Below are 112,699 nucleotides of genomic sequence, written 5' to 3' on the forward strand. Positions count from 1 at the left end.
CCACCCCCAGCCCCTGACACCTGGGTGCGTTATGGCCATTGACCATTCTCAGCAGGTTAGCCTTTCATTCCCTGAACTTGGGAACTGGGTGCCAGGTGGGTGCCAACGGTGATCACGCTGGAAGCCACCCAGGGGCCCCTGAAGAAAGGCCTGGCGGCCCACTTCCCCTAAACCAGCCATGGGACAACCCTATGGAGCCCAGTTCCACTGTGACCCTCCTGGGGTCCCCCAGAGTCAGAGTTGAAAGGCAGACCACTGGTCTTGATTTCACAGTGGCCTATGCCAAGGGCCCAGGAACGCACCTCGGTGATCAGATGGCTGGAAGTTGGCCAGGGATTCGAGCCCCTGAGGGGCAAGGGGTCCTTCGGCCTGTCAGTGTCTATGCATGAAGGGCAGCTCTCCGTGACATCGAGCTCACGGAGTTTCCTTCGGGGGCCCTTTCCTTTCCACCCTGTATACTGACGTCATTTGCTCTCAGTATTTATTACCTTCATGCCAAGAAACAATAGCAGCCACTTCCCAGAGACGTTGAATTTCCATACGTTCTTGTTTTCATCATTGCCCTTGGATGAGTTTACATCTCTCTGCTCATTCATCCTTTAAGACAGAAGAAAGGAGACCCTGAGATTTCACAGCGGGATTTCACGTTCCCACATTCGATCCTGTAATTTCACCCGGCGCCATTGTCTTTGCACAAAGGAAATGCAGACGAGTAGACATCTCCCTCTGGAAGGAGCCCAAGCAGGGGTGTCCATGTCCCTGCCGGGTGCAGTGTGGAAACGATGAGAGAAGGGTGGCTTCGCTCCTCCCAGCTCACTGTGTGTTCCCACACCTCACGTTAATCAGAAGAGGGAGACCAGGAGTCCGCCCATCGCTGCAAATAGTTTGGTTTCTGCAGTCCCAGTTTTCTTGTGTCCACAAGAGACGGTGTTTACGTCAAGGTGCATGCAAATAAAAACGTTTCTAAGTCAAGGGAAAATGTGTAAGTGTTATTAGGGAATCTGCAGAAACACTGGCATAATTAGATATTTTTTCCAGGAGGAAAATCTTTATATAGTTTGTCTTTTTCTAACCGTGAACACGGCCTTGTGAGGGGCTGTTATTGGATCCTCGGGCCACCCATGGGAGAATTCATTTCCACACAAACCCCAGGCTGATTGCCATAGGGCACAAGGCAGACATGCCTCCACCCTTCATCATGACATCAACTGCTCCTGCCACAGTACTCCCCTTTTCTGCTGAGTTTGAACCTCCCTTGTGAGGGCCCCCAAGAATCCCCAGACAACACTCAGTTATGGGGGTTAATTAGGGAAGGGAAGGGAAGATATTACTACTAGCCAGTCACTGGTCCCCAGCAATAGTGGTCTACAGTAGTGCCTTTCACCTGCCAGCAGCCGAGTCTCCTTCTGGTCCTCAGCCTCTCAAGTCAAGCGGTCTCCTGGCCATGGCTTCTGTGGTCCAGGAAGCCATTGGCTGCTTTGTCTCGCCCTTAATGGCTCAGCGCTGCTTCATCTCATGGTCTCCTTGTCTCAGCCTGGCTCCTTTGCTGTTTCATGGTCTCTGAGTCACAGCCTCTGCTGCCTCTGGTCTTGGCCTATCTCGAACAAGCTCCACTAAATGGTTCTTCTTTGATGGTCCCGAGAATCCCCTCTGCTTCTGAGATCCACATCTGTATACCAGCTAATCCTTAGCATTTCACACATTCTAGTTGCATGGTCTCATCCGATCATTTGGTGGGAGTTAGAGACATAAGAAATTTCACTTCACTACACATCATACTACACTACACTATAGGAGTGCTAGTGGCAGAGTGGGCTATTTTGGGCTGCTAACCCCAAGATCAGCAGTTCAAAACCACCAGCAGCCACTGAGCAGGAGCAAGATGAGGCTGCGTGTCCCCATAAGTAGTTTCAGAAACCCACATGGGCAGTCCTACTCTGTCCTAGAGGGTTGTTATGAGTCAGAAATGACTCAGTGGCTGCGAGTTTGGTTTTTGGAGAGATTTATAGTCTTGGAAACCCAGAGAGGCAGTTCTGTCCTGTCGTGTTAGGTCAGGCTGACCAGAGAAGCAAACACAGCGACCCGCATAGCTGTGTGTGAGAGAGCGAGCTTTATATCAAGTAATTGTACATCAGGGAAACATCCCAGCCCAGTCCACCTCAAGTCTGTAAGTCTGACACTAGCGCACAACTCCCTCATAGGACCCATGAAGCCACATGCAATGATGCAGAAGGCAGGAACATCACTGGCTGGTGGATGCAGTCTTGTGGATCCAATGGCAGTGGATGCATTCTCCAGGGTTAGAGCAGGTCTCAGCATGACTGGTTGACAGGAAGGTGTAGACAGAGAGAGAGAGGTTCTCAGGATCCTCTTTATGAGAGGAGGTCACAACCATAAGGAAGCACCATCAGGCTGTGACCTGATTGACAAGCTAGCCTCCTCCCCTACACTTTTCCATCTTTAAGTTGACATGAAATGATGTAACTATCACACCTGCAGAGTTGCTATGAATCTGAGTTAACTCCATAGCACTGAGTGACAGTCACACAGCTGGTTGCCTGTTTGGGGTCTATGCTGCGGTTTCTTAGAATAATTTAATTCATAGTGACCCTATAGGACAGAGTAGAACTGCCTCATAGAGTTTTCCAAGGGTGTAATTCTTGACGGAAACACACCTTTCTCAGAGCAGATGGCTCTGAACTGCTGACCCGCAGCTGAGCACCTAACCACCGTGCCATGAGGGCACCTTAGAAAAGCCTAAGTGTATATGTGTATACACACATTTTACTTTTTATTGTGAATTTGGTGAAAGTTTACAATCAGTCTTACATTTGGCAGTGCATACGCATCTTGCTGCATCTCACTGCTGTCATTCCTCCTCCGTAAACCTTCTGAACTTGGGTTAATGCTGTCCTTTTGATCTCAAATGGCTGCTTATTCTAAGGGGTGCATACCTTACTAGCGTTATGGTGACCTATTACTTGCTTGAAAATTGAGCCATGACAGTGAGTTCATTTCCAGACCTAAGGGCAAATGAGAGCTATGGTGTTGGGGGTCCCACCAGTCTATCTGACCAGTGAGATAGCCTCTGGTCTCGGTTGAGTTTTGTTCCACATTTCCCACCACTCTACCCAAGGCCTTCCAAGGTGATCCTTTTCAGAGGAGTAGGCAGTGGTAGCCGGGCACCATCTAGTTCTTCTGGTTTCAGGGCTGTGAAGAGTGACATCTGTATTGCCCATTGGGCTATTATTTCCATAGATCTTTGATTTTCGTGAATCTTTTTCCTTTAGATGGAGAAGCCAATGGTTGAACCTCAGAGAGGTGCTCATGAGCTCTTAGGATCCTAGTTGAACTCACCGTAGTAGGAGGTACAACATGTGGCTGATGATGAAGCTAATCGATCTTGGTGCCCCTCAAGAGTATGCCCTGGAGCCTCACCCGGTGACTCCTTCCTTCAAGGTGTTCAGTTATGTCCGAGAGGCTTTCGCAACGTTGTCTCCTGCATTCTCCACCTTGTTCATAGAATTGTCGAAGGTAAACACCCTTACACAAATGTCCTCTGGCAAATCTGTGTGTGTGGGTGGGTAGACCCCACTCTCCACCCCACAACTGGGCGGAGGGTCTTCTCGATATTAATATTTACACAAGATGACCAGGCCCTCTTTCTGCTGGGGGTTCTAATAGCCAGTGTTTAGGTTAGTAGTCGAGTCAAACTGCTTTGACTTCTTCCAGACACCTACCCCGAAGCCTCGGGAGCCTTGGGTTGAGACAGACGCTTAGGAGAATAGCCTTTTGTAGGCAAGGGCCTCAAGCCATCCATAGAAGTGTATCTCATGCCTGATTTAGGCATCTGTGTGGCCCTGTGGGAGCAGAACTTCCGAACAAGAATTGGCTCTTCCAAGACCTCCCACCTCACCACACAGGGCTCAGGTGCTGGGAACATAAAAGGAAAATTACCCATAGATTGTAAGCCTGTAAAGGACATACAAGTCACAACCCAGGTGCAACAGACACCCCCTAAGGTATATAGAAAAACACCCAACCACATCAGCCAACCCAGGCACAAGTGTTAGAAGGGACACACTGAAACAAACAGATTTACAAGCAGCAGGACAAGAGAACAGGACACCGTGCTTCCCGCTGGCGGCAATGAATGTTCGCTACTCCCTGCACTTGGTGGCTATTGAGTTTCCAGGCCAAGAGTCACACAGGCAGGTTCCCTCCCTGACCTCACCCCCCCAGAACCAAGACCTTCCTTGCAAGACACGGACACAGCATCTACCTTAGACTGCAACATTGATGCTTTGGCTTAGCATTTGCTTTATTGCTCACGAGATTAGAAGGTGTGACTCTCTCCTTTGGGAGGTTAGTGGAGGCCCTCCAGTCTGAGATATCACCACTCAGGCCCATGCCAAGAGCTTAAAGCATCAGGGCAGACCAGAGGGGACAGGTGGGAAAGCCTCCAATGAACCCCACACCCTCCCCGTTGTTAAAATCCTGACCTTTCTGCTTCCTGGAAGCAAGCACACAGCTCTCACCCTCGCCCCCATGCTTCTCACTCATGGACAGAACCAAAGCAGAGTTTTAGATGCATAACACGAAACGGTACTCTACTACTGCATATTTTTAAAACAGGAAGTGCTCTTATCTGACCAAAGAAAATGTCTCTCCAGGAAAACAAACAAAGGGGCACAAAAAACCCTCACACTTAGAACACTTAAATCATTATTTTCTTTCTTTTTTATTATTTTATTTCAATCACATAAATATTCCCATGCCCATAAATATATACATTTATGGTACTAAAAGCTTTTTCATAAGACAAAACACTACATTGTAGAGACAATGTAATGACACGAGGTGTCCCTGGACAGGTGGAAGAATGGGGAGGAGATAATTGGCCCAGTGCAGGGGGAAGGAGGTGGGAGGGAGAGAAAGCTTGAAAACGACAAAAAGCAAAATCGAACCACGCTGGCACTTGACTTTTAGAGGACGAAGCTCAGCAGACATCAACTGATGGCAAAAGGAAACCACACAGCCAGGTACGCGAGACCTCACTAGCGGGCAACACAGACAAAGCCCCGCAGCTGCGGTCTTCCCGGGCCAAGAACTGATTGCTTGAGTCGTCCTTCTTATCCAGCATGCGGAGCTTCGAGGATCTGCAGAGTTGAAGACTTCCGAGCCAACAGACGTGGCAACACATACTGGCGGAGGGAATCTGTTCCCTCACCTGAAAGGGGGGCCACTGAGATCTACCTTGCTAGTTTGCTTTGAGGAGCAGAGGTAACATATCAAAAGTGGTGACATTCACCTGGGATATAACTGACACTCGGTCACAGTCTCGTTATCTTTTGTGGGTGACCACAGGCCTCTGAAGCATGTAATGTCAGATTCCACCCGTCCACTCCCGTGTGGCTCTGGCCAATCACCAGCCGACTTCAGGGTCGAAGCATGGTCCACTCTCCCAACTCGGATGGCGGGTCACCACCACCAGGAAGTCGCCAAGAGCGAGAAAGCCTGAAGAGGCTCTGAACAGGTTCTCTCGGGCGCCATGCTGGTCAACAAAGCTCCCTACAAGCTCACATTTTTGGAATATGGGTGTACTGGAATGATACCCCAAAAGGGAAAATTACAGGCGGCATACTCCTAGGACCTTAGCCTCCCTCTTAGAAAACAAGGGCAGCCCTGACAGAGGTGAAACCAATGGTGGCCAGCTTCCAGATGGCGGCCTACAGCATTAGCGACAAGCCAGTCTCCAGCCTCAGGCTCTGGAAAGGGCTCTCTGGGGCTCTTCTGAGTTTCTCATTCCAGGGCTCATCATCTTCCCCTCTCGGGACACCCACGTTTTACAAATTCAGGTCAGTTTCCATTTTGCTGCCTTGGCCATGGTGGGACCAGTTTGGAGCCCTGGGAAGAAAGAGAGGCTCTCTTTTGGGGACACCGCTGTCCTAAGGCACACGTGGAGAAGGCTAATAGTGGAGCAGGATGACTCACTCACTGGGATGTCCCTGCTGACTCCAGGGCACCCCTCCCAAGCATTATCTAGTAGCTTCTGAGAAGGGACATCTTCATAGAATACAAGGTAGGCCCTGCTCCCTGGGGGCCTGGCCAGCCACCCCGCATGCACCCCTAAAGGGCATTCACGTCGAGCACCACCAAGGCCTCCCACAGGGACTCAGCCCACCCGCAGGAAGTCTGGACTGTCCAGAGCCCGGGTTGGGAAGCCCAGACTCCTTGAGACGAGTCTTAACTTGAGGAAGTGCGGCCTCTCCTCAGTGAACCGGGCAGGCGTGTGTGGGAGAGGACAGCCTTGGGCAGGAAGTGCACAGACAGAGCGTGTTTGGGGGACGGCAGCAGGGACCTCCAGGACGGCTGGATACCGAGCACAGAGGGAGGAGGAGGAGGAGGTGGCGCTAACAGACAACAACAGGTGCAGCTGAGGTATAAACTGTGGTCTCACACGCGTGGGGACATCACCAGAAGAGCCCAACCTGATGCTTTTGAGTCCTGAGGAAAGGCCTGGATCAGTTTTTGGTTCTGATGAGGGTCCCCCGTCTTTTGCAAGTAGTTGTCCAGAGTGGAAGACATGAGGCCCAGGAGGAGGCCGACCTTGCTCTCCTCTTGTCCAAGCCAAAGTTACTGAGGAGGAGGAGGAGGAAGGGGAGGAGGAGACCAGGTCGGTATGCCCTGGGGCCAGCAGGGCCCAGGGAGGTCAGTCCTGTTCAGACGGATGCTGCTCGCAGGGCCAATGGGCTATGGCTACAGGGATGGCCGGGATGGCCTGATGCCTACACCACCCTGGCCCTGGCTGTTGTGCCACACGGTGCCCTCGGGCCGCCAACAGCGTGTTCGGGGCACAGCTGCTCCCTGGAGACAAGCCTGCTGGATCGGCACCTGCCTGGAGCCTTCAGATGTACTCCTCCTCGTCCCTGTCCGTTAGAAGCAGGGACCACTTGTCCCCGCTGTCGTCGGCTGTGGCACTGTGTCGGGACAGCCTGTCTGAGGTATGAGACACCTGGCTGACGTAGCTGACCTGGTCCCACAGCGAGGGCCGGGGGGCGTCCCGCAGGCGGTCGTCCAAACCGATGTGCACGCTGACCTGGGATGGGGTCAGGGGCTTCAGGCGGCCATGGGCCTGCACCTCGTACCACTCCAAGTCTGGCTTCCTGTAGCTGCAGGTGAGACATGCAACAGCGCCTGAGGCATTTGGGGCACGGGCCTCTGCTGAAAAGGCTGACACAGGCCTCTCCCCTCACAGTTCATTCACACGCAGTCCATCTCGAAAGCTCTCGGGTTTAGAGAGAAGGGCTACGAAACACTTACGATTCAAATCCCGTTCACCTGATAGAGACGAGTGCTACCTAAACACCTTACACACGGCAGCTGCTGCTACGCATGCTCATACATGAAGGAAGGAATGGCTTTCCTGAGGGACGCCCCCCACCACGTCCACAGGGCCACCAGGGCGGCCCGGCTGTTGGAGGGGCTTTGCGTGGATGCTCCATAAGGAAGCCCACGCTCGGCTCAGCAGGAGGCTGTCGCCCTGCTCTTTGCCTCAGGCAACTGGGATGTTCTCCTAGCCATCAGCTCTCCCAAACCCTGCAAAGACCGCACCGCACCCCCACGCGCCTCCGGCCCACTGGGAACTCACCACTTGAGCTCCAGGGATGACAGCACCACGGAGACCGAGGAGGCGGCCATGGCCGCTGACCCCATCCAGGGCTGCAGCACGATGCCGATGGGCATGAAGACACCTGGCCGACGGGGGGTGGGGAAGGACACACTTCTGCACTGCAGCCCAGGGACCTGCCCTGACCTTCTGGAAGCCCTCTGTGGGGGTGCTCGGTCGTTTCAGGAGGTCGCAGGGAGGTCGGGGCAGGGGCCCTGGCGGCACAGTGGTTCCGCACGGGGCAGCTAACTGCACGGTGGGCAGTGTGAAACCACCAGCCGCTCCGTGGGAGAAAGACGGGCTTTCTACTCTGTGAAGAGTTCCCATCTTAGAAACTCAAGGGGGCGGCTTTGCCCTGTCCTGCTGGGTCGCTATGAGTCAGCACCGGCCAGATGGCAGCAGGCTCGGTTTGGGGTTTCTCGGCAGGGAGGGGTGCAGATCAGAGCAGGGGTGAGGTGGAGCGGCAGTAGAACAGTGCAAGTGCAGGCACGCTCTGACAGATCATCTTACCTCGAGAGCCTTACGGGACCTTGTTTAAAGAGAGATGAGAATCTAGACACTGTCCAACATCTGGGGCAGGGGGTTAGCTCCTGTTGGGCTCTGGGCAGGAAGTAAATCTGCCTGACTCAGGGACCAAGGGGACGGACGAATCCCTGTGACCGAGTCACCGCCAACCCTCAGGCTCTGTCAGGGTGTAAGCACCTCAGGGGTCCTCACTCCACACAGGAGCTTACTTCACAGAAGTACTGGGCCTTTGTCCCCTAGCTCCACAAGGTTACAGGGGTGGCGGTGGTGGTGGTGTGTGTGTGTGTGACTTGTGTGTGTTTTTGTCCCCTAGCTCCACAAGGTTTCAGTGTGTGTGTGTGTGTGTGTGTGTGTGAAGGTATAAAGCACAGAGATCCATCTCTTTCCAGGATTCCCTTTTAAGATAAGGCTTATCAGGTCAGGGGGCAGTGTAGCAACGATGAAACATACAACTTTCCGCTAGTTCTTAAATGCTTCCCCCTCCCAACTATCATGATCCCACTTCTACCTTACAAATCCAGCTGGACCGGAGGATGTACACTGGTACAGATGGGAACTGGAAACACAGGGAATATAGGACAGATCAACCCCTCAGGACCAGTGGTGAGAGTGGTGATACTGGGAGGGTGGAAGGAAGGTCAGATAGAAAGGGGGAACCGATGACAAGGATCTACATATAACCTCCTCCCTGGGGGATGGACAACAGAAAAGTGGGTGAAGGGAGACGTCATACAGTGTAAGACATGACATAATAATAATTTATAAATTATCAAGGGTTTATGAGAGAGGGGTAATGGGGAGGGCAGGGGAAATGAGGAGCTGATGCCAGGGGCTCGAGTGGAAAGCAGATGTTTTGAAAATGATGATGGCAACAAATGTGCAAATGTGCTTGACACAGTGTATGTATGTATGGATTGTGGTAAACGTTGTACGAGCCCCCAAAATGATTTTTAAAAGAGATAGGGCTTCTGAAATGCCAGTCACAGTGCCCAGCAACCCTCCCCCATGATTAATTTTCAGACTCCAGGTCTTAATGAATGAGTGTTGCAGAAAATATGCCCACAAGCAAGTGACTGAGAGGACCAGAGGGGGCAACGGTGAGCAGGGCCGGGGAGCAAGAGCAGCCCGTGGAGGCTTTTCACAGCTCACTGCAGGGCAACAAGGCTGGCAGGAACGGGAGGAAGGCCACTGTGAGAAACACAGCTGAAGTGGATCTACTCTCAGACTTTCCTGCTCTGGGAAAGTCTACTTAGAGGGCTGGGTCCTCCTGGTGTTGTCTCCTTTGTCTTCACGACATACCGAAAACAAAACCCAAACAAACTCATGGTCTTTGAGTGGATTCTGACTCATCGCGACCCTAGAGGACAAGGCAGAACTGCCCCAGCGGGTTCCTCAGATGGTAACGCTTTATGGGAGTGGAAGGCCTCATCTTCCTCTTGTGGAGCAGCTGGTGGTTTTGAACTGCTGACCTTGTGGTTAGCAACCCAACGCAGAACCACTTTGCCACCAGGGTTCATAGACAACAACAGAACCCCAGTTCTTTCTAAGGTGTTTGTGCAGCCAGCAAGGTGGGCTATATAACACGCCCCGTAGGGACTTGGCAGAGAGAGGAGGGACCGGGGGGGGAGGGGGGAGTAGGAGGCCACACAAGGTGACAAGCCAGGCAGCGAGAGCCACCCCTACCTGCCGCAATGGGTATCCCAATCAGGTTGTAGATCAACGCCAGGACCAGGTTGATCCGTATTCTCCACACGGTCCTCTTGGAAAGGTGGATGCTGGCCACCACGTCGAGGAGGTCATTCTGCGTGAGAGGGAGGGCCGGGGTGAGGAGCCTGTCCACGCCCCGCAGGGGGAGAGGACAGCCACACTCACCCTGATGAGGACCACATCGGCCGCCTCGATGGCCACGTCGGTGCCCGTTCCAATAGCAATGCCCACGTCGGCCCGGGCCAAGGCTGGGGAGTCGTTGACCCCGTCTCCGACCATGGCGACCTTCTTCCCTTGGAGTTGCAGCTCCTGGACCTTGGCCACCTTGTGGGAGGGCAGCACCTCGGCAAAGACCTTGTGGATGCCGACCTAAGAGGGCAGGAGACGGCTGTCAGATGAGACACACAGCCACACTCGACTCGGGGGCCCAAGCCATGAGCCCTCCCGCTCAAATCTCCCCTCCTCCAAAACCAGGCCATACGTCTCGGGGATTGGCTTTCCTGCTCAACGCCCCCACGTCATCTAGCCTCCCCGCCTTTTCACGCAGCCTCCTCGCTGGCCCCTAACCCGGTTCTGGCCCAGCAGGCTTCCCAAAACGAGCCACTGCTGCCTACTCCTCTGCTTGACAGCTTTGTGTGGGGCTTTGGGGACAGGCAGTCGTGGCGGTTGTACAACATGGTAAGGACTGGCACTTGGTAATGAATGACCCACATAAAGATGGGCTACCATACCAGATGGCACGCTCGATCGATTGCATACAACAAAATTCTCCTGCGACAGGGGCCAACCTACTTAGAGACTCCCCCCACCCTCAGTGGGCAGGACTGGGTTCTTCCCCACCTGGCCTCTGCCCATCCCTGACCCCCAGCCTTGTGGTCCACGGGCCCCGCACTTTATTCTGTATCCACCTCGCTACCCGCAGCTCCTCAGTTCATCCTATGATTCTCTCTCTACCGCACTGCTCAGCCTGCCCGCTGCAAGCTGACCTGTTCCCTCTGCCCCCCAGCTCCTGACAGGCACCTGGGCCCCCATCACTGGCCCTGCCAGCTGCTCCTTGAAGTGTCCAGCCAGGACACGGAGTCAAATACTTCCCACTGGGCTACCTCTCCACTGACCATGAGCCTCCCGAGGGCAGGCCCACGCCTCACTGCCTGGGGGCCGGTATGTGGATCAAAGTCCTAACCAGGGATGGGAAGGGCTCCAGGGGCCACAGCAGGAAGACAGGCCAGTCCTGTGGGTTTTTCTTAGGAAGCCGTGGTATTGCACAAGCACTCAGCTTTGCACACAGGGTTTGTGTAAGCAGGCACAACTTCCAGACCTCACACTGGAGCCATGTTCCACAGGGGTCAGGAAGCCACGGGGCAGGCTATCCCCACGGCACCCGGGGGGTGGGATGAGTGGGCAACACACCCTCTGACCATAAAGAGGGGGAAGCCTTTTATTTTAGCCCCCCCAAGTCTTGACTGCCTGACCCCGGGGCCCAGCTCAAAAGCAGGGCAACAGCGAGCTGGAACTGCTTTCCCGGGGTCATGGGCAGGCCCGTGTTCATCATGGCACCCAGGCCCGAGATGCCGTCTTCATGTGTGGAGCCTGGGGGTGTCTCTGAGCAGAATAGGGCACACGGTGGGGATCGCTGCCTTCCCCAGAGAGAGCTGTCAGCCTGACATGCTCCTGGTGGCTTGAGGAATTCGCCCCCTTACAGAGGGACGCCGCCCAGCTGCCGGCTCGTACCTGAGTGGCGATGGCCCGGGCGGTCTTGCGGTTGTCCCCGGTGATCAGAACCACGTCCACCCCCATGCTCTTCAGCGTGTGCACAGCCAGCACCGCCTCCTGCTTGACAGAGTCCGCGATGGCGATCATTCCGCAGAGGACACCTGGGGGAGGACCAGCGACGGACGCAAATGATGCCGGCAATGTCCCCACCCCTGACCGCTTTCCTTGGCATTAAACGCAAAAACCCACGCATCAAATTGTGCAGCTGATTGTGGGTTGCTTTTTAAAAAAAGATAGATGGGACCAAAAGCCTGATATTAGTCACAGGATTGTGTGTGTGTGTGTGGGGGGGCTCATCTTGTTATTTCTAACTCTGCACACAATTCTTCTGCAGGGAGTACACATTCCTGTACAGACTGCCTGGCTCTTAGTAAGACCCCAGTGAGCACTTGCTGTGGAGACATGAGAACTGACAACACGGCACTTAGAACGTGAGGTGCAGCCAAGCCACCCCAAAACCCATCCTTCCTCTTTTGTACCTTCCACCAAAACACGTCGGTGGAGCGTTTTTGGGAGTGAAGCTCGGATACGGAGACAGCAAGGCTCTAAGGGTCTGACATGGGCACAAGAACAGGGGGAAGGGATGTGACGTACAGAAGGGGGCCAGTCCTGTAATTGGACAGGTGCTGTGGACCAGCTCAGAAGGCAGGGGGGTTCACAGGGATTTTGGAGCAGGAATGGCAGCAAGACTGGGAAAAGAAGGCTTATTTGGCTGGAACGTCAAAAAATATAGCACTACAAATGCCTACTTCCGACATGCACATGGTTTACGTCTATTAAGGGGGCCTGTAGGCACAGTGGGCTACATGCTGGGGTACTAATGGCAAGGTCAGCAGTTTGAAACCAGCAGCTGCTCCAAGGGAGAAAGAGGAGGCTCTCTGCTCCCCCAAAGAGTTGCAGTGTTGGAAATCCCCAGGGGCAGTTCTACTCTGTCCTATAAGGTCGCTATGATTTGGAAACGACTCGATGGCAGAGAATTTGGCTTTTTAAAAAATTTACTTCTACTAACAGAAAACATCAAGAAAGGGCCAAATGTCTGAGAAAGGAAGCCTGAGGCACAGACAGCCCGTGTGCTGAGAAGCACGGAGCAGGATTTGTGAAAGCAGAGATTACCAATGCTTACTAGAGGCATCCTCTGTAGAGCCTGGGGAGGCAAGGTCCCGGGTTGCCTGTGGGTTTGAGGGCGCAGTACCCTCTCAAAGCAGTGATACTCGAGAAGTCAGCTGACTTTGTATGGCCACCTGGGCAGCGGCCAAGGGTGACAGAGAGGACAATGACAATTCCAAGGGCAAGGAGACCACTGCCAGACAACACTGCTCTGGGGGTGAAGGCTGATTGCAAGGGCTTTGGGCTGCGAGCGGGGGTGAGGGTGGGGCGATCCCAGGGAGGGGGACTCAAGGGGGAAGGTACCATCGATGGCCACCAGGACCGCTGTCTGCCCTTTTATTTCGTGGTCTGTCATCGCGTCACTGACGTCACTGGAGATGGTTAAGCCATTGCGCCTCATCCACTCGCGGTTCCCAATCAGCACGGAGAAGGTCTCAGGGGCCGCGTCTGCTCAGAAGGGATTGTGGGGGTTTCCAACTAGGCCAGCACCATAGGCACGGGCAGTTCTGAAGAACCTTAACCCAACCAGTGACCCAATAACACCACCCCTCAAGGCCCAGGGAGAAGCGCACTCCGTGCTTAAGACACGTGGGTGGGTGTTCATGGGGCGCTAAGAGGCACGTGTTGTCAATGTGCCCAACCCAGATGCGATCTCTACTTCCCTTCAGAAGCATCAGCCAAATCTTTTCCTACAGAGAACAGACCACGCCAGACGTGCCGTCCTCGAGACAATTCTGACACACAGGGACCCTCTTCAGGGCTTCTGAGGCTGTAACTCTTTAATGTACAGACAGCCTCATCTTTCTCCCTCAGAGCCGCGGGTGGATTTGAACCACTGACCTTACAGGTAGCACGCCAACCCTCCCCTGACAGTGCAACAGGGATGAGAAGCAGTTCGTCATTTGCCTGGCACTAGAAGCAAGTGTTAGTTAGCTTAATGGTTGTTCACTCAAGGTCCACCAGCAAGTGGCTAGGCGGTCTATGTAGGTGAGGCTTCTGGGTGGGGGCAAAGGTGCCCAGGAGGTGCAGCTGGTCAAGTGCTGTTGGTGCAAACCCACCGGCTGTTCTGAGGGAGCCCGAGGAGGCTGCCTGCTCCTGTAGGGAGTCTCAGCCTTGGAAGCCCGAGGGTAATCACTGTGAGTTAGAATACACTCCGTGGCCCGGTTTTGGGTGAGGCACATGTTTTGCACTTAGCTGCTGACCTCAAGGTCGGTGGTGTGAGTCTACCCAGGGGGATCCCAGAAGAGAGGCCTGGAGCCTGCTGCTGGTGAAAGCCCTGTGCCCTGTGCCGTTCCACTGAGCACAGTTCATCCCACTGAGCACAGTTCTAGGGGACACAGGAGAGCGCCATGAGTCGGGGGCATCGGACGACTCCTGCACGGGGTGGCTCCTGATCCCTCTGCCTGCTGCAGTCCTGGGAGCTCCGGAGAAAGGCCATCCTGGAGTTGGGCGGGGCTCCCAGGGACCGGGCGTGGGTGGTGTTAGCATCCCCAACCCAAATCCAGACTCACGACTCAGAGCAAACGCTGGAGCTGGGCTGGGGGTCAGGGACTCGTCCACTCTTACATGGGGAATGGAACAAGGCAGGCTGCCTTTCCAAGCTACCCCTCTGAGCAGTGTCGCTGCTCCCCCTGGCCTCCTGCCCATGACACGCCAGAAGCCCCCCTTGAGAGAGGGAGACAGAGAACAAGCGTGGTACCCCACCCCAGCTGCTGTGCACTGTCTGAGGGAGAAGATGAGTTTGGACCAGGAAAGAGGAGACTCAAGCTCACGGACCAGACGGGCACTGCTCCAGCCAAGTGCCAAAGCACCAATGCACCGAACCACGGGGGGTATCCTGGGGGATGGGAAGGCAGCTGAGTGGCCCAGAGCACACCTCCAACTGTACCCCACCAGGCCCTACAGGTCCCCTGCAGCCGAACCATGGCTGGTGTTACCTTTCTCGGCAAGCCCGTTGCCCACTCCGTTCAGGTGCTCCTTCGGGGCCAGGGTGCCATCCACGCTGCTGACCTTACAGCCGATGCCACAGCCCGGGACTGTCTGGAAGTCTGTGCAGTAGCCCAGGGCTTCTGTTCCAAGTTCCTGTGGGAAGAGCAGGGAAGAAGCGGAGAATGGATCGGGAAGGCAGAGGAGACGGTGAGCTCGGCAGTGATTTCTCTCTCATCTGGTAAGAGATGATTCTGTGACTACATCGACGTGAGATTGCACATCGTAGACCTTCTCTCTTGGTGGCCGGTTTGTGGTACCTGGACAGGTTACACACCCAAAGGAGAAAGGAGTTCCCGGCAAAGAACTCAGCTAAAGGGGCGTACACGCAGGGTTGACAGAGAGGAGCGGTCACAGGATCTCCAAAACTCACTGCCGTCTGAGTGCTCTGACTTACAGCCACGCAGGAGGACAGCAAAGAACTGCCCCTCTGGGTTCCCAAGGCTTTCATCCTTATGGGAGTAGATAGCCTCCTCTCCCTCGGAGCAGCTGGTGGGTTCGAACCACTGACCTTGTGGTTAGTAGCTCAATGTGTAGCCCACCAGAGCAGTGGGCCCCCAGAATTTCATAAAAACAATGGAGAAGCGGGGGCACAGCTATTTTGGGGCTATCTGACCCCTAGCAGAGACAACTGCCCGTCTGTTGGGCAGGGCAGGGTAATAGCGAGGGGGGCTGGTACTTAGCCAGGATAGCAAAGGGAGCAAATGCAAGGGTGGCTGGGGAGGAGCTCGGTTCTTCCGGAATCACTGGGAGGGTGAACGTGGAGACAGAACGCTCTGAGGTTTCGGTGAGTGGTCCTGTCCAGGAGGGGAGCTAGCCCCTGGCAACTTCTGCCCAGGGCATTGAGGTCACCTTCCTGCCTGGACGATGGCTGCCCTTGACCAGCAACATCGCTCCTGAAGGGAATGGTCTGACAGCCCCTGCCCCCTCTACAAGATCAGCTCCCGGGCTGAGGGCACTCCGGGCCCTTCTCCTGGAGGGATGGACAGACTGTGGGGCTTTTCGCCTTTGGCACCGGGCTCACTCCTGCCACGCCAGCTGCATGGATGCCTCCCTCCCTCACCTGAAGCTCCCACCCTGGTTTCTGGGCCCCTCTGATGTGACTGGGGGGGGTTACGTGCTGTGTGCTCCCTAAGAGCAGAGTCTGACCCGCCCTTGTCTTTGTGACCCATTGCCCTGCACAGCCCTGGGTACAGATGTACACCCACACCCGTTAAATGCATGCCGCATCAATGGCTATGCCAACGTTAGATGTCACAAGCGCCCTATGGTGGGCAAGCACACCTGTGCCCGCTCATAGGCACCTTCTAGGGGTTCACAAACTCCAGGTGCCACACTCAGACACTGTTGGCACCAGGGGGTGAGGTGGGAGGTGGGGAAGGGCAGGTGCTCGCAGGCTCCCATTCCTCTGTGAGGTGCAGGGACAGGGCAGTGCCGTACCTCTTTACAGTACTTGGTGACCGCCACGCCCAAGGGGTGCTCGCTGCTGGCCTCGGCGGTCCCCACCACAGCAAGGACCTTTCTGAGAGGGAGCGTGGCCACATCCACCAGCAGGAGGAAGCGCGTGACTTTGGGGACCCCATGGGTGATGGTGCCTGTCTTGTCAAACATCACGGTCTTTATCTGCGAGAAAACCACCACACAGCCCCGTGAGCAGCCATGGTGGGGACGTTCGGGTCCTGGCCTTTCTCAGGCAGAGCCTCGGGGAGCATGAGGGAGACCAGGCCCAGGTCTCATCACCGGACGGTGAGTGGCTATGGTCGCCGGCTGGTTGTGGCTTCCTACTGCTCCCCAGGGGACACGCTACCCTCAGGGTGGCTGGTGCTGCTTTCTTTTTATCCTGTTTTTACTTCATTATTCATTGGGATTTAATACATTGATCATGGATCATTCCAAATTTCAATCCCGTTGAGCAGAATTGTACAATTGCTCCCACCATCAGTTTCCAAGCATTCCTTTTTCTACATGGACCCCCCCAACGACGTCTCCCTTTTACTGCACCCCACCCCACCCCTTACTGTCTCCTTCCTCCCCCAGCCCCACCTGTTCTACTAGCTTAAGGTGCAACAGTCAGCGGTTCGCTCGAGTCAGCCACGGCAGCCAGACCCCCAGCATTCCCGGCCAGACCCACCTTGTGCGCCAGCTCCAGGGGCTTGCCCCCCTTGATGAGGATGCCATTCTGCGCGGCCACCCCGGTGCCCACCATGACGGCCGTGGGCGTGGCCAGGCCCAGCGAGCAGGGGCAGGCGATGCACAGCACGGTGATGGACGTCTGGAAGGCAAACCGGAGGATCACCTCCGTCTGCGAGATGTGCGTGCTGTGGCCCTGGCAGGGGGTATAGACCGGGAGCCAGGTGAGCGGGCAGACCAACACACACACACACACACACACACGCGCGCGCGCGCACACACACACACACACACGGCATCGCAGCAGGGCCAGAGGGGCCCCCAGGGAGCCGTCAGAGCCATCTCGAACTGGCACATGATCCGGACCGCACCCTTGTTCTCCAGCGGGACCCTGTGCACTCCCCTCACAGAGAGGCACCCTCCCAGCAGGAGGTGGCACAGGCCTGGGAGCCCTTGTCCTGCCTCAGCTCCCTTCTCGGTGGCATGGAGGGGAGAGCACTTGTTTGCAGGCTGCTGCCGGAGTACAGTAAGGAGGAGGGAAGAGCAGGCGAGGCTGTCTGCCCCCGTCACGAGCTCTCGCCTGCCCTCCGGGGTCGCTGTGAGTCGGCATCGACTCGCCGGCAGTGGGTTTGAGAGTTTTCAGATAGATCGAGTCGGGAGAGCGAGGAGGCTGGGTGCTCCCATAGGATTTACAGCCTTGCAGACGCTAAAGGGGTGGCTCTGCTGCGTCCAACAGGGCGGCGAGGAGTCAGGATCGACTCCGTGGCAGTGAGCTGTTGGGGTCTAAAGTGTCCAGTCTGACCCGTGGGCACAGGAGAAGCACCGAGATACTCAGCACAACACCATCCTTAGGACTCTCGTCGTCGTTAGGAAAGCTTTCAGAATGACCGTGTCCCAGGAATTTATCCTGAGGGAACAGTCACACAAGTGGGAAAACACTCAAGGTCATCAACACAGTGCTGGTTTTCCTTTTTTCGTTGTTTTTGGTGGTGGAAGAGGAAGGTGGGCGAGGATGGCACAAAACGGAAAACCACCAGCCGGGGGCTTGCTGGTTGACCTGGGGGTAGGGTGTCCGTACTGGCGCAGGATACACTGAGGAAATGATGTGGCCACGGGCACCCTGCAGAGTGAACAAAGCAAGCCCCCATCGTCTCCCGGCTGAGCTGACGCAAGTTCACTCTCCGCCCAGCTCTGGAGAGGGACTGGCCAGCGTCTTTACTTCTCGTCTCTCTCCTTCCAGGCCACCATTTTTCTGGGTACCAGAGGTTAGGGTCAGGATTTGCATTCTGACAGTTTGCCTTATTGTTGACTTATTTTTCAAACGGGTGTGCCTCGGTGATGGAGGATCCAGAGAGGCCGTGTTCGCTTAATCACAACAGAAGGCGGTCCTCCTAGATCATAGAAATGGGCCCCAACCTTCCAGCGGTCTCCCTTTCCCTCTTTTATTTCGAAGGTGCTAAAGGAAGGTCCAGAAGGGTCACTAACAACCACCCTCCTTAGAGAGAGGAACAGATGTCGTTTCCGATAGAACGTGACTTTAAGATGAAAAGAAAAAACAATATCTAACAGCACCCCAGCGTCAGGGGTGGGCCTGCTAGAAGGAGCGGGAGCCCTGTCCCCACAGATGGTGCGACAAGAGTGTCTTAAAGGAACATGCAGTACCTGGGTGGCAGCATCCGCTCTGAGGGTGCAGATAAAGACAGAAGGAGCCAGTCAGTCGGAAAGGCAGGCAACAGCAGAAAGCCACACACTCCAACCTGCGTAGGAGGGGTTCCCCCCAGCCTGGTGCTCTCCCTCAAAAAGCAGAAAGCTCTGGCAGTTGGCTGCCAGCCAGAGCCAAGGGCAGATACTCGTACGTCGCAGGGTGCTCTCCACTGCGGTCTCCCGAGATGCCAGCGAGTGCGGCACTTCTCCCTTTAGGACGGTACAGCCCGCTTCTTAAACGACATCTTGGTAACCAAGAGTTCTGGTATACTGCTAGCGACAGGCAGGCATTTAAACTAAAGAAGGGGGGGGGGGAAATAATTCCTAGTTCGTGGTTTCTTATATTGTGGCTCAAAGGTAAGATAAACACTAGTCTGGCTGTGTGATTTTAAAATCGTTTTTAAAAATTCAGGGAGGCTGTTGTGCCACTGAGGGGAGCTGTCTTCAAACACCACTTTTCCAGAACCTTCTGAGGGACGGTAGGGCTACCCAAGCTCAGCTTCATTCACAGATGGGCCCGGGGGCTCTGAGGGGTCTGTCTTGCAAGTTGTCTGCCTCCCTGGCCTCTCATCACTGGTGCTAAGAGTCACCCCCAACCGGGACCATCACAAATGTCACCCGGCCCTGGCAAGATGGCTGTGAGCCTTTCACACATGTCTAGCTCTCGTTTCTGTCCCAAGTTTCTTGGGGGGTGGGGTGTCCTCCTCCACCTTTCCCTTGCATGTCAAAGTATATACGTAGCTATCCCATTATTTCCCATACATTAGCAAACACATATTTAGTGATTTGGAAACCGTTAGCATTGCTTAAGAAAGGAGGGAGGCTGCAGACAGCTAGCTGCTCGCTAGAGCTGCGGGGTGAGCTATCTTCTGGGATGCAGGATTTATGGCCATAAGATTGGCCCACACAGCACGTGATCCCTGCTGTAGGCAGAAGGGCCGGGAGGCGGTGGGTGTCTGTGACAAAGGCATTCCTGGGAAGCAAAGGGCATCTTTAAGAGAAGGCTACAGGACGTCAGTCACTTGCCGTCCGTTCTGCTGCTGTGATAAGTGATGCAAACATAGAACGTGTCACAAACGGGGCAGCTAAAGCCTACGTGAGCCGAGAGAGAGGCAAGAGAACTGGGCGTTAACAGCAGAAGCTTATTTACAACACAGCAGTAACCACCCTGCCCGAGGCATCCAACTTACAGGGAAGTGTTTCTGAACAACACCAAAATCGAGAAAACCGATTATAATCCATACCACCAACGTCACCGTCGAAATGATGATGATGAATGGGACAAAATACCCACTGAACCGGTCAGCCAGCTGCTGAATGGGTGCCTGCGAAGACAAACACAGGGCCGGGGCGATGGCAACCGGCACGCAGCACGTGCAGCGATGGGCTCTGGACCTCCCCTCCAGGCAGCGTGCCCCATTCGACTGGACTCTGGGAGGAATTCCCGTGGGGAAACAGGAGCCACTTGGCCCTTCTGAGCAGCTCTCGCAGCTTTCGTACCTTTGACATCTGGGCCTCTTCCACCAGCTTCACAATCTGGGCCAGCGTGGTGTCTCGGCCCACGTGGGTGGCAGTCACGAGCACAGAGCCGTGAGCGTTGAGGGAGCCCGCGATCACCGTGCTGCCTGGCTTCTTGGTGACCGGCATGGCTTCTCCTAGGGGGTGGAGGGCAGACACCAGCTGCCACCCATTCTGCAACACGCCCCCCCCTCAACCTGGCCCCTGCTGGAAGGGACCACGGGACAAGTCAGCTAACCTGTGATGAGGGACTCGTCGGCCATGGTGTTACCTTCCAGGACCTTCCCGTCCACTGGGAACTTGCCCCCGGGGACCACCTTGATGATGTCACCCCGCTGCACCAGCTCCATGGGCACCTGCTCCTCTCTGCAACAGAGGCCGCCCCCGTTACACACGGGGAGGAGCTCTCACCCGGGCACGTCTGGACGCACGGCCGGGCTGTCCAGGCTCGACTTGCTTTACGTGGGACAGCAGCAGCATTCCCTGGCTTCACCCATTTATAGCCTGAGCCGCGACTTCCTGCATAGGTGCTAACTGCCGGGCACTGAGGACGTAGCTGAGCACAGCGACGGCCAAGCCTCTCCTCTCAAAGCCCGATACTGGGGAGGAAATGGAGTACACACAGGGCGGGATCGGACCAGGCAATAAATATGTGCCATCGACTCCATCTGTGGTATCGTGGTTTTGTGCTGGGCTGCTATACCACAAGGTCAGCGGTTTGAAACCACCAGCCGCTCCACAGGAGAAAGACGAGGCTTTCTACTCCTCTCAAGAGTTGTAGTCTCAGACAGTCACAGGGGCGGTTCTACTGTGAGTCGGAATCAACTCGATGGCAGGCTGTGTGGAGCCCTGGTGGTGCCATGGTTACGTGTTGGGCTGCGGATCCGCATGGTCGGCAGTTTGAGACCACGAGCCGCTCACGGGGAGAAAAGCGGGGCCTTCGATTTCCATAAAGAGTTACAGTCTTTACAGGGAGGTCACTATGGGTGGACATCAGCTAAGAGCAGTGTGGTTGTGTTTTTTTATGACGAATGCCAACAGGGCCTTGATGGCACTGTGGGTTGGGCAGCGGGAAGGCATGGAAAACACATGGGCCTAAAGTAACTTCATACGCCCCTTCCCTTCCACAAAGATGGCCTTGAAGCCACCAGGTATGTACAGGGAGCCACCTGGATCATTTGTCCTCTGAATTCTTCCCTTTCCACTTAAAGGCCTGCGGCTGGAGGAGAGGAGCGAAGCTACTGAGGCTGCCTCAGGGGTCTCTGGACATCGGTGCCCATTCGAGGTTGACTGCTAACCTGCAGGCTCGCCGTTTGAGCTCCTCTGGCGGTACGGCAGAATCAAGGCCTGGCAACCACCTTTCACAAAGATCAGAGGCAGGGAAACTAGGGAGCCGCCGCCTCTGTGCACACCAGCAGGGGCGGGTGTTTTGCACTAGCACCAGAAGACAGCGATGTTGATGCTGGCTTTTTAAAAATGGTTCCAGCAAAGACCCAGAACAAAAAAATCATTACTGACGTGAAAGAGGGGGGAGGGCAGAGTGGAGACCCAACGTCCATCTGTAGACAATTGATCGTCCCCTTACAGAAGGGTCACAAGAAGACACGAGCCAGTCAGGGTGTAGTGCAGCACCAACACAAAACATACAACTTTCCTCTAGTTCTTTTGCTTTCTCCCCCACCACTATCATGACCCACAAATCATGACCTTACAAATCCGGGTGGACCAGAGCATGTACACGGGTACAGATAAGAGCTCTCAACAAGGGAACCCAGGACCAATAATGAAAACAGAGATACCAGGAGGGTGGGGAGTAAAGAGGAACCGATCACAATGATCGACATATAACACTCCTCCTCCAGGGGGATGGACAACAGAAAAGTGAGTGAAGGGAGACAGCGGTCAATGTAAGACATGAAAAAAAAAATCTAAATTATCAAGGGTTCATGAGGGAGGGAGGGTGGAAGGGAAAAAAATTGAGGAGCCGACGCCAAGGGCTCAAGTAGAAAGGAAATGTCTTGAAAATCATGATGGCAACAAATGTACTAATTAATGTGTTTGACACAATGGATGTATGTATGGATTGTGATAAGAGCTGTAAGAGCCCCCAATAAAATGATTAAAAAAATGATTCTGGGATAGCCTCTGCATAGTGACATTCAAAGGCCTGCCCAGCTTGCTGAGCTGCTGCCTCCGTGTGAGGGGCATCATGGAGGCTAGGAGGGCTACTGGTCCTCCACGCTCGGCACCAGGGACCCTTGGTCAGCTCCGTCACAGGGTCAAGGTGTGATCGGGAACAAGAGTCTGTGCTTCCGCTGTAAGCAGTCCAGGGTCAAAGGCTTGGTACTCGTGGTCAGCCCCTGAGAACATGGCCCTGCCCAGTCCTGCCCTGCCGCTCCTGGACTCGTCCTGAGTCGGGACTGGCTCTGTGGCACCTTGTTTTACTGGTTATGCAGGGAGGGATAGGATGAACTGCCAGGTGTTGAACTAACTATCCATTTGCACGGTTCCTATCTGTGTCTATCTCTGGCTTCCAGGCTGTACACCTCCTGAGAAAAGAGCTGTCTCTTAATGTTTGTGACCCTGTCCTGCGGTCCCCTGCGGGGCCAGATGGTTACGAACTGGTGGAGATTTTAATCTACCCCAGGGGCACCTGGAAACCAATTCTCTCCCTGCACAAACTGAAATGTTTGCTTAGACAGTGAGGAGTAAAGAATTGGCTGCACACGTCCAATTTGGGACATTTTAAAGAAACCTTCAATAATTCTGGTCTCTGCTTAACCTAACTTGCATGCTTTTTCTGTTCTGCCTGGTGCTGTTGGGTAAACATTGGTTGGCTGACTACAAGGTCAAAGGCTCAAACCCGCCAGCTGGTCCGTGGGAGCAAGCAGAGGCTACCTGTTCCTGTAAAGACGCAGAGTTTAGGTCGCTCTGGGTGGGAATCGATTTGACTGAATGGAAAACTATGAGCAGCTTGGTGTAAAGCGGACATGCCTGTATGGGTTTAGCAGGGTTCTTTCTGCGGTTCAATTTCCACACCAGTTGCTGTAGAGTTGATTCCGACTCACGGCAACCCCATGGGTTTCTGGGACCTGCACTCTGTAAGGTTTCCAGGCTGTGAACTTTCAGAAACAGGTTACCGGGACTTTCTTCCGAGGCTCCTCGGACTGCGAACTTCACCCAGTGCTCAACAAGTTGTGCCCCAGGAGCCTCTAAGAGTTGGCCACGTGCACCCTGAGATACAGCCAGTTCCACGCTGACCCTGCAGCCTGGCTTCAACACAGCACCTGGAGGGCCTGGGTCAGGCAGGTCCACAGAGCAGACAGACCAGAGCTGACAGCCAGATAGATTACAGAGACAGGATGTGGTGACAGGTTAGATGTGGGGCCGGAGGAGGAAGTGGAGGAAGGAGCAGAAGAGGTGTCCCTGAGGAAGGCTTGGGCAGACAGGCAGAGACACTGGTAGACAAGCAGGAGTTGGGTCAAAGAAGCCAAGAACCACGTCTTTAAGGATGAGAGCCCAGACGGCAAGGTAGCGTAGGTGATGGGTCAGGTAAGAAAAGGGTGAAGGGGTCTCTGAGGGCCTTAGCAATAAAACCAAAGAAGCTGATGAGAACCCACGAGGATGTAGGAGGGAAGGCCCCAAGATCTCTCTTCCAAGGAGCTCAGTGGTACAAAGGGCACAGGGCGCAGGGGCACGGGGCCCAGGGAGTGCTGAGAGGAAGTGCCCACACCGTTGGTAAGACTCAGCCAAGAGGGAGATGCTGGGAATGAAAGAGAACCTGCGACCAGAGTGCCATCTAAGTTTCGGCAGCAATAACATCAGCCAGGCTTATGAAGAAGACAAGGCCCGCGCCCACTGCTGTTGGTTGGCAGAAGGAAGCCCTTGGGTCTTTGCTCGTCTCGAGAGCAAGGCTGTGCTCAGGTTCCAGGTCCTCGAGGACGTCTCCCATTGCCGCGGTTGCCCTTCCTCTTCTGCAGTCATGGCAGCTAACCGCATGCCCTCTCCTTGGCCACTCGGCCTCGCGCCCTTGCACTCCAGGCCAAGCTTGCGGATCGAACCCACCTGATAATGACGTTGTCCTCCCCCAGGGTCACGACGGTGGCCTCTGTGGCTTGGAGTGACATGAGCTTGGCTAGGGCTTCTGAGGTTTTGCTCTAAGGAGTAACCAGAATACAAGTCAGGGTTGTCGTAAGCCCAGCCGCCAAACCTAGACCTCCACCCATAGGGCTGGCATGAGAGGGCCCAGCATCAGAAGGTTCTGGCAGGATGGGGTCGCCAATAACTGGGCGGTGGTGGAATCACCGCAAGGCGAGGGAGCCAGTGTCTCACACCCGGGAGTTACATTCCAGGCCTGCGCCTCATCCTTCAGTGGGACACCGTGGGCACCATGCAGGGTGTCATCCGTGGCATGGCTCCGAGGTGGAAATGCCAATTTCTACACTCACAAGCCACGTCCTACCAGATGGTGTGAGCTTGGACCTGAAGCCCCAGGCCCATCCCATCCATTCAACAAGGCACCTGAACAAAAGGCTTAGTGAATCCGATTAGCTGGGATTTTAGAAGTAGCAACCGATTTGGAGCTTAGTGACCGGAGCGCCTCATTAAGACGCTGGTTTCGGATTTCTCTCTGTGTACTGTGTGTCATTAGTAATTCTAAACGCGCGGTTTGGGTGCCTGGGGACCCGCCGTTTGGCAGCCTGGAGCTGCAGGTACCTTGGCCACGTGCTCCAGCCACCGTCCCAGGGCGATGAACACAAAGAGCATCGGCGGCGTGTCGAAGAAGGTCACCGGGCTCCTCTCGGCCTTCTCCGCGATGGCCACCACCAGGATCACCAGGGAGTAGGCGTAGGCGATGCTTGTGGCCAGCACGATGAGCACGTCCATGTTGGCCGTCCCGTGCTTCAGAGACTTGTAGGCCTGGACGTAGAAATACCACCCCCCGAGGAACTGGAAGACAGGAGGCGAGAGTCAGGACTGGGCACAGCTCACCGGGCGCCCCCTCCGGGGTGACACACGCTCTAGAAGGTTTCCACGACGCTGGTGTCTGCCGTTGGCGTCTCTATGAAGCGTGTGTCCCAATTCAGGAATGGAAGGGTCCCAGGAATGGAGACCTTTCAAAGCCGAAGGGCACAGCTAAATGCTCACCAAGAGGAGAGTGGTCAGACAAGGTAGGGTTCATTTTCCCTGTGGACTGGCCTATGCAGACCTGCAGGAGGATAAACTAGGTGCAGGAAGCGCGAGCGTCAAAGAATCCACCTGGTCCACAGGTAAGGACAAAAGCCAGACAAGTGGACAGCGCAAACATCCCTGTGTCTCCCCAACTCTGAGCCCGGAAGAACACATGGTGCCCGGCTACCACCACCAACTGCTCTGAGAGGGGCTACATCAGAAGGTCCCGGGTAGAGCAGGAGAAGAGGGTGGAACCAGACTCTCAATCACAGGCTTACTCTCGGTGGATAGAGACGGTGGGACCCGGGGGCGAGGGGCCTGCGTTGCCCTTCAGGTCTGGCCCGGTGTTCACCACTGTGGTAGACTAAATCATCTGTGTCAGATCACAAGAGCAGCCGTGAGGCCCACACAAATCACACGGGGTGAGGGGAAGAGGGATGGAAACGGGAAACACAGGGAGGAAGGGGGTTAAAGGATGGGGCACCACGAGAGTCGCAATCCATGACACAAAACAAACCACGCGTGACCTGTGGAAAGCAAACCGAGGATCTGCTCTATAAACCTTCACTCCAGTCACAAAATGGGGGAGGGTTAAAAACAGAAGAGGGGTGTCATGGATTGAATGATGCCCCCCCCACGATGTCTGTTGTAAATCCCAACCCCTGTGGCCACAGCCGCAGTTCCATTTTGGAATGGGCTGTCTTAAGATGTTCATGGGGCAGATTCAGTGTCGGGTGTATCTGGCGTCAATACCCTTTGAGACTAAAAAAATAAGTTAAACAAATGGGACGAGCAGAGGTAGATAGATGCCAAACCACCTAGAGCTCTCTAGGAGACTGCCAAGCAGCAGCTCAGAAGAGACAAAGGCCACCCCTCCAGAGCCGAGAGCGAGAGCGAGAGCGAGAGCGAGAGCGAGAGAGAGAGAGAGAGAGAGAGGTGGGGGGGGTACGCTGTACTTCGATGGTCAGCTTCCTGAGCAGTGAGTCCTGGTGGTGTAATGGTTGTGTGTTGGGTGCCCAACAGCAGTTTGAAACCACCAGCGGCTCCTTGGAAGAAAGACGGGGCTTTCTGCCCTGGTAGAGTCACGGTCTTGGAAACCCACAAGGGCAGTCCTCCCTTGTCTTATTGGGTCACTGTGAGTCAGAACCGACTTGATGGCAGTGTTTGGTTTGAGAGTTTGGTTTTAAATGGTGGGGAAAGGAGCCCTGATGGTGCTGTTGGGGGAACCATAAGGCCAGTAGTTCAAACCCACCAGCCGCTCCAAGGGAGAGCGATGAGGCTGGCTGCTTCATGAAGATTCAGAAAGCCTCGGGAACTCTGCCCCCCAAGGTCGCTAAGGGTTGGCATCAGCTTGGTGGGTGGATTTGGGGGATTTGAAACTATGAGAAAAGAAATGTGTTTGTTAAAGAAACAAAAGCAATAGTTACAAAATCAGTCTGTCTACTATGTCTTCCTTTCAGTGACAAAATCTGTGTCTGTATTATGTGAACACACAACACACACACACACACACACACACGTCTGTCCTCAACATCAGTGAAGATCTGGAAAGACAGACACCAATTCATGACTAACAGCATTATGATAACGCTGAGACATGGGGTCGGGTTGGAGGAGAGACTGATCAGTGGGAGAATTATCTTCTCCATTTGTTCTTAAGCGATGGCTTGAGTTGTTTACAATAAGCTTGTATCATATTTATAACCAAAAGGAACACATATTTTATAAAATCCAACTGATGAGGGAACCCAGGATAAATAAACCCCTCAGGGCCAACAATGAGAATAGAGATACCATGAGGATAAGGGGAAGGTGGTGGGGAGAGAGTGGGAATCGATCACAAGGATCAACATAAAACCCCCTCCCAGAGGGACAAACAACAGAAGAGTGGGTGAGGGTGACAGAGGACGAGGGTGACAGAGGACGATGCAAGATATGAAAACAATAATCTATAACTTATCAAGGTCTCATAAGGGAGGAAAGGTGGGGGAGGGAGGGAGGGGAAATGAGGAGCAGATACCAAGGGCTCAAGTAGAAAGAAAATGCTTTGAAAATGATGATGGCAACAGATGTACTGATGTGTTTGACACAATGGATGAATGTATGGATTGCGATGAGATAAGAGCCCCCAATAAAAGTATTTAATAAAAAAATAATAAAACTTCAAAAGAAAATAAAATGTGACTGTAATTTAAATGCTTTTAAATGATCATATTAAAACATAGTAACCAAGGGACCAGGTATAAGGCATCATGCAAAAAAAAAAGAGTATGTGTATATATATATGTATATGTATATGTGTATATATATATGTATATATATATATATATATATACCATATTGAATGAAGGGGGAAGTGCAGAGTGGAGACCCAAGGCCCAAGTGTCGGCCAATGGAGATCCCCTCATAGAGGGGTTTAGGAGAGGAGATGGGTTAATTAGGGTGCGAGGTAGTACCGATGAAGAACACAGCTTTCCCCCAGATCCTGGATGCTTCCTCCCCCCAACTACCATGATCCGAATTCTACCTTGCAGGGCTGGATAGGGCAGAGGCTGTACACTGGTACATATGAGGGCTGGAGGCACAGGGAATCCAGGGTGGATGATACCTTCAGGACCAAGGGTGTGAGGGGCGATGCTGGGAGAGTGTAGGGTGAGTGGGTTGGAAAGGGGGAACTGACTACAGGGATCCACATGTGACCTCATCCCTGGGAGAGGGACGGCAGAGAAGGGGGGGAAGGGAGACTCCGGATAGAGCAAGATATGACAAAATAACGATGTACAAATTACAAGGGGCACATGAGGGAGGGGGGAGCGGGGAGGGAGGGGAAAAAAAAAAGAGGACCTGATGCAAAGGGCTTACGTGGAGAGCAAATGCTTTGAAAATGACTGGGGCGGGGAATGTATGGATGTGCTTTATACAATTGATGTATGTATATGTATGGATTGTGATAAGAGTTGTATGAGTCCCTAATAAAATGTAAAAAAAGAAAAGAGAAAAACAAAACAAACAAACAAAAAAAACATAGTAACACAATATGTGAAATAAAAAAAAATTCAACCTACGAATGTTTGCTCCCAAATAATTCTAAGTTAAACACCAGTGGGTTTAATTTTTATCTTCCAAAATGTGTGCATCAAGTGCACATTTCCATCAGCCAGAGCAGAAGTTCTCTGGGGCTGCTTTTCCTCATCAATAAAGACCACATTTCTGAGCTCCAGGACGGCCCGGGTGCCGTCTTCAGGGCCCATGCAGCCAACAATAACCAAATCAGAGAACATCTCCGGTTCCCCAATCCTGCCAGTGAGAATGCTCATCTGCTGTAACCAACACTGTCAGTCCCCTTGGAGTCCCCCAGGTAGGGCTGCAGAGTGTCAATAAGGGCCACTTGGCCACGCTCTGAAGCTACACTTGATGCAAGAGGGCAGAGTATCTGCCGACAGCACACATGCCCGACTTTCAAACACTCACCTGAACAAAGGTACACAAGATGAAGAAGATGAGGTTTAGAATGGACAGTCCGGGGATGATGTTGTGGTCCAGGACCATAGCCTCATGGGCCTCTTGGCTGGGGATGAGCATGTAGATCATCAGACCCATCACAGGGATGCCGAACACCAGGCTACACAGGAAAGACTTCTTCCACCTGGGAGCAAGCACAGCCACACAGCCATCACCCTCCTGAGAACATGGCTGGACACTCGCCATGCGTCTGGGCAAGGCCACCAGCGGCTAAAGCAAAAGGGCTCTCTCTGAGCCCGGCCACCCAGGGATGGTCTACAGGCCTACACCAAACAGCCAGAAGCTCCCAAAGAGACTAGATCCAGTCCCTTGCCTTCACGTAGCCGATGAGCTATTTCCAGTGCACGGTAAGAAGAGTGCATCCGGAGGCCAAGACCAACCCCAGAGAGGTTCAGCATCCTTGTATATGCTCCCTATAGCTGTTAGTTTAAAATACAGAAAACGGATATGTCATGTCTTATCAATACCAACCCACTGACAGGTTTACATTCAAAGAAATACTTAAAAGATGTCAGTGATGATGACGGTGACAGCCCTTGATGAAGACCGCAGCTTGAAAGCAGGGGCTGTTGGGGACAAGTATGGCCTGACACGGTTGTTTGCAGTCATGACAATCTAACAGAATGGCGGCGTCACTTCTGACGCACCTTCAACGTGGTTGGGAAGCCATCGGTTCCGCAAGACCAAGTCCCATCCCTCTCGACTGATGCTCAAGGCCGAGAGTCAGCCTCTCACTAGCTTGCAGGTCCCTCTCCTTGCTCTAGGTACGCCAACCCGGCAAACCATGTGGGTCCCCAAAGACCTGTGCCTTCTCTGCCACCATGGCGCCTAGAAGCCCCTCTCACCTCTGGCCCTCCCTCCTCCCTCAGCTCAGCAGAGGTCTGCTCATCCTGTGAGGCTCGACTCTCCTCACCAAACCCACTTGAACCCCTTGAAATTGTTCACGTACTGGTCCCCAGTCACACCCGGGGGCCTCTTAAAAATCGGGCTGACATTCCACAGCACTCCAGCACGGCCCTATTCACATGCCAGCCTCGCTGCTGGCTGAGGGTGTACGTGAACCTGTGTCTTTCCACTTGGCCATGATGCCCATCCTCCGATCCCTCTGGAGGCCTCTCAACGGAGATCTTGAAACTTGGCACAAGGAACATGACAAATGGACATTCTAGCACTCGCTCCCGATTTAAGTGCTGTACAAATTCATTGGCCGCCTGCCACACGTGATTATTAAAATGAAAATGAAATCCATTTAAACATCCAGTCTCTCGGTCACATGAGCCGGATTTCAAATGCTCAGTCGCCACCGGGGGGCAGCTCAGATACACAAGATTTCCACCCCTGCACGGAGTTCCATTGGGCAGCTCTCTGGATCTACAGAGAGCAGGGACAGGCTGAGCGTGAAGGCACAGGTGCAGCAGGGGCCAGAGAGCTCGCCGACAGAGGAGGAGGAGGAGGAGGTACTTAGACAAGAGCTTCAGCTTTACTTTTCTGTTCTACCTACTGCTTTATTTCCAGTCTGTGGTCCAGGTGATGAGCGTTGGGGTCTCTCGGGGCCAAGGAAGCATGAAAGCCAGTTTCCTTGTTATTAAAAAGAAGAGGGGGGGGGGCAGGGAGGAAGGCATGTGGTTAAAATCGAGCATTGGAAGAGAGCATTTACCAACATCATGACACATTATTCGAAATGAAAAATCAAGGACTCTTGTGGGACTCCCTTATCCAAGCTTCCCCTCTCGCCCACAACCCCCGCCCCCCACCTCACACCTGTGCTTAGAGCTACACCACCCAGAGCGTGGCCATCATTCCTGCCCTCGGGTTTGCAGAGGCAACAGGTCCGAGGGGAAGAGGTTGGCCAGGCTCCAGAGCTGGTCCATGTGGAGTCAAAGACCAAGAATGTTTGAGTTCGTTTGGGAATTCCAAACCTACAATGGGTATGAGCACTGCCACCCTCCACATGAGGAAACTCAAGGGCAGAGAGGTTACGTAACTTACCAAAGTCACAGCCCTATCAGAAGAGCTAGATCCACGCTCACGTCCCCAGCCTCCCAGACTCTGCTCTCCCCACCGGGCAAGAACTCACGCCTCTGGTAGTGGGGGCTGCATAACTCATTCCTTAACCGCCTGGAGGCCAAGGCTCTCGATGTGGCCTGACAGTGACTGTGTCCCCATCCTGCTTCTTTTGGAGGGATAGACTCAGGCACTTCTTTTACCTCTTCACTGCCCCTATGCTACCTGCCCTCGGTCACCTGATCACTAAGTTCCTGAATAGACAGTAGGCACGGAGCCAGGAACTCTGCTGTCCCTCTCTGCTCCAGACGGGTGAGCCTCAGCACCGGGCTTCAACGCAAAAACAGAGGCTGTGGTGGAAGAGAGAGCACCACCCAAAGACATATCCCTTCACAACCAATCCTGTTAGGAAAAGACGTTCCAGAGAAGTTCAAGAGGGACGATCTAGACCCAGAGCATGCTGCACCAGGCTCCGCCAGGGACAGGTGGAAGCCTGCAACGGCACTATCGCAGGGAAAGGCAATTGAGGCATGTCCGCCTCTCCCTACTGCTTATTCCACCCATCCGACTACTGGGTGCCATTCCCACCACCTTAGGAGTTGTGGGGCAAATCTGACAGGTTGCTGCACCTTGAGCGACAACATCGGAGTGTGAGCCTCATCGGTCCCCCGTGGCTGGGCCCCTTTGAGCAAGGTCACTGGACCTTTCTGAGGAGCTGGCCTCACTCCAGAAGGCGGCGGTGTTGTCTGCTCCCCAAGGGCAAGGCCTTGTCCCACCCCATCCTCAGCACCGGATATCCGGGCTTCAAAAAGGTTTGTGGGGCAACTCCATTGTCTTTGTTGTCCTATTTTCCCATGGCCTGTTTGAAGGAGCCTCATAGTTAAGTCCCCCAAATCTCTCCGAGGCCCTCCAATAGACCGCGTCTCCTTGGGAAGACAGAGCTTGCGCACATGAAGAGAAAATCCAGGGCGTTAACTTGGCGACAAAGATGCTGTATTTCACAAGTCACTGCATTTGGGGTTCCTGCTAAACAGGATTTATCGTGACTTGTACTTGGTACAAGTCAGTTCCTCTTGTTCAGTCTTGGCTGACTATCACAGCCTACTCAAATCACCAATAAAGCTCATTTTCTATAGTCCAGTATCACATAGACCTACAAGAGGAAATGGCATGCGTCTGGAAAAACTGAGGGAGAAAGCAGAAGGCAGGTAGGGGGTGCATGAAAACCACGCCAACCTGTTTCCCTAAGCCGAAATGGCAAGTCACCCCAGTATAACAAGCCTACGTCCATGCGGTGTAATGATTTCCAAAACCAACCACCCTTACTTAGTCCCTTGTGCCTGATAGTGAGGCTCTGACGGTGTCTCAGTTAAGAGCTCTTTGCCATTGAGTCGATCGTGACTCCTAGTGACCCAGCGCCACAGATCAGAACGGCCCTGTGGGTGTCTGAGCTGGCAAATCTTTACAAGAGTAGAAAGCCTCACTTTGCTCTCATGAGGCGGCTGGAGGTTTTGAACTGCTGCTCTTGTCGTTAGCAGCCCCATGTGTAACCCTCCGCACACCCCCAGAACCCCTTGTCTTCGTTCACATCTGGGATGAAAGTGACAGCAACCCCCTCCCCCAGAGGACCACATCGATTTCCCTTCACATGTGCTTGGCCCGACTTGGGCCAGGTTGGAGAGATGTCGGGGATCTTCATGTTTCTCGAGACTAGGCTCTCATTTTTCCATGATGGCATTTGGTGGCACACAATGGCAGGCATACTTTTATAACGAATAGCTCACCTCGATGATTTTCACAATATCCCGTGGACCGATGATCTCAGGGTCAAACTTCACGTGGGCTTTGCTGGTGGCGAGGGCCACGGAGGCGTAGGTGATGCCGTTTGTCCTTGTGAGCTTGGACTCGATGTTGTGAACACAGGAGGCGCAGGTCATCCCTCGGATCTGTAACACAGATGACGGACATCCCACCCACGGAGTGGGGACAAGGCCAGGCCGAAGGCACCTTGGGGAATTCTGGTGAAAGGCAGCCACAAACAAGCCTTTCCTCACAAGACTTCAGGCCCCCACCTCTAAACTCCCGGGGCACAGTGATGCTCTGCCCCACTACAGGCCAGAGCTGCCAGTCCATCACAGAACACCTGGCAGCCTCCTGCGCTGGACTTGTGGCTCCAATAACCATGGTGCTAACCACAAGGTCAGCAGTTCGAAACCATCTGCCGCTCTCCGGGACAAAGACAAGGCTTTCTGTTCTGTAAAGAGTTCCAGTCTCGGAAACCCACAGGGGCAATTCTACCCTGTCTTCTAGAGTCACTATGAGTTGGAATCAACTCGAAGGCAGTGAGTTTGGTTTTTTTCTCGTCCATAAGCCATTTCTACCCTGCCGTCTCGCCCTCTCATCTCCCGGGCTATGCCGGCATGAGAATGCAGCATGTCCCCTGCTGCCCACACTAGGCTGCACACCTCTGTGAAGCGCTCTGCACGCTCTGAGTGTCCCTGGCCACCTGATCCAGGATTGGCTGCTGCTACTTATCCACCCCCCCCACCCCCCCCCGCCCCTGGCTTGAGCCCTCAGGAGGCGCCAGGGCGACAAGGTCACTCCTGGTTATCTACAGGAGGAAAGGATTTAGGAAGTGACAGGAGCAGGTGAAATTTGAGGTGATCGGTCAGGGCGCTGACAGGTGAGGGGCAGCGTGAGGTGGCACACAGACGAAGAGCAGGCAAAGGCAGGGCAGAGCCAAGTGTCCAGGCCGGGCTGCGGCAATGGAGTTCATGGGAGAAGAGGAGGGAGAGGGGGAGGGGGAGGAGGCGGAGGAGGAAGAGGAGGGCAGGGAAGCGGGAGGGGAGGTGTAGAGGAATTTGTGAAATTTCTCTGGGGTCCACAGCACATAGGCTCTTGCACATGCAGCCACACGTGTGTGCTCTTGCAGACACTTTGTGAGAAGTTACTGGAAATGTGGACTGGAAACACCTCTGCAGTTGGAACTGGCATCAATGATACCAGATTCAAGTACCCAGGGATGAGGGTCCCTTTCAGGGTTAAGGAGGAAGGGGAGGGAAGGGCATCTCCCTTGGCATAGAGCCAAGGAAAAGATGAGGGAGGAGCTCGTGTGCCGGCAGGTGGCTGGGGCAGACAGGGCTGTAGAAAGGCTTATGGTGAAGCTCTGCGGCTTTCTTTCTGTGGTCATGGCAGCAGTGAGAACGGCAGCAGGTGCCATCCAGGCCGGCCACCGACTGAGGCTCCTGCGTGCTCACAGCAACCCTATCGTGGAGCCCTGCATAATGGTGGCCCCGAGGGGCTTGGTCACAGGCCACTCACTCAGTGAGGGGTGCAGAGGGAGCCGAGCCCAGAGGGCGGGCCGGGAGAGGGGCAGGCTTGGCCTAGGGAAGGGAGGGCCCTGCACCAGCCAGAACTCCAGGCCAGTGTCAACAGTGGGCCTAGTCCGCTTCTGCCTCACCATGCTGTGTCCCTGGACAGGAGGGGAGAGGGTGACGCGTGACCTGCTGTCCCTGTAATCTAGTATACTGATCAGGCAATCTGCTCTGTTCAAGTATCAGTGGTCAGCACCTTCTCTCACAACCATCTGACTCATGGTGCCCCCATAGGCCAGGGTCGAGCCACCCTGTGGGTTTCTGAGACTGTTCACTCCTTATAGGAGTAGAAAGCCTCTTCTTTCACTCATGGAAAGGCTGGTGGTTTCACACTGCTAACCTTGTGGTTAGCAGCCCAGCACATGCCCACTAAGCCACCGGGGCTCCTTCCAGGATACTAACAACACAGACATGAAATGTCTGAGCACATGGCAGTACCTTACTCCTGACACTGTTTATTAAAAAATAAACTGTGCTTAAGAAAGTTATCCTACCAAATAATGTATACGTATGTTACTTTATTAAAATACTGGGCTTTTCACGTGCAATGCTTCTGTCTTCCCACCATCTCCATTTGTCTGGCCACTGCAACCACTGCGTCCTATCAGGACATTCCACACACGCACTTAGACCCAAGCAAGGGTGGGGTTCCACCTGTCAAAACTAAGCAAGCCTCATGGATCACCATTCCTGGTAAAGGAGCCTGGACAACACTGATCAGACATGGCTGGGTGAGTTCTCACTCTGCCTGATAAGGACAGCAACGGTTACAGACATGAAATAAGATAACCCTCCACCCCCACTCCCCCACGGTGGGGGGGGGAGGGGGACACAGGAAACATGGGTGAAGGGAGGCAGCCGACAGTGTAAGATATGGAAATAATCATTTATAATTAATCAAAGGTTCGTGAGGGTGGGGGAGGGAGGAAAAAAGGGGGATCTTATACCAAGGGCTCAAGTAGAAAGAAAATGTTTTGAAAATGATGATGGCAACATATGTACAAATGTGCTCAACACAACTGATGTATGGATTGTTATAAGAACTGTAAGAGTCCCAATAAAATTATATATATATAAAAGAAATGAGATAAAATGGAAGATTTCAACAAACTGTTTAAACTATTTTCTTATAACCTGGCCAATAAACACATGTGGGATTAATTGAAGGGCAGAGAGATAAATGGTTCGGCAAGCCTCACCTTTCTTGTCTCTTGTTCTTTGATCATTGGACCAATGTGTGGCTTCCTTGCTTGTGTTTTGCCTCAATTTGCAAGCTACACTACCTGTGGGACACCTAACCTGTGCACTGTGTCGCTGTAATTTGAGGTTCTTTCAAGACCTGCTTCACCACACCATTGGAATTTACATCTCTTGAGCTGGGGACTATCTGACCCTGTCATATGGCTGACTGTTGGTGACCTGCCTTGCTGTTTGCTGCCTGTGCCGAGATAGCCTGAATTGCTCTATAGAGGACTACCTGGTGGCCCTCAAAACTTGAGGGCCTGCCAGTGTCTCACAATTGCCTCATGGGAGTGAGTTGCACTGAGCCATTTGTACTGCTTTATAATTTAATTAACTGTTTCTTATGTTATATATCCAACCGTATAAATATATATATAAAATTATTAGCATTCTGGTTTTATTTCTCTAGAGAACCCTGTCCAACACACACACACATATATAAAAGAAATGAAATAAGATGGAAAATTTCAACAAACCGTTTAAACTATTTTCTTAAAGACACTCCCTCCTTGGCCTGAGATCTTGACAAGCTTCCTGGTCAGGCACCAGGAAGCAATTCTTCACAGAATTGATGGGGTTTGGCTTCCACTTCAGGAAGAGAACCGCTCATGTCTACAGTTGCCTGCATTTTACATTAGTATCTTCTACAGAACTAGGACCTTTTCAGTGTTTGGGGAGATTTTCCTGACTTCTATTTTTTTTAAGGGTTCCTGACCTTTGGACCTTGGTGTTGATGGGCTTGGGTCTTCTCCCTGCTGGGCTGACCATGGGGTATTCTGGGCTGGAGGACCCCTCAGAGATCCCTTCACTGGAGCTCTTCCTGCAGCTTCATCACCATCATCTTCATCCTTGACTGGAGTTTTAGCTTTGTCTGTGGCACCTTGGTACAGGTGCAGACCGCTTTCCCCAGAGACTTAAGGGTTCCACATCCTCCTCCTCCTCCTCCTCACCTAACTCTGCATCTTCCTGCAGAGCTACTAAGGGCTGTCCACTAAATATGAGCAGGCCCTGAGCCACAATTCAACCCAGAGACCACCGGTGGTGTCATTCTGAAGCCCCCCAAGGGACACGGTGGACTGTCCATTTTCCAAGTTGCCAGTGTCACTTTAACGGGGCTGCCTTCATCGTTCATCCCCTCTGCCTCAACAAGGCGCAATCCGATTCATCCTCCACACCACTGCCGCTCGTTTCCATCATTGTCCACCTTAGCGCAATCTTCTCTGCGGGGCTCCAGTTCACACCCGAAAAGACAGTTTAGAGCCTATCCACGGAATCTTCCACGGGGCGGGGCAAGCACTTGGGTGGGAGACATGGACAGGGGAGAGAAGCCAGTACTGTGACTAGACACGGCAGCGCAGGACTGAATCACCCCGGGGTGGGGCGATAATATTCTTGAGATTTTCCACCAGCCACCTGAGAGAGGGCGGGGCGGGGTGGGGGCCGTCCAGGTCGGTCTTGAAGGCTTGCAGCAAGGACCTGGCTCTCGTGGCTGCGGTCCAGCAGGCCCTGCCCTTGGCCCCCAACACAGAGGGGCCTCGAGAAGCCAATGGCTTACTGGACAAAGACCAGCCCTTGTCAGGCGCTCCAAGTGCAGCCATGTCCTCTGTGTGTTTTCTTCACCCTTTTACTCACCCCTAAACACATCTGGGAATGCAAAGCCGCTGTCTACCTTGGGAGGAAACAACTCAATTCCTTGTGGGCGAATCTACTCACCCTGCCTTGGTTGACACGGAGGGGACTGTGCAGGGAAGTGCTTGCAAGCACGTGTTCTAAGCACTGAAAACCCTGCTGCTTTTAATGTCCTGCTGACGTGGGTGATGGTGGGTAGACAGAAAACAATACTGCTTTTCCTTCTCAAATGCCACGGGAGCTGGCCACTAGCCTCAGGCTGAATATGTTAGGATACTATGGAGACCAACAGCCACCTAGGCACCCAAGTAAAGAACCACCCGTCCACCTGCTTTTTATGGCGCTGGCTACCACGCCAACCTTGCTCTCCCTTCTCCTGGTCTCAAGATAGCCGGCAGCCTAGCTTCCTTTAGGCCATGGACCACAAGAGTCAACCTCCCCCAAACCACCAAGCTCCTTGTAGCCCAACATTTTAAGTTCTTTGCTGTCCAACACCCCACCCCCCCAGCACCCTCAACACATTCTCAGCAGCACCCACCACTTGATGGCTCTTCAGAAAACGACAAGGTCACTGTTGCTGGTCTCGGAGGAAAACCCAGCAACACCACACAGGGTCTATCGGAGCAGATGGACGGCTGCGGCCGGGAATTCCTCTGCATTATCAGAAGCCAGCATCTCCTGAGCCCCAAAGCACTAAGGTTTGCTCACCCGGCCAGTGTACTTACAACCAGCTCGAAGCTGCCCTCGGGGCCTGTGTAGTCTTCCATCACTGTGGCCCCAAAGCCCATGCTCTCAACCAGCTGGGCGATCTCCAGTGGCTGGATGACTTCCGGGTTATACTTGACCTCTGCCTTTCCGGCCATCAAGGCCACCAGCACGGAGAGGATACCTGGAACAACAGGTCACAGCCATCACCCTCTAGGCAAGGCTTGGCGGAGTGGGGGGTAGGTGGAGTTTAGCACAGGCTTACATGGTACCAGAAGCCCCCTGGAATAGTATTGTCAGGACTGACTGTGCTCTTGGCTCACTCGGGGAGCTCCTGGCTGTCACAATGTTTGGATCTTGACCTAGGCAATTCAGGGGGGCTCTCAGGATCCGAGGCAGCTGCCATCATCATCGGTTTTTGTTTTTAACCTTTGCAGGTGATTCCAATGTGCAGCCAAAGCTGAGAATGGCAGTCCCAGAACAAAGGAGCCCTGGTGGTGCAGCAGATTACACGATGGGCTGCTAACCATAGGGTCAGCAGTTTGACTCCACCAGCTGCTCCTGTCACACTCGACACTGCAGAGTACAGCCTCAGAAACCCTATGGGTTGGAATGAACTCGTGTGTTTCTCCCAGAACAGCGCTTCTCCAACTAAACTGGGCATCTGAATCGACTGGGGATTTTGTTGAACTAGAGACTCTGCCCCAATAGGACTGACTGACTACATGTGAGGCCACTGACTCACAGACACAAAAACTGTGGAACTAAAAAATCAAAACAACAACCACCTGTGGAGCTGACCCTGGTTTGTTACATGTATTTCTAATTTATTTACTCTTTAAAGAAAGGGCTAGTTGCGATCACGATGCCAAAGGGACCAGGTATAAGGCATCGTGCAAAAAAAAAAAATATGTGTGTGTGTGTGTGTGTGTGTGTATATATATATATATATATATATATATATATATATATATATATATATATATGCCATAGTGAATGAAGGGGGAAGTGCAGAGTGGAGACTCAGGGCCCATTTGTCGGCCACTGGAAATCCCCTCATAGAGAGGTTTAGGAGAGGAGATGGGTCAGTCAGGGTGCGATGTAGTACCGATGAAGAACACAGCTTTCCCCCAGATCCTGGATGCTTCCTCCCCCCAACTACCATATGAATTCTACCTTGCAGGACTGGATAGGGCAGAGGTTGTACACTGGTGCATATGGGAGCTGGAGGCACAGGGAATCCAGGGTGGACGATACCTTCAGGACCAGGGGTGTGAGGGGCGATGTTGGGAGAGTGGAGGGTGAGTGGGTTGGAAAGGGGGAACTGATTACAAGGATCCACATGTGACCTCCTCCCTGGGAGATGGACGGCAGAGAAGGGGGGGAAGGGAGACTCCAGATAGGGCAAGATATGACAAAATAACAATCTATAAATTATCAAGGGATTGTGAGGGAGGGGGCAGCGGAAAAAAAAAAAGAGGACCTGATGCAAAGGGCTTAAGTGGAGAGCAAATGCTTTGAAAATGATTAGGGCAAAGAATGTATGGATGTGCTTTATACAATTGATGTATGTATATGGATGGATTGTGATAAGAGTTGTATGAGCCCCTAATAAAATGTAAAGAAAAAAAATTAAGAAAGACCAAAGGGAAAAAAAGGGCTAGCACCTGCATCTATCAACTATTGCTATACCAAGATATGCTAATTTTTCCTCCACTCTTTTAAAAAGAAAAATATACAAAAATTTCAGAAAGAAGTTTTCCTTATTCTCCCCCCCCCCATTCCTAAGGCCCTTTAGGAATGAAAAAGAAATCCCACAAACTCTCTTACTAACACCATAGGGCTTGTTTTCTTAAAAGAACAAACAAAACCTTACTGCCATGGAGCCGATGCCAAGTCCTAGCAATGCTAAGACAGGGTGGAGCTGCCCGTGTGAGTTTCTCGGGCTGGCACCCCTTACAGGAGTAGAAAGCCTGGCCTTGCTCCCTCCGAGTGGCTGGTGCTTTCGAAAGCCTCATTCAGGTGAGTGAAAGGAACTGCCCAGGAACTTTGGTAAAGGCACCCTCAGGGGGATCAGGAGGGGCTCAATGTTTCCAGCATCGGACACATGAAAAATGGTGTGCTATTATAAGTCCATGTTATGAGCAGTCGGACCCTGGGCCACAGACAGACAGTCCTCTAACCTCCATCTGAGGACAGCTGACAGCTCCAAACCCAAACCAAACCCACCACCACTGCGCCGGCGTGGACTCACCAGGAGCGAGCAAAACTGCCTTATCAGTTTCCAAGCCGACAGCCTCACCTCACTCTCTCAGACCAGCTGGTGGGTTCAAACTGCCCACCTTCCAGTGGGTGGTCACGTACTTATCCACTGCACCACGAGGGCTCCTCAAGGGCCCCCAAACTCAGCCTTGCTGCCATGGAGTTGCTTGGAACCCCAGCTCCCTAGAGTATCTGAGACGTGCACATCTCTGCAGAAGCACATCGACATCTCCGGCAGAGTGGCTGGGGGATTTGAACTGTGCGTAACCACTAAGCCACCAGGCTTCCTTGCTAGAGTTCCAGGAAATAGTAACGACCCATCCGAGCAGAAAGGCACGTGGAAACAGCTCGGGAGGAAGGAGCTGACATGGATGGCATGGCAGTCTGGCTACGTACGAGGCTTTTCACAAACAACAACAACAAAATAAATTTGAAGAGGGGTGATATCTTCATTCAAGCAAAAAGACCGGGACAGGATTTTGGTTGCACTTTCGGGTGAAGAGGTGATGTGAGGGACGCAGTTTCAGGGAAATCCTTGGTGGCTCTGTACCATGGGATGGGCTCGATGGACAGACGGCAGGGTGAAATATCAGAAACTGAAACCCCTTCACAAAAGCGAGCCGATCGACACGTGAGAGTCAGGGGTGATGAGATTAGAATGAGACAATGGGAATAGACATCACGTCACGAGAATCAAGCTGCCCCCCGATGCAGGGCCCCAGTAACCTGAAGTGGGTTTCCTGTGGCTAACTTTGTCAGAGACCTACCGGGATCGACTCGAGTATAAGCCGACCCAAAGATCAGCCGAGGCATCTAATTTGACCACAAAACTGCATAAAAAATGTGCCGAACACGGCTTACACACGAGTATCTACGGTATATTGTCTCCAATGAAGGAAGGCCCCGGGGTCTTGATGGTGCTGCAGGTAACAAGCTGGCATGCTTAACGGCAAGGTCTGCAGCTTGAAGCCACCCGAGGCGCTGAGGAAGAAGAACGAGGCTCTCTGCTACTGCCAAGAGTGGGGCAGCTCTACTCTGTCCTCTAGGGTCACTATGAATCGCCACCGACGTGATGGCAGTGGGTTTGGGTGTGAGCGCAAGGGCAGCTTGCTTTTGGATGATCAGGCCTGCTGATCAATGCTGGTGAATACTGAAGGGAGAACCGAGCCCAGGGCCCCAGGGCAGCGGCACTCCTGGGTCAGCCAGGACGGCGCTTTCTCACCGGCTTCTTTCAGCAGGCTCCGCTCTATGTTGGACACACAGGAGGCACAAGTCATGCCTGTGATCTGTAAAAAGCACTTCTGTGGAGCCACCTCGGGAGATGGTGGGGAGCCGGACGAGTGGCCGGGGCGGGGGCTCCGAGGGGACCTCCTGTCAGGGGGCGCCTGTGTAGACATCGGTGTGCCACCTGGAGTTTGTACCGCAGAATTCCCAACACCCGGGCTTCCAGTATGGTTGCTGGAAGAGTTGTCTATTAGGGGAAAAAAGTCAGAGATAAGTTAAATTAGAACAATTAAATTTTTTTCTCCCTTTAAAATCCAACCTCTAATACTTGCTCAGTCCTTCCTTGTTCTCCCAGTACATCATCCATTTTCAAGATTCACCCGCATTGCTATCCACAGATAATTACAGATAATCCCTTCACGAACCTGCCAGGTGCTAACAACGAAGTACACCCAACTAAATGTGGGCCTTCCAGAGGTTGCTAGGAGTTCTGGTGGTGTCGTATGGCTACCTGCTCGTCAGCAGCTTAACCAGCTGCTTGGAGGGAGCAAGAGAAGGTTTCTGCTCCTGTGACGACTGACAGCCTCAGATGCCCACAGGGGCTGTCACTCTGTCCTACAGGGTTGCTTTGAGTCTGAATCGACTGGGAGTTTTGTTTGTCTGGTTGGTTTTTTTTATCAGGGATTGCCAAACAAAGTTAAGACAAACGGACCTTTGAATTGGGTTCATTATGGTCTGAGCTCATGCTGAGGCGTGGCATTTTCACCCCAGATAAACCGAATTAGAACCTCTATTTTAACAAGATCCATTCTCACCTTGGGATCTTGTTGAACAGAGCTTCTGCTTCAGGATGGCTAGGGTGGCCATGCAAGGTCTCAGCAAGGGGCAGGACAGGAATGAACCCGCCTGCAGCCCGGCAAACCAACCAACAAAAACCAAAGCCAACCTGTGTGGTGGCTGTGGTTGGGTGCCGGCCCCATGGACAGCTGAAAGGAGCACCGCCCAGTCCTGCGGCACCCCACCATTAGCATTTGTATGCTTGAGCCCTTGTGGCACCCTGTGTCCGCTCATCTCCGTACAGGGTCTTCCTTTCCGCTGCCCCTCTGTACTACCAAGCATGGCGTCCTCTTCCAGGGTGCGGTTTCTCCCAGCAACGTGCCCAGAGTATGTGAGATAGCATCTCAGTCCCCTGGCTTCCGAGAGGCTGCCTGGCTGTACTTCGTCCAGGACACGTTTGACTGTTTGGCAGCTCGTGGGACTGTGAACGATTCTTTGCAAGTACTGAATCCAAATGCATCAATTCTTTGGTCTTCACTATCCAATTTTCACATGCACACGAATGAGGTCATTGACAATGCCATGCCTTGGGTCAGGCACACCTTGGTCCTGAAAGATCTTTGCTCTTTAATATTTTTTTCAAGCAGCCTTGTGCAGCGGGTCCACCCAAGGCAAGACATCGGTTGACGTCTTGACTGCTCCTTCCAAAAGCATTGCTAAACCTAGGCCCTTTATCCAGCTATGCTAAACACCCAAGGAGTGGGGGCATATGACCTCATTCAGATTTCTAGGAGACTATTTAATAACAGTATGGGAAAAACCTCAACAGTGCCCCCACCTGCTTGGCGCTTAGTAGAGGCTCCGTATTTGCTAATGAAATGAAATAAAAATGCTTATTTACAGCTGATCCAGCAACTATACTTTAGATAAAATTAGATAATCAATATTAAGTAAATGCACAAAGACTTAGCCTCTAAGATGTCCATCAACCTTATTTACGTGAATGGGAGGGGAGCGAGCCATCAGGAAGCTGAGTGTCCATCAGAGTCCAGGCATACCGGGGCAGGCTGAGCAGCCGGGGCACGTGGCCCACAGGCACCTGCATGGCATGTTCAAATCAATTATGGGGCCAAGAAGAGACTAGGAAGCTATTACTCAGAAAACCAAAGCAAACTCACTGCCAGCGAGTCAATGCTGGCTCAAAGCGACCCTCTGTGGGTTTCCGAGTCTGTAACTGCTTGACAGGAATAGAAAGCCCAGTCTTTCTCCCTCGGAGCTGCTGGTGGTTTTGAACTGCTGACCATGTGGCTCGCAGCCCGATGCATAACTACTACACCACCAGGGTTGACCAACTGAGCTATTTGAAATATTTTATACATGCATTAGAAAGAGTCTGGAAGATCATATACAAAACATGGAATTTATGAGTTGTACACAAACCAATTGCTTTTCTTTAGAATTAAACTCACCTTCAATCTCATTCTTGGTACCCTCACTCAAGGTAGGCAGTTTAATCGTGTATTAATAGTAACAGCAGCTGCTGCCGCCATTATTAAGCCTCATTTCCAAGAGGACCTCACTCTTGCCCCTCCAGCCACACACGGCCTCCCCACAGTCCCAGAACCTGCATTCCATTCTGGCCTCCACGCCTTTCCGTGGTTCTGGTGGCATGTTGGTTACACAGTGGGCTGTGATCGGGAAGGTCAGCAGTTCGAAACCACCAGTTGTGTGCCATGTGAGCAAGACCGGGCTTTCTAGTCCCACGAAGAGCCACAGTCTCAGAAACCCACAGGGGCAGTTCCACCCTGTCCTACAGGGTCACTAGGAGTTGGCCTCGACTCCTCAGATAGGTGTCACCCTTCTCAACATTCAAGGTGGCCTCCTCAGAATGCCTTCCCTCACCACCCGCCCTCCTCGTCCCTGACCCTGCTTACGTTTCTCCATACCATCGTCTCCCCAAGTGAAGGTTTATTCTCCCTTGGCTTTCCTGTTTTTGTTCCCTCTGACCGGAATTAAGCTCTTGAGGGGGGAGGGACCTTGACCTGCACACCACACTACACCCTCACCTATGGGGCAGAGTTGATTCCTGCAGGACCCTGCAGGACAGAGTGGGCCTGCTCTTCAGGGTCGCTGAGGCTGTCAATTTTGCCAGAAGCAGACTACCTCTCCCTGGTCCTGGAGAATGAGCTTGAACCAAAGACCTTTCCATTGATAGCCCGACACTGAACCCACTGCACCGGGATGCCTGGACACACTGGCCTGCAAAACATCATGGGAGAAGTAGCTGAACAGGTTTTATTGTGCACTTGTGTACCAGGCACTGTGCTCCGTATTAAAGCTTAATTGAGGCTCACGAGCACCCTCCGAGGGAGCCAGTTCTGTTGTCCTCATTTTGCGACTGAAAAGACAGGCTAGGAGCTATGAATGGACTCCGCCGGTCTTCTGTGCTGGGATACCAGTTGTACATTTCCAACTACAGCCTTTAAGATCTATAATCACGATTAAAAAAAAAATCAAACCCAAATGCAACATCTGCACAAAACTGGCTCAAGGCTTCTCCTAAATTGTTTCTGCTGCAGTTCCTCCAAACCACAAACTCCCTTGCTCACTCACTCATTCACTCCTTCACTCACTCACTGCCATTGAGTTGATTTCTGGGTCCTTTGGATTTCTGAGACTGAATCTTTACTGGTGTCGAAAGTCCTGTTTCTCCCTCAAAGCGGCTAGTAGCTTCGAACTGTTGACCTTGCAGTTAGAAGTCCAACACATAACCCATGAACGCCCCAAGTTTTGAAATCTCTGCTCTTTTTCTTCCCCTCTCCTGTCCTTCTCCTGACCACAATGCTACCTATGTCAATTGGCCCCGTGTTCCCCCAAGTGTATGGTCCGGGGACCCCAGGCCCAGAGACTGACTCCCAGCAGAAGGTGAAAACCGCAAGGGCTCCGCTAGGACAGCGTGTGCAGCCGCCCACTGCTCTCCAGGTTAAGGACAAAGGCCTCTGCTAACGTTTCAGACCTCCCTCGGCCAGGAGTTCTCAATTCAACAGATATTTAGGGAATGTCAACCCAGGGTCCGGGTCAATGGCAGAACCTCACCTTCCACGTGGGGACCCCCCCCCCCCCCCCCCCCCCCCCCCCCCGTCCATCCGCCACGTGCCAGGTGCCGCTAAAGAGCTGATGCAGGACAGGCTTCCCTGGACCTCCCAAGGCTGACCAGCTACTTGAGAAAATTAGCCAATGAAAACCCTTTGGATCACAATGATTGGATCCTCAACCAATCGCCGGAAGGGGGCGGGACTCCGGCGGCCTTTCCAATTGTTAAGCGACTTGAGGGCAGCTAGGGACCAGCACCATGTGGCCGGCCGGGCAGTGAGAACAGGCAACAAGGGGGAGAGAGACGCCTGCGCGGCAGGGAGGAAGCAGACAGAAGACAAACCGCATCAGGCACAGGCTTTCACCGGAGATGGGTGCCAGAGAGACAAGGACGGAGAGCCAGAGGTGGAGACGAGGGGGCAGGCTGCAGTGGTAAACTGGGTGGGTCAGGGGTCTTGAGAGAAATGAGGGAGTCAGCCATGCAGATGCGTGGGGGAAGAGCATTCAACGCCCAGAGCAGAACCCACCCGAGTGGAAGAGCCAGAAGGGCTCAGAGAGGTCACAGGGACACAGAGCAGGTTCTGGAGGTGTTCGGCAGAACTTGTAGGGCCACCGTGGCCACTAGCAGGGAGCAGACCACGGGGTTCAAAGGCAGGTAGCAGGGAGGCCTGGTGACAGGTGCTTCTAGGACCCAGGGGAGGGAGGCTGGTGGCTGACAACAGGCCTTTCTGTCTTTTTAAAATTTTTAATTAATTGGAATTTAATACACATATCATTCCACACTTCAATCACATCAAGTAGTATTGTACAATTGCTACCACAATCACCTTCCAACCATTCTTTTCCTGCAATGGTCTCCTTGACATTGTCTCCCCCCACCCCCACCCCCCCATGGTATTACCCTGCCCCCCTGAGCCCCTTATTCTTCCTGTCCCTATAAATTCATCGATCCTGGGTTTCACAGACTGAAAAAACAGAAATCCGATACCACAGCTTCAAGAGGGTGACCTCCTATGACACTACACCTCTGAGATACACTTTAATATGAACAAACAAAACCCCCAAACAATACAAATCAAACATACAGAAAATCTAGGAAAACTGATCTGACCTAGCTTCCCTTACTAATACCCTAAGCTCCATCCCAACCAGCCTGCTGCACAGCATGCCTGGTGGCCCCCCACCTCCCCACCCCTGAGCGTATGCTCCCCCTCTCCTTACCTGCTTTGCAGTCTGGGGCCCCAGCCATTTCTGTTTGCTGAAATCCTACCTGTTCTTCCACGTCAGCTCCATGCTGCCTCTACCGCCAAGGGTTTAGGGAGCCTCCCAGCCAGAGGCTGGATAACTCGTGACCTTCTGAAGCCCCGGGGTACTTTGCCTGCACCTTCCAGTCTCATTTATTTCACCCTGCCTTGGACGCTCCATCCCTATGGACCACGTATGGACAGGTGCGAGCACCTCATGGGTGTCGGCACGATGCCTGGCAGCCAACAGGCCTTAACACATGCTGGGATGAATGCAGGACACCCCTGAAAGTGACATGTCAGCTGTCCTCAATCAGGCCCTGGCTCACAAAGACAGTGTCCAATGGAGAAAACCAAAAACAAAACTGCCCTGCCCTCTGCCATCCCCATGGCTGGCAGGAGACTGGACTCCTGTGAATCATGGGGTTTCATGGGCAGACTTTTCAGAAGCTGATCCCCAGGCCCTTCTTCCTCATCTCAGTCTAGAAGCCCCACTGAAACCTGCTCAGCAGCACAGCAACATCGATGACTGTCGGAATCAAACCCGCGTGGAAGGGAAGAATGCTGCCTCCGAACCACAAATGCCTTACCCGAGGAGTGGGAGAAACACGAGGCAGGTGCCTGAAGATCTTGACACGATACCCATGGGTATATTCATCCAATGACTCACTTCACCCACTCACTCATTCATTCGTTCATTCAAAAATTACCACCCGAACTACTCTAGTTACCGCCTAGACAAAGACCAGCCAGAAGATGCATCTTCAGGAACACAGTGGACTGAAATTCCATACCTGCCACTGACCTCTCTGGTCTGATTCCTAGCCCAGTTGTCCCTGCTCCATGCTCTCTCTCTATCCAGGGGCCTGACTCCTCTAGACCCTTGTCTGGGCTCACTGGCCATCTGGTTTCTGGCTGAATTTGGACCATGTGAGGTAACATGAGGGACACGGAGGATAGAAAGGCACTCCCCAAATCTCTCTGGGATTCCAGCTTCTGTCTACAGCCTCTGGGGTCCGAAGGGGTCCAGTCCCATGAGGCACCCGGGCTCTGGTGACACCTCTTTCCTCACCCTGCAGCCCTGGAGAGTGGTAGCTTCCTGCTGGTAATGACTAACCTCTTAGTCTTCTCTCCCTGCCCCCACTTAGATTTTACTCTCTCTAGGCACCTTTATAGGAGCCCTGATGGCATACTGGTTTTGCGATGGACTACAAACCCCAACGTCAGCAGTTCGAAACCACAACCCATTCCTTGGGAGAAAGACAGGGCTTTCTACTCCCATAAAGAACTAGTCTCAGAAACTCACAGGGGCCGTTCTACCCCGGCTACAGCTCACTATGAGTCGACTCAACTAAATGGCGGTTTGAGTGCCTTTATAATTCTACCCTATGCTGTGTTACAACCCTTTGTGTTGGTACCAGTGACTTCTGACTTGGGAGAAGAATGCTCTCAATATGGAACAACTAACCAAACATAGACACGCCCAGTTCTCCCTTAAGGACACGGTTAAGTCTCAGAGCACAGGACATTATGAGAAACTAGGCATTATGGGAACATGGAAGTGTTTGGGCCAGGACTGGTCTGTGCAGCCCCTTCCCCCAGCATCCCAAGAATTCCAAGAAGCTTGTCTGTGAAAAACAAGATAATCTGTTCATAAGCCACCTCCTGACTTAGACCCTGTGGCTGCAGCACCAGGAAGCCTCCGTCCTAATCAGCACATACCTCCCTAGGCTGACAGGTACAATTTCCCTGACCTAACTTGTTGGGTCGCAGAACCCACCCGGCAGTTCTTTCTCAGCTCGAATAAAATCACTCTTAACTTCACAACCTCACGTTCCTCGTCTCAATTTTACTTTTGTTCCGTGCCTCAGTTTACCTCTCAGGAAGATGACTACATCGGTTATAGGCCTGTCAAATGGTACCATCATATAATTGTCCTACCACTGGGAACTACCGCCCAGCCTTAACACAGAGACATGACCAGCACGGTCCGCATTCCTCGGCATTTGATACTTCCGGATGCACTTTGTTCATGCCAGACATTGAGGGAGGAGTATATGGTTTGGTTTGGGTTTTGTTTTGGCACGTAGTGTGACTACATAAATAACATGTACATAGAACCCTCCCAGTGCACAGAGGAAGCTAATGCACAAGGGGGTTTGTAAACAAGGTACAACACACGTTACTGGTGTCAAAGATGGAAATATATCTTCAGCCTGTGGATGGCTATTAGACACATTCACAGTTCCCTGTAGTTTTGGCTGCTGGCTCAGACCCATACAGCACATCAAGCCACATATGCGTTTTTAGATAAACAGTGAATAATTTGGGGGTGTTGATATATCCCAAGTTTTACATAAGAGACAGTTGCACTAAAAATTATTTCCTGATCCGAAGTGAAAAATTCAACGATGCATCCTCTATTGTCATCAGCTAACTGTGGTATCTTAAATCACTCTTGGACTCAATTCGAGTCTCTTCACTGTGCCCCGTGAACAGCCACTGTCCCTTTGAGGCTGGAACTGACTCGATGGCACCTCACAGCGAAACGACAGCATTCCTGTGAGGCCCCTCGGGCACACCTGCTGTCCTGCCGTGGGGAGTGCAGGGTTGACTTTGCCTCACTGGCAAGAACTCCATTCCTAAAGACGTGTCACCCTACACAAATACAGCCGATGTTGACCCGTGACTATTTGCTTACCTTCTGAGCTCAAGATTTACTGTTCTTTTCTGGTTTCCTTATTGATTTTATTTTTGTTGTTGTTGCTACAAACTCCTTCCTGAAACTTAAGAAACAAAGTCCGCAGAGCAGCCATGGCTTTCTGCACAACCCACACATTTCTTCAAGTGGCCTAAGTGTGTGTGTTGGGGGGGCGAGAAGGGACTCCCCACAATACAGCACTACTTTCATGGAGACCAACTTTCTCCCAGGGTGTCATGGGAAGCTGGATGCTGAAAACCAAGAGCCAAAATGAGCCCAGCAACCAGATCCACGGCTGTGCCAAGTTCCAAGCCAACGCTGATGGCCCAGTCCCCAGAGGCAGGTTCAAGGGCAGAGGCTATGGATCTGGGAATCTTAACAGTTAAAATCTTGTTGTCCCCTCTGGGACTAACAGCCAATGCACAGTTTCCTTGAATTAGAGACCAGAGCAACTAGATGGTGTCTGGCTACCACAGCCAACCATTCTGACCAGGGAAACTAGAGATGATCTGGGATAGAATGGAAGAACATGCAAGAACAGAAGTCAAATTCCTAAAAAAGAAGGCCAGCCTTACTTTTTTGCTATCGCCTGCAACTACAGACCGAAGACAATTTTGCGTGTGGAGCTGATGCTATGTCCAAGTCTCCTGCCAGCTGGAGAATGACTTATACAATAAGGGGGGAAGAGTCCCTCACAAAATAGAATGGCTGCCCTGTGTTCCCCTTCTCCCTCAGCTCCCAAAGCTTTCCCTGAAATTCCTCCACCCACCCATCCATCCACCCCCCTTCTCAACCTCACTCAGGCCAAGCCCAACCTGGCTCTACCTCCTTCCCAACGATGCAACTTGGTTTCCCCCTTACCTGGGCTCTGATACCAGCCTCCCACTAGGAAACCACTGCCAACAACTTCATCAAGCTGACTCTGACTCATGTTGTTGTTATAAGGTATTGATGGGTGGATTCGCACCCACAGCGACCCTGTGTACAACAGAATGAAACACTGCCCAGGCCTGTGTCATCCTCACCACTGATTTGTCTAGAGACTTCCTCTTTGTGTGCTGCCCCTTTACTTTATCACGCATGATGTCCTTCTTCAGCGACCGGTTTCTCTTGTCAACATGTCCAAAGTACATGGACAAAGTCTCACCATCCTTGCCTCCACGGAGCACTCCAGCTGTACTTCTTCCAAGACAGACCAGTGTGTTTTTTGGGTGGTCGGCGACACTTTCAATAGTCTTTGCCTGCACCATCCTTCAAACGCATCAGGTTTTCTTCGGTCTTCCTTAATCAATGTCCAACTTTCCCGTGCATGTGAAGCAACTCAATATATCATGGATTGGGTCAGTCACACCTTAGTCCTGAGTGGGTTTCTGAGACAGTGAATCTTCATAGGAGCTAAAAGCTTCATCTTTTTTCCTGTAGAGCAACTGGTAGCTTCGAACTGCTGACCTTATGGTAAGCAGCCAAAGAGTAACCCACTGTGTCACTCGGGCTCCTGATAATAGACAGTGTTAATTTCCCTGGACTAGCAAATGCCACTGTCAAGGGGTGGCTTCCATGACCTCTCGGTGGCACCTGAAATGCCCTCCTGGACACTTGCCCTTTTCTCCCTGGACCCTGCCCTTCCCAGGTCCTCTCAAGTCCCATGACACCAGCACCACTGAGCCTCTCTTGCCTCAATGCTCACTCTTCCTGGGTCGTCTTGTTACTTCCCATGGCTCTTCTAATATGCTGGAGGCTCTCATGCTTGCCCCTGCAGCCCATTCTTCCCCCTGCCTTCCCATCATTTATAACCGCCAGGGAGATCATGAAACCCTTTAGTCCCCACTTAAAGGAGGTCGGTCTCTAGGAGCGAAGCTCAAGGTCTGATGTAGTGATGACTGCGTTGTTTTGTTCCACGGAGAAATCTCCGGAGAGCATGACAAGCCGGTGGCCAGAGAAGGGCCTGCTATGCCAACTGTACCTTCTCGAACTCGGGACGCGAGTTCTCTTTGGGAAAGAAGCCCCAAATGCAAGGAATCTGGCTGTCCAGCCTAAGCCAGCGGAGAGGCCAAACCTACAGACATGGGGATTCTATGTCCTCCACCCCGAGCTGAGGCGGAAGGAGGAGTTTGTAGTTTTGCCAGCACCATCTCCGTGTAAGACAGCAAATACGGCTCACCTCGCCCACCTCCCCACGCAGTGATGCCAGATGCAGTGAGAAGGACAGGAGACGGCCCCAGGATACGCCGTGCACCCCATGTCCACTACGTACCAGAGAGGATGGTCACCTCGAATCCCATGTCTTGGACGGCAGCTCTGAGCTCTTCTGGGTTCAGCAGAGCAGGGTGAAAGAGGATACTGCCAGTCCCTTCTGCCAGGGAGACAGAGACCCGACGCACGCCTTCCCTCTGGGATAGGACACCTTTGATCCACTGGACGCAGGACGCGTCCATCATGCCTGCAATGGCGAGCGTCACCCTTCTGTGCACTCCAGGCTCCTCGCTCCGCTGGGAGCAGCCAGGGGCCTGGCGCTCGGCAGGCCCGACCCCTGGCAGGCACTCGGTCCCACTCCCTTCTGAGCCCCCAGGAAGAGAAACTTGGAAGTTCCCCGGGGGAAGAGCTTCAATGGCCTCCTGGAGAGTCTCGGGAGAGATGAGAGAAGGCTCAAGGTGAACTCGGGCCGTTCCATGCTCTAGGGACACTTGGATCTCGCGGACACCAGGAAGTCGGCCAATGTTGTTTTCAATGTTGAAGACACAAGACTTACACCGCATCCCCTCTACCCTCAGCTGCAGGGTGACACTGGGGCTTCCTTGGTCCCCCGGGGGTTCAGGACCACGGGGACTCTGGGGAACAGGAGCTGAAAGCCTCTTTGGGTTCGTGCTTTGCAAGCGTCCAATATCGATTGGCCCCAGGCTCAGGGGGGCTGCCTTGTGCTTGATGGTGGCTTCAAATCCCATGTCGTTGACATGGTCCCTGAGGTCCTCTGGCTGAATAAGGTAAGGCTGATAGGCGATGACAGCCTCCTGGTTTCCCAGGGAGACTTTGGCACGCACCACGCCTTGCAGCTTCCCTAGATTGCCCTCGATGGAGTTGACGCAGGACTGGCAGGTCATGCCTTCCACTCGAAGCTTGACCAGGGCCTCTCCCACGGGGGAGGGCCTGGGGGGCCAAGAGGCAGCCTTCCCTTCGGGGACACTGGCTTCGAAGCCCATGTCCTCGATGAGGTAGCAGATCTGCTGCAGGCTCACGACCGATGGCATGTACCGCACGGCGGCACTGCCCTGCTCCAGGGAGACCTTAACGCTCACGAGGCCGTCTATGCTGGACACCATGCTCTCGATGGTCTTGACACAAGACTGGCATGTCATGCCCACAATGTGGACCGTGCTGGTGGCCACGCTGTTCTCACTGCTTTCGTAGCCCGCATTGTCATAGGCGAAATCCTGCTTCATGGCCGCTTCCCAGGCACGGGTGGGCACAGAGGGTTGAGACGAGACCTAAAAGGCAAAGAAATCACTGTTTTAGTCCTGAATACCAAAGATTTTTTTTTCAATAACCTCCCACCACGGATATCTAAACAGACCCAGAGCCCAAGACTACAAGCCACACAGGAAGCAGGCTGGCCTAAGCTGTACGAGAAGCCAAACCTACAGGCGTGAGAATTCTATGTCCTCCGCCCTGAGCTGATGAGGAAGGAGACACTACAGATTCTGTCAGACAGTGAGTCCGGCTTCCCCTCACCCACCTCCCCACACAGTGAAGCCACAGTGAGAAAGACAGGAGCCAGTCCTAGGACACACTTCATCAACTCAAAGCGCTCAGAGAAGTGATCTCCAGTCTGAGGAGCCCTGGTGGCAGAGTGAGCTACTGACTGGGCTGCTAACAGCAAGGTCAGCAGTTTGGACCCATCGGCCGCCCGGATGAACAGTTTCTGCTCCTGTAGACATGCATGCCCTTGGAAGCCCACAGGGGCAGCTCTACTCTGCGAGGTCGATATGAGTTGGAATCAACTTGATGGCTGCTTCTCTCTATGATCTTATCCTGTCACTGTCTGCCCAGCTTAAGGAAAGGCGAAGAGGTGGGGTTTCTATAGGAAAGCTGTGCCTCAGACACCCAGGACACCCACAGCAGGTCAGGCTGAGTGGAGAGGCAGAAAGGCGAGTCAGGTGCCCACCGTGAGAAGGCCCCAGGAACACCTGATGCTTGACGCGTCCTTGCTTGGTCCTTTGCTGGAAAAAGACGAAGTACAGAGATATGGTCTCGGAAACCCACAGGGGCGGTTCTTCCGAGTTTGGGTCCTTTGAGAGAAAGCTGTGGAGGACTGGCTGAGATGCAAGCACCCAGAACAGCTACCTTAGCTCGGGCTCACTTTCCGTGGTTCTCTATCTTCTTCTCTTGGCAGTCGGTTCCCTGTGCTCAACCATAGGGACCTGGTGGAGCTGTGGGTTACACACTGGGCTGCCAACCACAAGGTGGGCAATTCAAACTCACCAGCTGCTTCTTGGGGGGAAAGATGAGGCTGTCTGCTCGTCCCAAGAGTTACAGCCCCGGGGAGCCGAGGGAGTGAGTCTACGTGCGTGGTCCTGTAGGATCGTTGTGAGTCAGAACCATCTCGGTGGCAGTGGGTTTTAGTCATTGGGCGCATGTTCCAAGTGCACTCCCTGCCCTCTAGAACCTGGGATCTAACTCTTGGGCCACAATCTTGGTGAAAGAAGGTCTGGAAGTATATTCCCAAAGAAGGGTAAATAGGCCCCGGGGACTGGGCTGGAAAAGGCAGGAGGGGAGGAGCTGGCAGTATAGGAAATTGAGATGAAAAAGCAACTTCCCAGTCCTGCCTCCGGCTGAAGGCCAGTCTTTGCAGTGGAATGCCGCCAGGCGGCTCCTTCCTCTCCTTCCTCTCCTCCGGGATCTTTGAGCCCAAGCTCATGGGTTACATCTGTCTCCTGTGTACTTGGAGAGCCTTCCAACCTAGGAAGGTGCCCTGGGGGCAGAGCAGCTGGGTAAGCACCCAGCTGCTGGCTCCTTCAGTAAAAGGTAAAGACTTCCGTTTGGGAAACCCAGTGGGGGCGAGTTATACTCTGGCCTGTGGGTTGCTATGAGTTGCAATCCACTCAAGGTCAAGGGGAGAAAGGTGAGGCTGTCAACTCTTCCCTGCTCACCAGAGGCTGGCACTGGCCATCAAAAGTCACCAGACTATTTCACAGCCCATTTGTGATGCAACTGTTAAAATATGTTAAAGAAATGCTCTCAAGCATTCCCCCGCCTCAACATTTTGCTATCTTAAACACCCAGCTAAAAATATCACCTGAACAGTGACCTGACAAAAATGGGCAACCCCCCCCACCCCCCAAAGGCCAGATTAAGTGCTTTGTTACACTTGAAGATCCAAAGTGAAGGACACTTCACATTAGGTGCTGGTTTGATACACTTGGAGTAGAAACCAAATGAAAATTACACAACTGCTTTGAAAAGCCAGGGGATTGAAAATCACTGAGATCTTATCTACCACCTCACAGGAACCTCCCCACCCCCGAGAAAAACACACCCTAATCTCCAGCTGAGTAAAATCGACCCAACTGGCAGCCATGATATATACGTCCTGTTGTTTAAAATTGACTGGGAGGAACTTTCCCATGGGTCTTTTGGAATTTTCCACAAGCCCAGCACACCAAACAACCTTTTTGGTATTTCAAAATTAAAGGCCTCCGAGCATAAAAATCGGACAGCAATGAGAGGCAAAAAAGAGGAGCTGATACCAAGGGCTCAAATAGAAAGAAAATGTTTGGGAAATGATGATGGCAACATATGTACAAATGCGCTTGATACAATTGATTTACGGATTGGTATAAGAGCTGTAACAGCCCCCAGTAAAATTATTTATTTTTTAAAAGGCACAGTCTTTAAACACTCGAGAATGTCTACTTCCAGTGTTCAAGTGCCACATGGCTTCAACAGTGTGAGCTTGGTATGGTTCAGACAGCTGCTTTCATTAGCGGAATAACATCTATAAATGGGTAGAGAACTTTTGAAAACTTTCCTTTGTATCAAAGGAGTAGCAAGCTTTCAAATACACTGGGCTGGTGGCAGTGGGGGGCTGGGCACCCCCAACTGACCACCAGACCCCGTGACACTGCTTCTGGAAAGCACCGCTCCTAGCAAGCATTATACTGCCCCGGCTTTTGACGATGGACTCACTTTCTGAGTGGAGAGAAAAACTTACTGGACTTTAAGAAAAGCAGCTTCGCTTGGATGTTAAATGGAGAGATGAACAAAATCAGGGACACACTTTTAATTAAACACGTGAGGGGAGACCCATTTCTGCGTGGCTCTTGGAAAAGGCTGGCTCCACAGAAGCTCCTAAGACAGGGAAATAAGCAAACTCAAAGGTCGCTGAGTGATTGGAGATGTTCACCTTGGCCCCTGCCAGGCGGCTGGCTATGCTCGCTCTCGCTCCCTGCCCACCCACCACACACAGGCTGGCCCCCGCCTAACAAACGAACGTGGCTCCTTATGTACCTCTTTTGCTATTGCACTGACCTGATTGGGGCGGATTTCCTGGGTTCCAGTCAAGCCCCTCTGGGAAAGCTCTCCCTTCCTGGAGGAGGAAGAGGCTTCTGGAAGGGTCGAGCCTTTGGCCCCGGGGCTCCTTCTGGAGGACCTCCGCTTGTGGGCCGCCAGCAGGGTCACCTGCGGGTCGCTCAGAGTGGCCAGGGCCGACTGCTCAGAGCTCTGGCTCCCGGCTTGTTCCATCGTGGACTCCACGCGGGCTCACCTCCACTTGCCCAGGGAGAACTTTCTTCTGCCCGCTGGCCAGGCTGCCTTCAGATGGGCTGGGAGGAGAGGGCTGCCGGGGACCGCCCTGCCCAGGGAGGCTTCCTCTTAGCTTCGGAGCCAGCCTGGGAGACGCGGCCAGAGTCGTCTCCCGCAGGCTGCACGCACTGTCACTGTCGCCTCTTAGCTTTTGTTTATCGACACTTGGCCCTCCAATTGGCATCCTCACTGGTCGCGGCGCAGGCTGAACGGCCCATCTGTGCGCACGGCACGAGCGAGGAGCGCTCGCTGGCCCGCCCGGCACCGCGGGGACCGGCCAGCGCGCCCAGTGCCCGGGGCGGCGTGTCACCAGCTCCCAGTGAAGGTTGCTTTTCCTTTGGGCAGGCGCACAGCCACCACGCCTAGAAACCCTGCCTGCGGGCTGGGAAGTGGGGCCGCTTCTTTTCTTACCGCCCTGCTCCGGTTTTCCTGGAATTGGCTTCAGCTGCCACCACCACCGCCGCTCCACCGCGGCTGGCAGAGTGCGGGGCATCTGGTGTAGCGGGTATTTCCTAGGCAACATGACTTGCATTTTCAAGACGGTGCAGGAAAAGTTCCAGGTCCTCTGCAGCTCGAAGGCGCAGACTCCCTGGCCCCCGGGTGTTTTTATCTGTGGCAGGGCAACCAGGACCTAACGCCCCCCACACCCTCCACAAGGATTCCGGCTTCCCTGGCGACCTGCTGCTGCTCTACACGAGGATTAATCGAAGGTGGCACATGCTGCCCGGGTGGTAATCCTGGCAGCCACTCACTCGGTCAGGCCGGGCCACTTCTCTTCTCACCTTCCACCCCACCTGTTCGGGAGAACCAGGAAGGTGACCTCATCCCCGACACGGGAGGAAGAGTTCTGCGGGCCTCAGGCCAGCTACAAGTGTCTGTGGGGACTGCCCTGCACCCCGAACCAAGCTGTCCCTCCCACTCGATCCTTGCTGGAGGGCAGGGGTTACTGGGGAATGTAAAAATCATGACTGCAACCATCTGCCTATCACTGGGCTTCCCACAATGTCCCTCCTACCCCCTTAAAACTGTGCCAGGAGCTCCTGCCCCAAGAGATCAGCTTCCTTTGAAGGGTGGGCGCCGCCTCCCCACTGTCCCTTCACCCTAGGCCCTCCACAGCTCTTGAATAGTGGGGGACCCCTTCCTGCTTTACTGTCAGGACATGAATGAGGAATTTTGTGCTTCCAGGTGTAAACGGGGCCCAGGGCGGCTCATTCCCCGCACCCCAAGTGAAATCATGTTGTGGGCTGGCTTCTTACCACACCCTTGGACCTGCCCTTGATTGATTTCCAAGACATGTATGCCATTCAAGCCAGTGACCCAGCAAAGGAAGGGCATACTTGGGTCCCAACCCCAGGCTGGGCAGCCCCGGGAGGGTTGCCCCTCCACAGAAGCCCAGCACTATTGGCCTGTGGCCACCAAACCAACCCTGGAGGCGAGCCTGGTCACTCTGTGACGGCCTCCTCTTGGCAATTCCCTGCGAGCTGGCCTATCTCAGGCCAGGTGACCATGCCCTAGGTTGTGTTTGTTTGGGAGGAGAATCCTCCCCGAGATAGCACCTTCCTGCCTTTCAGATGCCAACTCTGATCCACGCTGTGCTGGAGCAGACTCATTCCAGACGGTTTTCTCTGCAGGGATCCTGATGGAGGCAGATTGCCAGGACTGTCCTCCGTGGCACCGGGGGAAGTTCGAATCACTAGTAGTAGTGGAGCACACTCTTGTGACCATTAGGAACCTGCCTTTTAGAATAAGCCACTGAGTGTGTTTTGAACTTTCTTAGGGACACAAGATCATCAGAAAGTTTCCTCCTGTGCTGTGGCGACAGATGGCTAAGGACGGGAAGCAACTTTGAAGCAGGCTGTGCTTTATTAAGGAGTCCTGCTGGCGTGTGGGCTGGGCTAACCACAAGGTCAGCAGTTTGAAACTACCAGCTGCGCTCGGGAGAAAGACAAAGCTTTCTACTCCCATAAAGGGGGGGGTCCTCAGAAACCAACAGGGGCCGTTCCAGTCTGTCTTGGGGGTCACTATGAGTCGGAATGGAGTCGATGGCAGTGAGCGAGCTAGATGTTCTAGTACCTCCCTGCACTGTGACAACCTTAAATACTCTCTCTCCCAGACGGTCACCCAGATCTAGAATGTAGCCTGAAAAAGCAAGGGGGGCAGGCTACGAAGGGAACGGAGCCTTTCAGAATTTCCCCACAGGCTTTCAAGCAAAAGAGCTACTTGATTATCTTCGAAGTTTAGAAATACAGTTTGGCCAGGCAGGAGAATGAAGAAGCAGAGGGAGGGATTATGGGGGAATTACAAGAGGCAGGGAAAATGAATAGCAGAGCTGGGCCGAATAGATAGGGTACCCTCCAGGCAAAGAGAGCAATCGACAGCGGCCCTGCAGAGGACAATCCAGTGCCCGGGTTGGCCGACTGGGCAGGCGGTAGTGTGTAACAATGGACTTCATGCCCACAAACTCTAAACTCCCAAACCTCAAACTCACTGCCATTGAGTAGATTCTAACTCATACTGAACCGGCAGGACCAAGTAGAACTGCCCCTCTTTTTCAGTAACAGGAGAATACCTCATCTTTCTCCTGAGAAGCAGCTGGTGTTTTTGAACTGCTGACCTTGAGGTTAGCAACTCAACCTATAACCTCTATGCCACCAGGGCACCTGCAAAAGAGCCAAGGGTGAGGCACGGCCTCGGCTCAAGTCCAAACGCCACATCCCCCACACTCGGGAGCACTTAGTTTCGTCCCCTAGTCCTTTAAGTTCTGCCTTAAAGAGGTCACCTTTGGGAGCAGGGCTCTCTTCTCTCTCTCTCTCCCTTATCTGAATTCCAGTATCACTTTATGTCAACAGCTGGCCTCTTGTTGTCAGAAAACAAGCCTTTGCCCCCAAGCCTGGTTGCAGCCAGCTCTCCACGTTCCTGCTCAGCCACAGGGTAGACCTTCCCCTGCACTTGACCTGAGGGGAACCAATATCAGGTGTTAAATAAGTACTTGCTGAGCTCACCTAACCATAGATAAAGCATGCCTTCTACCCAGAATTCCATGGTTCTTTTTTGTTTGTTGTTTTTCCATCTTATCGCAAAGCAGAGGAACCAGTGCTGGGGTAGTAATTACACACTGGGTTGTTAACCACAAGGTCAGCAGTTTGAAACCATGGGCTGCTTCTGGCTTTCTACTCCTGTAGTTTAAGTCTCAGGAACCCACAGGGGCTGTTCTACTCGGATCTATAGGGTTGCTATACATCAACTCCATGGCAGTGAGTTTGGTTTTTTTAAATTACACACACAAGAAAACCCCTCATTGCTACTGAGTCAATTGTGACTCATACTGACTCTAGAAGACAGGGTAGAACTGCCCCTGAGTTTCCGAGACTGTAAATCTTTATGAGAATAGAAGGATCATCTTTCTCCCATAGAGCGGCTGGTGTTTTCAAACTGCTGACCTTACGGTTAGCACCCCAATGTGTAACCACGAGGGCTCCAGGTGGTCACAGGTAATGGCAAAATCCACCGGTTTCTGCACGTTCCTTCTAGAAATCCAAGTACATCGTCAAGGGTCTCCTTCCCTGCACGAAAACGCTTGGCCTCCTTCGTGTGCAAGTTGTACCAGAAGTTATCCAGAATAAAATCCACCTGTTGAATGCCTGCCAGCAGTGTCCGCCTCGGTGGATCTGTTCTTCGTAAAAATGAAAATCCCTTTGGTGTCCCTACTGATCCTGTTGCAACCCGAGAAGCCTGGGCCCAGATACAGATGGGCGGCTCTCCTTTCCAGGGGCCTCTGGGGACAAAGGACCCTGTTTCGGGGAGGGATCATTGGGTGGAAAGAGTTCCACGCACACACACAAGGATTACCCGCCCCACCCAACTGGAAGCTCCCACTGGGCGGGGCTTTCTCAGAGAAAGCCAGGGGGCCATCCTCACTGAGCAGAGGCCAAGGATGGCAAGAACATGACACTAAGCTGCCCGCTGAGAAGTGTTGGCTCAGAAGGTTCCCATACAGAGAGTGTGAGCCGGGCAGAAGGCACATGACCAGCTACAGTGGCTCCCCCCAGCCCTTCCTCTACAACAGAGGTGGAACATGAAACTCAAGGCCAAACTCATGGACATGGGTCAAATTCTATCCACAGTGACCCTATAGGGCAGGGTGGAGCTGCCTTGTGGATTTCTGAGACAAAACATCTTGATGGGAACTGACGGCCGGCCTCCTCTTTCTTCCACGGAGTCACTGGTGGATTCAAACTATTGACCTGAGGTTAAGAGCCCAATGTGTAACCCATGATTGCCACCAGGGCTCCCCAGGGGCAGCGTGTTGCTGCTGTCAGGTGTCGTCAGGTGTCAGGTTCTGATTCATAGCCACCAGATGTACAAGAGAATGGAACACTACCCAGTCCTGCACCAGTCTCTCCATGGTTCTTGGGTCGGAGCCCAGTGTTGCAGCCACTGTGTCGATCCATCTCGCCAGGGGGTCTTCCTCTTTGATGCTGCCCGTCCACTTTACCAAGCACCATGTCCTTCTCCAGGGACTGTCTCTCTCGACAACACATCCAAGGTATGTGAGATGCAGTCTTGTCATCCTTGCCTCTGAGCAACACTGACTGTGCTTCTTCTGAGACAGATGGGTTTGTTCTTCTGGAAGTCTAGGAAGTCTATGTTACCTTCAACACTCTTCTCTGTCACGCAAATGCTGGGATTCTGCCTCTTCTTTTAATTAAAAGATCATTTTTATTGGGGGCTCTTACAGCTCCTTTAACGATCCATATATCAATTGTATCAAGCATATTTGTGTCTATGTTGTCATTTTTATTTTCATATCTTATATTGACTGCTGTCTCCCTTCCCCCATGGTTTCTGTTGTTCATCCCCATGGGGGGGTGTTTATGTGTTGATCATTGCGATCAGCTCCCCCTTCCTCTCCACCTTCTCCCTACCCTCCTGATATTGCTACTCCCATTGCTGGATTCCATGTGTTGTAAGCTCTTATCTCTTATCTGTACCAGTGGACATGCTCCAATCATGGTAGTGAGGGGTGAGGAAGCCTCAAGGAGCCGGAGAAATATTGTGTGTTTCATCAGTGCTTTACTGCGCCCTGGTTCAATCATCTGTAGTCTCCTTATTCAATATCCCACTTTCACATGCATATGAGGCTATGGAACATACCATGGCTTGAGTCAGGCAGAATGCTAGTGAATGGATATAACTGGGAGTCAGAGAGCTATGTGCATGTTTATTGAGTCCTATGCCCAGGAGATATCAACAGATCACAAGACACTTTCTGCCCTCAGGAAATGATCAGCAAGTTCAGTGAGAAGGACAGTAGAGGGCAGTATTAAATATTAACAAAACACAAACAAAAAAAATCATTAAGTGCTCAAACAAGCTCTGAGCAGGGAGGTGACTGCTGCAGGCCAGATGCCCTGGCAGACTAATCAGGTGGCCTTACAGCCTCTCCATTCCAAAGCTGAAACAGCTCTGTATGACTTTGTTGGCTAACTACACACACACACACACACACACACAGCGCTACACAAGCTCACTGCAGAGAGCACTCCAATAAAACTACACGTGGCTGGTCAACCTAGAATGAATAAAATTATAATAGTCCTAACCATAAGTTGATGGAATGGTGACAAAATGAGAGACACTTAGTTGATAAAAAAAGCAAACGCCAACATTTGATTCCACAGTTCATTATTTCACTCCCTAACAGGCACTTTTTTACTTCCATGGCTACTCTTGTCATCTGGCAAACTCCACCTAGGCTGGTTAGCTGTGGAGTTTCAATTCCTACCATAAGGGTGAGGGAGGCTGCGTGTCAGCACCTTCACTACTCTGGTTCAATTTCAGCACCCTGATACCCTACTCTCCTTCTCTGCTGTATTCTTCTCCAGTGCAGTCTACCACCATCTAGTAACACTATCATATTTTATTCATTTACAGACTGTCTCTCCCAATGCAAGTTTCACAAGCACGGTCACATTTTGTCTGTTTCGGTCCCTTGTTGCTATACAAGAATGCCCGCTACTTAAGTTATGGGTGTCGTTAGGGGCCACTCAATCGGTTCCGACCCATAGCAACCCTGTCACAACAGAAGGAAGCACTGCCTGGTCCTGCACCCTCCTCACCATTGGACCCATGTGGGAGCCCATTGTTGCAGCCACTGTGCCAACCCATCTCGGTGAACTTAAAGAGTTACCAATAAATATTTGCTGAATAAATGAAGGGCAGGCACACGAACGACCAGAATCAACCTCACATGTTGGTTTGTTGTAAAACGCAGGCTACATTAAGACAAATATGCAACATGAAGAAGGTCCCTCACCACCTCACAGAAGGGTCATGAGGAAGGGAGGAGTCAACCAAGGGGCAGCACAGAACTGATGCAACAGACAATATTTCTCTGGTTCTCTGAGGTTTCCTCACACACACCCTACTCACTGTCATGACCCAGTCCTGCTTTGCACTTTGGGTTAGACCTGAGCATGTGCACTGGTTCAGATAAGAGCTCAGGACACAAGGAATCCAGGTCAGATAAACCATCAGGAACAGAAATGGGAGTAGCGATATCAGGAGGGTAGAGGGGAGGTGGGAGGTGGGGGGGGGGAGGAACCAATCAAAATGATCGACACATAAACACACATACACACGCACACACACCACACCCAAGGGGGTCGAACAACAGAAATGCGGGTGAGGGGAGATAGCGGTTGGTGTAAGATATGAAAATAATAATTTATAATTTATCAAGGGATCACAAGGGTGGGAGGTGGAAGGGTAAAAAGAGGAGCTGATACCAAGGGCTAGAATCGAAAGTAAATGTCTAAAAAATAATGATGGCAACATGTACAACTGCGCTTGATTGTTATAAGAGCTGTAAAAGCCCCCAATAAAATGATCCAATAAAAAGAAGGTCCCTGTGTAAAGAAAGCAGCCTCCCACAGCTTCATGTACTCCCCCTTCCCCATATGCTCCAATACTCCAAGAGTGGATGGCAGGGGCTGCCAGCCGACTACCCTGGCACCTATTCTCCCTTCTTCCTTCCCATGAGACTTCTTATACTATAGGGACGCCTGGGTTGGCCCAGCTACAATGTAGATAGCACCTTCTGGTATCCCTTCTGGGCTAAGGTCTAGCCACTGCAACACTCGCCGGAAAGGCTGTTTGTCGGAGCTCTTGAGGCGGCTCCTTCAAGGAGAGAGCTGGTTTGCGTTCGCCCCTTCCTCATTTCTGCTGGCTCCCAAAGGAACCAGACAGCTGGAGCCCCAAGGGCCAGCATGGTCAGGAGGGAGCAGGCAGATCGTTCTGGCAACCGAGTTGCCAGAGCAGGGAGAGAAGAAAACCTGGGACCCTGATAACCTTGGCGATGTCCTACCAGCCCAGAATGCCTACTTGTGGTGTTGCTGGGGGGCCCTGGGTCAGTCCTCCTGTACAACAGCAGCAACCAGGGCTCAGTCGTGCGGCCTCATCACGACTGTGGTTACGCTGGAGCCACTGTGACAGCCTCTGGGTCAGTCCATCTCACTGAGGGGCGTGGCTCTTTCCCAAGCATCGGGCCTTTTCCCAGGGACTGGTCTCTCCTGACCACATGTCCAAAGTCTGTGCTCACGGTCGCACCGTCTCACGCTAAGGAGCATTCCAGCTCATTTCTTCAGGGGCAGGTTTGCTTGTGCTTCTGGGAGCCCACAGTACTTTACATTTTCTCTGGCGACACCGCAAGTCCGATGCATCGGCTCGTCCTTATTCACCGTCCAGCTTTCACAGGCACACGAGGCTTTTGAAAAACATCTTGGTTTCTGCCCGTCACTCCTTAGTCCTCAAAGGGCCGTCTCTGCTCTTTAACTCTTTAGAGAGGGCGTGTGCCACAAATTCACCCGGTCCAAGGGATCCTGTGATGTCCTTTGGAGCGTTGATTCTGGACACAAGAGGAAGTCCTTGACAACTGTTGTCTATTGGTTCCGTTGTGAGGATTTTTTTTGTCTTCTTACGTGAAGATGCAGTCCATACTGAAGGCTGTCGTCTTTGATCTGCACCAGTAAGTGCTTCAAGCCCTCTTGGAATTCAGAAAGCAAGGCTGTATCACCCGCACAGGGCATGTTGCTAAAGGGGCCTTCCTCCAGCCTTTACGCCATATTTTTCTTCACAGAGTCAAGCTTCTTGGATTGCTTGCTCAGCGAACACGTTAAATACGTCCAGGGAAAGGAGATGACTCTGACACACACACATCTCCTGATTTTAAACCAGCCTGCTTGAAGGGCTGGCTCTTGGTTTGCATGCAGGTTCCACACGAGCACACGTCACACATTCTGGAATCCCTGCTCTTTGTGGTGTTCATCGTTTGTTAGGACCTGCACAGTGGAATGCCTTCACAGAGGCAATAAACGACTAGTAAACATCGGTGGGGTAATCTCTGTTTCCAGCCAAGATCTCTATGACATCAGCAATGGAACCCCCTCAGTCCACATCATCTTCTGAATTAGGCTTGATTTCCTGACAGTGCTCCGTCAACGTATGGTTGCAGCAGTTCTGAATTACGTTCTACATATAGTATTAACGACATTTTCCCCTATGTTCTTTTGGGTGGCTTTGCTTTGGAATGGGCCTGAGGGTGGACCTCTTCTACTCACAGGGCCAATAGTGAGGGCTCCCAGAGCTGCATCAGCTGGTTGGGACATCTCCCAACTCCGTGTCCCCAGAGACTTGGGTGAAGCTCAAGAACCTGCATTTTATGGGAGACCCTTCAGCGACCAACTCTGAAGCCAAGTGAGCCCTAGATCACCCTTTGAGCAGCACAGAGCCGGGGTTTAGTTTCCTTGGAAATATGATCAATGGAGAAAGCAGCCTTGGCTGTGAGATTCAAGAGCACTGCACGTTAAGGTAGGTCTGGTCGCCTCTAGGGGTATTCAAAGGTGGGGAACTGCGGCAGGAGGAAGATGAAGACTCAGGAGGCGGCACCCACATCGAGTGAGGGGAGGGTTGTGGGATACAGAAGGATTTCTCCCAAGCTGTCTCCCCCAAATATATGCCAAACTTCACTGCTTGCGAATGATTATACACTTGGAGGTCATCAGAAGTAGGTCAGGGGTTATTCTCCCTAAGGATTATCAGCCATCTAGAGCAAGCAGTCACCACTGTTTATCCCACAAGTAGGGCCCACTCCCTTCTGATAAGGATAGTAGTTGTCTGTTTCCTTGTAGGAGACACCAGAGAGGTCAAACTCAACCAAAGATGACCAAGGTTAGGCTGCCATCCTGACTCTAGGTTCCGCCCATCTTGTCAATCCCTCCTCTACCTATTGTGTATATTTCCCTAGACATTACTGTATTACCTACAGCACAACCCCTTCCTGTGACGTATGTCCTCACCTGTGATTAGGGGGCTTGCATGTCCCCAGAGAAGATATAAGCCTGGGCTACCATTAAATTGCTCTCTCCCTCCACGTGGACCACCAAGCAGGGCTGAGGTGAGCATGCTACCATGAATCGTGTCTGACTCCATTTATTTCAATACTTCTCTTCTATCTCTCATGCTCTCTATAACTTTACTATGGCCTTTACTTATTATCGCTGTACAGTTGCACCTACCAGACCCGTAACGATGTGTTACGGGTTGGCTTCCCCTGACAGAGGGTAGAAACAGACGGGCAGCAGGCACATCGAGAGAATCGAAGTGCAAAGCTTTGGAAGAAGCAAAGGCACAGTCAAGACTCAAGTGCAGAGGGTGGGAAAGTGGGCAATCTCATAAAAGGGCTACAGAGAAATGAAGCTGTGAGGTTGAGCCAGGCTGATGGAAGGCAGTGGGCACCATGGGCATCACAGCATCCCAATGACTCCCCATCCCCTCCCCCCCAAAAAAGTATGGCAGGCAATGCCATGTGTGTTCGCGCCACCCCTACCCCAGAAGTGGCCTGACTGGTGTATCAGGAGAATGCTACCCTCCCTGTCACTAATGACTTGCTTCAGAGGGCACGCCAGGGTGGCTGCTGGGGAGACGCTTGTGTCCTCAGGACGGACCCGCCTCAAATGGAATGTTCACCAAAAACGCCTGAAACCCCTCCCGCTCCTGGTCCTTTGAGTTCAGGGTTTCAATAAAGCCTCGTTCTTTTCAGCCCGTTGGGTTGGGATTTTTGTTATTTGTAGTCAAAAGCTTTCTAACAGGCTGAGAAGCAGAGAGAGGTTTGCAAAGAGGTTGCCTGGCCACTGGGGCTCAGCAGCTACAAGCACAGCTCCCTTGGCCTCAAGACAGAACTTGCCTGTCAACTGAGAGTCTAGTTCAAATACAACTAAAAAAAAAAATAGACTGCCCACTCTTAACTGGATCTCTGGCCTTGGGGCTATTTTTTTTTAAATAGGGAGAAAAGTCCCTGATGGTGCCAGAAGATATCAGTAGTGAATATTTGATTTTGCTGCAAATATATGCATGAAAGTGGTGGAGCATACAGGGGACCGAGTTCTGAGAACTTCTCAGACAACCAAACAAACACCTTGTGGGAATGAGTCGCTGGCCTACTGGATCAGGATCATCGTCTCCAGGGGACACCAAGGCCAATGGACATAACATAGTTCATGAAATCCATGCTCGACATGTTGACTTGGTGAGCAGCGACAGGGCAGTCAGCCATCAGGTGCACTATTGGTCTCTCCTAGTCCAGAGCAAAGAAGGAGGATGAAGATAAAGAGCCGCATGGAAACAACTGGTCAATGAGCTAGCAGACCACACACACACACCAGTTTCCAAACCCTGGGTCTAGAAGAACCAGAAGGGGCCTGGCTACCCCGACCAACTACCCTGCAAAGAATCACATTAGACGGTCCTACAGGGGGTGGGAGAAAACCGGAACAAAGCCGGCAGCCACAACAAAAGACCACACTTACTGGGCAGGTAGGACTGGAGAGACTCCGAGACTCTAGTCCTTACCCTTCAGCTCTCTGACTGACTCACCTCATGTGAGAGCAGTCAAGTGTTATGGCACAAAGGGCAGTCTGTACTGAGGGACAAAGTTCAGAGGGCTGGGAAAGGAGGTGGGATGGAAACAGGAAACACGGGAGGAAGTGGGATAAGGGATGATCCACTGAAGGATTACCATGGAGGAGTTGAATTAGAATAACTGAATGTAAAACTATGATTATGATCTGCTCTGTAAACTTCAAAATTCACAGTACAAAGGTGGAGGAGGGGAGGGGACAGTCCCTGATTAGGGATCAGAGGCAGCTCCAGTACAGAAAACACTCAGCCGTGTGCAGCTGGCCCCATCCTACCCAACCTTAGGACAGTAGAAGTCGAGCTGATAGAAGCTGCACAACTTCGGAAAACAGGTGAAGGGGCAGCCAAAGGCTTGTCTGAACCTTCCCTTCCAACCCAAACCCAACCATCCTCTCTCCCCAGGTTTATCCGGGATGGCCCTCTGACCACTGGGCCACAGAATCAAGTTCAGGCTCCATTTAAGCTGAGGTATAGGAGCTCCCTGGGTTTGAGCAGTGTTTAAGTTACTCGTCTTAGAGGAGATCTGGGGGTGGGTTGGGGGGAGCCACATACAAAACAAAACATGGAGCATTGGTGCATCTGTAACACCAGCTGCTCCACGGAGAACAACAAGGCTTTCTACTCCCATGAAGAGTTCACACTCTCAGAAACCCACAGGGGCAGGCAAGTGTACCCTGTCCTATAGGGCCGCTGTCGACTCACTAGCAGAGAGAATGCTTTCATATGCCAACAATCAAGAAGCTGGTAGAGGACAAAGCAATATTTCCTTCTGTTTTGGGTCACTATGGGTTGGTGATTTAAAAAGGGGTCTTAAATTGTGTGGTCACACGAGTGCCCCAGCCCATTTAGCCCAGGTTGATTTAGAAAAAAAAGATACAGTGAAGTGTGGTAGAGGAAGGAAGGGTCAGACTATCCCAGACAGCTCCTATGAACTGTGTGACCAAAGATGGGTCAACAGACACCTCTGTGTCAGTTTTCCAGCCTGTCAAACTCCAAACTCACTACCACTGAGTCGAATCTGACTCAGAGACCCTATAGGGAGGGTAGATCTGCCCCTGGGGGTTCCAAGGTTGTAAATCTCTCCAGGAGCAGACAGCCCATCTTGCTCCCATAGAGACACTGTTTGGTGGTTTTGAACAGCTGACCTTGTGGTTAGCAGCTGGATGCATCGCCCACTGTGCCAGCAGGGCTCCTTTGCCTAGCCCATAGAATGGGGGATATAGGTGCTTTACAAACCTCTCAAGCCTGTCTTAATGGGAAAACCAAAATAACCTGCACTAAGCATCTGCGGGAGCTGTGGTTACGTTGTGTTTATGGGTTGGGCTGCTAACCGCAAGGTCAGCAGTTTGAAACCACCAGCCACTGTGCAGGAGGAAGATGGGGCTTTCTACATCTAGAAAAAGTAACAGTCTTGGAAATCCACAGTTCTACCCTGTCCTATGGGGTTTCTAAGAGACAGAACCCACTCAAAGGCACTGACTTTGGTTTGGGGAGTGTTCTGTGAACTACACCATGCTTTATAGCAGTTCACCTGTCCACCCCGCTCTCTTTGCTCTGAGCTCCCCTCCTGGGCACTCACTATGGCCCAATGGTTAAGTGCTCCAAGGTTAACAGACTGACCGTTTGAGCCCATCAGCCATTCTGGGGGAGAAAGGTGTGGCAGTCTGCTTGTGAAAAGATAGCTGCCTTGAAACTCTACGAGAGCAGGTCTACTCTGTCCTGGTGGGTTGCCATGAGTTGGAATCTAACCCAATCCGTGGCAATGGGCTTGAGGAGTACGCATTTTTACATTTCCCAGTGTCCAACTCTGCCTTGCGGACTGCAGACCATCAGGAAACAGTTGCTGAATGGAATATCTTTTAGGGCATGCCGAGGGTAAAAGTTAGACACTGAATAAAAAACATGACAGAGAACTGATGCATTTGAATCAGGGAGCTGGAGAAGAATATTGAAGCCCAGTCCCAAGGGCTGCCCAAAAAACAAACAAATCCATCTTGGAAGGCGTCCAGCCACAATGCTCCTTAGAGGCAACTGCTGAGTACACTGAGAGGTGCGTAATAAAGGGCAGCAATGATAAGTTACGAGTGGATACATAAGTAGACATGCGTGCTAAATCAGTGTAAGAGGCCATACAGGGAAGGGCACACCTGCATGCACATGGGGGTATGGCTGTGGGCAGTTCCACATATATACGTATATGTGCTACGTGTACAAGGGGGCTTCAAGTTAAGGGAGAAATTCCATTATCTTTATTCCACTCTTTCATGAACTTTTAGAAGTCCCTGTGTACACCTATGTATATAACAGAACATAGCTTAGACAGTTATGGAAACCTCAGCTATAACCCAACACCTCTTGAGTCTGAGATACTGGGATTGAAGGCTAAAAACTAAAGTCTCAGGGGCATCTAGCTAGGTCAGTTGGGCTAACTGTTCATAGAGATAATGGCCTCTATCTTACTGTAGAGAGGAATGTCTGGGGTCTTAAGACTTTTCCCAGTGACTATGCAAGATCCAAGGAGCCTGGTGGTATACTGGTTACTCATAGGGCTGCGGTCAGCATGGTTAGCAGTTCGAAACCACCAGCAGCTCCATGGGAGAAAGACTGGGTGCTCTACTTCTGTAAACATTTACAGTCTCAGGGACTCACTATGAGTCAGCATTGACTCGGTAGTAAGGCTGGCTATCTACAGTATAATTATTGATCTCTTTCCGCTGCGAGCAAAGTTGGGTGAAGGAAACCCAGGACTCAAGGAATACTTTAGTCCCCACGACTAATGGCCTGAGCCAAGCACAATCTCCTCACACCTGAGACCAGAGCTGGGTTGCACTCAGTGCTGATCACCTACCACTTAGCCAGTTAGACAACAGAAAGGCCAGGTTAGAGTGGGGAGGGGGGATGCAAAATACTTACTAATTATTTTTAAAGACCAGACTTACTGTCCTGCCAACCTAGGGGCATGGTAGAGACTAGAACCCTAAAATGTTCTTGCAACTTGGAACTGAAGTCGCTTCCAGAAATTATTTTTCAGCCAGATAGACCAAACCCACCGCCACTGAGTGGCTTCTAACTCATAACGACCCAATATATGGTTTCTGGAGCTGCCAATCTTCATGGGACTAGAATGCCTCATCTTTCTCCCCTAGATCGACTGGTGGGTTAGAACTGCTGACCTTACAATTAGCAGCCCACTGCGTAGCCCACTATGCAGGTAGTATGAAGTCAACAGTAACACTTGTGAGGAATGTGTTTCTCAGAACCATCAACTATATGAGCCCCAAAGGGCAATATTTGCCCAAGTAAGGATAAATAAAAAAACCCAAAAAACAAACTCACTGTCATCAAGTCAAAATTGACTCATCATAACCCTTCAGGGCAGGGTAGAACTGTCTCTGTGGGTTTTCAAGACTGCAACTCCTTATGGAAGCAGAGGTTTTATCTTCCTCCCGATGAACAGCTGGTGGTTTCAAACTGCTGACCTTGTGGTTAGTAGCCCCCACTATGTCACCAGTGCTACCTGAGAGGGCAGGAAGGGGCAGAGAACCCAGAGGAACAGAAACAGGGAACCCAGAGTTGAAATGGGAAGAGGCTGACACACTGTGGGGATAGCCACCAAGGTCAAGGACTAGTCTGCGTATGAATTATTGAATGGGAAACTAATTCACTCTGTAAACTTTGAATTTATCAAGTAAAGCACAATAAAACGCTTTGCATTTTGTTTTTTTTAAAAAACTTGAAATAGGATTCAAATTCCAAAATGAGTGGCTGGGTTTCATTTCTAAAGTGTACAAAAATGATAGGAAATACTTAATCTGATGGACATAAACCTTTATCCCGGAAAGACATCAATGAATGAATGAGTCCCAACCACAAAATGTATTCTCTACATCAGCACTTGTATATTATTTTGACTCAGGTGTGTCCGATCCAAGTCATAGGGTTTTCAGTTGCCTCAGATGTATGTGAAAGTTGGACACTGAATAAGCTAGACAGGAGTCTATGCATTTGAATTATGGCTCTGGTAAAGAAGATAAAAGAAAGTCCCATGGACTGCCAAGAGAACTAACAAAACAAATCTAACTCGGAAGAAGTATAGCCAGGATGTTCCTCAGAGGTGAGGATGGTGACATGCGGTCTCACGCACTTTGGACATGTTGCCAGGAAAAACCAGTCCCTGGAGAAGGACATTGTGCCTGGGTAACAGTGCGGTACCGAGAAAGTGGAAACCGTAGATTGATGGCCCAACAGCAGATTCAAACCTAACAACTCAGCGACTGCAACTGGGCGCCTCAAGCCTGGAAGGTGTTGCGTTCAATTACAGGGTTGCTATGAGTCAGAACAGCAGGGTACAAAAACAAGAGGAGTGCACCCCCGTTCCTCCCCAGCCCCCCCACAAATCATGAGGAATGACTAAATAGAGCAATCTATTAGAAACACCTAAAGGGGTTTCTTCCAAACGTGTCATTAAGTTTTCATGCACATTTTTTCACCATGACAAAGTTTCTTGCATTATTTGTGAACTTAAAAAATACAAAACAAAACTTTATGCCCTTAAGAAATCTATTTTGTGATTGCAGTCAGGTAAATTCCAACTCATGGCGATCCTCTGTTGCTGTTAGGGGCCATCGAGTTGGCTGATAGGTGCTACAGTGATCCTGTGCACACAGAAGGCAGCCCTGTGCGGGCGCACCCTCTGTTCCTGCGCCCGGGCCCACAGCTGCAGCCACGGCATCAGTCCATCTCATTGAGGGCCTTCCTCTGGGGCAGGGTTTCAAAGGCTGTCTGTAATCTTGATGGATTACACGAAGACCTGCGCATCTTAATTCTACAGAGCACTTGGCGGATTCAAACTGTCTTTCAGTTAGCAGTTGAGCGTTTCACCATTGTGCCATCTGGCCTCCTTTTCCATCTACTTGGTACAAACAAGCAAGGGAACATGTGCTCACAAGTCATCTTAAGAGGATAGGAATGCAAGTGCATTCCCCCTGTTTTGGTCTTTATTTTTCAAACTCTAGTGACAGAGTTGAATTCTTTAAGTATACTGAATTGTGGCGGGCGGGGGAGGAAAGAGGAGGAAATGGGGAGCTGACATCAGGGGCTCAAGTGGGAAGAGAATGCTCTGAAAATGATGATGGCAAATATGCTGGACACACGATGAATGTATGGATTTTGAGAAGAGATGTAAGAGCCCCCAATAAAAGTTTTCTTTTTTTAAGAAAAATGTAAAAAGAAATTATAGAATGAAAAAAAGAAAAATACTGAATTGTAACTGTTTCTCATCCCAGTGCTGAGTGCTTATTTTTTAGTCTCTGGAGGCACCAGCTCCCAGGAAACTGTTTCCTTCTGAAAGCATGAATGTCGAATGTCGCAACTGTGGTTCAGTGAATCTGGGTTAAAAGTGTGAACATGAATTTACGGTGTTAGTTACATCACAGCAGGAGCCACTGATTCCTTTGCCCGCCACTGTATCACACTGATCTGGGAGCTGATCAGATTTTTCCTCCTTCTTTTTTTTTTGAAGTCTGAACAAAAAACCCCCAAACCAAAATACTAGACATTTCAAAATTTCACTTCGGGACAGATCCAATGTTCTCCTACAGGAAAAACAAATACAAAAACTGAACACACTTGGACATGGACCCCTCCTTCATGCCTGTGCTTTCAATTCAGTGAGGGGTAGCCCACCCGAGGAAAATGAGTCACATGAAAGAGCACTTAAAACCTAGCTCCCGCTTTCTGCGTGGGCTCCTGGAATCAGTTCCTCATTTTCCTTCCCCCCTCCCTCATAAACCCTTGATAATTTATAAATTATTTTATCATATCTTACACTGCCCGGCATTCTCCCTTCACCCACTTTCCTGTTGCCCATCATCCCCCAGGGAGGAGGTTATATGTAGATCCTTGTAATCGGTTCCCCCTTTCTACACCCCCTTCCCTCCATGTATTGCCACTCTCACCACTGGTCCTGAGGGGTTCATCTGTCCTGGATTCCCTGTGTTTCCAGTTCCCATCTGCACTGCTGTGCAAGCGAGAATTTTGAGAATGATGAGGGCAACGAATGTATAGCTGTGCTTTGTGCAATTGATGTATGTGTGGATTGTGATAAGAGTTGTATGAGCCCCAATAAAATGATTTTTTTTTAAAAAGAGATCATTTGGGGGCAATGAATGTACAAATGTGCATTACGCAATTGATGTATGTATGGATTGTGATAAGAGTTGTATGAGCCCCTAATAAAATGATTAAAAAATAAAACAAATAAAACCTAGCTCCCTCATTCCCCTGGGCTCACTACCCAGTCATTTATGTACCAAGTCTAAGCTGTGTCCTCCCTTTGATGTCAGGGCTGCTGCTGGCCTCTGCCATGCTAGTCAGTGTCAGCTTTCTCTGCCATGAAGACAGGCCTGCAGAGAAGCACAGAGTCAACTTCCAGGTGTGTATTAGTCTCCCACAGGTAGAGGATGTTCTGTTGCCTTCAGCAGCGACCTTCAAGTTCACCTTCTTTCTTAAAAGAATGGCTCGGGCTGTTTTCTCATGATCAAATTCTCCAGTCTGTGGGATAAAGTCCAAATGCTTAGGCCTGATAAACAAGCCTTCCTGCAGACAATCACCCTCCCATCCTGGCCAAGCTGCCCATCGCCCCCCCCCCCCTCAAGTGCATCTCTCCATTGCCAAGCCTCTGGCCCTCTGCACATGCTAGTCTTTGCCCTGCTTCCGGCTTTGCTTTCTGCTAGCTCAATTTTATTCACGAAATACCTCCTCTGGAAGTTTTCTCGGCACCCTTCTTCCGAGAAATGCCTGATCACTTACAGTAGTTCAGGTTCTATGTCTTCTTGAATGGACCATGATCCTCAGTGGTGTGGCAGGTATAATGTCATTTGGCAGTTATGTAAAGATTGGACATGAGGCAGTCACTTCCATGATGGGATCTATTATGAGAAGCCAATCAGTTGAGAGGGTGTGGCTTTCATCAATACTGGCAAAGTTCAGGCAAAGCAGAATGCTGGGTTCTGGTGGCACTGCAGGTTAGGTGTTGGGCAGCAGTTCACACTTGCTAGCCACTCCTTGAGAAAAAAAGATGAGGCTGCGTTTGTAAGGATCAGAAGTGTCAGAAACCCTAGATAAGGTTGCCGTGAGTTGGAATTGACTGAATGGCAGTGCGCTTGGGGGGTTTAGATAGTGCCTGTGGATGATCATCATCTGACATCCAGCTCTTGGGACTTGAGCCAGCAGCCTGTTCTTCTGCCTGTCAACCTTTGATTTATCAACCTCTACACAATGTGAGCAGCAACCAGCCACCTGACCTGCTGATCTTGGGTTTGTTAGCCCCTAGTCAGGAGAAGCCTCTGGCTTACGTCTGACCATGGACTTGGGACTTGTCAACACCTACAACCTCAAGAGCCACTTCCTTAAGATAAATCCCTTGATGCACACACATTTTAAAAGCTCCACTGGTTTTGTTTCCCTAGAAAACAAAGCATGAGACATCACTTCTCCCTAAGGGTGCTGTCCTAGGTAAATACCTCTGTGTGAACGTAGACCTACAACTGTCAGCTCTGAGAACAGAGGGGCAACCTTTATTCACCTTACACACACACACACACACACACACACACACACACACACACACACTGCATTTGAAGACTAAAGGGGGCCTTTGTGATCCTCTTCCCCTTTCTAGGTACTGCCACCCCCAACTTCAACAGAAGACTGAAAAGAAAACAACCCAGAGGAATCACTTTATAATTCATTCATTCAAAAATGGTGGTACACCTGTATATACTAGGGAGAATACCAGGGTAAGTCTGAAAGTATTTCTACTGGGGTTTCAGTTCACATATGCATGGGTTTACTCTACATAAAACACATTTAAACAAGTCTCTCTAAATCAGTGAATGGATGCAGACAGGTTTTTTCAGTTACACCTTGAGTTTCATTAAGGTGCTTTCAGACCAACCAACCAACCAACCAACCAACAAAACCTCACAACCTTCTGTGCTCTGGGGGAAAAATAATTTTGGGGTCAGAGCTGATATCAAATTTTTAACAAAACGCAGGTAGACATCTTCTCAAATGGTAGAAGCCTGGATGAGTTTAGGGGCATGCTGTCCCACAGAAAACAACCATGTTTAGATGGACCGAGTGTTTTAAAGGGCAGGTGAGAAGTCCACAAAGATGAGCCAAGAGAGAGAAGGCTGTCAACCTGCACCAATGAAGCAGCTGAAGTTCAGAAACCAGTGGGACCAGACCACAGAATCACCACTGATGCCAAAGCTACTAAGCTGTGATCTCACATTGTTTATACCCCTCCCCTGATTATTTGAGCACCCACCAGGGGCAGGGCACCCCCTAGGGGAAATACTGAACTAGCTTAAAGAGCTGATCTCATCTGCATTTTGGTAAGGCAGAAGGCAACTGAAGGCTGTTTTATAAAATGAGTTCTCAACGGGCATGAGTCTTGGATTTACCAACACAATCCAGAGAGCAAGGTCCAATTAAAAGTATGGCATCCGAGGGGATCGGTGAGGCCAGTTAAATTCAAGTCAGAGAAGTCAGTTTAGAGGTTATGACAACTGTTCTTTTTATTTATTTTCCCCAAAGGGAACATCTTGATAAATTTCCTGGAGGGACACAGGACCATCACGGCACTTATTAGAAAGAAGTTTTAATAAATAGAAAACTGAATCGGTGGGGAAAAAAGACAAAAAAGAGTTAGTGCTGAGGGATTTCTTTCCATCAAGGCAATGTACCTGCTCATTCTCCAGGGCAGAGCTGTCCTATGGGAACTGCATTGGGAAACCTTACCCCATCCTCCTAGTGCCTTCATCTGGCCCCTGCAGACTTCTTTTTGTCCTCCCAACTCAAGGAACATTTAAAAGGAACACAACTTGAGGTGGTGTCAATGGAAAAGTGTGGAATTCTTTAGGGTGAGAGATGGCAACACTGTTATCACAAGTGTATAGAACTAGAGAGAGGATATGTCGAGAAACAGTAGCTTCATATTATTGTTATTTTTATTTAACAAAGGTTTCTTTGATTTTAGAGCAATATTTTAAAATTTATCTTTGTATACTGTTAAGTTGGAAAAAAAAAGACCCCAGGATATTCATTATGTGGTCTCATTAGGTAAAGGATCAAACTGTTTCAGGGCACTATTCTCTACACACACAAAAAACTTGCAAGATGGCTATCTGGCCACTCAACTGGGAGAGATCCATGTTTACAGCCTTTCCAAAGAAAAGTGACCTAACAGAATGTAGGAATTATCCAACATCAATATCACATGCCAACAACATTTTGCCAACAGGGAGATGCCAGAAATTCAAGTTGACTCAGAAGAGGACATGGAATGAGAGACATCATGGCTGATGTCAGATGGATCTTGGCTAAAAGCAGAGAATACCAGAAAGATGCTTACCTATGTTTCACTGACTATATGAAGGCATCGATGCTGGGGACCACACGAATTATGAACAACATTGGGAAGAATGTCAATTGCAGAACATCGAACTGTGCTCATGCAGGAACTGTGCTCCCATCAAGAAGCCGTCTTTCGAATGGAACAAGGGGAAAAGGCATGGCTTTGTATCGGCAGAGATGTGCATCCTTTCACCCTGCTTGTCCACACTCTGTGCTGAGCAAATAACCGGAGAGGCTGAGCTGTACAGAACAGGAAGCCTCTTTCACAACCTGTAATATGTAGATGACCCATCATTCTTATGGAAGGCGAGGAAGCACTTAATTGATAAAGAGCAAAGATTGGAGCCATCAGTATAAATTACACCTCAACATAAGGAAAACATAAACGTCCTCATAACTGGATCAATAAGCAATATCATAAGTGAAGAAAAGATGGAAGTTGTCATGGATTTCATTTTACTTGGAGCCACAATAGCACCCAGGGAAGCAGAGGTGGCCCTTTGAGGACGGAGGGGTACCTGGGCCAACCACGGTATCTTCAATCGCCTCACATGCACACAAAAGCTGGACAGTGATGAACAAAGATCAAGGGAGAACTAATGTCTTTGAATTATGGTATCAGTGAAGAATATGGACTAAACCACAGCCAGCCAGAAGAACAAACAAGTCTGTCTGGAAAGAAGTGCAGCTAGAATGCTCCCTAGAAGCAAAGATGGTGAAACCGTGTCTGCAGTACTTTGATCCTAGAAGAGATCTCTCCCCGGAGTAGAACATGAAGGTCAGCAAAAATAGAGGAAGACTCTCAATGAGACTGAAGGACACACTGGCTACAGCAATGGGCACAAACATGATAACAATAAGGGTGGAACTGGACTGGGCAGTATTTCATTCCATTATCCACAGGGACGGGGCAGTATTTTTTCCGCTATACACAGGGTTCCTATGAATTCAGTCAGACTAGGTGGCACTTAACATATAAGATCAACTAGACCAGGGCTTCTTAAACTTGCCCCGCTCAGGACCCTTTTTCATCAAGAAATTTATAAGATGGGCAAGCACTGCAGAGATTCATTGTGAGTTTGATTTTGAAAGAAGTTTTGGTCTTTGGTTTATGTTCAGAAAACTGTTACTGATGCCAATTTTTTTATGACCCCTCATTCAGATGGCGACTCACAAGTTTAAGAAGCTTTGAAATTGATAATACCAAAGAAACCTACTGCCGTCGGTTGGGTTCCAACTCACAGTGACCCAATAGGACAAAGTAGAACTGCCCCTGCAGGTTTCTGGGACTTTGAATCTTTGCAGGAATTGAGTGCTCTATCTCCTGAGGGGCAGCGGATAAAGTCAAACTTCTCACCTGCTGACCTCATGGTTAGTAGCCCAACGAGAAGCCCCCATTACCCGACCAGACTCCCTCAAATAGATAATGAAATGTAAAAACCCAAACTCACCGTGATTGAGTTGATAGACTCATAGCAACCCTATAGGACAGGGTAGAAGGGTAGAACTGCTGCTGTTGGTTTCCAAGATTAACTTTATTTTTTTAAAAAAAATTAAACTTTATTTATTTAAAACCGTTTTATTGGGATGCAACCCATATATCACACAATAGTTCACCACAATCATATCAAGAAGAGTTGTACAATCATTATCACAATGGGGATTGTAACTCTTTATTTTTGTTAAAGATTAGCTTTTTATTTCAATAGAGAATAAGAGATCAACATTTTAAGTGGCTAAAAAAATAAATATTCATTCAGCATATTAATGGTCATTTGAGCTGGAGACTAACTCTTTGGGATGGTGGAAAACCTTATCTTTGAGGAGCAGCTGGTCCTTGCAAACTGCTGACCTCGTGGTGAGCAGCTCAACACGTTACCACTGCTCCTACTCCCACAGAACCATTAATCCAGTTCCTGTCCCGTGAGATTTACCTATCCTGGATTCCATATACAAAATTTTTTTTAAAAACGAACAATAACAAAGTAAAATAGAAAAACCTCAATCGAAAAGCAGAAAATATTTAATACTCGAGCAGATTTTAAATGGATTGACAGGGACATCAAATGATAAGGTGTGAAATTTTAATGTAACAGCATCTTTCTATTGCATTCTGCATCACAGCATTGCAGTTTATATCCTGGTCTCTGGTCAGAAGGGATTATCAGAAACTCAATCAACAACTTTCTGATTGGTCCCTTCACTATGGAGACTTGCCTATCCAGCTCCTGCATCATAGCTCGGGGGCCAAATTCACCTCGTTAGGCTCAGAGCACACCTGGGGGAGGGGGGTGCGGAGTGGGGCAGGCAGGTGTTCAACTCTGGAGAAGAGGGATGGGGGTGCAGGGAGGGCATCGTTGCGGGTAGATCTGAGAACCCACCCTTCCTTTGGGACCAGTGGATCCCTAAACCTATGGGCTAATTCACAGTCGCTCGCAGCTGCCTTTGGGCCCCCAGGAGAAGAGATACGGAGTGTTGGCCTGGGACCCTCACTCACCCTCAAGCGGTGCTGCAGGTACTTGGTGCTCAGTCTCCAGGGACCCCGAGCAGGGAACGCGGGAGAGACCGGCGGACCCCGAGCCCGGAGCGGCAGACGCGAGGGATGGCCACCGCCGGGGAGGAAACCGTGGCAGGGCTGGGAGGGCGCCGGCGTGGTCCACTCCACTTAGCCCCCTTCCGTCAGGCTCCGTACCTGGCTCCCCAGCGCCGCAGCTCCCAGACGCAGCCGGCAGCTGAGCGGGAGTGAACTCTGCACCTGGAAGATCAATCGGGGTCAGTGCACGACCTCCGGTTGGCTTCCAACCAGGGCCGAGGACTGGCCTGGGGGGCGGGGGCAGACTGGCCAACGCGGGGGTTTGGAGTGGGGGAGGGGGAGCAGAAGGCGGGAGCGCCGCCGATGTTCAGAGGCCACGCCCACCCACGCCCAACTCCCTCCACTGCCCCGCCCATAAGGGGCGGGGCCCATGGATGCCACGCCGAAACCGTGTTCACGCCTCTGCAGATTTCATTGGCTGAAAGGCCGTGGGAAGCTGAGACCAGCCGCCAATGGGAAAGCGCGGAGGGCGGGGTCAGCACCGGACGCGTCCGCAGGAGCCAGTAGGGCAGAGGAACGGAAAAGCACTTCCTGATTCCGGGGTCGGCGGAAAATGGCGGACCCCGAAGGGGGCCTGTGTTTGTGCAAGTTACTGAGGTGAGGAGCCGACGGTCGGGCTGCAGGTGTTTTGTGTTCACTGATGGTAGTCCCCCGCCCAGTGCAGCCAGTGTTTGCGGGAAAGGGCCTGCCTGGTCCCGGGCCTGCGAGATTTGTTCGAGGCCAGAGAGCGTTTACTCCAGTGTTGGGGTCTCCCTAGGTCGAGCTTCAGGTTCTTCTTCCCTTTGGCCCCACTCCCATTGTGGCTGTTAATGTTGGGTGCCTTGGAGTCTGTACAACCGAATGCAGCACCGCCCGGCCCCGCGTCGGTCCTCACAGTCGTCTTGTTTGTCCCTGTGGTGGCAGCCACTGTGTCAGTCCGTCTCGTCGAGGACCTGCCCTCTTTTCCTTGACCTCGACGTGACCTTTTCAGTGACTAGGCTCTCGTGAGAACTTGTCCAAAGGACGTGAGGCGAAGTCTCGCCGTCGTCTCTTCCAGAGAGCATGCTGGCTGTCCCTCCCCCGACAGGGAGTTGTTTGTCCTCTGGCAGTCCATGGTACTTTCGGTATTCCCTGCCAGCACCATCATTCAAACGCATCACATCTCCCCCTGTCTTCCTTTATTCATTGTTCAGCGTCCACATGCATGAGAAGATTGACACCAGGGCTTGGGTCAGGTGCACCTCACTCTTCAAAGTGACGTTCTTGGGTCGCTGGTAACAGAAGTGCTCAATGCAAACCATCCAATTAGTCATAAACCATTCATCTTTGTCATAAATGATTCCTTTTCCTTTATGGTTGTACCACGAGCCATTATCCAGTCTGCCCCCGTGTCTTGTTTGGTAACGAAATTCCTGGATCTTCTATTGACCTTGTTTCTCCCCGCTAAACTCATTAAATATGTCGTCAGTAACAAGTGCCATTCAAACAGGAAGATTATTTGCACCCTTGTGTTTCTTGATCATCCGCTACTTAGGGGGAAAAAAAGGATTGTGTTACAAAATGATTGCTTTTATTTTTAGTATGTAGGCAATACATTGTTCATTTTAGAAAAGCAAGGAAGTAATTAGGCATAAAAAGAAAAGTCAATTGATGTATGTATGGATTATGATAAGAGCTGTATGAGTCCCTAATAAAATGTTTTTAAAAAAAGTCATCAGGAATGCCACCCTCGGGGCTAACCACCTTAGGTTTGGGTGAAAATATATTTTTTTTTTTGGGTGAAAAGATTTTGGTGGCAAAATTCCCCAACTTTCCCCCCCACCGTTATTATAAAACACTTTGCCCCACATTAATAAAACAAAACCCAGCTAGTACATCATACCTCCACAGCGCTTCTAACACTTACACATTATGTTTTAACTTGGAAATTTTATTGAATAATTATTGAGTAAGCAAAGAGAAGCATTACCACCTAGGCAGACACACAGTGACCCTATGGTTCTAGAGTAGAACTGCTCCATGGGGTTTCCACAGCTGCTCAGCTTTAGGAGGCATACTGCCATCTCTCTGGGGAGCGAACACAAGCCATTAGGTAGCCGCAGAGCACTTGACCACTGAGCCAACAGGGCTCCTTGCTTCCTGAACAGCCCAACCCGCTGTCATTGAGTTGACTTTCAACTTATAGGGCCTCTATAAATAAGGTGATCAGATTTTAACATTGGTAAAGCAGACACCATTGATAAAACTGATATCCTGGAGAAATAGCCACATGGCAGCTGAAAACTGTATACTCTAGCTTGCCATACATTCTTTCCAAAAATCGGGACTTTTTTCAAACACCGTGGGACATGGGAAAAATTGTTAAAACTTGGGACGTCTGGTCACCTTATATAGGGCTTGGGAGACTATAACTCTTCATGAGGCTCTCTCTCCTCTAGAGCAGCTGGTGGGGTTCAACTGATTATCTTGTGGTTAGCAGCCCAAAGCACCACCAGGTTTCTTCCTGAGTAGAATGTAAATATGCTGTAAGTGTTCCCTCCAAAGTTCAGATATTGGCTTCTTTTTCATGTCCTTCTAATACTAGAAGGATTTAAAATCTTCTGGAGGGGAGAACCTACTTCACGTCTTCCCTGCCCCTTGGAATATTGCGCTATGTTAAGACAATGACTCAATGCTGAGTGAATGATCCACTGTGGGTTGCAGTTATCTTTTTAAAACCTTTGCTTAAAGATGAGTAAACAAACAATTGACTGGCGCCAGATGAGGCTTTCTACTCCCATCAACAGTTACAGTCTTAGAAACCCACAGTGTCAGTTCTCTACTGTCCTATAGGGTTTTCATGAGTCCAAATTGGCGTGATGGCAGTGAATATGACTGGTTTGAGAAACAGACAGTGGCACTATTTTAGCTATGTTTAAACAAACTCTAAGAGAGGTTATTTTGATGTGCTCAGTATATTTGCAGAGATTGTAAATATTTCTCTGAAACTAAGCAAACAAAACAAAACAAAAAAGAACTGGGTCAACTTTTGTCATTAATGAGATTTTGGAGTTTTTAATTGTATTTTAATCATTCAATCTGAAGAGCCTATCACCAAAAATTTCCCACCTAGATCATTTAAAGAAAATGTGAGTCTGGTAATTTTTGTTTTTAAACAGGTTTTTGAAAGCCAGTGTTGCTTTTATGATTCTTGATATATGGTATTCCAAATGCCAAATCATAACACATCTATCAAGATCTCTTTCCCCTTAAGGCAGTGGTTCTTTAAATGTGGTCCCTGGCAAATCCATGTGGACCGGGATATGGGGAACTGAGACACTCACAGGTGGTTTTGAGATCAAAATTATTTTTATTATAGTACTAAGTAGTGTTTTCCTTTTTTATTTTGCTGGCTTCTGCACTGACGGTGCAAAATTAATAGCAGATAACCCTGCTACATACAAGGAAATCAGTCAATGCAACTATTATTCAAGTTTATGCACCAACCACTAAAGTTAGTGGTGTAGACTTTGAAGAATTCTGTCAACATCTTCAGTTTGAAATTGATCAAATTGATCAAAAATGCAAGATACACAGACAATTATTGGAAATTGGAAAACAAAGAAGGAATAATAGTTGGAAAATATGGTCTTGGTGACAGAAACAAAGCTGGCGATCACGTGATAGAGTTTTGAAAGACCAATGACTTACTTGTAGCAAATGCTTTTTTTCAGCAAGACAAATATTGACTTTACATAAAGAATTTCTAGGTGGAATTCACAGAAATCAAAATGGACTACATCTGTCTGTAGAAAGAGATGATGGAGAAACTCAGTAGCTGCAGCTGAAAACCAATCTAGGGGCCAACTGTAGAACAGATCGATTACTCATGTAAGATTAGGTTGAAGCTAAAGTGAATTAAAACAAGTCTCAGAGCCAATATACAACCTTGTATTTTAAGAACATTTCAAGAACAGATCTGATGCATTGAACACATATGACAGAAGACCTGACAACATTAAGAACATTATACTTGAAGAAAACAGGTCATTCAAAAGAAAGGAAAGGTCAAATTCGATGTCAGAAGAGACTCTGAAACTTGTTCTTAATCATAGAGTAGTTAAGGCAAATGGAAGAAATAATGAAGTAGAAGAGCTGAACAGACAACTTTAATGAGCAGCTCAAAAAGACAAAGTAAAATTTAATGAAATGTGCAAAGACCTAGAGTCAGATAACAAAAAAGGAAGAACACATTCAGCATGTCTTGAACTAAAAGAACTCAAGGAAAAATTCAAGCCCTGAGTTGTAATACTGAAAGCGCCTGTGGGCAAAATATTGAATGATATAGGGGACATCAAAAGAAGATGGAAAAAATACACAGACTCACTGTACCAAAAAGAATTAGTTGACACACCACCATTTCAAGAGGTAGCATGTGATCAAGAATCAATGGTATTAAGGGAGGAAGTTCAAGCTACACTGAGAGCATTATCCAAAAAAGTTTGTTAAAATGTTTCAACAAGCTAATGAAGCATTGGAAGTCTATGCCAGGAAACTTGGAAGACATCTACATGGCTGACTGGAAGAGATCCATATTTGTACCTATTTCAAAAAAAAAAGGTGACCCAACAGAATGTTCAAGTTATAGAACAATATCATTATATGCAAGTAAAGTTTTGCTGAAGATCATCCAACAGTAGTTGCAGTAGTACATTCCAAGGAGCTACCAATGGTTCGGGCCCCATGCATAAGAGGGATATTTTTGCCGATGTCAGATGGATATTGGCTGAAAGCAGAGAATATCAGAAAAATGTTTACTTGTATTTTATTGATTATGCCAAGACATTTGAATGTGTGGACCAAAAGAAACTATAGATAGCTTTGAGAAGAATGGGAATTCCAGAACACTTCAATATGCTCGTGTGGATCCTGTACATGGATCAAGAGGCTGTTGTGCAAACAAAACAAGGGAATGCGGCCTGGTTTAAAATCAGGAAAGTTGTGCATCAAGGCTTTGTCCTCTAACCAATTGATTGTTTATCCAATCTGTATGCTAAGTAAATCATCAGAGAAGCTGGCTTATATGCAATAGAATATAGCATCCGGATTGGAGGAAGGCTCATTAACAACTTGCGATATGCAGATGACACACCTACTTGCCAAAAGTGAGGAGTACTTGAAGCACTTGCTGACGAAGATCAAGTACCAATAGGTAACAGTATGATATGTGGAGATAAGATGAAAGTTGTCAAGGATTTTATCTTGACTGGATCCACAATGTTCATGAAAGTAGCAGTCAAAAGATCAAATGATACCTCTCATTGAATCAACCTGCTGCACAAGACCTCTTTTAAAGTGTTGAAAATCAATAATAATAATAATAGTAAGGTGTTGAAAAGCAAGGAGGCAACTTTGAGGACTAAAGTGCGCCTGACCCAGGGCATGATATCTTCAGTCACCTCCTATGCATGTGAACGTTGGACATGGAATAAAGGAGATCGGGAATCGATGCATTTGAGTTATGGTGCTGGTTAACACGCCCAGCTATTAACCTACATGTGGTTGGTCTGAATTCACCCAGAAACACTGGGAAGAACATAGCCATGGGAAACCATCTAAGAAACCAAACCCACTGCCGTCAAGTCAGTTCTGACTCAGAGACCCTGTAGGACAGAGCAGAACTGCCCCTGGGGTTCCAAGGCTATAATTCTTACAGGGCAGACTGGTAGATTCGAATTGTTGACCTTGTGGTTAGCAGCTCAACACATAACCCACCTACACCACCAGGGCTCCTTATATAGCAGTTCTACTCCGACCCACATGGGGTCGCCATGAGTCAGAGTCAACTCAATGCCCAATAGTTTTGGGTTTTTTTTTTTTTTTTTAAGAAATCAAATGCAGAATTGAAGAAACTGAAATCTCATTCATCATAGCCCCAAAATCGGGGGCAAAGTGAGAGAATTAAAGTGACTTACTACGGCACACGTTTAACTAGTGGAATATGGGCCATTCACAAAACAGCTTTCCCTGGGCTTTAGATGGTCATTTGGAGGGTCAAGGAAACATTCCCCATCATGTTTAAGTTAATCATTAGATTTGTTTTTAACCCTTTAGCATCTGCACTGAGTTAGGAGAAAGTGACTCAACAGTGACTTGTTTTTACAGAGACTCCTTTATGAAGTCTTAAATAGGAAGACAAATAGCATTTTGATGAGGGGACCATAATTGTGCTCTTCACACTGATTTTTACAGCTGATTGGTAAGCCTGATTAAATTGTCGATACTGGCAAGACTGGAATTAAAGAGGATGTTCACTTTTTTAAAAATCATGTTATTGGGGCTCATACAACTTTTATCACAATCCACATATCCATCCATTGTGTCAGCACATTTGTACACTTGTTGCCAGTATCATTTTCTAAACATTTTCTTTCTACTTGAGCCCTTGGTATCACCTCCTCATTATCCCCTCCTGCTCCCACTCTCACTCCCTCATGAACCCTTGATAATTTATAAGTTATTATATTTTTTCATGTCTTACACTGACCAATGTCTCCCTTCACCCACTTTTCTGTTGGAGGACGTTCACTTTCAAGGTAGCTTATAGCATTTGAATTTTAATAATTGAGTACGTCCAAGTATTGGTAAGATTTGCACACTATAAAACCACATAAAGCCTAAATTTTTTTTCTCGTTACTAACATAAAAAGCGGGTGGGTCAAAGTAGACTTCCGTTTTGATAGCCTGTTTTTATAAGATTGTTAAAAAAGATTTTGATATTTTTATGTATTAATATTGACTTGTGTGTTTCCTTTCTTCCTTCAGGTTTTTTGGTTCATTATTCTTCCCTGGACTAATTGTCAGTGGAACACTGTGTCTGTGCTTGGTCATTTTCCTCTGGGGAGTCAGACTGCTGCTACAGAGAAAGAAAAATTCCGAGACAACCAACAAACCTGGGAAAAATCAAAGGGTGATTGCATTTTTCCACCCATACTGCAATGCTGGCGGCGGCGGTGAGCGGGTGCTGTGGTGCGCCTTAAGGGCTCTGCAGAAAAAGTAGGTGTGCGTCTCTCTCTCTCCCGTAATTTGCTCTATTGTTGCAGTCTTTAAAAACCTGGAGTCCAGAAAGAAAGCCATCCTGTCCCAGTTCCCTCATCCATTGCCAGGAATTCCCTTCTGCAGCCGTTTTCCAGGAACGAAATGCTTCTTTTATGTGTGTGCCTGCCTTCAAGAACCTGTTTCATTTTCAAGTCAAACTCACTGCCTCAAGTTCATTCCACTTGTAGCCGCCCTGAAGGACAGAATGGAACTGTCCATGTGGGTTCTGACACTGTCAGTCTTTCCAGCAGGAGAGAGCCCCATTTCTCCTACAGAACAGGTAGTAAAGTACAGGATCCATCATTTTTGTTCTTTGATATAGGGAAAACTTTTTCTTCTGTGGTTTCCTTACTTGTCACACACCATCAACACACCCTTCATTCAGGTCCCTCAGCTATCCATTTCCGCATTCTTTGCCCCTCCTGGCTTCCGGCCACTTCTGCAGTATTTCCTCTGCCAAATTCAAGAAACCCAAAGACTTCTCTTAAAGTGCAAATTAACTGCCTCTCCTTGAAGCCCTCCCTACTCCAACTCCACTACTCTTTCCTTGGGCTTTGGTAGTTATCTTTGTCTCTATCACTAGATTACCTAATGCTTGAGGACTGTGATAAAAGTGTCCTGGTACACATCCTCATACCTGTACCCAACCCTCATTACACCTAATCCCCTTCAAGGGAAAAAAATCTAAATAATATGTCAGACAATATAATGTTTCCATCTTGTTCCTACCACTTTTCATTTTCCATCCCTGTCTGCTCCCTCACATATGCCAGGGAATTTCAAAAAGATCATGGAAAAATGGAACTAAAAGATCATGAAAATTTTCCATGAACCTTTGAAGCCCACTCATATCTTGCTCCAGCATACCAAACTATGAGAAGTTCCCTGAATGTAGTGTAAACTTTTGAGATCTTGTGTTTCTACAAGTTTTTCATGGCTCCGTATAAGCTAGAGTACACTGTTCATTTAATCTTCAGTTTATCGGGCACAGAGTTATTTAGCAGGCAAGAATCCTTGAGTGGCTTAGGCCTTCAAGGCACTCAGCTACTAACCAAAAAGATTCATGGTCCAGCCCATGCAGAGGCCCGTCTGAAGACAGGCCTGCTGAGCTGCTTCCCAAGGATCACAGCCTCCACCACTCTATGGAGTGGTTCTGCTCTGCGCACCTGGGTCACCACGAGTCGGAATCCCTCAACAGAACTTATCAAATGGTTTTTGTAGCAGGTGCTGGGTTAGGAGTTGAGGTTAAAGTGTTGAAGAATGGAATCAGAACTTGCTCACTCACTTAGTCTTTGTCACAACCGTATGAGGTCATTCCTCTCATCCTGACAGACAGGGAACCTGAGGCTTTGGAGCCAGTGCTCTACCCCAAATGCTGGAGTTTCCCTCCTTTCAAGACGGCGAAGCTGAACAATGAGAAAGCAAAGGGACCAACTGCTGCAGATCCCTTCAGTCTGGAAGGAGCTTGGTGTGTTCAGAGAAAGGAACGCCAGTTTGGCTTGAGCCTGGTGGGCTGGGAGAGTGGAAGGGGAGAATACTGAGGGAGGCAGGGTCCAGATCAAGTAGGACTTGAATGAGGAGGGTGGGAGCTTTGGTTTTCTTTCCTCATCATGTTAGGGATTTGATGGACTTGCTTGAGTCCCTCATCCTGTTTGCAGTCAGGTGAAACTGGAGCTGGAGTCACTTGACGTCTTCACTCACAAACCTGGTTCCTGAGGCAGGCTGACTGGGACAGCTAGCCTCTCATTGGGGTGTCTGCAAGCAGTCTCTGTATCACAGGCTTGGGCTTACACATGGTGTGGTCTCAGGTTGTTAGCTGGAAATCATATACAACAGCTGACTCCCCCTAGAAATAGGAAGTGGAAGCTGCCGGTGTCTTAGAGGCTGGGTCCAGAAGTGGACAGGGTCACTTCTCCCGTATTCAGAGCAATGGCAGAGACCTCCGTTATTGAAGGGAAAGGACCATCGGATTCCCCTTAGTGCACAAAAGTGTCCGAAAATTGATGGCCATCTTTAGGCCACCGGAGATGGGGGTCTTGTTCACATGTCAAAGAGTCTGGTGAGCATTTACGTCAAGGGGGGGCGCTGGGGAAGAGCAGTGAAAAAATACCCACCTTTCAACCTTCTGGCCGCCTGTGCTTCTGTCTGTCCACACCTGCCATGTAGGTTGTAAGTATTTGGTTGTATGTCTGTCGTCTCCACTGGACTGAGCTAAAGGATAAAGATTTTTCATCCTTGTTCCCAGAACTTAGCATATCATTGTAGATGTTAATAAATGTTGTATATCTAGAAGAAGAAAAAGACAGACCGCTACCAGGAGGCCAAACAAAGCATTAAAGTCATGAGTATAATTTAAATATTTCCATTTTTGCGATAATATGTTTGTTTTTTGTCTTTTTTTAATAAATCATTTTATTGGGGCTCATACAACTCTTATCACAATCCATACATACATCAGTTGAGTAAAGCACCCATATATATTCGTTGCCCTCATCATTCTCAAAACGATAATGTGTGTTTTTATCAGGAAGCAGATATAAGATCTAGCAGTTACATCCCTTTGGGGTTTCTCGAATAAAAACACCCAAGTGTATGAGCTAAAGATACTTCAGTGATTTTTAATTCTTGTTTATGAGTGCTTTATTAGTATTTCATTACTATTTTCATACTGAGAAACTATTTAAAATGAAGCTTTTAGATATTTCTTGGGGGAAAAAAGCCTTGTTCATAAATGAGCTCACTAAACCAAAATCACTCCCATCACACCAATCCTGAATTTCAGCCACCCTAGAGGACAGAGCAGAACTACTTCTATGGGTTTCCAAGGATGTGCATTTGTACAGAAGCAGACAGCCTCATCTTTCTCCTGTGGAGCTGCTGGTGGGCTCAAACTGCTGACCTTGCAGTAAGCATCTTAGTAACCCACTATGCCACCGAGGAGCCTTCATAAATATTAAGTTTGCTGGTATCTACTCCATAGGAAGCCCTCAGTGTAAGAGATAGCTTAGACCTAGGAAGCACATAGCCTCATTTGAAGGACTGTTTTAGCTGTAGGACAGTAGGTGACTCAGGAAAAGATGGGGTCAGTAGTCAAAGTGCTGACAGCAGAAAACATTTCTCTTAGTATGAAAGTAAACTATGATTGTGAAGAAATGGTAACTTTTTGCAGGATTTTAATCTAAGCGACTGAAAGTCTGAAACATTCCATTTCCTCTCAGGTACCCCGAAGCAGCTTATGTTGTTTATACTGGAGATGTCAACGTCAGTGGTGACCAGATCCTGGAAGGTGCTTTCCAAAGATTCAACATCAGATTACCCCGCCCAGTGAAGTTCATTTTTCTAAAGAAGCGCTACCTGGTGGAAGATTCACTCTATCCCCACTTCACATTGCTGGGCCAAAGCCTGGGGTCCATGTTCCTTGGCTGGGAAGCTCTGATGCAGTGTGTTCCTGATGTGTACATCGATTCTATGGGCTATGCCTTCACACTTCCTTTGTTTAAGTACATAGGGGCCTGCCGAGTCGCAAGCTATGTCCATTATCCCACCATCAGCACTGACATGCTCTCCGTGGTGAGGAATCAGAATGCCGGATTTAATAACTCACCCTTCATCACCAGGAATCCCTTTCTCAGCAAAGTGAAGCTTATCTACTACTATCTCTTTGCCTTCATGTATGGATTCGTTGGGTCTTGTAGTGACGTGGTCATGGTCAACTCTTCGTGGACACTAAACCACATTCTCTCCCTGTGGAAGGTGGGGAGTTGCACCAGCATTGTGTATCCACCTTGCGATGTACAGACTTTTCTAGACATTTCCTTACATGAGAAGAAGACAACCCCGGGACACCTGATGGTTTCTGTTGGCCAGTTCAGGCCGGAGAAGAATCACCCATTGCAGATCCGAGCCTTTGCCAAGCTGCTAAACAAGCAGGTGTCACAGGCACTTCCTTCCATTAAACTTGTCCTCATTGGGGGTTGTCGGAACAAAGATGATGAACTCCGAGTTAATCGCCTGAGAAAGTTGTCTGAGGACCTAGGAGTGCAAGACAATGTGGAATTTAAAATCAACATTCCATTTGAAGAATTAAAGAGGTACTTATCTGAAGCAACCATTGGTCTTCATACCATGTGGAATGAGCATTTTGGGATCGGTGAGTTTGACCTTTAAACAACTTGTTGGGGCTGTGAGATGTACATGTTAGCTAGTGCGCTAACACCCTGGTTATAGAAGCTTGTATTGAGTACTGATTCTCTTACAAGTAGTAACGGTAGCTAATAGACTGACTGCTTTCTGTGCGTGGATCTCATGCAGAGTTTTTACAAGTTTTATTTAAAAGTCCCTAACGCCCTATTTGATAAGTAGTAGTTATTCCCAAGGAGCCCCACTAGCAAAGTGTTTAAGAGCACGGGTATTAAACCTTTTGGTAAAGGTTGGTGTGTTGGACAGGGTTCTCTAGAGAGACAAGACCAGATTGCTAGTAATTATGTATAAATATATTTATGAAGATAGATATATAATACAAGAAATGAACCGTTAAATTATATACAGCTAGATAATACAAGAAATTAACAGTTAAATTATAAAGCAGTGAGACACTAGCAGTCCTTTAAGGCTTGAGAGCCGCCAGTTGCCAGTCCCCTTCTGTAGAGAGAGCTGGGCTATATATACCCAGGCAGCAAACAGCAAAGCAGGTCCCCAACTGTCATCAACTGTCAGTCCCCAGCTCCAGAGATGAACATTCCAATCGTGTGGGCTTAAAGGGACCTCAACTTACAGCGACACAGCCCACAGGCTAGGCACCCCACAGGTAGTGTACCCCTTTAAACTGAGGCACAGAACAACCAAGGTGAGGCTCACTGAGCCATTTATCCCTCTGCCCTTCAGTTAATCCTACTTGTGTTTATCGGCCAGGCTGGCACAATAAACTATCGCAGTTGGCAATCTGAATGCAACAACTACTCTGTGGGAGAAAGCTATGGCAGTCTACACGCATAAAGATTTACAGCCTTGGAAACCTTCTGGGACAGTTCCTCTTTGTCCTGTAGGGTTGCTATGAGTCAGAATCAACTCCGTGGCACACAACGACAACATTCTTAGCCCCTTTTTAGGTGAGCAGAATCAGCCACAGGAAGGTTTAGAACTTGCCCAAAGTCAGTCATAGAGTAAGTGGCAGAGCAAGGATCCTAACCGCTGGAACCTTGACTCTTTCCACATTTTCTGACTGTCTTCTCCCCATCTAACTTTGGAAACATATCAGTACAGATTTCTGGGCTCCATTCCTACTCCTGGAATCCATGGGTGATGCAAGGAGTCAGCATGCTTGACTGCTAACAAGAGGCTAGCAGTTTCAACCCACCCAAAGGCACCCCTTAAGAAAGATCCACTTGTGAAAAATCAGCCTTTGAAAATACTGTGGAGGAACTTCCAGAAAATGGTGGACTAGGCAGACAATATGCTACTCAGATCCTCTACAACATAGAACCGAGAAATCAGATAATGGATAATAATCCTGTATCCTGAGCTTCAAAGGGTGGAGAGTAAAGAAGTACATCAAAGAAACTAGAAGAAGAAACGGAACAGAAGCAGCGACAACCTGAGAATAGCAGACTTGACACCATCACCTAGAAGCCAACGCAGATATAGAAGTGTCCAAAGTAAAGTAAGCCTACCAGACTAAACTAGGGAACCAGAGATGTCAATTTGTCACCAAGGAAAACGACAAAGGCAAAAAGGAATAGATAGTGTAGTCACAGAACTTCCAAGTGGAGAGGAAGTCAAGTAGATTTCAAGGCAGAGCAGACTATTTTAACTTTGGAAGACAAAAATATAGAGTAACTGCTAAGAAAATTAATATACTTTCCCATCAAATTAAAGGAGAGAATCACAGACTAAGAAATAGCAACAAAGGAAATAAGAAAATCCATAAACAAAATGAACTGAGTGCAGAAAAATACATGAGACAAGGAAATCAGTCGCACCTCAAGCACACAAACGCACACCAACAAAATGGCAGCAATAAATTCACAACTATCAATAATTATACTGAATGTAAATGGATTATATGCACTGGTCAAGCGACAGTGGCAGAATGTATAAGAAAACAGGACCCATTAATATGCTGTTTACAAGAGAAACATCTTAGATATTAAGACAAAAATCAAAGCATGGGAAAAATGGAAAGAAATAGAAAAACATCAAGCAAATAGCAACCAAAACACAAGTAGCCATATTAATTTCTGATAAAATAGACCTGAAGCAGGAACTAGCCAAAGAGAGAAGGATATTAAGTAATGATTAAAAGGTAGATTGAACAAGAGGACATAACAATTATAAATATCCACACATCAATTTAAAAGAGCCCTAAAATGCATTAATCAAACCAACTGCATTAAAAATAGAAATAGACATATGACAATGGGAAAGTAGATCTACGCACATATGTTTATAGGCTTAGTATTAAGGTAGCAGATGGACATTGGGCCTCCACTCAAGTACTCCCTCAATGCAAGAACACTTTGTTCTATTAAACTGGCATTCCTTGATGCTCACCTTCCCGACAATCACAGAAGACAATGCGGGTGCATAAGCAAATGTGGTGAAGAAAGTTGATGTTGCCCAGCTATCAAAAGATATAGCATCTGGAGTCTTAAAGTCTTAAAAATAAACAAGCAGCCATCTAGCTGAGAAACAACAAAGCCCACATAGAAGAAACACACCAGCCTGTGTAAAGTAATCATGAGGTGTCGATGGTATCAGGCATCAAAGAACAAAAAATCATATCATTGTGAATGGGGTAGAGGGTTGCAGAGTTAAGACCCAAAGCCCATCTGTAAGGAATCGGACATCCACTTACAGAAGGGTCGTGGGGAGGAAATGAGCCAGTCATGATGCAGTATAGCACCGATGACACAACTTTCCTCTAGTACTTTAATGCTTCTTTCCTCCGACTGTCATGATCCCAATTCTACTTTACAAATCCAGCTAGACCAGAGGATGTACACTGGTACAGATAAGAGCTGGAAACACAGGGAATCCAGGACAGATAAACCCCTCAGGACCAATAATGAGAGTAGCGATACCAGAAGGGGAAGGTAGGGGAGAAAGGAGGAACTGATCACAATGATTACATATAACCCCCTCCCAGGAGGAATAGACAACAGAAAAGTGGGTGAAAGGAGACATAGAACAGTGTAAAACATAAAATAATAACAATTTATAAATTATCAAGAGTTTGCAGGGGAGGGAGGGAAGGAGGGAGGGAGGGGAAAGATGAGATGATACCAAGGACTCAAATACAAAATGTTTTGAAAATGATGATGGCAACAAATGTACTTGACACAATGGATAGATGTATGGAATGTGATAAGAGTTGTACGAGCCCCCAATAAATTGATTTAAAAAAATAGAATTAGACAATCCTACAATAATAGTAGGAGACTAGGGCGCCACTCAATGAAGCATAGAACTGGAAAGAAAATAAAGGCATAGTTGGTCAGTTGACCAACTTTACCTTATAAACACATATAGAACAGTCCATCCAACATCACCCCAATATACAGTTTTTCTAGCGTACGTGAAGAGAAGGGCTTTCAACTCCCACAAACAGTTGTAGTCTCAGCAACCCACAGGGGCAGTTCTGCCCTGTCCTATAGGGCTGCTGTGAGTTGGCATTGACTCCATGACAGTGAGTTTGGGTGTTGGGGGAAATTTTTACAGAAGAGACTATATGTTAGGTCACAGAGCAAGCACAATGAACTTTAAAACATCAAACTACTACAAAGTATCTTCTCAAATCACAACAATATAAAATTAGAAATTGACAATAGGAAAACAGGTGAGGGGAATCAAATACATGGAAAAACTATGTAATAGGTGAAATAATGCACTCCTTGAAACAAGTGACAAAGCAAAGAATCACAAAAACAGCAAAAGCAGTGCTCAGAGGACCATTTAGCGATAAATGCACAACTCAGAAAAACACCCCAAATTGACAATTAACCAACAATTCCAACACTCCAACAATACATGAAACGAAAACAAACAAGAGTTGGCAGAATAAGATGGGAAGTAGTTTCTTTGAAATATCAAAAGGAAACATCACTGGAAGATGGAAAAGCTGCAAATCACAGGAATGAGAAAGGAAGTAAGTGATGTCACATAGAAATGACGGAAATAAAAAGGGAAATAGTGATTCTCTGAATAACCAACATTATAATTGAAGAAAAGATTTAAGTTCTCAAGGATTTTGTTTGACTTGGACTCACAATCAATGCTCAGGGAAGCAACATTCGAGAAATCAAATGACATATTGGGCCAATCTGTTGCTCAAGATTTCTTTTAAGTATTAGAACATTTGAGAGCGAAGGTATACTTGAGCCAAGTGCACTTGACCCATGGTCTGCGTGTGAAAGCTAGACATTAAATAGGGGAGAGTTCAGAAGAATTGATGCATTTAAATTATAGTATTGGTGAATAATAAAGTACCTGAGAAAATGGCATGGGTGTCTCATCTGACCACTTCTGGGGGCAGAAGGGAGGAGCATCCAACTGCACCAACCTACGGCTGCTGTACTCAAGGCAGAAGTCAGACACGCCTCCACCGCCATCCTTCTTTACCCCATTGTGATACCAACTATTCTTCCCGTGACACTCTGCTTCTCTGCTGCGTTCAGTAATGTTGCAGAGATAACTCGCAACTTACAGACAATACACGTGATTTTAGGGGTTTAATTGAAAGGATCTGCCGAGTTATTTAAATCCAAGGCAGAAGGTCACCTCTTTTTTTTTTTTTTTAATCATTCCTAAGGTGTAAGCATGATTGATTTACTTGAAGGGCATGGGCGGTCACAGGGCTTATTGGGAAGAAATCTTAAGAAAATTGAAAATTGGGTCAGTGAGGAAAAGGCCAGGAAAGGGGTATCAAGGAAATTTTTTCCATCTTAACAGTGCACTTGCTCACTCTCCAAGGGTTGCAAGAGCTGGTGTAGGAGGATTTCATTGGGAAGCCTGACCCTATCTACCCTACAACCTCGATCTTCTTCAAACTTCTTTTTTGCCCCCCAAATTCAAAGAACATTGAGAACAAACAGACATCATTTGAATCCCTCAAAAATGCCCAAACTGGAAAATTGACATTGTGTACATAAAAAACAAATACAGAATTTACTACAATAAAAGCAGTACCTTTAAAAGTATATAGACCTAGATTGAGAGACAGTAGCTTCACATTTGATATTTTTGTTTAATAAAAGTTTAATGATTTTGTAGCAATGCTTTTTGACCTACACTCATGTTGTATTGGAAGTTCTGGCCAGAGCAACAAGGCAAGAAAGGGGAAAAACATGTATATTGGCAAAGAAACTGTAAAACTACATTGGTTTGTACATGATATGATCCTATAGATAGACAATCTCACAGACTCAATAAAAACCACTGGAAATTATAGAAGGATTCAGCGGAAGAGAAGGATACAGTAGCAACATAAGAAAGTCAGCCAGATTCCTTATACTAACAAAGAGAACTCTGAAAAGGAAATCAAGAGAACATTACCATTTATAATACCTCACCCAAAGATGAAATATTTAAGAATAAATCCAACCAGAAATACAAGACCTATACAAAGAAAATTCCAAAATGTGGCTACAAGAAACCAAAGACCTACATAAATGGAAGAATTTACCATGCTCATGAATAGGAAGACCTAACATTTTGCACATGTTAGCACTGCCCAAGTTGATCTACAGATTGCATCACCATTCTTTATAGAAATGGAAAACAATGCACCAACTTTATATAGAAAGGAAAGACATTCTAGATAAGCAAAGTACTACTAAAAGAGAAGAACAAAACCTACATAACCATGGTAGTCAGAATAGTATGGTATTGGCACAACAGCTACAAAGATTAATGGAACCAAATTGATCATCAGAATTAAATCTGTCCAGCCATGGACAACTAATCCTTGACAAGGGCCAATCCTCATTGAAATTTTGAAGAGATAGACTCTGAAATAAATGGTGATGAAAACCTGGATATCTATTTGTAGAAACATAATAGCTGTATCTCTCACCATATGAAAAAATTAACTCTAGGTTTATCCAAGACCTAAATGTAAATCTCAAAACTATAAAGCTTATCAATTAAAAATTAGCAACACTTTCAGGGGTCCCAAAACATGCATGACACAATGCATTGTCAAGTATACCTAAAAACACAAATAACAGAAAACAAACTAGATGACTGAGCTATCCTAAAAATTAAGCACTTAAGTATGACAAAAGAATTCAACTGAAGTGTAAAACACATTTCTAGGCTAGGAAAATATTTTTGGCAAGAACATTTCAGACAAGGGACAAATCTCTAAAATATATAGAAAACGTCAACACCTCAACAATAAAAAGACAATCCAATTGAAAACTAAAGACATGAATAGACACTTTACCAGAGAAGATAGTCAAGTGGCCATCAAATACATGGAGAAATTCTCATGATCAGTAGTCATTAGTGAGATGTATGTCAAAACAACAAGACTTCTGCTCACCCAGAATTAACAGCACAGTTTAAAAAAAAATTGCTAGCAAGATGGGATTGTAAAAGGGTACAACCACTATGGAAAACTATATACTTCTTTCTTAAAGATTTGAAAATAGAAATGCCATATAATCCAACAATCCCACTACTTGGCATATATCCCTGATATATAAGAGCCATGCTATAAGTAGATCGCATGCACACCTATGTTTATCGCTCTATTTACAATAACAAAAGGTTGGAAACAATGCCCATCAGTGCAAGAACGGATACGCAAACTATGGTACAAATACAGTGTTCTGCCCATTATGTATTGTAAGATACAGGGTTGCGGGCCACAAACTCCAGAAAACCTCCCATAGATTATATCAGGATTAAGGATGTTACATCCCACCCGTAACCCTTTTATTGACTAATCATATAATAGGATATCATTACATAATTGCCCAACTAGAGAATCATGGCCCTGCCAAGTTGACTTATGGTTTTTGGGGGGATACAACTCAATCTATGACACACCTCTAACAAGGATGAGCCTGAAAGACTTGCTCAGTGAAATTAGCCAATCACAAAAGGACAACTATGAGACAACTATTTTTAAAAACCAAGAAAAGATTTTCATGCAGAAGGAAACACTGATTATTATCAGGGTTTGGAGGGGAAGGAAAGATAAATCACTAACAGGTTGGCATAAAACAAGTTGGGTGAAGAGGAAGCCAGTAAGCAACAATAGGTCATCACAAAATGATCAAGGCAAAGGAAGATACTGGGAAGGTCATAAAAGTTAGACAACAGGTAAACACTGTTACTTATAGAATCTTGCAATAACAGTAACTGTGACCTGCTAGTGGACATGTCGACATGCAAGCAAAATGGGTCAGAAGGCGTATTCAAGGGGTTTCAAAAAGATCACGGAAAAATTATTCATTCATTGTTCATTCCATTTTCCCATGGACTTTTTGAAGCCCCCTCCTAGAGAGGTTCAACAGAGGATATTTCCACATAGGTATGTACATATGTTGCAAATATATCTATGAATATAGTAAAGCACACGTGGAGCCATTATGAAAACTCCTAGCCATAACTTTGAGAGAATGAATCACAGGCGGGGCCTGGGGGCTCAGGACCATAGTCCCAGGGGACATCTTGGTTAATTGTTACAACATAGCCCACAAAGAAAACATTCTAAATTGTACTTCAGTGAGTAGTGACTGGGGTCTAATGAGCTTGTGGGCAACCATCTAAGGGGCTACTTGGTCTCCTCCCACCATCCAAATCTGGAGCAAAGAGGAGTGAAGAAAAAGAAGCATGGAAACAATTAGGCCAAAGGACTAATGAACCATGTGTACCTCAGCCTCCATGATCACGAGACCAGAAGAACTAGATGGTGCCCCGCTAGTTGCTTTGAAAGGGACCATGTTCGAAGATTAGAGTGGGGTAGAGTGAGAGAAATAAAGAACAAAACAAAATAATAAAAGATTAGGTTTAAACTACTTTTTAAAAAAAGATTGGTCTTACTAGTCAGACTGGTGGAACCCCCAGAACGATGGCCCTCAGTCACCCTTCAAGCCTGAAACTGTTATCACCCTGTGGCTCAACTTTCAACCAACAATAGACAGTTCTCTAAGATGGACACCAAGCAGGTACACACTTCTTAGAAAAGTCGACCCTTTGATATCAAAAGGGCAACATTTACTCAAGGACAAAGGTCAGAAGGGTTTGGAGAGGAGGAGGAGGAGAGACAGGAAACATGGAAGGCAGTGGGCTAAGTGCTGCCACGTTGAGGGCATCGCAGTGAAAGAGGTGAAACATCTGTGCCACCTAGGCCCTCCAGGTGATCTACCTGGAAGTACCTAACCGCACTTGCTAACCCACTTTGCATTTCTTACCTAGTCTTCTGCTTTGTTTTCATAACAGAGGATATAAATGCTTTATAGGTCTACGAATTAGTCATATTGCCTGGGGGTATCTACTTGTTTGTTGTAATTAAGGTGGAAGCAGCATTACTTTGAAGCTTTGAAAACTTAAAAATGCTTTTTAAAAAGGTCATTTTCCATCATGGAAGTTGCACAAGCCAATGACAAGATATGCAGAAATTCATTCTTGCTCATCCAGATTGGATGCAGCCACTCAGAAACCTCCGTGTTTTCTGTCTCGCAGGCGTCGTGGAGTGCATGGCAGCTGGCACTGTTATCCTGGCTCATAACTCAGGAGGCCCGAAGCTGGACATCGTTGTTCCCCACGAAGGCGACATCACAGGGTTTCTGGCGGAAAGCGAAGACACCTACGCTGAGAAGATGGCGCAGATCCTCTCCATGCCCACCGAACAGAGGCTGCAGATCAGAACAAGGGCCCGGGCGTCCGTACACAGGTTCTCCGACCAGGAGTTTGAAATGGCATTCCTGCTCTCCGTGGAGAAGTTATTCATGTAACGCCACATCTGCACAAACTGAAAGACATCTTACAGAAAGTGACTGAGCGTCTTCACGTGGACATACTTTTCTGAACTGATTCCCAGGTGTAATAAAGTCGGCCCCAGCGATGTGTCCAGCTGTATGTATATAACCAAGGTATTTATTTTCATGAATAACAAAATTACAGAAATGAAAAATGTGAATGTTTTAAACTAGGGCTCAGTCTCAACTTCTGATAAATCCAGATTATAACAAAGAAAAAAAATCACCACCTGGAATTTTGGCATTGTGTACATTTTTAAAATGTGGGAGGTTTTTGTCAAATCATTTCACTTTGAAAAAGCCAAAGGAAATGTCAAAAAGAAAGAGGATGCCAGAGACATGATTAGTGATACTTGATGCACTTTAGAGTTGCCTTGACAGTTTGGGACCTGGAGAAGCATTCTTGTGCATTACATTGTAAACAGCAACGAGGGTGACCCTTTCGAATGTACCTGGCGGTTTTCTTAAAAGAGAAGAAAAAGTTGAAGTGGGCTTCTTCAGTCATGTCCTGGGAGCCGTGATGGCCAGGGTTGCCTAATGGGCAGAACGTTAATTGAGGCCAGCATACTCTCAAGTCCTCTCCGGAACTAGGTGTTTGTGAAAATTGCATTTGTGTCATGCTGTGAGCACATTTTTACAAGTCTGCTGCCTTATCCATTAACAGCGCCGAGTCTCAGAGGCTGGCAGGTAGCTGATTCAAGAGGTCAGAGCAAGAGCATCCGTACCAGCTGGTGTTCTGAGAACAGAGATGTGGCACACACCTGCGGGTCAGTGTCATCAGCACCATGCTGTGTCACGTGGCCCGGGGACATTTCAAAAGACGCGCAGGAAGAGCAGGTAGAATGCCTGAGCCTAACCATTGTATCCACATCTGACTGTTGCACTAACGCTGCCATTCCTGAACCTCAGATGCGCATCCCTAATCTGCCAGCGTCAGTACCTGCCCTCAGTGCCTTTCAGACTTGTGGGAGTGAGATGCAGAGTGTGTGAAAGTACTTGGAAAAACAAGCGATGTAATTAAGGGCAATAATAGCATAGCAAATAATTATCTTCTGTGAGCCTATCTTTATCCATGCATCACAATTCTCTATAGATTCTCGGTTACTAAGCCAATATCTAAGCATTGATAATGCATTTAGCAGGACTTCTATCCTGAAAAAAGTTAGCATGGAAAATTGAATCTTTGTTTCTGCAGACATGGCTAAAAAGACCAATATAGAAGGAGCTTTTGGCATTTTCTGAATACATGACTTAGTCCCTCGAGTTCAGTGAAATGACCTCCTTTACATTCCTATATGTCTTCGAGTTAGGGACAGGTCAGAGAGATCTATCATTCCTTTCCTCTAATCTCTCATGGGTGCCATCTGGGAGCTACCTGAGACACACGGAATAGCTGCTCAAGACGGGAGATTGAGACATGAGGGAAAGAGAGAGGTACTCATAAAAGAGAAGACCTCTCGAGCTTCTCTGCTCACTGGGTTTTATTTGTATGCCAAAGGAGGGAGTTTACAAAAGTTTAAAGTCGGGCGCTATTCTAGGGCACAGCACCTTCAGGCTCAAGATGGTCTCATGGTTCATAACTAACAAACACCCGGACCTGGGGGAGTCCCTTCTCTTTGCAACAAGGAATCTCCTGGTCACTCGGCATGTGTGCTCAGTTCTCCTGACACTTGGAAGCAACCACACACTCAAGGTTTACTTAACGTCTTTGTACCCAAGTAACCCTCCCAGGAGAAACAGGGCAATGTCCCCATAGGAGGCCTGTGGTCTAGTGGTTGTAAACCCACAGGAGCACTTCTACTCTGCCCTATAGGGTTGCTGTGAGTTGACCTCTACTTGGGGGCAGTGAGTTGGTTTTGACTCTCATGCATTCACCAAGACAGCTTCATTATCTGCTCTTAGTATGTGTTTATACATCCTCATAGTCCCACAAGTCATCTGTCACCAATCAAAAGGAAGCAAAGCAGAGAGGTCCAGGATGCCTGATACACCAAGAAAGCTCTGTGCTAGAGATTATATGACAGAAAAGAAACCTTGGTGGTAATTGGAGCTAGAAGGAACCTTACATGTACTCTAGCTCAGGGGTCTCTTATTTTCAAATTCACAGACAAAAAAAAAACCAATTTAAATCTTTATTAAGAGTCGGCCGGTCTCCAGGAACCCTGATGGCGTACTGGTTACAGGCATGCTGCTATCTGAACAGCTAGCAGTTGGAAACCACCAGCCACTCCAAGGGAGAAAGACGGGGCTTTCTATTCCCATGGTTACAGTCTCCACCCCCAATAAAATGATGAAAAAGTTACAGTCTCTGAAACTCATGGGGAAGTTCTACCCTGTGCTATAGGGCTGCTGCTATATTTGGCATCAACTCAATGACTGAAGTTTTTTTCTTTTCTGGTTTTTTGTTTTTGTCTCCAATGTCACAAAGCTATTTAATGACAGAATCGAGGTATAGTATACCCTTCTGACTCCAAGCCCAGTGTTTTTTTCTTAACTTACATTGAGTCTTTGAGGTAAGAATCATACCATTGCCCATTCTGTCTGTGCAGCCACACAAAATCATTGGACTAAAGATACAGATATTGGGATATTAAGAGCAAAAATAGAAGACAGAGTGAAATTAGAATTCCAGTATTGAGCTCTAGAGCACATGTTACATGTTCATTGTATAATCGCCTTCTCCAGCTATCTGTTTGCATGTTAAGATGATTTTAAAAACTAATTTGTATCTACCTTAGATATTTTCCCAGTATGATATCTTTTACACTCCTCATCTAGACTTCCAATTTGTAATTATTAATTTGTTAATTAATAATTGCAGGTCTGATATTTCAATACATTTTATTTTTAGAAAGAAAATAAAGCCAAAACTGTTTTGCCTTTGGTACCTAAGACAAAATAGGTTTTCAGGTTCAATAGACTTTTAAAAATGAATATTATAGACTTGCAAAACACTTGCATTTCATGTATTTTATTTTTCAGGTCATTTTATAGCCAAAATTATGAAATAGGAGATAATTTATTATCTATTCCTTTAAAATATATGTGTTTAATTATGTAAATATACCCTTGACTCCAGGCCTATGGACATGAATAAATAAATAAATGAGAGCATGTTTGTGTATGAGCATAGTGAGTATGAGGAAGTTATTTCTGTTATATTGTTACAAGTTCATAAAGTCAACATTATGCCCCTGTAATTGTCTTGGAAGACTCTGTAAGGTCTCTCTCTCGGGGCTAGATTCCAACCTCGGTCCTTGGCTCCGCACGAGAAAGATTTCACGCCGAAGCCGGGCTCGTGATCCAAGTGAATTTAATGAGAGTTAAAAGAAGCTTCAGGTTTTACAAGGCACCCATAGGATTCCTCTGACCATGCGGCCTGGCAGAGACTGCCCCAGGTCATGCAAGGATCTCTCTCCTCCCAAGAAGACGACCAGACCACCAAGCAAGACAAGCCCCTCTCCCTTCCGGTCCCTGCCTTTTCAAGGGTTCCCAGGGGAGGTGTGGTGAACGACCCCAGGTTGATCCCATTGGCTGAATTGCAGTCACCTGGCCCAGGTGGGCTGCTCCAGGCGTAACGTCCATCCGACAGCTTTGTCCTATGCTGGCTCTCCTGGGCATGCGTAAATGGACTTCCCAATTCCCTGGGCTAAGCTACCTAACAACTCCGCCTTAGAAGTGAGAATGGCAAAACTTCATTGGGTGGGACCATTCCCAAGAAAACTTGGTGTTTGGTAGAGACGGAAACAGGAAGATTTTCAATGAGATGGATCTGACACAGTGGCTGCAACAATGAGTTCAAACAGGGGACGTGTAGAGGCTAACATTCTGTCTGTTATACATGAGGATGCTCTGCCTCAGAGTGAACTCGCTGACCCCTAACAGTTTACCTGCCTCTCCCACTGTTCAGTAACTCTGGTCCCTACTCCCTCCCGCCTCCCTCTGCCCTCTCCTTTCAGTCTGAGGGCTTGAAGAAACAGCAGTCGCAGCACTCTAGTCTTTGTTCTGTGCCCTGAATGTAAAGCAAGTCTTCAGTTCAGTGTAAAGACACTTAGAAAGAAAGTTGATAACAGCTCTTGGTACCTTTTAAGAATGGTCATTTTGATTGCCACCAAACACAGTTTTGTCAACAAACCGAAGGCATGATTTTCCTAATCTGTAAATACATGCAGAGCTGCATTCTTTCTCAGCCTCAAGAAAATCTTCTCCAGGGGGATCAGGCTGCACTCATAACTAGAAGCAGTCTTTGTATAGTAGTGCAGGATTGTGAAAACCACCACCGCAGCTGAAGTGCAGTCTTAGTAATCAGTGGGGAATTGGGATATATTATCTTATTGCTGGTTACTAGTAGATAAGCAAGTTGGAAAAATATAACAACTAATGTCTACCATAATGTAAAGATTACTGTATTTGATTTCATTGTAAAAAACTTATCCAGAAAAAGTGGAATGAGATCCATACCTCACAACAAACAAACAAAAAAAACCTAACTCAAAATGGATCAAGAATCTCAATATTAAATCTCAAACTTTTAAGTTCTTGGAAGAAAATATAGGAGCAAAACTCTAGGACCTATTTTTTAAACTGTTTTATTGGAATATAATTCACATACATTTAAATAGTTCAATCACATTAATAAGAGCCATGCAGTCATCTCCACAATCAACCTCAGAACATTTACTTCCTTCTTACAGCCTTTGTCATCAGCAGCCCCCCGCCCCCACCCAGTCTTGCCTGACATGCCCCTCAAAACACAAGAGCATAAGGGAAAATGTACACAGCACACAATTCCCAGACTGAGGTTCTGATACTCTGGCATGAGCCAGACCAAACCCAATGATTTATACGTCATCACTAAAAGATGCAGATAGCAACCTGTAATGAAGGCCTCTTCTGTCCTCCCTTTCCTCCCCCCCCCCCCCAAGCTCTCATATGTCTGTTAGGTCTACAAAGGGTAGGGGAAGAAAAACAGTGGCAATGGGTCAGGGCACTAACCCACCCAAAGGGAGGGCATTTTTTATATCTCCACAGGAAAAAGATAGTAAGAGTAGACTTCCTTCTGGTGTGCCCATCCTTGAGGGCAATGTTTGCTCAGAGCAGCTCTTTCCCAGAGATGACTGCAGGGCTTGAGACATGATGTCCCTCCCTAGGGGACAGCCCTGAAGATACAGCTGGGGAGCAGGGAGCAGCTGGTCTGACCCGCCAACAGGGGAGCAAACCAAGAGGGGAGCGCAACAGACCAATGATGAGAATGAAGCCACACAAAGTTCTCAAGAAATCCCGATTGTAGACTTCTGACTCTGGGAGTAACACTTGACACCCCATCTGAACTAGTTGGGGCTACTTATAAGGGGGCCACACTGAAAGCCAAAGGTGTAACAGAGGAGGATTGAGGGGGTAGCACTAGACTACTCCATCCCTGACTGCAGGAATAGCAATGGGGACTTGAGGGATGTGCCCCTTCCAGACAGGAATGCTGAGGACTACAAGGGTATATGTGTTGTTATGAAAGCAGATCCAGGATATGGAGGCTGGAAAGGGGACTGGGCTGATGAATTATAACATGTCCTTCTCTCAATTTACCAGACAGATATTCATCTGCTCTGTGTCAGGATCCCTGTTAGATGTGTGACTATCTGTATGTTCCTTTTCTTTTTTTCTTTTTGGTTGGTGTTTATCTATACAAGATAGGCAGAATAGGCAATCCTAGGGAGACAGTGATAGGGCCAATGGTTCCTGGTGGGTATGGGAGGGGAGGAGGCGTGGGCAGGGTGGGATGGGGAGTGGGGAGCCAATAATGACAGGTATAGGAGAATAGTAAGGGTTCTGAAATTGATGATGAGAGTATAGCTTTTCTGGCCATATTTGAGCAATCGAATTGCCTCTGGGAGGGATTACTAAGAGGCAAACAATGTGTAAACATGATAGTGGGGTAGGACAAAAGAAAAAATTAAAAGAGGAAAAATACATACATTATATAAATATCGGTGTATTTGTTTATATATATATATATATATACATATGCAAATGCAACAAGGAAGCAGATGGACTTTGGGCCTCTACATAATTCTTACCTCAGCACAAGAACAGCTTGTTCTAATAATCTGGCATTGTATGATACCTTCCTGACACAATTACTGAAGACAAAATAGTGCATAAGCAAATGTGGTGAAGAAAGCTGATGGTACCCAGTTATTAAAAGATATAGCATCTGGGGTCTTAAAGGCTATAGTTAAATAACTGGACATCTACTAGGGAAGCAGCAAAGCCCACTTGGAAGAGGCACACCAGCCTGTGTGATCATGAGGTATTGACAGGAAGAGGTATCAAGCAACCAAATCAATGTGAAGGGTATGGATGTAGTGGAGACCCCAAACCCACCTGTACGATAATTGGATAGTCCCTCTCAGACGAGCCACACAGGAGGGATGATAAATTCAGGGTGCACTGATGAAACACATAACTGTTCTCTAGTTCTTTAATATCCCCTCCCCTTACTGTTAGGGCTTTATTTGTTTTACCTCAATTATCATGTTAGACTTGTTGCATATTAGTTTGTATAATTAAGATAGACATGAAAGCCAAGATAGACACCCTTTCAGAAACAGTAACAGGAGTAATGGTTCCTTGAGGGTACAGGAAGAGGTGGGGAGAGGGGAAGGGAGAGCTGATAACATTGCTGACTGCATAACTCCACTCAATGAGATTGAACAACAGAATTGTATGTGAATGGATATATTGGATTATGTAAAATATGGCAAAAAAACTATAATAAGGGGGTGAGGGTTCCTGTGGGGGAGCAGGGAGTGGTAGGAAGGGGATAAAGGGGAACTGATATCAAGGAGTTCAAGAAGAAAGAAAATGTTTTGAAATTGATTGTGGTAGCAATTGTACAATACTGCTTGATGTAATTGAACCATGGAATGTTATGTTATCTGTAAAAACCCCCAATAAAAATGATTTAAAAGAAGGGGAAAAAGTCATCTTAATTGCTCAAAGGGAAAAATTAAAGATGCTTATAAGCAAAAAAAATAAAGAAACAATGAATGAGTGAATAAATGAAATCAATGTAGTCACTGTCTGTAGCTCTCCCCATCCTGGATTTCAAATACAGAAAAACAGAAAACAAAACACAGAAACCAAACACTGCTCTCTGCATGATAACAAAGGTATTCACATCTCTGGCGCGTGGTCAGAGGGGAGTCCCTGGAGATGTAACCCCTGTGTGGACCCGGCAAATGGATTCTGAGCTCCTGCCGTCATTCGTAGCCTTCTGAAGAGCAATTGTTCGCAATTTTAGCTGTGATACCGTTCCCTTCTTCAGGCTTAGATTTTATCATTCACAGTCCTTGCACCACACAGGCGGTGTGCCTTATGGGTCCACTTGACGCCTCACTCAGATTGTTGCTGTTCAAAGACAAGCTATTAAGACCCCAGATGCTATTCTTTCTGATAGCCAGGCACCATCTAGCTTCTTTGTCCCACTTTGCTATAGCACCCGTATCTTTAATGATCTCTTCATGAGGGCAAGCATCAAGCAGGGCTATGTAATAACTAATTGTTCTCAGATAGGGGCTAGGATGAAATGTGAACCCTAAATCCATTCATATATCTACAATGACTAGCGTTCCGATTTCTCCATACCCTCATCAACATTTGTCATTATTTTTAAGCTTAGGCATCTTAGCAGGGATGCATGTGAGCATGCTTTCGGCATTTGGGAGGAAAATCTACCTCTTTCTATGCCAGAATACTCATCCTTGTCAACAAAACTCTTTCATTTGTGCCCAACCAAGTTATAGAAAAGGAGACTAACCCTTTTGTTTGGGTCAGGCAATGATCAGACTGACTCATCACGCGGCCCTTACAAAGCGCCAACTACTTACTGGCCCAACATTGGGCCACCCAGATCAAGCAGTGTCACCGAAACCAAGAAGCAATCCACTAATCCATTTGCAAGCATTTAAAATTTGAACTTTTAGACCCTGCCATTCACCTTTTAAGTTTCCGATGATCCCATTTAAGAAGAAAAAGGATGAACATACTGGTTTGTCCGGAATCTCCCAGGCATCAACCTCTGACTCATCCTGTTGTGGACAACAACCCCTGTGCTTTGCTTTCCACCTTATCACCTGCTTCTCCTCATTTTGGGCTCGCTCAGTGTTTTGAGACTGGTTATAGAACACATTTTACTGGACAAGTCACTGAGGCAGTAACTATGCCATAGTGCCTGGAGACCCAAATCTAGTGGAAAAGTTGAACAGATAAATAAGATTCATACATTATGCCAAGAGACTAGATGAGTGTGGACAAAGGTCAGGCCTCCCATGGCCTGTTCAGACCATGAGCTGCTCCTAGAGGTAGGCTAAAGATTAGCCCTGTTGAACTTGCATATGGGACAGCTGTGCTTGAAATATAATATCCTCAACCAGGAGCTGGCAAATTGCGACTCAGAGCCGTGTGTGCCTCTTTCAGTGCGTGGCTCTGAAGTGAAATTGAAAATGAAAATAAAACCATTATTTCAATAACGGTGATTTCATTTGCTTGTAAAAATATAGTTATGGCCCTTAAACAATTTTAGGATTGGCTCTTCCTCTCAGGTTTGTCAGCTCCTGTACTAGCTAACAGAGATAAGGAGCCCTGGGAGTGTAGTGGGTTATGTGTTGGGCTGCTAACCTCAAGGTCAGCAGTTTGAAACCACCAGCTGCTCCACTGGAGAAAGAGGAGGGTTTCTTTTCCTTTGAAGATAGACAGTCTTTGAGACCCAGAGGGGCAGTTTTACTCTGTCGCGATGAGTTGGAACTCAGTGGCAGTTCCTTTTGAGTGAGACCATGGGGATGGAAAAATAGCTACAGATGCAGGAGTAGCAATTTACTATGAACATAGGAAATGTCAGCCACATGCTGTTTACCATGGGCAATTGAAACTCTAGACTGTTTTGACAGGTAACACTCCTGCCAACCCCAGACCATCCTGTTTAGGACCCTCTGTCTAAAACCAAACAAGAAAGCTAGATTTTTTGCTAAAGTTTAGGAGGTAAAAGCCCTTGATGAAAAGTGGGCCAGACTACATAAAGTTTTGCTACCATCACCCACTTGCAGTCGAGATCAGAGGAAAGAGTTAGTGGATCTACCACACCTGGATTGAACCACCATCACCCTTACTTCAGACCAACAGACTCCACAGAATAATACCCATGGGAGGCAGCCCCTGTAAACAAACTGAAATATGTCTTTAAGCAAACACCCACTAATTAGCAAGAATGAATGGTGAGGATTTTCTTGTTCTTAACAGAACATTTTGTGACTTCTACTCATTGTCCTGGTGGCTTAATGGTTACCCACTGAGCTGTTACCTGCCAGGTCAGCAGTATGAACTCACCAGCCACTCCCAAGGACGAAGAGGAGGCTCTCTGCTCTTGTAAAGATTTACAGTCTCAGAAACCCACAGGGGCCAGTTCTACAGTGTCTCAGAGGGTCACTGTGAGTCGGAATCAATTTGATGGCAGTGAGTTTAGTTGTTGGTTGGTTATTCCTTGTTTATTGGGGTTTTATGAACTTTTATCTTCTTCCTAAGGGGGTTACTCATTTCTGGTGTAATATTGGATGATCATCTTCGCTCTGTCACCACAAAAAGGGAAAAAAATTCCTTTTGTTTTTTTTCTTTTCTACTGGACGCACTAGATGGGAGCCCCTGGAGCCACAATGTTACTCTTAAGTTTTCCCAACCAAAGATGCAAAGAGGAAAATCGGAAGGTTGTCGGATTTATTAGGCGCTTCCAGGAGAAATACCAGGGGGACCCAGCCGTCGCCAATGGTCAATGAAGCATTGCGTCCAAGTATTCACAAATAGCTTGACTGCCAAAAAAAATAAAACTCAGCTTTGTTACACACACGACTCTTGGCTTACCAAACTGCAGTCCAACAGGCACTCCCACTTTTGCCTTCATAGCAGGCGGAAGCAGGTGCCATTCCAACCTGTTCCTTGTCATGGTCCACTGAACCATGAAACCATTCAGCCTCTGAGCAAACCAGAAATAAATGCTCAAAAGACCTCTCTGAGGGATGCTTGATTTATGACATTCTCACCCCTGAGGGCCCTTTCCCTTCCCTCACCATCATAACCTGTCTATCAACTCCTGATTAACACCAGCCAGCTCTACTTTGTCTGCTTTGCATGTTTGATGGACTCCAAAGAGATATGTCTACATCTGTAAGTGTAAGCCTTTGCTCTCCCCACCCACCATTCACAACCCACACTCTAACTCACAGATTAGGCCACTTTGTGCCTCACCCCCTGGCTCCATTCAAGTGAACAGACATTAGGCCACTTTGGTTTTTCTGTCTTACAAATCTTTAGTCACTCCCCATATTCACCTGTCAACCATTAGAGAGCCCTAGGGCCCATTGTAAAATTGAAGTAGCAATAAGATTTATTTTCTAATTTTCTCTTATCATTAAGCCACCTTGATAAATTTGATAAGCTCCCTCAAAGACCTGGCTCAATCTACTAAGAGATCTTTTGAGATTCAACAATTGAGATTCTCTGGCAAAGATAGTGTTAGACCATTTAGTAGCTCAAGACTTTTTGGTAGTAGGATGGGGGTGGGCTGGTGGTGGTAGGGACGTTGGTGCAGTGGCTAACATTTCTTGTTGTATATAAAAGTTACTCGGGAAAAATTTAACTTAATGCCAACATAGAAGACATTGGACTGGTTCTACAAATTGCACTGGAGACCAGATCCAAATAAGATTCAGAATTCAGTAAAACAAGTTTTTCCCTCAACTTACCATTTAGACCCCTCAGTTTTCATGATTCTACTATTTGTACCTTGTATATGTCATATTTGGATTAGATTTTTATCTTCCCGGTTAAAAAAGTTCCACCATCGATTGGTGCTCCAGCAAGATGCTGCTCCATCTCTACGGGCCTATGAAACACCTTCCCCAGTGCCCATGTCGGGATTCTGGTAAATATCCCAAACACAGAAAAGAGGAGGAGGGGATGAAACACATGCTCCTGAGACTTCCAGCTGACATAACTGTTTGAGAGAACATTAACTTCCTTTTTCATCGTATTTTCCTTTTAAGGAAATAATCTCAAATGCTATAGAAAAAAAGCATGAAGCAGAAAACTGGTTTCATTCGAATCGATCAATGTGTGTATACCCAGGTCAGACCACCTTGCCCTTTTGATGAACTATCGCTCCATGGGTGAGTGGAATGGGATATTTCACCTTTTTGTCTTCTTGGCAGCCACAAAAACTCCACAGAGTATGCACAGGTCAAGCGAAACTCCCAAGTCGCCCCAATTGCTTCATCCTGTCGGCTTCAGAGCCCCTCCTCTAATTGGGACACTTCCTCAAATCTCCCCACTTACATAAAACCTGAGCCTGTTACAAGGAGCTAGAATGATGACACAAGTCCCAGTGTGTGCCTTTGCTTGACTGACCCAATAAAGTTTCTTCTGTTGCTTTCAAACCACGTTGTTTATCTGGTAAGCCAGGCTGAGTGAGACCTGAGCAACTACGGCAGCAACCATCACTGCCGTGAGGGAGGTGTACAATGAAAACTATCAAACACTTCTGGAGGAGCTTAAAGGAGACCTAAATGAATGGAAAGATGTTCCAAGTTCATGGATTGGTAGGCTTAATATTGTTAAAATGTAAGTACTATTAAAAGTAATGTTTAGATTCAATGCAATCCCAGCCAAAATTCCAACAACCTTTTTCTACGAAAGGACACCACTCAACATAAGAACGTGCACTAATAATCAGAAGACAAATACATGACTCAAGGAAAATTGGAAGACATTAAAAATGAAATGGAACACATAAAGATCAAGATTTTTATCATTAGTGGGCTGAAACGGACTAGTAACGTTCATTTTGAATCAGACGATCATATGGTTTACTGTTCCAGAAATGACAGAGGCGTGAAGAGGCCATTCACAACTTCCAATATGCAGATGGGACACCTTTGCTTGCTGAAGGCAAGGAGGACTTGCAGCGCTGACTAATGGAGATCAAAGACCAAAGCTTCAGTGTGGCCTACACTTCAACCTAAAGAAAACAAAAATCCTCCCAACTGGACCAATGCACAGAATCATGTAGATGAAGAAAAGATCAAAGTTGTCAGAGGTTTTATTTTCCTTGGGTCCACAGTCAACGCCGATGGAAGCAGCAGTCAATATATTGGACAAATCTGCTGCACACAAAGACGTCACTCTGAAGATCAAGACGAGCCCAACCCAAGCCATGGGGCTTTCAATGGCCTCATCTGTATATGAAAATTGGACAGTAAGGATGACCGGGGAAGAATCGATGCATTTGAATGCCAGAGGAACGAACAAATCTGTTTTGGGAATAGTACTGTCAGATTGATCTTTGCAAGTAAAGATGATGAGATTTTTGTGTTGTGTCCTTCCGGATGGACTGACAAGCGGCTGAAATGATGGGCTCAAACATAGTAACCATTTTGAGGCTGGCACAGGACTGGGCGGTGCTTGTACATCGGGTCGCTGTGTGCTTGAACTGACTGATGGTACCTGACTGCATAGGTGAATGAACACAAGGTCAGCAGGTCAGATGGCAGGCTGCTGGTGACTACCAGGATCAACAGGTGAGGTGGCAGGTGCTGGCTCAAGCCCAAAGACCCGGAGGTCAAAAGGACAAGCCGGATGCAGGATCCAGATCCAGCCAAAAGCAGACAACCTTTTCCATCCATAACCTCCACTTATAACGAAAGCAGGCCACGCCCTTGAGGAAACTTCAGTTGATTGTGATCTGAAAAAGGGTGTTCTCACATCTGATTGGGGGCTGATAGATGCCAGTAAAGAGGTGATTCCGCTGTGTTAGATCACATCACGGCGCATTACCAGGTGCTAACTGCCCAAATGCTGAAAAGGGGGAACCAATGGCGGCTCTCTGGAAGGTTCTTGTCCAAATGCACAGGTTGGCTGAAAGACTGGAATGGAACACTGCATCTGTTGCGGTTGCTATCTCACCTTAAATTCCAGAAACGAATTCAACACTAATAAAATGGCTTCATATATCTTCAAAACATTTTTTTTAATTTCCAGGTCCTTTTGATAGAAATTCATATCAGGAACTTTCTCCAGGATAATGGCCATTAAAACAATTAACTTCCCTAAACTGAAGGGGGGGGGGGGGGAAGAATCTTACCTGTAAGTCTTCTGCAAAAAAATCTCCTGCCTGAGACTACCTGGAAAACAATTACTTGAAAACAAAGATGAGAATGTAAGGCAGTAGGGAAATAAGATGCCTGGAAATGGGACTAGAACAGAAATAATGAGAATGTTCACATATTGTCAGAAATATCAGCAACGTCCCTGAGCAGTTTGTGTAGAGACTGGTGGGTGGGAACTTAGTCTGCTGTATCAATCTTCATAGAAACACAATAAAATATTACTCAAACAAACTTATCCAGAGGAGCGTGAAGAGCACTTGCCTCCTTCCCCCCCCCCCCCGCTTTTTAAAAATTTAAATCATTTAATTGGGGGCTCATATAACTCTTATCACAATCCATATATACATCCATTGTGCGAAGCACATGTATACATTTGTTGCCATCATCATTCTCAAAACATTTGTTTTCCACTTGAGCCCTTGGTATCAGCTCCTCATTTTTCCCCTCCCTCTTAATTCCTCCCTCCCTCATGAACCCTTGATAATTTATAAAGTATTATTATTTTATCATCTCTCACACTGTCCGATGTGTCCCTTTACCCACTTTTATTTTGTCCATCCCCCATGGAGGAGGTTATATGCAGATCCTTGTAATGGGTT

General features: G+C 48.7%; 2 protein-coding genes across 2 annotated transcripts; one reads left to right on the forward strand and one right to left on the reverse strand.

The window, feature by feature from the left end:
* Positions 1-4,768: 4,768 nt before the first annotated feature.
* Positions 4,769-52,550, reverse strand: ATP7B (ATPase copper transporting beta). Its single transcript, XM_075562877.1, has 20 exons — positions 51,323-52,550; positions 41,252-41,500; positions 37,788-37,951; positions 32,602-32,763; positions 30,315-30,391; positions 28,763-28,937; positions 24,836-25,069; positions 24,185-24,276; positions 20,358-20,485; positions 20,102-20,256; positions 19,792-19,926; positions 16,899-17,093; positions 16,208-16,390; positions 14,719-14,863; positions 13,085-13,228; positions 11,633-11,775; positions 10,067-10,270; positions 9,878-9,995; positions 7,652-7,754; positions 4,769-7,172 (listed from the first exon to the last, which is right to left on the reverse strand). Exons 1-20 carry the CDS (start codon positions 52,503-52,505, stop codon positions 6,908-6,910), a joined length of 4,254 nt encoding a protein of 1,417 aa, XP_075418992.1. The 5' UTR covers positions 52,506-52,550; the 3' UTR covers positions 4,769-6,907.
* A 26,760-nt stretch (positions 52,551-79,310) lies between these two features.
* On the forward strand, positions 79,311-105,871 carry ALG11 (ALG11 alpha-1,2-mannosyltransferase). The gene is made up of 4 exons (XM_075562878.1): positions 79,311-79,447; positions 85,634-85,864; positions 89,125-90,056; positions 98,597-105,871. The coding sequence occupies exons 1-4, from the start codon at positions 79,404-79,406 to the stop codon at positions 98,866-98,868; spliced, it is 1,479 nt and encodes a 492-aa protein (XP_075418993.1). The 5' UTR covers positions 79,311-79,403; the 3' UTR covers positions 98,869-105,871.
* Positions 105,872-112,699: the final 6,828 nt, after the last annotated feature.

Source organism: Tenrec ecaudatus, chromosome 11 (assembly GCF_050624435.1).
Source record: "Tenrec ecaudatus isolate mTenEca1 chromosome 11, mTenEca1.hap1, whole genome shotgun sequence".
Lineage (NCBI taxonomy): Eukaryota > Metazoa > Chordata > Mammalia > Afrosoricida > Tenrecidae > Tenrec > Tenrec ecaudatus.

Bases quoted from the DNA above. Each gene is read 5' to 3' on its own strand.
- ATP7B (XM_075562877.1), bottom strand. From the start codon at position 52,505: ATGAAGCAGGATTTCGCCTATGACAATGCGGGCTACGAAAGCAGTGAG. The intron at 20,486-24,184 runs GTGGGTTCGATC...CCTCTGTTGCAG, and splicing joins GAGGACAACGTCATTATCAG to AGAGGAGCAGGTGCCCATGG. The intron at 7,173-7,651 runs GTGAGTTCCCAG...TCTCACCTGCAG, and splicing joins TCATCCCTGGAGCTCAAGTG to CTACAGGAAGCCAGACTTGG.
- ALG11 (XM_075562878.1), top strand. From the start codon at position 79,404: ATGGCGGACCCCGAAGGGGGCCTGTGTTTGTGCAAGTTACTGAG. The intron at 79,448-85,633 runs GTGAGGAGCCGA...TTCTTCCTTCAG, and splicing joins TGTTTGTGCAAGTTACTGAG to GTTTTTTGGTTCATTATTCT. The intron at 90,057-98,596 runs GTGAGTTTGACC...TCTGTCTCGCAG, and splicing joins GAATGAGCATTTTGGGATCG to GCGTCGTGGAGTGCATGGCA.